The 138,861-nt window shown below is 53.1% G+C and overlaps 4 protein-coding genes across 5 annotated transcripts; 3 read left to right on the top strand and 1 right to left on the bottom strand.

The window, feature by feature from the left end:
* The first annotated feature begins 3,570 nt into the window (after positions 1-3,570).
* On the top strand, positions 3,571-82,171 carry MYO7B (myosin VIIB). 2 transcript variants are annotated; one of them, XM_057745489.1, is made up of 47 exons: positions 3,571-3,588; positions 9,576-9,689; positions 10,767-10,919; positions 12,259-12,443; positions 19,919-20,040; positions 21,191-21,333; positions 25,857-25,970; positions 28,003-28,156; positions 30,313-30,389; positions 31,394-31,513; positions 31,805-31,947; positions 36,237-36,447; positions 37,081-37,216; positions 42,497-42,660; positions 44,120-44,257; positions 46,343-46,495; positions 47,049-47,147; positions 48,618-48,712; positions 52,050-52,134; positions 53,450-53,668; positions 54,743-54,913; positions 55,832-56,041; positions 56,174-56,341; positions 59,279-59,356; positions 59,504-59,631; positions 63,737-63,863; positions 65,184-65,303; positions 66,363-66,536; positions 67,149-67,376; positions 68,670-68,837; positions 71,615-71,732; positions 71,820-71,946; positions 72,966-73,132; positions 74,142-74,323; positions 75,268-75,398; positions 75,713-75,870; positions 76,061-76,214; positions 76,725-76,880; positions 77,751-77,856; positions 78,662-78,775; positions 79,048-79,135; positions 79,722-79,828; positions 80,295-80,480; positions 80,730-80,846; positions 81,059-81,142; positions 81,328-81,447; positions 81,855-82,171. In XM_057745489.1, exons 1-47 carry the CDS (start codon positions 3,571-3,573, stop codon positions 82,131-82,133), a joined length of 6,609 nt encoding a protein of 2,202 aa, XP_057601472.1. In that variant the 3' UTR covers positions 82,134-82,171. The 2 variants fall into 2 exon arrangements, with proteins under 2 accessions (XP_057601472.1, XP_057601473.1); XM_057745490.1 differs by lacking the exon at positions 59,279-59,356.
* On the top strand, positions 22,870-24,138 carry LOC130858653 (lys-63-specific deubiquitinase BRCC36-like). Its single transcript, XM_057745491.1, has one exon. It carries the CDS (start codon positions 22,870-22,872, stop codon positions 23,746-23,748), a length of 879 nt encoding a protein of 292 aa, XP_057601474.1. The 3' UTR covers positions 23,749-24,138.
* Positions 82,172-83,338: 1,167 nt separating the features above from the next.
* LIMS2 (LIM zinc finger domain containing 2) lies at positions 83,339-105,672 on the bottom strand. Its single transcript, XM_057746952.1, has 10 exons — positions 105,490-105,672; positions 100,207-100,366; positions 97,831-97,897; positions 97,511-97,631; positions 87,080-87,229; positions 86,326-86,476; positions 85,095-85,187; positions 84,284-84,332; positions 84,043-84,118; positions 83,339-83,617 (listed from the first exon to the last, which is right to left on the bottom strand). Exons 1-10 carry the CDS (start codon positions 105,573-105,575, stop codon positions 83,470-83,472), a joined length of 1,101 nt encoding a protein of 366 aa, XP_057602935.1. The 5' UTR covers positions 105,576-105,672; the 3' UTR covers positions 83,339-83,469.
* On the top strand, positions 89,919-94,693 carry GPR17 (G protein-coupled receptor 17). Its single transcript, XM_057744669.1, is given in 4 exon segments — positions 89,919-89,954; positions 90,255-90,340; positions 93,080-93,555; positions 93,558-94,693. Coding segments are annotated over 4 exon segments (1,734 nt in total).
* Positions 105,673-138,861: the final 33,189 nt, after the last annotated feature.

Here is a 138,861-nt window from a genome sequence, read left to right on the forward strand (position 1 = left end):
ATGCAGTGTTTATGGGTATGTCGGTGCAACCCAAAGCTTGGGAAGGCATGAAGGACAGGAGCAGCATGACGGGGCAACTCTTTCAAGCAGTTCAGCTATGGAGTAGGAACAAGAGGAGGGCAATAGCTGGAGGGGGTCATGAGGCCAAGAAAACTCATCTTAAGATAGACAAAACATGCATCTCTCTGCAGGGAGGAGAAGCCAGCAGAGTACGTATGAATGAAGATGTGAGAGGGAGGGGTAATTGTATTACTTATCTACTGCTGCATAATGAGTCACTCCAAGGTTTTTCAGCTTAAAATGACAAATATGTATTTCCTCACCCAATGTCTAAAGTCCAAGGGTGGCTTAGCTGGGTGGTTCTGGGCCAGGAGCCCTCATGAGGTTTGTACTCTTTTTCTAGGGCTGCCATACCAAAATGCCACAGACTAGGCAGCTTAAACAACAGACATTTATGTTCTCACAATTCTGGACCTGGAAGTCCCAGACCAAAGATGCTGGCAGGGTTGTTTTTTCCCAAGGCCCCTCTCCTTGGCTTGCAGACAGTTGCCCTCTCGCTACTTTGTCCTCGTACGGCCATCCCTCTGCACGCACAGCTCTGGTATCTCTTCCTCTTCTCACAAGGATCTCAATGATGTTGGATTACACCCGACACTCACAGCTTCAGTTTAACTTCAGCACTTCTTTAACAGCTTTATCATCAAATACCCCATGCTAAGGCACTCGGGGCTAGGACTTCAACATATGAACTTGACCAGCAGCGGCGGGGGGGGTGGGGGTGGGGGGTGGGGGGGGGGGGATGGACACAATTCAGCCCATAACAAGGTTGCATTCAGGACATTGGCTGGAGCGCTGGTCATCTGAAGACTTGACCGAGGCTGGAAGATCTGCTTCTAAGATCATGGGTTGTTGACTGGAGACCTGAGTTCCTCACCACGTGGGTCCTCCTTGGGGCTGCTCAAGAGTCCTCATGACATGGCCGCACGTTTCCCAGGCTGAGCGATCTTAGCGAGCACCAGGAGGAAGTCACAGAGCCTTTTACACACTAGTCTCGGAAGCTACACTCCATCACTCCCACCTTATTCTATCTATTAGAAGTTTATGTATGTGTGTGTATATCTCCATTCATCCAGAGTAGGGAGGATGAGCGGCCAGCTTTGGAAGCGAGCAACGTCAAAGTATTTTGTGGGCATAGTTTAACCACCGCAGTAATCATTAAAGCAAAAGCCCTGATGGAGGAGGCCAGAGAGCACAGCGCTGGAAGGGTTAGTGCGGGGCTGTCGGGGGCCCCTTCCCCTGGGCAGTCCCTTAAGTACTCGCAGGTATAGGGAAAAGCAGGGAGTGGGCAGAGCTGGAAGCTGAGGGTAACGTCTCTCTTTTTTCAGTGATGCAGATCAAGGTTTCTGCAGAGTAGGTAGTGGGAGAGAGATTTGAGACAGGAGTGGTTTGTTCGGTTATTTTTCCCCAGAAACAGCTGACAAGGGTCCACTCCAGGGTCCCTGGGCATTTCTAAAGTCCTAGGGGAGGTGCAGCCCATGAAACTTCCCTGGCCCCTGCCACAAGATGATAGGACCCATCCTTGGTGTGCTCAGCTCGGTGCTGGGACTTTGCAAGGTGAGAGCAGGAGTCAACACCATTCACAAGACAAGAGGGACCAGAGGGTGCAGCTTCTTGTACTTTATTTTGTACTCTGTTCATGGGTACTTATAAAGCCAGTTTGTTCCAAAGAAAGATTTAAGTCAATTTCCCATGCCTGGTTGATAGACTGGGGAGAAAAGCAAGGGCCAAAGGGTCGTGATGACATGAGGAAACAGTTGCCTGTGGGCAGAGGGCCTGGTGCTCACCTAGGGTGTGGCTGGAGGGTGGCAGTTAGAAGACATGGCTTCTGCAGTGGAGAAGTTCTGGGACACGGGAAGACCAAGGCCAGTCGGGGGAATGGAGGTCAATGGAGTCTGAGGGTCAGAGGAGTGGGAGTCCAGGACACGTGGCAGGTCACCCCCCAGGGATGGCAGGACTGGTGGAGGGGCATCTGTGAGACAGATCCTGGTGTCTGGAGAGGGCTTACATCCACGAAGGTCAGTACCACGAGTAAGGGGGTAACAGGTGACGGAGCTGAAGTACACGGTGGGCCTCAGATTCCTGCTTGGGGTAGAGAAGTGAGGGGCCGGAGCCAGAGTGGGAAGCCAGAGGCGGGCAATGGCTCTCTGCATCTTTCCCATCCACCACCTCCCTGGTGTATGTGAGGTGGGGAGATGGACCAGCCTCCCCTTGAAAGAGCTGTAACCTCAGACCTTAAAAAGGAACCTTAATCTGATTACTGCCTTTTACATTGTGTAAGTGCTCAACACATGCTGGGAGGTGTAGATTGCCATGAATGTGTAAATGGCCATGCACTAAATAAAAACTGGAATAAGAAAATTCTTTGTCCAGCAGAACAGAGTGGCAAAGACTCTCTGTCATGTTCACCCACTACCTACTCCCCTACTCTTCTCTTACGGACCCAAACATGCTGACCCCTGAACCCTCACATCCTTTGCACTTTTCTCTCTGCCTTTGCTAAAGTTGCACCTTTCCTAGAGAATGACCCCCCCCCCTTTTTGGGCCGTGCAGTTTGCAGAATCTCAGTTCCCTGAACAGAGGTTGAACCCAGGTCACGACAGTGAAAACCCTGAACCCTAACCACCAGGGAACTCCCAAGAACGCAGCTCTTTTCTTCCACTGTGAATTCTTACAAATCTGGCAAAGCCATCGCCAAAGGACATCCTCTCCAAGGGCTCCATTCTCTGTTTCACTGAACAAGTATTTCCTGGGTCCCTCCGAGGAAGCAGGGAGCATGTGATGAACAAAGAAGCCAGTACCTGCCTCACGCTGTTCAGTGCAAGGAGAAGCAGGGCTGGTGCTGGGCGGGGCTCCCCCTTTAGATCAGGGCCCCGCCCTCCCTCCCTCACCTGCTGGCAGCTACTCAGGCCTGCCTGTGTGCTCCCAAGGCACCAGGGAGGCAGCCAGGCGCTGGGGACAGGTTTGAAAGGAGGCAGGTGCAGGCTGAATTCCCAGCAGTGTTATGGGTCACCTTTCCTTTGTTGAGTCCCATGAGTGAAATGGGGGGTATCTGTGTTTTGTGGGTGCCAGTGAGGTTTAGATGGAGTGTGTTGTGTCCCTGGTTCTTCTGGCTGCTTCTCTCAGCACTCTGTGTGGTGCATGGTGATGACTGGTGTTCACGGATGTCTGACCAGATACAGCTTGAGCTCCTGGATGGCAGGGATGGTGTCCTGAGGATGCTCAGAACCACCCCACTCCCTGTGTTGAGCTCAGTGCTGAGCGCAAAATAGACTTTCAATAAAGACAAGATAGGATGGACGAAGCTGGGAGAGCCTCCCCTTACACCTGTGGTGGGACTGTGACTCACCCATCCGTTTATTCAAGAGTCACTTCTCAGCCCCATGCTGGGCACTCAGGGCCACACCGAGGAGCACACGTGGCCCCTACCCTCCAGGGCTCCAAGCCAGAGCCATGAGAACTGACATTCTGCTTTCCCTCTGCACACAGGCTGTCAGGAGCGGCTGCCTCAGGATGTCGGGCTTGAGACTGGTAAGAACTGCATCTCTTCCCTCCAGGGGTTGCTCATGGGAGTTGCCAAAGGCTAAGTCAAATTACTCCCAAGGAGAGAAGAAGAGAGGCAATGAGACCCTATAAGGAAAATACCAGAGACAGGGAGTTTGAGGCATAAGACAGATTGTATTGCAATTATCTAAAGAAATGAGTTCGGCCAACCTCTGGGCCTCAGCAGGATGGCCACAAGTGCACAGTAATTCCCCACTTATATTCAGGGCTTAAAATGTCTTGACAAAACACACTACTATATATAAAATAGGTAACCAACAAGGACCTACTGTATAGCACAGGTAACTATACTCAATATCTTGTGATAACCTATAATGGAAATAATATAAAAAAAGAAAGAATATATATATATATATATATATATATATATATGTTTAACTGAGTCACTTTGCTATACACCTGAAACTAACACAGCATTGTAAATCAACTATATTTCAATAAATTTTTTAAAAGATAAAATAAAAGGAAAAATGAAAGAACATAGATAAAAATGTCTTGACAAAGGTATTTCTCGTTTGTTGGCTTCTTCATTTATCTTTTTCTTAAATTTTAATGTGGAGATCTTTTATTTATTTATTTTTATCTATTTATTTGGCTACATTGTGTTTGTGTTGCTGCACGTGGGCTTTCTCTAGTTGTGGTAAGCAGGGGCTACTCTTTGTTGTGGTGTGCGGGCTTCTCATTGTGGTGGCTTCTCTTGTTGCAGAGCACGGGCTCTAGGCACGTGGACTTCAGTAGTTGTGGTGCACGGGCTCAACAGTTATGGCTCATGGGCTTAGTTGCTCTGTGGCATCTGGGATTATCCCAGACCAGGGATTGATCCTGTGTCCCTGCATTGGCAGGCGGATTCTTGACCACTGCACCACCAGGGAAGTCCCCTCATCCTCTATTTCTTGAATCTCAATATAGACTTGACTGAGAACTTCTGCTTATCTCTTCCTGCTCATTCTTTTCCTGACTCAGCTGCTTCTGCACAGTCATCTCTTTCTTCCAACAGAGTTCAAGAAGCAGCTCTGTTTTCTGCTGCTTGGCTTCTCATCTATTTCCTAGCAGAGCTTTGGCCAAATGGAATAAACAAAAGTCATGTTCCAGCTCTTTTATTTATTCTTCCAGCTCACGTTGGGCTAACACCTTATCATTCAATGTGGATTGGAAATGGTATCTCTCTCTTTCTCATCTCTGGTTAATATCAAGTTTGCTGTGAGATGCCCATCATCTGTCTTTGATAATTTTCTCGCTTTGGTAATTTGCCAACTGTTCCAGCTGCACGCTTCAATTTTCACACTGGAATTTCATCCTTGTTGTAAGAACACTTTTCCAGGTCTCAGATGTTCCTGCTGTGATTGAATTAGTTCACTGAGCCTAGTATGTTGCTCAGGCTGGTCTTCTGTATCCAGTGGCAGCTGTTCCTTGCTGTTCTTTTTCACTTAGTTTTCTTTTTATAAAGTTGTTTTGGGCACACAGTTTAAAGAATCAGTCCCCCAATTCCTCTTCCACAGAGGTGACCACCGTCGACCTTCTAGTTGATTCTTTGATACTTCCTCTGTGTCTCTAAAGCAGGGGTCCCCAAACCCGGGGCCACGGACTGCTGCCGGTCCGTGGCCTGCTAGGAACTGGGCCGCACAGCAGGAGGTGAGCAGCGGGCAAGCAGCCGAAGCTTCATCTGCGGCTCGGCATCGCTCGCATTACCACCTGAACCATCCCCCCATCGCTTGCATTAGCCCCGCCCCTGTCCGTGGAAACATCGTCTTCCACTAAACCGGTCCCTGGTGCCAAAACGGGTGGGGACCGCTGCTGTAAAGAACATGTGTGCAGGGCTACTTGAGTTTGTGGATCCAAGCATCATCTATTACTGACTTCCCACTAGGTGACACAGACCCTAGCTCCTCACTCCTAACCCCTGCCCACCCAAAATTGTTAAATCCTAGCTTTCACTAGATCTACATACAGAGTTTACTTATAGTATCTAAGAAAATGTTCCTCTCCAAGGAACCTATGGTTACAAGGAGGGAAGGGCGGGGATTGGGGGGGTAGGGGGTGGGGTGGATGGTCAGGGAGTTTGGGATTGACATGTACACACTGCTATACTTAAAACAGATAACCAACAAGGACCTACTGTATAGCACAGGGAACTCTGCTCAATATTATGTAACCACCTAAATGGGAAAAGAATTTGAAAAAGAAGAGATACATGTATATGTATAATTGAATCACTTTGCTGTACACCTGAAACTAGCACAACACTGTTAATCAACTACACTCCAATATAAAATAAAAAGTTAAAAAGAAAAAGAAAGAAAATGTTCCTCTCGACTGAGCCCTGCAATGTACCCTAAGTGCTGTGCTTCCCTTTGTTAGACTTTGTAATTGTCTTTCTCCCCATCTGCCTTGTTTTCCGTGTACTTATAGCAACATAACCTTCCCCACACCCAGCTTTCTCCCAGATGTGACAATGTCCTTTCAAAATTATCCATCTGAGAGTTCAATCAATTTCATCCTCAGGAAGAAGTTTCTCTCAGAGTTGCTGACTTGCAATATCTAAGCTGGCATCCTCTACTTCTTAGACACACACCTTGGGATCATCTTGGGGTCTCCTTCACAACCACCCTGAACATTTCTTTCACCTCTCCTTCGCACTGAATCCCTTTTCCTGGACCCAAGGTCTTTCTTTCTCTTGGTTTTCTCCCTTGTTTTGATCAATCACAACCTGTAATAGCTTCCTGAGAAAGGGTACACATGAGGTAAATATATTTAACAACTTGCATGTCTAAAAATATGTTTATTCACATTTGAATGTCAGCTCGGCAGGATTCCATACCAAACGTAATTTTCTCTGAGAACGGTGAAGACGGTGAAGACATGTATTCCTGGTTTCCAGCATTGCCATGGAGAAGTCGGAAACTCTTCTAACTCTTGAGATTTTGTATCAATATAAAACATTTTTCTCTCTGAAAGCTTTTATGATCTTTTCTTCGTTTCAAGTATTTTGAAGCTTCATGACTGTGTGTGTTGGTGTGAACCTATTTTCACTCTTTTTACTATTGACTGGTTTGTCATCTAATTGATTTTTCCAAAAAACTTACGGGAAAATATTGCATCTTCAAAAATGTTATGTTTATACTGGAATCTCAATTTGGCTGCGTAAAAAAAAGTTGTTGGATTTTTTAATTATGGTAAAAACAGATAACATTCAATTTACCATCTGAACCACTTTTAAGCGTACAGTTCAGTATTGTTATGTATATTCACATTGTTGTGCAACAGATCTGAGAACATTTTCACCTTGCATACTTGAAACTCTATACTCATTAAATGCTGTTTTCCCTCTGTCCTCCTCCAGGCCCTGACAACTGCCGTTCTACTTTCTGTTTCTGTGATCCTGACTGCTTTAGATACATTACATGAGTGGAATCACACAGCGTTTGTCCTTCTGTGACTGGCTTCTGTCTCTTGGCATAATATTCTTGAGGTCCATCCACATTGTAGCACATGTCAGGATTTACTTTTTCTTTTTTTTTAAGATTTTTGACTTTTTAATTATTTATTTATTTATTTATTTTTGGCTGCATTGGGTCTTCGTTGCTGCACACGTGCTTTCTCTAGTTGTGGCGAGCAGGGGCTACTCTTTATTGTGCTGTGCTGTGCGGGTTTCTCATTGCAGTGGCTTCTCTTGTTGCAGAGCATGGGCTCTAGGCACTCAGTTTTCAGTAGTTGCTGTGTGTGGGCTCAGTAGCTGTGGCACACAGGCTTAGTTGCTCCAAGGCATGTGGGATCTTCCTGGCTCAGGGATTGAACCTGTGTCCCTGCTATGGCAGGCAGATTCTTAACCATTGCACCACCAGGGAAGCCTGGGATTTCCTTCTTTTTTAAGGCTGCATAATATTCCATGGTGTGTGGTATTCATTGTGCTAGGTCATTTTACATAAGACACTTGAGCATCCATGGATTTTGGTATCTGCAGGGGCTCCTGGAATCAATCCCCCAAGTATTCTGAGAGATGACTGTATATATTACATTTTTGTTTATTTTTTCATCTGCCAATAGACATTTGGGTTGTTTTTACCTCTTGGCTATTATAAATAATGCTTCAGTGAACATAGGAGTGCAAATATGTCTTTGAGATGCTGCTTTGAATTTCTTTGAATATTTACCTAGAAGTGGGGTTGCTAGATCCCACCAGTAACTGTATTTTTACTTTTTTAAAAAATAAATTTATTTATTTATTTATTTAATTGGCTGTGTTGGGTCTTTGTTGCTGCACGTGGGCTTTCTGTACTTGTGGAGAGCGGGGTCTACTCTTCGTTGCAGTGCGCAGGCTTCTCATTGCGGTGGCTTCTCTTGCAGAGCACAGGCTCTAGGCACTTGGGCTTCAGTAGTTGCAGTGCATGGGCTCATGAGTTGTGGCTCATGGGCTCTAGAGCACAGGCTCAGTAGTTGTGGTGCACGGACTTAGTTGCTCCATGGCACGTGGGATCTTCCCAGCCCAGGGCTCGAACCCATGTCCCTGCATTGGCAGGCGGATTATTAACCACTGCGCCACCAGGGAAGCCCCTATTTTTACTTTATTGAGGAACCTTCATACTGTTTTCTCCAGTGGCTGCACTATATTACATTCCCACCAACAGTATACCAGGGTTCCAATTTCTCTACATCCTCAACAACACTTGTAGGTTTCTGTCCTTTTTATAATGGCCATCCTAATAGCTGTATTGCTCTTTTCCTGAGGTCTTTGTAGGAGTTGTTCTGCCCTCATATATGATTTGAATTTGTCCTAAATTTTCTCCTTATAAGTGAACTTGTCTTTTTCTCTGCCTACCCCTCAAAGAATTATTTCTTTATTTTTGAAGTCCAATAACCTTTACTAGCATGTGTCCTAGAGTTGATTTTTCTTTGTCATTATGCCAAAGAAATAATGATGTGTCTTCAGTCCATAGATTCAAGGCTTCATTAATTTCTGGAAAGTTGTCTTGAATTATATCTTTAAATAATTTTTCTGTTTTTTTTTTCCCCTGGTTTTCTTCTTTGGGCACTTTGATTATTTGTATTTTCGCCTGCCTTCCATATCCTTTTCTTCCTAATCCTAATTTTGGAGATTTCTGTGTCGTTTTGCCCACTGTTCTCCTCCTGTCTTCCATGATCTTTACCATGATTTTAGCAGTGCTTATTCCCCTGTTGTTGTTTCCAGTTTCGCTTTCATCTCTAGCCCATGTTTACTTCTTTTCCTTCATTTCTATCTCGAGTTCTGCCAATTCATCCTTTGCAGTTGTCTCAGCATCTAATTTATGAGCTCTCGTGCCTGTGCTCTACACCTCATTGAGTTTTTGGAAAGTGTGGTGAAACACTGGGTCACAGCTTTCCACGGCTCTGTGGCAGTTTGTTTGTTTTCCCCTGGGGAGTGTTATTCACCTGCTCCTTGCCTCCTTTTGAATTTCAGTATCTTTGCATGTGGATCTGTGCTTGTTCCTTTGGGATTCCTCCTCTTTGAGTGGGGTGAGCTTTCTTGGATCAGAAAGAGGTTCGTGTGGGTCAATGCCATGTTGCAGGCCAGGCACAGACCTAGTGAGAGTTTAGTCTTGGCTTTTCCCCAGCTATTGGGTGTAGCTACTATAGGGCTATTCACAGGGCAAAGACTCTCTTTTTGCACCTCACAGAGGGACACTTTCCTGCAAAAACTGGGCCAGGGACGCTTCCCCTGCCACCTCCCATTAACTTCCTGGCAAGAGCAAGAAAGGGCTGGGGCATGGGGGTGGGGGGGAGGAGAGAGGGAAGAAGAAAAAGAAGGAGGAGGAGAGGAGGAGGAGGGGAATTGGGGAGGACAAGGGGGAGAGAGAACACGCCAGCCACCTTGGGATCTCTTGGATGGGACACCCCCCTCTTTCCAGGGGAGGTACGTCTTGAGCAGGAAGGGGAAGGTGGAGCAAGGATCTGACCTGCAACTCCTCTCTGCCCTCCAGGGTGACCACGTGTGGCTGAACCCCACCTCTGCCGACAAGACTGGTGTGGCCATCGGGGGCATCATCAAAGAAACAAAGCCTGGCAAGATCTTGGTTGAAGATGATGAGGGCAAGGTCAGTACGGACACCCTCTCCTAAGAGGTTCGCCCTTCTCTGCCCCCCACCCACCACCTCCAGGGCCCTGAGCCCCCTCCCTTCTCCGGTACTGCTCCCAATACCGGGGATTCCAGAGCCCAAGTCAGGGACCCATGAGGCAGGACAGACCACAGGGAAGTCCTGTCATGTGAACACTGCATGTCTGTCTTGGGAACTGTTTCTATAGCGAAGAACCAGGGAGCGGGTTGGCAGGTGGAAAATTAGGACAATCAGGGAGCAGGAAAGAATGAATTGGGAAAAGGGTAGAAAAGAGAGCTGGCAGGAAGCTCATTTGCAAAGTGAAGACGGTGCGCAGGGAGGACAGGCACGAGGGAGGGAAAGGTGTGTGAGAAAGATGCCTGGAGGGGAGACCCCCAAATGTGAGGAGGAGGAGGAAGCCCAGATCACAGCAAAGCAGCCCAGACGAGAGAGTAGGAGGCTCAGGGTGACCGGCTGGGGGTGCAGCTCAGTCACCTGGGGGGGTGGGAAGGAGCAGGGGAGGGGCTGTGGGGAAGGGTATGCAGAGTGAGGGGTCTAGCTGGTCACTTAGGTCCTCCTTGGGCAGCCCTCTTTGCTGAGGGGCTGCAAAGTGAAGCATGTGGAGACTTGGCCTTCAAGGAGAACGTTCTAGATTGTGACCCGTGAGCCCCATAATATGGAAACCAGTCAAACATTAACAGTAACATCTTCTGTTTGCAAAATGATGTCATGCCATTTAAAAACAAAAAACACTTTTCCTTGCACACTTTTATCCCAATCATCTGTGAGGACCCCAGCTGCAAACTGCCCCGATCCCAACCACAGCCAAATCTAACTCCTGGCTACTTGCTCCTCTGACCCTGGTCTGAACTTCATCCTTAGCCCCAGTGCACACGGACCCCCCAGCCCTAGACATGTGCTGACTCCAGCCTTGGATTGACCCGACTGCTTGACCTTCACCACAGACTACCCTGGCCAGGTTCTGGCCACCAGGTCGACTGATCCACTGAGGACATGGAGGAGAGGTTGGCCCAGGCAGAGGCCACCACTCAGGAGAGTCTGTGCCCTTTGTTCCAGGAATGCTGGATCCAAGCAGAGGACTCTGGCATCCTCAGCCCCATGCACCCCAACTCGGCTCAGGGTGTGGATGACATGATCCGCCTGGGGGACCTGAACGAGGCAGGCATGGTGCACAACCTCCTGATCCGCTACCAGCAGCACAAGATCTACGTGAGTGCCCCCTGGCCACACGGACCCCCGTGATGCGCTTGGGCCATACGTGCCGACCTGGCGGGGGAAGAAAACCATGCCCCAGGCGCACCTGGCTCCGAACCTGCTCTGCACGCCCTCACAGTATGTGGGTGCTCATCAGCCTCTGCTCCCCCATCCGAAAGCAGCAGGTGGATCAAGCCTTCGAGGGTGCAGAAAGCTGACGTGCAGGTGCCAGCCCAGTGCCCGGCACGCAGTAGCTGCTCAATTACTGCTGCCTCTTCCCTCATCTGTGGCTGAGCAGAAGTTCTGCTCTGATGGCTGAGTGGACCAGAGGCTGTGGGGAGTAGTCTTCTGCCTGTTTCCTTCCTAGGTATGTGGCAGAGACAGGGTTACCAGGCAATAGACCTCTGCCCTCCTATGAAGTAAGTTATGTGATAACCAGGAGGACTGTGTAGGTAGATGCGGGTCCTTCTCCCAAAGCCTAGCAGTGGATGGGAGGTTCACATCCCTGTTCTGATGCAGACCTCCTGGGAGAGGTGGTATTCCAAAACTGACACCAGCCCTGCCATGAGCAGGTATGACCTGGAAAAGTCACCACCTGTCCGGGCCTCTGAGAGAGAGAGGCAGCTCAATGACCTCTAACCAGCCCTGATCCTAGGATGCTGAGAGGAGCAGGATAGTGAGCAGGGGGCCCTGCACAGAGGGCAGAGCTGGGAGAGGAGAAGGAGGAGGCCCTGGGTGCCGGGGGCAGGGGATGGGCACTCTGAGTCCACTCTGGCTTAGCAGTAAGCTAAGTTGAATTGCAGCTTATCCTTTCCAAAGAGCTTGGCTTGCATTCTTTTATCTGATTGTCATCGTCCTGAGCCAGAGAGATTATTCTCTCCTAAAATGAAAACGAAGTCACTGCACATGACTGTTGAGGTGGCTGTCCCCGCTCCAACCCACAGAAGCGGGCAGGCCCAGTGGCGGCTCCAGATGAGCAGGAGATCCTGAACTAGGGTCCCAAGTGGTGTCCCTGAGGGCCCCCGTGGTAGCCCAGCCTCACGGAGGCTCCTGTGGGAGGCAGATGAAGGCTCGCTTCATACATTCGGTGCATTTTTATTGATCCTCTTCAAAATACCAGGCAGAGAGCTAAACATGAACCACGATCACCTCATTTATCGTTCCTGTGAATGCACGCCCACCCCAGCAACTCTCATCCCTGGTGAGCCGCCCAGGCTCTCAGATCAGACCCCGCCTCCCCACCAGAGTCAGCCAGTCCTGGTGGCCCTCTGGAGGTGGCATCCAAGGCAAAAGTCAGGACCAAGCATGCTGATCCTCAGAGTACGGACCACTAATCACCTTCTCCCTTCTCCAGACATATACAGGCTCCATCCTGGTGGCCGTGAACCCGTTCCAGATGCTGCCCCTCTACACCGTGGAGCAGGTGCAGCTGTACTACAAACGCCATGTGGGCGAGCTGCCACCACACATCTTTGCCATTGCCAACAGCTGCTACTTCAACATGAAGAAGAACAAGAGGGACCAGTGCTGCATTATCAGGTGAGGTCCTGGGTGGGCAGGTGGGCCAGGCACTGCCTCCGAGCATCTCATAAAGGAGGGACCATCTCCTCTCCCGAAACCTCTCCAGACCAGCGTGTAACTTAGGGGCTCCCGTTCAACGGCAAAGACCCTCCTCCACAGCCATGAGCTCCCCTGCGTCTGGCCCCCTGCAGCCCCTCCACCCTAAAAACTCCTTCTGAGGCTTCCTTCCTTCAGAACCTGCTCTTCCACTGTATCATCAGGGCTGGACCACCCCAGCCTTCTGTGAATATTTCCCAAGAGGAGGAAGGAAGGGTGGGGATGGGCTAGTTTAGAAATGGGACCCAGTATAGGCCACTTGGGGTGCAAGGATCAAACAGGTGAGGTCCCTCAAAAGCAGCCTCAGGGCAGGTCTCAGGGGCGACAGCTCTCAGATTGCTGGGGCTTAGAAGGGACGTGTCCCCTGTCCAGTCCAGGTGCTGGTCCTGCTTCAGAGACTTGCTGGCTGGCCTTGCTTCTCTGCCTCCTGCCCTCCTGGTACCCATGGAAGGGAGGCTGAGCAGGAAAGGAAGGGGGAGAGGGAATCTGACTCCAGGGCACCTTGCTTGGTGCTCTAAGTTATCCGTTCGTTCATTCATTCATTCATTCATTCATTCATTCATGGTTCTATTGTGCTTCAATTTTGCTTCCTGTCCTGTCCTAACATAGGAAGACAGCAGCAAAGGAAAGGGACTAAAATCCCTGCCTCGTGGAGCTTACATTCTAGAAAGGCAATAAGTAAGCTCATTGTTTCGGCAGGTAATAAGAACTTTGAAGAAAAACACTGCAGGGAAAGAGGAAAGAGAGTGATGGGGCCACTGCTTTAGGTAAAAGGGCAGATGCGACTGGTCTCTCTGAGGAGGGGATGTTGGAACAGAGACCAGAACGAAGTCCTACAGCATTTGTTATCCTGTTTCATGTTCTCAGCAACTCTCTGTAGCAGATACTCCTATTCCTGTTTTACTGTTGAGGAAACCTCCCACCAGAGAGGTTGACATTCTTTCCTAGAGACACACAGCTGTTAAGCAGGGAATTCAAACCCAAGGCACTGGTAAAAGAAGACAGAGAGATGTCTTGGCCAGGAAGCATCACCTCCAGGACAGCAGTGCCTGCAGAAGAGTGCAGAGCACCCAGGCGGCTCCTTACATGAACATCACTCCGAGTCACACTGCCTCCCCTGGGGCGTGAGCGACACACCTGCGCCCTCTGCCCTCAGAGTCATCTCTACATACAGGGGTGTTAGCCTGACTGACTTCGCGGGCATAGTGATCAGGGACATTTGGGTCAAAACTCTTTTCAAAAATTAATATTTTCAGATGAAATCGTATTTGTCTGGGGTTTGCTTCAAAATAGTACAGGAAGGGAAACAGAACTGGGCAGGAGTTGCATCTGGGAATGGGACTGTGGGAGTTCATTAGGCAAACTGTAAAGTGCAGGAGTGCCCTGGGGATCTGGTAAAAACACAGATTCTGGGTGAGCTGAGCTGGGGGAGCCTGGGAGTCTGCATTTCCAACCAGGCGGCAGGCGCTGCTAGCCTGTGGGCCATACTTTTATTAGCAACATGTTGCACCATTCTGCCTCCACAGTTTCTATAATTTGACATTTTCTATAATTAAAAATCATTCATAAAAAGTAACATGTAAGCCTTTACAATAACAGTAATGTTAGTAATTGCCATCCTGAGTGTGTGCTATGTGCCAAACGCAAGTATACTTTTAACTTAATTAAACACCCTAGGTAATTTTCATCTTTATATTGATGGACTGATAAATAATTATTTTATTGTTAAAGTTTAAAACGTGTAGTTTTATTATGGTTTCCTCTTTAATTCATTGCCTTTTAGAAGAGCACCTTTAATTTCTAAGCATAAAAGTATTTTCATCTTTCAGTTGTTGATTTCTAATTTAATTGCATTGTGATTAATATGTTCTATACGTTATTGACTCAGGAATATGCTGACTTCTTTTCCAGACCTACTACTTCGTGAAATGTGTAAATATTTTATGTGATCTCCAAAACATTTATATGTTCTCTGTTAGCTCAATAGTCTGTAAATAATTATTAGTTTAAGCTCATTAAAGATTTTTTATATGCTTGATCTCTAGATTTCTGATAGAAATATGTTAAAATCTCCTTTTAGTTTCCACAGAGTTGGCTTTGTATATTTAGAAGCTGTGTTATTAGGTGCATACAAATTTGTGATATTAATATCCTAGGAATGATTTATTATGTCATGTTCTATTTTTTCTATTATGCTTTTTTACCTAGGTATATTTTGTAGTAATATTTTGGGTATCTTTTCTGATATATTTGTTTTTCCCAAACTCTGCATGTGCATGGTGTGTGTTTTGGCTATTTTTTCTGATCAGTATTTTATGGTATATATTAATGCTTTTTTTCTTCCAGTTTTATTGAGAGATAATTGACATACAGCACTGTATAAGTTTAAGGTGTACAGCATAATGATTTGATTTACATACGTCATGGAATGATTATCACAATAAATTTAGTGAACATCCATCATCTCATATAGATACAAAAGTAAAGAAACAGGAAAAAAGCTTTTTTCTTGTGATGAGAACTCTTAGGACTCATTCTCTTAACTTTCATATGTAATGTTCAGCAGTGTTAATTACATTTATCATGCTGTATATTACATCCCTAGAAGTCATTTATGTCATAACTGGAAGTTTGCACCTTTTGACTGCCTTCATCCAGTTCCCCCTCCCCGCACCCCTTGCCTTGGGTAACCACAGATCTGATTCTTTTTCTGTGATTTTGTTTGTATGTTTGTTTTTGAAGTTTAATTGACCTACAACACTACATTAGTTCCTGTTACACAACCTAGTGATTTTTTTTCTATACACTTCAAAATGATCACCACAAGTCTAGTTACAATAGGTGACCAGAAAGATATTATTTAGTTATTGACTGTATTTCCCACACTGTGCATTTCATACCTGTGACTCATTCATTTTGCAACCGGAAATTTGTACCTCTTAATCTCTCTCACCTATGTCTCTCCTCCCTGCTCCCCTCAGGCAACCACTTACTTGTCCTCTGTATCTGTCACTCTGTTTATGTTTTGTTCTGTTTGTTCATTTGTTGTGTTTTTTAGATTTCAGCAGAAATCACACAGTAATTTGTCTTTCTCTGTCTGTCTTATTTCACTTAGCATAATACCCTCTAGGTCCATTCATGTTGTAGCAAATGGCAAGATTTCATTCTTTTTTATGGCTGAATAATATTCCACTGTATATATATATATCATTTAATCCATTTACATTTAAAGTAATTATTGATAGACATGTACTTATTGTCATTTTGCTAATTGTCTTTGGGTTGTTTTGTTCCTTTCTTCTTTTGTTCTCTTCCCTTGTGATTTGATGACTATCATTAATACTATGTTTGGATTCCTTTATTTTTTCTGTGTGTGTATCTATGATAGATTTTTGGTTTGTGATTACCTTGAGGCTTATATACGGCTATGCATATGTGTGTGTGGAAAGATAGATAGGTAGGTAGATAGATGATAGATAGGTAGATATGATTATTTTAAGTTGCTGATCTCTTACTTTAAAATGTATTTTAATAACCCTGCATTTTTACTCCCCCTATTTATGCCCACTATTTTTCACATCATATTTTATATCATTTTGTTTTGCATATCCCTTAACTACTTATTGCGGATTTAGGTGATCTTATTCCTTTTGCCTTTTAACTCTCCTGCTAGCTTTATATGTGGTTGATTTATTACATTTACTGTATATTTACCTTTACCAATGAGATTTTTTCCTTTCATAATTTTCATGTTTCTAGTAGTGGCCTTTTCTTTTTCACTTAGAGAAGTCCTTTTAACATTTGTTTTAAATCTGGTTTGGTGGTTCAGAATTCCTTTTCTTTTTGCTTGTCTGTAAAGCTTTTGGTCTCTCCATCAAATCTGAATGAGAGCCTTGCTGGGTAGAGTATTTTTTGTTGTAGGTTTTCCTTTTCATCACTTTAAATATATCGTGCCACTCCCTTCTGGCCTTCAGAGTTTCTGCTGAAAAGTCATCTGAGAACCTTATAAGAATTCCCTTGTATGTTACTTGTTGCTTTTCCCTTGCTGCTTTTAATATTTTCTATATTAATTTTTGCCATTTTAACTACAATGTATCTTGGTGCGGTCCTCACTGGTTGGAACTCTCTGTGCTTCTGGACCTGAATGTCTCTTTCCTTTCCCAGGTTAGGGACATTTTCAGCTATTATGCCTTCAAATATGTTCTCTGCCCCTTTCTCTCTCTCTTCTCCTTCTGGGACCCTTATAATCTGAATGTTAGTATGTTTGATGTTGTTCCAGAGGTCTCTTAAACCGTCCTATTTTCTTTCATGCTTTTTTCTGTTGAGCATCAATGATTTCCACTGCTCTGTCTTCCAGCTCACTGATCCATTTCTCTGTATCATCTGATCTACTGCTGTTTCCTTCTAGTGTATTTTTTTTATTTCAGGTATTGTATTCTTCAGATCTGTTTGGTTCTTCTCTCTATCTTCTGACCCTGTGTTAAGATTCTTTCTGTGTTCATCCATTCTTCTGAGTCCTTTGAGCATCTTTACAATCATTACCTTGAACTCTTTCTCAGGCAGATTGCTCATCTCTACTTCACTTAGTTCCTCTGGAGTTTTATCTTGTTTCTTCATTTGGAACATATTCCTCTGTTGACTCATCTTGCCTAATTTACTGTTTTTTTTTTCTATGTATTTGGTAGGTTGGTTACAATTCCTGACTTTGGAGATGTGCCTTATGTAGGAGAGGTCCTGTGCATTCCAGCAGTGTACTACCCTCTGGGCACCAGAGGCAAATACTCCAGGGGTGCCCCCTTTGTGGGCTGCATGGATCCTTCTATTGTGGTGGGCTGACTACTGAGGGTGGTCTGATAGGCATGGCTGGCCCCAGTCCAGTTTGATGCCAGGCCCTGACTCATGTGAAGGCTGCTGGCAGCTGGTGGGTGAGGCTAGGTCACGAGGCTGCTGGCTGCAGGACCCTAGGGAATCCTAGGGCTAGCAGTGAGCAGGGCAGCATCCTGGAATGGGTGGTTGTGGGCCTGGGAGTCCCAGATCCAGTATTGGCCTGCTGACTGGTGGGGCCAGCTCCTGATGTGGCTAGCTGCAGGGTGTGGGGTGTCCCAAATCTGGCCTTGGTGAGTGGGGCTGGATCTTGAGGTGTCCTGGGGTTATGTGCTGGCTCATGGTAGACAGAACTGGGTTCCTAAGGTGTCTCAGAGCTGGTGTCCACCTGCTGGCAGGCAGGGCCCAGAGGTTTCCAAGGTTGATGTTGGCCTGATGGTGGGTGGGGGCTGGGCCTGGGGGGCCTGGGGCTCACTGGTGGGTGAGGCTCGGTTCTGGGTCCTCTGGTGGACAGACCCAGGTCCTGGGGCAGCTGCGTGCTCTGGGGGTCTTAAGGCAGCCAGCCAGGTGGTAGGTGGGGCTGTGTCCTGGCCCTGCAGTTGCTTGGCCTGAGGTGTCCCAGTACTGGTGCCAATAGCCTGGTTGGCAGGGCTGGGCCCAGTGCCAAGAAGCTGGAGGGAGGATTCCACAACAGCACTTGCCAGCCCAGTGTCCATGTGGTCAACAAGCTCCCAGAAATGACTCTGCCAGTGTCTACGTGCCCAGGGTGAGCTGCAGTCACCTCCTGCCTCCAGGAGACTCTCTAAGATCGGCAGGCAAGTCTGACCCAGGCTCCTTTCAAATGACTGCTTCTGCCCTGGGTCCCGGCGTGTGTGAGATTTTGTGCGTGCCCCTTAGGAGTGGAGTCTCTATTTCCCACAGCCCTCTGGCTCTTCTGAAAGTAGGTCCCACTGGCCTTCAAAGCCAAATGTTGTGAGGACTTGTCTTCCTGGTTCAGGAGACCAGTGTGGAGCTCAGACCCCTCACTCCTCGGGAGCACCCCCGTAACTGTAATTATGCTCCCATCTGTGGGTCACCTACCTGGGGGTAAGGGTCTTGACTATACTGCATCTCTGCCCCTCTGGTTTCTTCTTTTTTTGTTGTTTTGGGGGAGTTTTTTGTTTGTTTTTTGAGTTGAGGTCATTTAACTATGAGTTAAATATATTTTATTCTTTAAACATAATGTGGAACTTCCCTGGCGGTTTGGTGTTCAGACTCCGTGTTCCACTGTAGGGGACACGGGTTTGATCCCTGGTCAGGGAACTAAGATCTCACATGCCATGCAGTGCGGCCAAAACAACAACAACCAAAAACCATAATGCCATTTAATATTTAGTCCTGCGACAATAAAACAAATTTTGTTTTGTTTTGTTTTGATTGTTGTTTTTAACTTTATTGGAGTATAGTTGACTTATAATGTTGTGTTAGTGTCAGGTGGACAGCAAAGTGATTCAGTTATACATATACATATATTCATTCTTTTTCAGATTCTTTTCTCAAATAGGTTGTAACAGAATATTGAGCACTTCCCTGTGCTGTGGTTCCTTCTTTATGTATTTAGTTAAAGAATTTCTTTTCTGCTAGTCTTCCAGTTTTTGTCATCAGTAATTCCTCTGTAAATAGCTGTAATTTTGGTGTGCCCATGGCAGGAGGTGAGCTCAGGGTCCTTCTATATCGCCATCTTGGCAACCCCACTGCCCTGAGTAATTTTAAAAACTGGTTTTCATATTTTGCCATTTGAAATTAATATATACATTCACTATGAAAATTTTAAAAAATTTCAGAAAAATATTCTCAGGGGAAAAAACTGCTAGACATGTTTGGAAGAAAAAGCTTCCTCCAGCCACTTGATTAAAATTTTACTGAATAGTACCTACATGTGTCACTTCACTTAATTAGTAAGCATCACTCATGCTACTGCAGGCTCTGTGCAGACCTGCATTAAGTGGCTGCACAATGTTCTCTCACTGGATGGACCATAACTAATTTCCCCTATTTTTGTTGCTTCCCATGTTCCACAGTTGCAATGATAAATAAACAGTGCTTTAGTGAGCAGGAAGCTTTGTTGAAAAGGCTTTCTCTGATTTTAGGATTCTCTCCTTAGACTAAAAGCAGGATAATTCTGAAGGGTTTTGATACCTATACCAGATTGCTTTCCCAAAAGCCTGATGCAGTTTCCCTCTGGCCAGCATGACCTCACTGTTCACGGAAAGAATGTTACATCAGGGAATTGCATCACCTGGTCTTAGTCATTCATCTGTGGTGACTGAACACTGTGCCAGTGACCCTGGAATGGAACCAGATACGACCATGCCTGCATAGCCACAGTTCATAGAAAACATGAACACACTAATAACTAACACAAAGTAGGCAGTGGACATCAGGGCGAACACGGTGCGACTTCTGCACAGGGAAAGAGCATCCTTGTTCAGACTGGCCCAGAAAGCGGGCCTGTCATGGATTTGCAGGAGAGTTGAGAGGTGTTGAAAAGTAGTTGTTCTATTGACTGATGTTCCTGCATGCCCTCTTTGCAGCGGCGAGTCTGGAGCAGGGAAAACAGAGACCACCAAGCTCATTCTGCAGTTCCTGGCCACCATCAGTGGCCAGCATTCGTGGATTGAGCAGCAGGTCCTGGAAGCCAACCCCATCCTGGAAGGTAAGCAGTCACCCAGGGGACCAACCTTCTTTCCAGGCCCTGTAGGCTGGCACCTTCCTGCCAGGGGCTGCCCGTGGGGAAGGACAGGATAAGCCGTACACTTTGTGACATCTCAGGATTCCTCAGGACATGAAAGACAAGGATGCGGTGGATGGTAGTGTGGGGACTACCAGGAAGCACAGAAAAGAAAGACTGATAACCTTGTAGGCTTGTTCACAGGTGTGTTTTCCACAGGATCTTAACAAGTATTCCTTTTTAAAAGGGCTCCAAGGGATTTCCCTGATGGTCCAATAGTTAAGACTGTGCTTTCATTGCAAGGGGCGCAGGTCTGACCCCTGGTCGGGGAACTAAGATCCCACATGCTGCACAGTGCTGCCAAAAAAATAACAAATAAAATAAAAAAATAAAAGGGGCTCCAAGATGAAATCAATTTGGGAAATGCTGGGGGTGGATTATTGATACATGGAAGGATCCCAAATGCATTATGCTAATAAAAGTAGGCAGATCCTCTGTTTTTTCAACTAAGTGTGCAGGTGAGGATGTGTGTGCAAAGGATCTTTCTTAATGCGGTCACATCATAAAAGCTTGCAGAAGCAGCTCTATGGAATGCACTTTGGATCATGCAGTAACCAAAATGACACCTAGTCTAACCTTACCTACACCCTGGCCTGTGCCAGCTCTTGCTACTCTCCCTGTGAGCTTGCTCTAACCCAGCTTCCACCCTACAGCCTGAGCAATCTTTCTAAAATGCAAATCTGCCAGCACACTCCCTCAGGAGGTTTCCTGCCTCCCCCATCACCTGTGGGACTAATCCCAAACTTCTTAGTTTGGCATTCAAGGCTCTGAGCTACTTGGCCCCACCTGCTAACAGTTCTATCCATCTTCCACTGCTTTCCTCCTGTATCCTTTGGTCCAGCCAAATTTCCCTCCCTGGAAGACCATCCCATGCTCTCTGACCTTCAAACCTTTAGCTGCACTTTGCCTTCCTCTTAGCAAACCCTTGACTGCCACCACTGTCTAGTGACATCCTACTCATCCTTCAGTTCTGGGCTTGGCCACCTCCTCTGAGAAGCCTTCTCAGAGGACCCCGCTAAGAGTAAATTTTCTCTTCTCTGCTCCCATCATGGACATCATCCGCTGGCCCTCTCAGCCTTTGGAAATGCCAAGACGATCCGAAACGACAACTCAAGCCGCTTTGGGAAGTACATTGACATCTACTTCAACCCCAGTGGGGTGATCGAGGGGGCACGCATCGAGCAATTTCTCCTGGAGAAATCCCGGGTCTGCCGGCAGGTAAGGCCTCTGCCTGCTGCACTGGTCCTGCAGGAACCTCCCCCCACGCCAGGATGCAAATTAAGAGGGGTCCCTTCCATCACTCTCACCCCTCCTTCCCTTCTCCCCAGGCCCCCGTAGGCCATAGCTTGCTGCCATTGAACCCTGGCCCAAGATGGGCCAAGGACCTTAGAACTGGATAATGATGGTCTCTCCCCAATATTCAAGGAAATGATTTATTCAAGGATTTTATGTTTTGAACTTTCCGTCTATATTAGTGTCGTCATCCTTTGGTGCTTACTACTCTTTACACCTCTACTAGAATTAATTTTGATGCCATGCCAGTCCCCGGCTGGGGGTGGATGTATCTTCAGTGTTGGTGGCCATGGCAGGAGAACCTAGATGACACTGTCCAAAAGACCACCTGGTCAGGAAATGGGGTGGCATGTGCGCTCTGTCATCACCTGGGGCAAAGGCCCCTCCTCAGTTTGATGCTCTGCTGTTGCCATCTTGAAATTCTTAATAACTTTTTAGCAAGAAGCCCCAAACTTTCATTTTGCACTGGGCTCTACAAATCAAGTAGGCAGTCCTAGGTGACAAGGGCCCCACAGTGTGGCAGCCACATCAGCAGAGTTAACACAGCTTTGTTGGGGGTAGGGTGCTCTCTCATATGACGGTATAACCCCTAACGTGTGTGTGTGTATGTGCGCACGTGTGCACACATACACACACACACTCTCACACAGGAAGGTTCAGAATGGGGACGTGCCACCAAAGGGGCTGGGGCTATGCGTGAGGACAGACAGACACCTGAGCAAGCTGAAGAAGGAAGCTCACCTTTAGTGACCCCCACCTTGTGCCAGGTGTTTCCCCCACATTATCTCATTGGATCTTTGCAACAACCATGAGAGACAGGTCTCTTTCTCCCCATTGTATAGGTGAAGAAACTGAGTCCAGGTAAGTTAAGTTACTTATCCAGGGTTCCAAAACTAGTAGAAGGTAGAGTCTCTCAGACTCCAAAGTTTGCCCTTTCCAGAAGCTTATAACTCTTCACATGGTGGTTGGCGAATTCATAGAATTTGTTCCTCAAGGAGGTACCCCAGAATGGAGAGGAGACTTCTAAAGCAGATCAGAGACAAGACCTGTCCATGATAAGATTAGAAATTTTTGGCATATCTATACTGTGGTATGCTGGGCAGGTTAAAAGGATGAGGAGGTGTGTCTGTCTCTCTGTTAGTGTAGACAGACAGCTAAGAGACCTGTTTAGATGGAAAAAAGAGGAAGCTGAAGAACAATAAGTATGTTCTTGCCTAAAAAATAAAAATAAGCTTCTTATTTACTCTAAGTAAATGCACTAGTGATGTCTAGAAAGGAACACAGACCATCGGATGGTTCTGAGGAGGAAGAAGAGGTCATTGAGGTTAACATTCTATACTTGGAATTGTTTGAATTTCACGCTGGGGATGCGTTCATAAATAATGTTTAAAAATGCAGAGGCCCAGCTGGTTGGCCAGGCCCGAGCGGGCCCGAGGCAGACGGGAGCAGGGCCAGACCAAGATGGCGCTACAAGTGGTGCAGGCGGTGCAGGCGGTTCATCTGGAGTCGGATGCTTTCCTAGTTTGTCTTAACCAGGCTCTGAGCACAGAGAAGGAGGAGGTGATGGGGCTGTGCATCGGGGAATTGAATGATGACCCAAGGAGTGACCCCAAATTTACATATACTGGAACTGAAATGCACACAGTTGCTGAAAAGGTTCACATCGTCAGAATTGTTCACATTCATTCTGTCATCATCTTGCAACGTTCCGATAAGAGGAAGGATCGAGTGGAAATTTCTCCAGAGCAGCTGTCTGCAGCCTCGACAGAGGCAAAGAGGTTGGCTGAACTAACTGGTCGCCCCATGAGAGTTGTGGGCTGGTATCATTCCCATCCCCATATAACTGTTTGGCCTTCACATGTCGATGTTCGTACACAAGCCATGTACCAGATGATGGATCAATGCTTTGTAGGACTTATATTTTCCTGTTTCATAGAAGATAAACATGCAAAGACTAGACGGGTACTCTACACTTGCTTTCCATCTATACAGGCCCAAAAGAGCTCAGAGTCCTCTCATGGTCCACGAGACTTCTGGAGCTCCAGCCAGCACATCTCCATTGAGGGCCAGAAGGAAGAGGAAAGGTATGAGGGAGCTGAAATTCCAATTCATATTGTGCCTCATGTGGCCATCAGGAAAGTGTACCTGGAGTCGGCAGTTGAGCTGCCCAAGATCCTATGCCAGGAGGAGCAGGACGCGTACCGGCAGATCCACAGCCTTACACATCTGGACTCAGCAACCAAGATCCATAATGGCTCAGTGTTTACCAAGAATCTGTGCAGTCAGATGTCAGCAGTCAGTGGGCCTCTACTACAGTGGTTGGAGGACAGACTGGAGTAAAACCAACAGCATTTGCAGGAGTTGCAACAAGAAAAGGAAGAGCTTATGCAAGAACTTTCTTCTCTAGAATAAAGCAGGAGACAAAATGGGGAAGGATGAAAATATGCAGGTATAAAATTAAGCTAAATCAATTTTGAAGAAGAAAAATTTGGAGGACTCACATTGCCTGACTTCAAGACTTACTATAAAGCTACAGTAATCAAGCCAGTGTAGTATATGCCCAGTTAATTTTGACAAAAGTACAAAAACAATGCAACAGAGGAAGGATAGTCTTTTCAACAAATGATGCTGGTGCACTTGGCAAAGAAAATGAACTTTGACCAAAACTGCACACCTTCTACACAGATTAACTGAAAATGTACCATGAACTTAGATGTAAGATGTAAAACTGTAAAACTTTTAGGAAAAAAAACATAGAAAAATCTTTAGGATCTCGGGCTAGGCAATAAGTTCTTGGCCTTCATCCCAAAAGCACAATTGTAAAAGGAAAAAGTTGATACTGTATATTGGACTTCATCAAAGTAAAAAAACTTTTGCTCTGCAAAAAATTTAAGAGGAGGAAATTATTAAGATAAATTACTTGCAAGCCATTTATCTAGATCAATCTAAAATATATAAAGTCAAGAGTAAAAAACAATCCAGTTAGAAAATGAGCAGAAGACATGAATAGACATAGCACTAAAGAGGGTATATGGCTGGCAAGCAAGCACAGGAAAAGATGCTGAACTTCATCAGTCATCAGGGAATGCAAATCAGAACCACAATGAATTGTGAGTACATACTTATCAGAATGGCTAAAGAAAAAATAGTGGAAATACCAGGTGCTGTTGAGCATACAAACTGGATCTCTCATGCATTGCTGAACAGAATGTAAAATGGTAAGTCACTCTGAAAAAAAGAGCTTGGAAATTTCTAATAAAGTTAAACATACATGTACTTTATTACCCAGCAATTGTTCTCCTGGACATTTATCCCAGGGAAATGACAACCTGTTTTGGCACAGAAACTGCTACACAGACATTCTTAGCAGTTTCATTTGTAATAGCCCCAAACTGGAAACAACCCAGATGTCCTGCCGTTGAATGTGTGGTTAAGCCAACCATCCACACCATGGAATACTACTCTGCAATGGAAAGGAACAGACTGTTGACACACACAACTTGGATGGACCTCAAGAGTATTATGATGAATGAAAAAAGCCAGTCTTAAAAGGTCACGTACTATGACTGCATTTGTATAACATCTTTGAAATGGCAAAATTATAGAAGTGATGAACAGATTAATGGTTGCCAGGGACAGGGACTGGAGCAGGTGTGAGATATGCCTGACTCTAAAGGAATAACACAAGGAATTCCTTTGTGTTGATGAAACAGCTCTGTATCTTGATTGTGGTGTTGATTACATGAATCTATATCTGTGCTAAAACTACACAGACCTACACACACCTACAAATGAATGCATGTAAAATCTGGTGAAACTGAATAAGGTCTATAGTCTAATTAGCAGTATTGTACCATTGTCAATATATTGGTTTTGAAGATATACTATAGTTATGTGTAAGACCTTATCACTGGGGAAAACTACTGGGTGAAGGGTACATGGGACTTCCTGTACTATTTTTGCCATTTCCTGTTAATCTATAATTATTGCAAAATAAAAAGTTGTGAGTATTAAATAAGGAGAAAAAAAAATGCAGAGGCCCAGCTAGGTAAACCTGTGGATGTCAGGTCCCTGGGGCTCACAAGGTGACTAGGAAGGCTTCACAGTAGACTGCAGAGTGCACGGTCCTGAGTCAGAGAGCCCAGGTCTGAATCTGGACACACTGCCTCACCTGTGACTCCGGGCTGCGAGGAGCACTCAGGATGCAGGGAAGCCCCAGGGAGTGACGAATTCGAAGGGCAAGGTGGCCTTTCGCACAGAGCTGTCAGAATGAGCTGGCCTTGGATGAGGACAGCGACCAGGCAGGGCCATCTCTCGGGTCAATGCCAGAGCCCTACCTGCTGAGAAAGAAGGAAGCCGGGACAGGGCTGGGGACAAGAGGCAGACCTGAGGCCCCGCAGCCTCAAGGGGAGATGCTTACAAGCTCCCTGGAACTCTCTCCCCGCCAGGCCCCAGAGGAGCGGAACTACCACATCTTCTACAGCATGCTCATGGGGATGAGCGCCGAGGAGAAGAAGCTGCTGTGCCTGGGGACGCCCTCCGAGTACCGCTACCTGACCATGGTGAGGCCCGCGCTGCCCCTCCCCGCCCCTTCGCGCCCCTTCCCTCCCACGCCTCCGCCTCCGCCCCCGCGGCCCGGGACGCTGGGAGGAGGAGACCCGGTCCAGGTTTCTGTTCCGCCTTCGCCACCCTCCCCGCCACTCTCCGCCCCTTCCCTCCCCTCCTCTCTTCTCCCTTCCCCTTCCCCAGTTCCTCTTCCTACCCCTTACCGCCTCCTCTCTTACCGCCACGCCTCCCCTCTTACCGCCACGCCTCCCTTCTTACCGCCACGCCTCCCCACGCCACGCCACGCCTCCGTCCCGCCCCCACCCCATGCCTCCGCCCCCCGCGGCCCGGGACGCTGGGAGGAGGAGACCCGGTCCAGGTTTCTGTTCAGCCTTCGCCACCCTCCCCGCCTCTCTCCGCCCCTTCCCTCCCCTCCCCTCTTCTCCCTTCCCCTTCCCCAGCTCCTCTTCCTACCCCTTACCGCCTCCCCCCTTACCGCCTCCCCCGCCCCGCCTCCCCCCGCCACGCCACGCCACGCCACCGTCCCGTCCCCACCCCACGCCTCCACCCCCCGAGGCCCGGGACGCTGGGAGGAGGAGACCTGGTCCAGGTGTCTGATCAACCTTCGCCACCCTCCCCGCCCCGCCTCCCCCCGCCCCGCCTCGCTTATCAACAACAAAGAGGAAGAAGGCAGAAGGGCCGGCTCCTGCTCAACCCTTGGTTTACAGCCTCTTAAAAGTCCAAACTGTGGGCAGACCCCTGGGCAGGGACTGAGGACTCCCCTTTTCCATTCTCCACTCCACCCTCTCTGTGTTTGGCATGCGCTTTACGACTGTCAGAGGCTTACCTTTGTCCGTTTGCTTCCTTGTTTCCCACTGAGCCCATGGTCCTGCCCCACGAGCCCCATCTTCCTTTGGTCCCGATGGACAGAAGGCGCCTGGTCACCCAGCAGCTCGTCCCTTGTTTCATCCCAATCACCATCCTCGCAGGTGCCCCTAGAACTTGAACTCTAGGAGAGCAGGGGCCTTGCTTGCTGTGTTCCCTGCGGGCTCACCTTGTTGACAAGGGAATGACTGAGACCCACGTCTTGACCCTCTCTCCTGCCTAACCCCTCTCTCCGAGTCTCTGCCTAGAGACCTTCATCAACTCTTGCCTAGACCATGGTGCTAGTTTTCTCCTGGTCCCCCCTCTCACCAGACTTGACCCCCAATCTATCATCCAGCCCGAGACCTCCCACACAGCAAGTCTGATAGACCATGTCTCTGATTACAGCTCTTTGGGGGCTCCTCGTGGCTCCTTGGCAAGGTTTCCAAGTCCCTCCAGATCCCAGCATCTGTCAACATCTCCCCCTTGAGGACGGCCCCTGCCTCCTTACAGCCTCCACCTCACAGCCTAGCTCCAGTTGTTCTCTGCCTAGACCCCTCTCTCCCCTGTGCTGCTACGAAGCTCAGCCTGTGGGACCAGCTCAGCCTGTGGGACCAGCTCAGCCTGTGGGACCAGCTCAGGTGCCTCTTCCAGGAAGCCTTTCCCTAGTTCCCAGGAGGACTAGCCCTGGCCCCCTTTGCTCTCAGCACGTGCAACAGCCTATGACCCTGCCAATTTGCTTTCTGCCTCTCCTCTTGGATGCAACAGCACCCAGGGCAGGGCCAGGTCTCTCCATGTCTGAATGGGCCTGGCACACAGTAAGCCTTGGAAGGTGTTTGTTAAAGGAATGAACCTGTGATGCTCCCCCAAGAGGGTGAAGCAGGCGTTACCATGGATGGCTGACAAATAGAGGCTCAGAAAAGCTGAGTGACTTGGCCGTGGCCACACAGCTATCAAGCTACCATAGCGTGCTGTGTCTATGTCACCATGATTCCACCTTTGGAAGTACCTGTGTATTTTCTGAGCTTGGGCCTCCAGGTGGCCCCTTGGGATCCAAAGCCAATAAAGTATCACTTACCAGGGGCCTTTGGCTGAATCCCTGATGCATCCCTGCCTTGCTGGCCCTACAGTGGAGGAGGTAGGGTGTGGGGTGGCCCCAGAAACCTGATGTGCCCAATCTTGCAGGGAAACTGTACCTCCTGTGAGGGGCTCAATGATGCCAAAGACTATGCCCACGTCCGCTCAGCCATGAAGATCCTGATGTTCTCCGACTCCGAAAACTGGGACCTCAGCAAGCTGCTGGCTGCCATTCTCCACCTGGGGAATGTGGAGTTCATGGGTAACGCTATTTTCACCCAGAGTGCACCACCTGGGGAGGAAGAATGAGGGGACTGGGACAGAGGAGGAAGAAATCCCTGTGGGTTCTCACCCGAAGGGCCCACTGAAGTTACAATGTGTTGGAAAAGTACACTGAAAATTTTAGCTATGATTTTGGAGGCCTTGTGGGGTTAAGGGGGAAGATGCCAAAGCTTAGGGCCCTCCAAAGGTGAAGACTCTGATCAACCACCCCCCACTTTTGGCTGGGAACCCAAAGGGTGAACCAGAGTAAACAGAGCCATGTGTGAACTTGCAAGTCAGTTTGTAAGCATCCAGTTGGTCTGGGGATTAAGGTGTTCTGGCCTCTTAGTGCCCCCAAGCACCTGACTGACAGAAGTTAATGACAATTCTCTCTGGAAGAAAAGAGCATCAACCTAGATTACAAATTATTCCTTTAAACCGTTTCAAACACAATATCCAGCATGCATCCAAAGATAAATGGGAACAAGAAAACGAGATACCATGAGCAAGAACAAGCAGACAGAATAGACAGTGGAAGCAGAGCCACAAAGATTTCAGAGACTGGAATTACTGAGCACAGACCACAAGGCAGCTATGCTTGCTGTGTTCAAGAAAAGAAAAAGCCAAGCTTGAAAAGTTAGACTGACAACTGGAAAGTATAAAAAAGCAGCATTACAGATTCTGAAAAGAATCACATAGAATCTCTAAAGTTAAATAAAAACTGAAATGAGCTCAATGAATGAGTTTAACAGCCAGTTTTATAATGTGAAAAAGGAGGAAAAGCCAGAAAAAACTGTGTGTACAGCATGGAGAGACAGAAAGATGGAAAATATAAAAGAGAGAGTAGGAGACGAAGATACAGTGAGAAGGTGTAGTATACATTTAATTGGAGTTTTAAAGGAAAAGAGGAGGATGGGGCAGAGACATTTGAAGAGATTATGGCTGGCTCTAGAGCCAATAAAAAACACCAATTCATAGAGCAGTGGGGAAAAGATGGACTTACCACCAAACTGTTCTAGAGCAATTGGGTATTCATGTAGAAAACGTGAACTTGAACTACTGTCTCACACCATATGAGGAAATCTACTCCAGGCAAGTTGTAGCTAGGTGACCATGTAGTCAACCAAACCAGGCTCTTCTGCTAGTCAAGAAAGTGGGTGCTGACAAGCAGGGGGCTTCAGGACACGGAAGAGTATCATAAATGTGATATCAGGGAAATGAAGCCAAGTGAAAGAATGCAGACAATTAGATCACACTTACACAAAATTTAAACACAGGTAAAATTAAATGCTACAAAGGAATGCAGGTAGTTAGATGACACACAGGTAAACAGATAAAATTAAATGCTGTTTAGGGATGAATATGTAGGTAGTAAAAGGGTAAAGAAAAAACAAGGAAGGGGTTTCCATGGAGGTCAGGAGAATATCCTTGTGGAAGAACTGGTCTGAGCAGGAGAGGACGTGGGAGGCTCTGGGTTTTGGCTTCAGTAGTCTTTACACAGCGTTAACTTAAATTATCCCTTATAACATGCCTTTGGTTTTTATGCCTTTTTTAATCTGTATGCTTTATTTTACAATCTTTTTAAGTTTAAAAAAGAAAAAGAAAAATACAGAAACAGCATTCCTCCCTCCCCCCCCCCCCCCCCCCCCCCCCCGCCAGCTCAGCAGTCCTAAGTTGGAGGGACTCAAGGCAGAGGGACTTGAACTAGGAGGTGGGTCAGAAGACCTGCAACCAAACTGCGCCCAGCCTCCAGCCACTCTTCTGCTCAGCTCTGTGCTTGTTTGACTGAATAAATGAACATACCTAGGTTTCTATGGAAGCAGAGTGGATGGAAGGGGGCTGATGTATCATCTTCTCCCTCGATAGACCCCACCCGCCCCACCAGCACGAGGCTTCTCCCACCAGTAACTTCAAGCTCCTCTTTGAGTGAGGATCCCAATCTCAGCATAGGGGGACATACCCTGTTAACAGTGGTTACAGCTAAGATGCCGATAGCCACCAGGGAGACCGCAGCTCTCAGAGGGGGTCTGGGAGAGGCAGTGCCTGGCGCCCTGGGACCATTGTCTCTAAGGTGTGGATCTGGGGCTGCCATCCTGGGGCCTCTGTACCATCACTTCAGGCCACTTTGCCTCTCAGGGTCGTTTCTTCTCTCTGCAGCTGCTGTCTTCGAGCATCTGGACTCCTCTGACGTGATGGAGACGCCTGCCTTTCCCACTGTGATGAAGTTACTGGAGGTAACGGGGCTGTTATATCCACCAGCTTCCTTTTCTCTGAGGAGTTCCCAAGGCCTGGACTGACAGCCCTTCCCAGACTCCAGTTTCTGCCTCCCACCCCTCTCCCAGGCTCTTCGCCTGCCTCCTGAGATCCCCCATGGAGCACTGCAGGCCTGGGGGTGGGAATCAGGGTGGGGCCATGGAGCTAATCATTAACGAAGTCCTAGAAGTGGTCAGTTTGGCTTGAATGTGTGTTTCTTCCCTTTTCCCTGGCCCTCCTGCTCTTCCGTGGCCTTTACTCAACTTTCCACCTCACCTAGACCCCAGGCTCTCCCCACTCACACAATCCAGTGCCCTCACATCAAATGCGCTCAGACCATTCTCCCTGCATGTTATTAAAGAGACCAAATAGAACGTTGACTTGGAGGATGATCAATAGGGCATTGTAATGGCCTCCACATCACACCCCACTGACAGGTCCAGTGGGAGATTAATAGAATCAGAAGGGAAAAAGAAAAGCAATCGCATTAGGTAGGCACACTTTGTGGCTGATGTTCTTCGTGTGGTTCAGGGTTCTTAGAAACCTCAGGGTTTTGCCAGCTCAGTCTTCCCCTCATGGTGGGAGGGACTCCATCCAGACCCCTCTTGCTCCCTCGGGTCTTCAGCCTCCAGGCAGGAGGGACATCAGTTGGAGCGTATCCAGAGGTCAATGGCTGGGCCTCAGAGCCCTTCCTGTCCATTGTTTTCCAGGGTCCCCCTAATGGTGGGCCTAGCACCAGAAGACCAGCACAGGACTGGTCAACCAAGCAGCCAGCATGCTTGGGCCCCATCCAACTTGTGCATCCTTCCCCAACACTGATACCCCCATGCTCAGACTGACCCTGGACCAGCATCCTGACTCTGGCCCCACGCATGGGCATCTCCCACCCTCAGGCCTTGGGCATAAGGTGTTTGGTCATGAGACAGAGTGTTGGCACCAGGCCCTGCTCCAACAGCTGTGATGCCAGCCCCCACCTGCCTTCCAGGTGAAGGACGAGGCACTCCGAGACTGTCTGATCAAGCACTCCATCACCATCCGCGGGGAGTTTGTCACCAGGCCACTGAACATCACCCAGGCTGCAGACCGGAGGGATGCCTTCGTCAAGGTGCAGAGCTGTGGGAGAAGGGCCCTGCGTTGAACATGGCTCCTTGCCTTGTGGGTGGGCAGCAGGAAAGGGCAGAGATAGCTGGGCAAGTCCCAACTCTGCTGGTTATGCCAGGTGACCATGGGCTGCCTAGTCTCTCCAGGGAGGTTTCTTGTCTTAAAGTAGGAATGCTCTCCCTGAGTAGGTCCAGGAGACCCAGTATGCCTGCAGCCCTTCCAGGTGCATTTGAAGAAAGGGACAGCCTTCCTCTTGTGCATCAAAGCCTGTGGGCTCTACCTCATATCTCTGCAGGGCATCTATGGGCACCTCTTCCTGTGGATTGTCAAGAAAATCAACGCCGCAATTTTCATCCCACCTGCTCAAGACCCCAAAAACGTGAGAAGGACCATCGGCCTCCTGGACATCTTTGGTTTTGAAAATTTCCAGCAAAATAGGTATGGAGATCGATGAACCTGCTTCTAGAAAATGGAAGATAAGCTTAGCTTCTCTCTAAGCTGGCTGGAGGGTAGCCATCCCCACGCCTCTTCTGGGCTAGATGCAGGGACTCTCACCTCCGCTCACAGACACCAGGGTGAGTCCCTCAACAAGATTTTATCTTTCCTCAGTGAAGTGGTCCATGTGCATCCCCTGGCATCCACAACATGTCTAGGAAAGGCCACATTACTAAAAGCATCCCCAAGAGTCGGGCTGAGACTCCAGCATTCCTCACCCCTCTTGAGCCATCCACTTGTCTCATGAACTAGAGTGAGTCATCACATGGGGTTAAGGGGAAAATGGAAATCAGTAACACTGAGGTGACTGCAGCTTTAGGTGGGATATGGTACTAGGTAATGGGGGAAGGTAGGGGGTTTGTGGCCCATCCCTGACTTTTCAGTTTGGCAGGGGCAAGGTGAGGCAGGACGCTTCTGACCCAGTGTCCCAGACTGGAGGCTGAAGAGCTGGAGGCACAAGGCAGGTCAGAAAAGTAACTTCCAGCTGAGACTGTAAGGAAGGCTGGGGGTGGGGGTAGACGGGGGGTGAGGGGAGCCAGGCAGTGGGGCCAGATGAGGACAGGTGATGCTCTGGGGCGTTATCAAGGGGCCAGAGGATGAGGAAACGAGGACTGGGAGACAGGCAAGCAGGAAGTGTCCTACATGCACGACCTAGCTTACACAGGTGAGCCTGGTTCCTTTAAAGAGATGGGCAGATTGGAGCCTAGGACTGGTTCTGTTACTGAACTGAATTCAGGTCTGCTCACCCAGTGTTCAGCAAAGCCAATCTACTGACACTGGGTTGTGGTGAAGGAAAGCAGTGTTTACGGCAGGGGCAAGCAAGGAGAACTGGCAGCTTGTGCTCAAAACCCAAACTCCCTGATGACTTTCAGGGAAAGTTTTTTAAAGGCAACTTTGGGGGTGAGGGTCGCAGGGTACGTGATCAGCTTGTGGACTTTCTTCTGATTGGTTGGTGGCGAGGTAGCAGGGTGATATTTCAGAAATCTTAGTCATCAACCTTCTGGTTCCAACCAGTCTGGGGTCTATGTGCTTATGGTCAGCATAAGTCACCATCCTCCATCTGGGCAGGGATGTTATTTTCTGCAGAAAAACTCAAAGAGATGTGTCAGGAGGAACTAGGACTCTGTTTTATCACTGTGCTATTGTTTCTTGACCACATTCCCTCATTTGCCTAATTAGTAACTGCTTGAGTCTGCTCTTTGGAACTCAGGGATGGCCTAGGAGACTAAAGCCTTTTTCTATAAACAAGACACAGGGGACGTGGAGGGGCTTTTGTACCCAGAAGGGTTGCTCAGGGTCCTGCTTGGTTTCAGTTCCAAGCGGAGGCCTCTGGGCACTGTCAGAGTAGCCAAGGGGCTGGCCTGGCCTAGGCCTGACCCCTTCCAGAGCAGAGAGTGGGCCCTTGTCTAACACTTGGAAATGAATTGACCGAGGGGACACACATGTGACAAAGCAAGAGGCTTTACTGGGCAGGGGCGCCCGGGTGGAGAGCAGGAGGGTAAGGCAACCCAGGAGGACTGCTCTGCCGCGTGGTTCGCAGTCTCAGGTTTATGGTGATGGGGTTAGTTTCCAGGTTGTCTCTGGTCAATCACTCTGACTCAGGGTCCTTCTGGGTGGTGTGTGCACATCTCTCAGCCAAGATGGATTCCAGTGAGGAGGATTCTGGGAAGTTGGTAGGACATATGGACTGGCGTCTCCTCTCTCCTTTGGACCTTTCCTGAATTCTTCTGGTTGGTGGTAGCTTGTTAGTTCTGCATTCCTTACCAGGACCTCCTGTTGTAAGAGAACTCACGCTAGAGGTTACTATCGGGCCTGTCCAGGGCGATCAGTTTTGGTCAGTGGTTCCTCTAGCAACTTGGCCGGGATTGTTAAGATATAAGCCATTTCAAACACAAGCACACGGGGGTAGCAGCTTCCCAGGACCATCTCTCTATGGGCAGGTGGGAGGGGGCAGGGCTGGCAGAACTCAGCCCAACACAATGGAAGCTCTAAGAAAAAGTGTTTCTGATCATTGGTTTCTGGCCCTGAGAGGGGCAGTTGAGCAGACCAAGCACACCTCTGGACACTGTGGAGGTGGATAAGTAGTTGGTTGTGGGGGGTGTGGCCATACATGCAGGAACCCTCCATGAAGGAGAGACAAGCTGAGTTTGCAACAGGGCTGCAGTCTGGGGACCACGTGAAGGAGCAGGGCTGTGTCACTCAGCACCCAGTCACCGCCCGTCCTGCCTTCTGCAAGGGTTCACCGAGCACTCTTCTCAACTGAAAAAAGAAATGCACAGCTTAAAAGTTGAGAGTTGTGTTTTATTCAGTGGACATTCTTAGGACTTGAAGCCAGAGACAGCATCTCAAATAACTCTGAGAAAAGTGATCTGAGCAGGCAAGGGGGGAGCCAGGATATATAGGAGTCTTGCAACAAAGAGCAGGTAGTTGGAACATCAAAAGGTTACTGGGTTTTTTTTTTTAATAAATGTTATTTATTTATGTATGTATGTATGTATTTATTTATTTATTGGCTGTGATGGGTCTTTGTTGCTGCATGTGAGCTTTCACTAGTTGCAGAGAGCAGAGGCTACTCTTCATTGCAGTGCACAGGCTTCTCATTGCAGTGGCTTCTCTTGTTGAGGAGCACAGGCTTCAGCAGTTATGGCACGTGGACTCAGTAGTTGTGGCTCACAGGCTCTAGAGCACAGCTTCAGTCGTCATTGCACACGGGCTTAGTTGCTCCGAGGCATGTGGGATCTTCCCAGACCAGGGATGAAGCCGTGTACCCTGCATTGGTAGGTGGATTCTTAACCACTGTGCCACCAGGGAAGTCCCAAAAGATTATTGTTAATTAAAGAAAATCAGACATCTCAAGTTAAGGCATTTAGCTCTTTTCCATTTATGAGAAGGTGCAAGAGTCTGGGCTCACTAAAATCATTCCTTTATATGTATGTCAACTATCTGGGGCCAGTGTCCTGTGTTTTCTCATCCTGGGTTTCCTCAGTCTGCACCGTTGGGGGTGGCTGCAGTCTGATGACTGCTAGATGGCAGGCATTCCTTGTCTCCATCCTGAGTTCCCTCAGGGCTCATGGCTGTGACATCCCTTGTTTACTGATATAGCAGGCAGCATTCTTAGTCCACACTCTCCAGGCAGTGTGTTAACTCTCTTGGGTTAACAGTCCTTGAACAACCAGTCTCAGGTACCATGAGGCTTTGCATAAATGGGCAACCCATCCTGAGGAAGAAATGCCTAAGTGAGACCCAAAGAATGAGCAGAACAAGCGGGTCAGAGGAAGGAGGGGAAGGGGCTCACACGTGTGAAGATGACTCAGAGGTAGGGAAGGGCCAGGTGCCTTCCCAGCACTGTGAGGAGCCCAGGGTGCCCCTTGGCCACTCCCTGGCAGACACGGGCAGGCTTTCTCCTGTGCCACTGTCTGGATCCCAAAAACCACAGGCGTCCAGATCCACGAAGAGGGCATCAGATCTGCACATCCTAAAGCCCCCTCTACTGGCCATGGAGAGTGATTGGAGGGGTGCGTCTGGAGGTAGAGAGAGCCGTGAGGAGGGCAGTTACTGTGCTCCAGGTGAGGAAGAAGGGTGGCCTGGATTAAGGTAGCAGCCGTGGGGTTGAAAAGAAGTAAACAGGCCTGTGTTGGAGAGAGCATGGATCAGACTTTGGCAACCTACTGGAGTTGGGGAGGAGGGAGAAAGGGGTGTCAGGTATGACAGCCTGGTTTCTGACCTGAGTCTGGGGTGATGAGTGGAGGTACCTTTCCAGAGGTGGGGAACCCAGGAGGAAGAGCAGGTGGGAGGATGGGGGCAGGGGTAGAGAGTATGTCTGGTTGATGCAAAGGAGCACAGACATCAATACTGGGTCTCCAGAAGCTCATCTTAATATCTAGGCCACTTGCCCAGCGGGCTGGGGCAGCTGCAGGACACTTGGTCCCCCTGGGATCATCTCCATGCTGGGATAGGCAGGCCTGGCAGAGGACCCTGAAGGGGATTGTAAGGAGCCAAAGGCAGGGGCTTGATGCTATGCCAAGCCTCCTCATTTCTGAGTCTGTTTGCCACGGGGAGGAGGAGGTGATGGAAGTAGAGGCAGAGGAAGAGGGAGGCTGTGTGTCAGCATGTGCACATGTGTTTGGGGGTGTGCATCCTGGGGCCCACACGTGTGTGGCTGTGGGCCAGTGGCCGGCTGCAGCAGCGATTGAGCCAACCCTGCCCCACCTGGGGTGGCACTGTCCCCTCAGCTTCGAGCAGCTCTGCATCAACCTGGCCAATGAGCACCTGCAGCAGCTCTTCGTGCAGCACGTGTTCACAGTGGAGCAGGAGGAATACCGCACCGAGAACATTACCTGGAACTACATCCACTACACCGACAACCGGCCCACACTGGACCTGCTGGCCCTCAAGCCCATGAGCGTCATCTCCCTGCTGGACGAAGAGAGCCGCTTCCCACAGGTGCGCCCCCAGGCCCGCCGCCCCTCGGGTGGAGACCCCGTGCACAGGAAACTCCAGGGCTGCTGGAACCGCTGCTGGGAGTTAGCAGACCAGCCCCAACCTTCCAGCCTTCCAGTCTTCCTCTCCTTCAAGGTCCTCCTTCTTCAGGAAGGCACCTGACTCCACCCTCACTCCCACTCCCCAGCATTGATTATCTAGATTCAAGAACACACCCCAAGAGTGGGCTTGTTCAGCCTTGCGGATCAAGGGCTGCAGAGGGTTCAAGACAAGGAAAACACTTTCATTCTCACTTTGGGGGACTCTGCCTGTCCTTGGGAAGATGGACTCTCAAATGTAGTCAGTAAGAACCCTGATCCAGAGAAGGGAGAAGTTCTGGTCCCTGGGCAGTTGTAGGGAAGGGTGGAGCAGGAGAGCTGGCACTGGGGGTCGGCAGACCCAGCCTGTACTCCCACGTCGGCCCTCACTCACTGCAAAAAGCGGACATCCCCCGGGCATCCGCTTACTGTCCTTAATCATTCTGAGCCCAGTTGCTCCGCCCCCTTGAGGGAGCCCCTGAGACCTGGGAGTGTGCCAGCCGATCTCCCTGTGGCTGGACTCTGGGACCGCAGTCCATAGGGGCATCTGTTCTTCCAGGGCACAGACACCACCTTGCTGCAAAAACTGAAGAATGTCCACACCAACAACAAGGCCTTCCTGCAGCCCAAGAATATCCACAATGCCCAATTTGGCATCGCCCACTTTGCTGGCGAGGTGTACTACAAGGCAGAAGGTGGGTGCAGCTCCTCTCCACGGCCCCTTCCTTCCAAATCCAGAGCACTCCAGGGAGGCCATGGAAAGAAGGCTGAGGGGACTAGGTCATTTTGCAGAGCCAGCAATGGGACAGAGGGAATGGAATCGACCAGGCCTGTTTGTTTGTGTTTTGTTTTGTGGATACTAGTTCTATTGAGAGATAATTCACATACCATGGAATTCACCCATTTGAAGTCTACAACTCAGTGGTTTTTAGTACATTCACAGAATTATGCAGCTGTTGTCACAATTTTAAAACGTTTCCATCACCCCAAAAAGAAACTCCCATTAGTGGTCATTCCTCATTTCTCCCCAACCCTCCCCAACCCTAGGCAACCACTGTTTTCTCTCTTTGGATTTGCCTATTCTGGACACTTCACATAAATGGAATCATACACTAAGTGGCTTTTGTGACTGGTTTCTTTCACTTGGTGTAATGTTTTCCAGGTTCATCTACATTGTAGCATGTTTTGTACTTTGTTTCTTTATATTACAATATTCCAGTGTAGGAATATGCCACATTTTCTTTATCTCTTCATCAATTGATGGATATTTCGGTTATTTCCACTTTGGGGCTATTATGAATAATGCTGCTATTAACATTCACGTACACATTTTTACGTGGACATATGTTTTCACTTCTTTGGAGTATATACCTAGGAGAGGAACTGCTGGTCACATGGCAATTCTATTTAACTTTTGAAGTAAGCACCAAACTGTTTTCCAGAGTGGCTGCACCACTTTACTCATTACATTCCCATCAGCAATGTATGAAGTTTCCAATTTCTCCAGCTCCTCACCAGCACATGCTGTCTTCTTTTTTATTATTATTATTACAGTTACCTGATCAGTATAGAATTTTTGCAAATATTTTCTCCTATTCTGTGGGATATCTTTTCATTCTCTTGGTAGTGAAAGCGTATATGTTGAGATAAGGTCAGGCATAGTTATGATTGGAGAAATAAAGGCCTGGGGTGGTTAGCCTGTTGGTGTGCTTAGAAAAATGGGAAAGGTGGCCAGTGAGTGCTGTGGTCAGGAAAATGAGACAGGTGGCCATAGTGTCACACTGTGGGGCTCACATGCAGACATGAGGAGCTGCTCTAGTGTGTTGAACTGGGACCTCGGAGTCAGGGATGCTCTAAGCACACTTTTCAGGTGGAGGGACAAGGCAGCAGGAGGGGCTGGTGTTTTTACATATAGGAGGGGAGGTGTTAGGAGGTCAGGGGATTATTTCTGTTAGAGAAATGAGGAGGTGACTCCTTCATAGTTCCCACCAGATTCTGGCTTTGGGGCTCTTCTTTTCTCTCTTTTTTTTTTTTTTTTTTGTTTATTATTTATATTTATTTATTTATTTATTTATTTATTTATTTTATTGGCTGTGTTGGGTCTTCGTTGCTGCACACGGGCTTTCTCTAGTTGCGGCGAGCGGGGGCTACTCTTCACTGTGGTGCGCGGGCTTCTCATTGCGGTGGCCTCTCTGGTAGATCATGGGCTCTAGGTACGTGGGCTTCAGTAATTGTGGCACATGGGCTCAATAGTTGTGGCTCACGGGCTCTAGAGCACAGGCTCAATAGTTGTGGCACACAGGCTTAGTTGCTCCGCAGCATGTGGTATCTTCCTGGGTCAGGGATAGGACCACTGCACCACCTAGGAAGTCCTGGGGCTCTTCTTAAAGGGAAAGACCCAAGCTAGTGAGACCTCAGAATTCCAAAACACAATGACACCGAACACATCAACCTCCATGGGCTACTCAATGCCAAATTTTAGTTTTTGAAGTGACCTGAAACTTTCATCTATGCTAAGATTAAGGTAGCTTCTTTCTAGGCTTGCTTGCTTGCTTGCTTGCTTGCTTGCTTGCTTTTTTGGCTGCATTGGGTCTTCGTTGCTGCGCACTGGCTTTCTCTAGTTGCAGTGAGTGGGGGCTACTCTATGTTGCGGTGCACAGGCTTCTTGTCGTGGTGCCTTCTTTGGTTGTGGAGCACAGGCTCTAAGTGTGCAGGCTTCAGTAGTTGCAGCACGTGGGCTCAGTAGTTATGGCATGCAGGCCCGAGAGTGTGAGGGCTTCAGTAGTTGTGGCACTTGTGGCTCACGGAATCTAGAGCACAGGCTCAGTAGTTGTGGCACACGGGCTTCGTTGCTCCGTGGCATGTGGGATCTTCCTGGACCAGGGCTCAAACCCTTGTCCCCTGCATTGGCAGGTGGATTCTTAACCACTGCACCACCAGGGAAGTCCCCTTTCTAGACTTTCTGAGTGCAAAATTCTACTAATGCTCCTTAAAGCTTGCTGGTTTTTCTTTCGGTGTGCTGCTGCGCTGACAACTTAAACCCCATTTACTGTCTTTTGGGGATTTGAGCCCAGGGGTGCCTCGACCCTCCCCCCGAAAGCACCTGGGGCAGAGGGGCTCTGCCTAAGCCTGGAGAGGCACAGGGTCCCACCAAGCGTCCTCCTGCCCCCATCTGCAGAAGTCACCCTCCCGGCACACAACTGGGAGAGGGGCTTAGGTGGCCTTAGAGCCTCGCAGAGTGAGCTTGCTCTCACCACTCCCAGCTTGGTGAGGGCCACACAGCCCAAGCTCCTGGTCCAGTCTCTTCCTCTCACAGCGCCTGCTGGCAGAGGGGGAACCAGGCTTCCTTCTTCCACCATTGACGTGGCCTCCCCACACCCCACACCAGGCTGTGTGGGTTTTTTGAGTTTTGTGTGTGTGTGTGTGTGCATACAATTTACTTATAGTTTTGTTATACTAACTGCTAGATGACAAAGATACACAGACAGTGGCTTGAGCTTTATAGTATTTTTGTAGTTCCTTAGTATCACTTAGTATTTCAATATTGTATTAGCTTCTGATAGCCCGTAAATGTGAATTAGAGAGAATAAGAAAAGTTTTTCACTGGTTATCACTTTTAAATTCTGAACAAAATAGAAACCATACACTACTCAAATTCCTAAGAATTTAAGAATGCACCCCACTAAAAGGTGGGGTGATGTAAAGGGAGAGGACACGCAGGGTCAGTCGGGTCCTTGCGGGGTGAATCCCTCAGAAGGCCCCGGGTACTCACCTAGCCTGGCTTCGAGAAGCAGCCTCCTCCAGCACCTTCTGCCTGCAATTCTGTGCCCTGCCTCAGGTGGTCCACGCTCTCCGATGGTGGGAAGGGAGGGGTGCTGGCCGCTCACCCCCGCCCAGGCCTGTGTTTGTTGGCCAGCGCTGCTGCAGCAAAATTCCACAGTTGCATGCAGAGATGCACGGTCTCACAGTTCTGGAGGCCAGGAGCCCAAGACCGAGATGTCAACAGGACAGTTTCCTTCTGATGTCTCTCTTCTGCTGTCTTTATTGTCTCTGTGTATGTCTGTGTCCTAATCTCCTCTTCTCATAGAACACCCATGAGACTGGATAAGGGCCACTCTAACAGCCTCGTTTTACCTTAATTGTCTCTTTAAAGGCCCTTCTCTCCACATATAGTCACCTTCTGAGGCCTTCGGGTTTAGGGCCTCAACATATGGGTCTTGGGGGCAAACAGCTCAGCCCATACACTGCCCTCCCTGATTTCTGGAGGCTCAGTCCTTAGGCTGCAGGGCCCCTGGCCCTAGCAAGACCTTCCGAGGCTTCAGAGCAGGGCCGGTAGAGGGGTCCTGGGATTCCCAGGCCCTCAGGGTCTCCTTAGCAAGTGACAGACACGCGTCGTTCCTAAACCTACTCTGTCCAAGCGCACGCATGTACTCACACGCATGTGCACACACTGTCTATGGTCACACATTCATTTCCAAGACCAGTGCAGTGTGAACTCATGATAAAGAGGAAAATTCGTCTCAGCACCTCATGATCAGCAAGTCACCCCCGTCCGTGAAGCCGGGAAGCCAAATGGTGTTCAATTGCTTTCCCTTCCCCGTTTTGGGCTTCCAGGAAGAGCAAAGCGGCTACTGCCCTCTCGCTGGTTCTGCAGGGACGTTCTGAAGTGGTCCTTCCTCCACAGACAGCTGGCGGGGAAGGGTGGCCCTCCGGGCGGGAGTCGCCAGGTCTTCCTCTCCAGACTGCCAGCTCCCTGGATGTGACCAGGCTGCCGGGTTTTCAGGAATTATGGGGTGTGGGGAGGTTTTTGCACTTTCTGCTTTTCCTTCTCTTCTTTTTTTGGCTCCTCTATGTAAACAAGCAGTTGCCTCACTCAGACTTGCCCAGGGTGCCCAGGAATTCTCCCCTTGATGAGAGCCCACAGGCATCGCCCTCGCGGAGGACTAAACTGCACACAGATGGGACACTCTGTCTGTTGTGCTGCTAGCGAGCTCCTGGATGTATGTGGCAGTGACAGCAGTGGTGGCACTGCGGGGATGTTGAAGGGACTGGACTCGCTCCCGACCGTGGTCCACCTGGGGAGCCGTGCCTGGTGGAGGAGATGGGAAATCCTCAGGCCACCCACCCCCTCCACTGCGACCTGAGTGACAGGGTTGATGGGAGACCAGAGGAGGGCCCCCTCACCCCACGTGTGGTCCAGGAGAGCCTTCTGGAATAGATGATGCCCGAGCTGGCCTTGAAGCACAAGCCAGAGCTGGCCTGGGTGGGTTAGGGGGCAAGAGAGCCCCAGAGAACTCACAGAGGCTTGGGGGAGAGATCAAACCCCCTGGGTTGGGGCACAGGCCCTTTGGGGAGAGATGAGACCCCCCTGGGGTGGGGTGCAGAGCCTGGGAGAGAAAGGAGACCCCCTGGGTTGGGGCACAGGCCCTTTGGGGAGAGATGAGACCCCCCTGGGGTGGGGTGCAGAGCCTGGGAGAGAAAGGAGACCCCCTGGAGTGGGGCACAGGCCCTTGGGGGATAGATGAGACCCCCCCCCCCAGGGGTGGAGCACAGGCCCTCAGTAGAAAGATGAGGCCCCTGGAGTGCGGTGTAGACCCAGGGGCAGAGATGAGGCAGAAGGCGTGCACAGGCAGCAGAGGAGCAGAGGAAGGGTGCAGAGGGGTGATGGGGCGATGTGCTCTCTCAGGAAGGTCCCTGGGGACAGAGGGGCAGGAGGCAGGCAGGGTGATCAGGCAGAAGGACTGGCGGCAGCTTGGAGGAGGGGGTCGCGGTGGGGATGGTGGGTTGTGGGGGCCGCGGGGTGTGCACGTGGATGGGACACGACCCCGTGCTGGGCAGAGGCTGTGGGTTCCAGGTCTCGGAGGGGACGGAGGCTGGCATGGAGGCAGTGGCCTCCGGGGCTCCTGTCCGCACCACCCCCCTCCCCGGGTCAGCAGGAGTCGCTGAGCTGGGTGCGGGGCTGTGCTTCCCCGCAGGCTTCCTGGAGAAGAATCGGGACGTGCTGAGCCAGGACATCCTCATCCTGGTCCACTCCTCCCAGAACAAGTTCCTGCGGGAGGTATTCGGGATGGAGTCCAACAAGAGCCAGCGGGGCGGCGGGACCATCATCCGGGTGAAGGCTGCCAGCCAGCTCTTCAAGGTGGGCTCCGCGGCCCTGCCCCGCCTGCGGCCTCGGGTCCGGGTCGGGAATTCTCAGGCGGGGCACAGAGGTGACTGAAAACGGGGTGAGGGGCTGCGGGAGCAGTGGGCCTCTGCCTGCTTCCCAGTGAGTGGTGGTCTCGAGAGGGCTCACCTGCTTTGGTTTGAGCTCTTTCTTTCTATATCGGTCTGTGTGTGTGTGTTGGCGTGTGTGTGTTGGGGGGGGGGGGGTGTGTGTGGTGCTGCTGGCCAGGGAGGTGGGCAGCAGAGAGCCCCTGGTGCTGCTCAGAGCAGCGTAGAAGGTCCTGGCCGGGGCGGGGGGTGGCCTGCCCATCCACAGCCTGCCTTCACCCCGTAACGGTGACTGTTTGAGCAAAGTCCTGGAAGTCATCTGATGAGGGGCTCCCCGCCCCCAGGCAGAGAGATGAGGCCAGTTCAGGAACTGTGGGTGCAGGCAGTGGACCCCCCCCCCGGCCCCATCTCGTGCTACACAGTCAGCTCTGGCCACACGGAGGTGCCTTGACCTTTCCTCATTCCCACCCCCACCCCTGCAGGAGCTCCTGAGGCTTGAGTGCCCAGGGCCCACGGCACCACCACATGCAGAGCCGGCCCAGGGGAACACCAAGGAGCCTCAAGGCTGTGCAGGAATTGCCCGGGTCTGGAACCAGGGGGAGTTGGGCCAGACCCTCTGCATTCACGGAGCCAGGCTGGACTCCACAGCAGAGGCTGGAGCACAGCCTGGTCCTGGCCTGTGGGGCCTCGAGAGCTTGCTCCTCAGGTTTCAGGGAACAGGATGACAGTGGAGGGAAATGCACATTATTTTATAAACCAGGACAACAGGAAAATGCTGCCATTGTTATTATACCTGCCAGTGATTGCATCCTCCTCTCAGAGGTGTTAAAGCGTGAACTCGTGTCACCAGACTGATGCAATTTGGCAGTACCTACCTTTGCTCAAGCACATTTGACCTTGGAAAGGTTTGATCAAGGAGCATTGCACAAGATCAGCATTGCACAAAAACACACACTACTCTTGGCCCAGGGCTTGGGCTTTTTGTTTTCTCTTGCATCCATCGTTTTAATACATTTATTTTAAAACTGTATACATTTACTATAGTGCTTACAATGTACAGTATAAAACATTCAAAAAAGCATATTTAACCTACACAAAAACTGAAAATGTAGCCTGGCCAGGTAAAAAGTGAATGCTGGGAGTTAGCATTCTCTCCTCATCCCGGTGCATCACCTCGTGCACCCCACTAGGGGGCCCCCACCCCTAGACAGGAGGGTTGCCCTGTCTTACTTGTCTCTGAGTCCCCAGTGTCTAGCTGGGCATCTGTACCCAGTAGGTTCTAGGGAACCTGTGGGACCTCGGCAGAAGCCCTCACTGCCCCATGGGTCAGCTGTGCCCCAGGCCAAGCTCTCCAGCCCCCTACTTGTGCCGTATGCTTCTGCCTACAGTCTGCAGACTCCAGCAAGCAGCCCTCCACCTTGGCAGGCCAGTTTAAGCAGTCCCTGGACCAGCTGATGAAAATCCTGACCAACTGCCAGCCCTACTTCATCCGCTGCATCAAACCCAATGAGTACAAGAAGCCACTGGTAATGAGGGGAGGCTGGGGGCCTGCACGAGGAGGGAGAGGGCATCTAAGTGGATGAGTCTGATGGCATCTGGGGTTTTGTCACTCCCTTCACCAGTGCCTGGGCAGCTTGAGAGCTATCTTCCCCCATTTTACAGATGGGGACACTGAGGCAAGGTGCCAGTCTAGGCCATTTGAAGGTCAGTGACCTTCAGGGCTTTGAATCACACAGACCTCAGCTGTCTCAGCCCTGCCATTCACCTGCTGTGTGCACTTGCTTCTCCGGGCCTCATTTTTCTCTTATGTAAAATCAGGATCTTCCTGCCTGTAGGGGGCACCAAGGATTGCACATGACTTTTTTTTGCCACATCTGTAAACTAAACCATACTCCATAAGGGGCAGGAACCAGTACTGTGATTTTAGAGGCTGACACCAGCTGCTGGTCACCGAGACCTGAGGCCATGCAGCCCTTGGGAAGCGGCTTTACCTGCTACGTGTGGGGTGGAATGGAGCCTGCTGCCTGGCCAGCCCCTGACCTGCGGGCTTGGGAATCTCGCCCAGAGGCTGCAAATACAGGATTCCAGAAACTGTGAAATGCCATCTGAGAGGAGACAAAATATCTCAAAAAAAAAAGTCTTATAAGAGAAAAGAGATAAAATACATTAAATGAAGTGCCTTTTTGAAAAGTATAAAATCATATGAAATTCAGGCTGGCCCAGGAAATCCAAAATGTGTCTTCCTTAAAGGCACAATGCACAGCTGTTAGAGAGTAACTGCAGGCAGAGGCCCTCTGCCCACACCCACGGGTGGGGGCCTGAGCATCATGCCCAGATTTGGTGGGTGCCCTTGACTGAGACATCTCGGGAGATGGTAGCTGCTGTGCGGGTGTAGGGGAGCCCAGGCTGAGGGACTAGGTAGGCTCAAGGTTGGAACCCTGGCTTGGCCACTTAGGAGTATGGCCCTGAGCCTCAGGCAGCTCATCTTTACATTGGAGCTAAGTATCCCACCACGTAAGGCTGTTATAAAGATTAAAGGAGAAACACAGGCCCACTGGAAATACTCAATAAATGGGAGCTAACTAGTTGCCCAAAACTAACTGCTGTGTGGTCCTAGACCCCACGAGCAGTTGCCTCTGTGGTGCTCAGTGTTTCCAGGTGGGTAACTGCCTGCTGGTGGGCTTGCCAGCTTAGAGGGTGTGCCCCAAGCCCCAGACACTCCTGGTTGGAGGTCGAAGGGGGCTCTCTAGGGTCCCAGCCGTGCAGAGTCTTGGGGGCCATGGCTGAGACCCCATACCCCTATGCGAAGCATGTTGGCCAAACTCCTCTCCAAATACCCATCTCTGAAGGATGGAGAGACTAAGTTGACTAGAATACTTTCTGATTCTAAGTAGGTACTTCTTCCTTCCACTAGAGTGTGTGAGGCATGAAGGTGCCCCAACCAGAAGGACTGCAGCGCCAGTGGCCACCCCAACATAGGCAAGGCCAGGAGGAAGCTGTGTTCTTTGGCATCATTGTTTGGGGGCACTTAAAAATATTTTCAATCTGGCATATGCAAAAAAACTTTTACATACATCACACTGCATATTCCGAGAAGGAGGGAAGTATTTGGTGGTGTTGTGGATGTCCCAGTCGGTTTGTTATCAACTTTTACCTCCTTTTTTTTTTAACTTATTTTATTTATGGCTGCAGGGGGTCTTCATTGCAGTGCGCAGGCTTCTCAGTGCAGTGGCTTCTCTTATTACAGAGCACGGGCTCTAGGTGTGTGGGCTTCAGTAGCTGCAGCACGTGGTTCAGTAGTTGCAGCTCACAGGCTTAGTTGCTCCATGGCATGTGGGATCTTCCCAGCCCAGGGATTGAACCTGTGACCCCTGCATTGGCAGGCAGATTCTTAACCACCACAGGACCAGGGAAGTCCCGACTTTTATCTCCTTGGAAACACTTCCAGGACTTTTCCGAGATGTCAACCAAATATCCCTCTTCAAAACAGAATTTTCGTGAAACCAAGCATTTGTTTCATTCTCCTGCATTTGGGGACAGCCGAAGGGATGGTGGCAGGGGGTCGGGAAGTGGGTGCCCGCGCCATCAGCGCCTCGCCTCTGCGCCCGCAGCTCTTCGACCGGGAGCTGTGCATCCGGCAGCTGCGCTACTCCGGGATGATGGAGACGGTGCACATCCGCAAGTCCGGCTTCCCCATCCGCTACTCGTTCGAGGAGTTCTCGCAGAGGTTTCGCGTCCTGCTGCCCAGCGCCGTGCGCAAGGAGGTGTGCGTCCCTGCCGCCCGGCCCACGGGCCCCAAGAGGCGGTGTGCGCAGCCTCAGAACCCGGCCGCCTCTGGGCGCCCCCAACCCCCCAGTTCCAAGCAGGCTGCCCTCCTGATGCCCAGGGCCCCTCCCTGGACTCCAAGCTTTGAAATGACCCCTGTTCCTGCTTCCTTTCTCTGGATGAGGCTAGCGGCTGAATATATTCCTTCCAGGAGCATCCGCAGTTTAATGCAAACACTTGTACGCGGCAGAATGTCACAGAGATGTGTGGCCAGGGAGAAGAAAGTCCTTCCTATCCTTCCCCAAACACTCAGCCATCCTAAAGTTTGGGCTGCCCGTGTCCAACCCCACAAGGAGGCCCCGGGCCCTGCAAGGTGTGGTGGTCCCCTGGGCCCCACCCGTGATCCAGGGTGCCCGGTGCCTGCGCCCTGGCCCAGCAGCCCCTGACGGTGACCCCTGGGAGCAAAAAAAACCCGATCCCTAGGAAGCCCCCGAGGAGGAACCTCAGCCTCCTGTGTGACTCCACAAAGCCACTCCTGTTTCTCCTTGGCAGCTTCAGGGCAAGTTTCGCCAGATGACCCTGCGCATCACTGAAAGGTGGCTGGGGACAGACAAAGACTGGAAAGTGGGAAAAACCAAAATCTTCCTGAAGGTGAGACCCTGAACGTGCTGGTCCTCAGCCTCCTGAAGCATGTGTGGCTGGCCTGGTGCCCATGGGCACCTGCATGCGTCGCCCCTGTCCTCAAGGCATCCAGGCTGCAGAAAGCCATGCTAGGGGAAAGAAAAGCAGGGGAGAGCTCAGCCCAGCCTGTGAAAGTCCCGGGGGCCTCTCAGAGAAGGACATTTCGGGCATGGCCTGAGGAGAAGGAGGGGCTGCCTTCCTGCTCGGGGCCACAGGCCACAGTCTGGGGAAGCCCCGCCCCCCAGCTGGTAAGCGGAGCTTAAGGGAAGGAGGCGGTATGGCGCCCCACCCCCACCCCAACCCTGCGACAGCTTATCCTTGTCAGGCCTGTGCAAGCAGCACCACCTCCCACCTCGCTCTCCATCAACTTACAGGGAGGCCCAAGGTCACACAGAGGCAGCCTCCAGCCCCTAAGGCTGGCCTTTGCACCCTCCAGGATTGTGAACTGGGTCAAAGAGCCTCAGGGAGAGAACCGCATGCCTTGGGCAGGTCAGCAGGGCGAGAAGGAGAAGGAAAAGATCAAGTTCAGAATCAGGGCTCTGCCAGTTCTCCCAGTTCCCCATCCGGTCCCCACTGCCCCTCCCTGAGGCTTCTACTCTCTCCTCTTCCCCCTTAAAGCCTTGTTGGTTGTCCCAGCCCCTGCCATCCAGCGGGTCTGTCCATCTGTCCACACCCAGAAGGGTATGGTTTAGAGGGTGGGCTCAGTGAGGCAGAATGGCTGAGGAGGGGAGGAGAGCACCCGCCCCTCCATCCCTCTCTCCCTGGCTGCTCCAGGAGGCCACAGTCAGGGGTCTAGTCCATCTCTGTGTCCCCAGGACCCACCCAGGCACACGAAGAGGCCCAGTGCTTGCTTGATGCAAGACTGATGGGGGCAGGAAGGCCACCAAGCCCCTGGCCTCTGCTTGTCACTTGCCAAAGGGCTGTGCTGCTCTCTGCTCTGCAAAGACAGTCCCTTCCAGGGCCTGGATCCAGGGGGAGCGCCGAGGAGGGCCTGGAAAGTCATGCTCAGAGCTGAATATAGCTCATCACCTACACTATGAACTCTAGGCAAAGGCTGGGGAAACATTGAAACAAGCATGCGTCTGTATCACAATTGAATGCGCATTTCTCATGAATTTTGGGAAATAAAATACAGCTTCGGGGAAATTTTTTGCCCCCCTCTTGGATTCTCCAGAGCAGGAATGAAATTTCCCAGATGGAATTAACGAGAAGAAAGAGCTAAAATGGGAAGTTCTTGGATTGGGGCTGGGGGTGTCGCTGCCGGTCTCGGCTCTGAGCCACATCAGCGGTAACTCGAGGGCCCCTTCCCCTGCCCGCCCTCCCAGGAGCAGTGTGGGAAGAGTCTGAGACACCCTGATTTCTGGAGACAGAGCCCTGGCCACAGGTGGGGGCACGGGGGTGAGGCAGGGCAGCTGCGTGATGAGAACTGTCCCATCGCAGGAAAACCAGGACACCCTGCTGGAGGTGCAGAGGAGCCAGGCCCTGGACGAGGCCGCGGTCACCATCCAGAGAGCCCTGCGGGGCTGCAGACACAGGTGCCCGCCCTGCCCTCAGCCCCCTCCCCGCCCACACACCCACCCGCCATGTCCCCTGGGCAGGCCTGTACCCCCCAAGGGTCACGTGTTCCCACGGGTCCCTCTCTCGGGGTAGCCGAGGCAAGAGAGCTCTCAGGACCTCCTGACCAGGCACCCTGCAGCCTGTCTTGGCAGAGAATTCTGATACGTTATTTGAATGTTTTGGGGGTGGAAGGCAGAGTCCACCACGGGAGCAAAAGCCAGATGAAGTATCAGCTCTGGTCTTGACTGTATCTTGATGTTCTCCTTACTGTCTTAGAAAACGTATGGGTTTGGGTTTATCAGGTGGTTTTGGAGGGAAGAAAAGAACTGTCTTTGACTCTGTTCCCTGGTCAGTAAGAAGATAATACTTGAATTTCAGTCCAGATTCAGCAAATCAGCCATATTACTGCCTCCCTCACCCTCACCACGTCCAGAAGTCTCCGCAGGTCCCATGGTGTCCTTCCCTGATGTCCTGTCGGCCTGCCACCAACCATAGGAAGACCTGGAAACCCAGACAGGACAAAATGGGAGAAAGTGGCTGAGCCACGGGAATGGTGGCTATGGGTGCCCCCGAGCAGGGTCGTGGGCGGGGAGGTGTGGCTTGGAAGGTCATACAGGTCCAGGATTCCCCAGGGGTCTCCACTGACATTGTGGGCGGTGGGTTCATGACTGCCCATCAAGGGTGATTTCCTACTCAGCCTTCTCTGACACAACCCAGGTGAGGGTGGAAGTCCAGGCTTTCTGCTGGGCATTTTCTGGTGTAGGTGGGGGCGGGAACCACAGTTGTTTATATGGTGTTTCACTGCAGTAGACTGGTTATTATCTAAAAGTTTTCTGTCTTGCTGAACTGTCCCTTTCCTGATCCTTTTGGTAGAGAGAGAAGGCTTTTCTTGGGGCTTTTTTGGTCTGTGCCCCTTGTCATTTCAGGATTGCCTGCTTCTTTAACTCCCAGTCTGGGGATGTGAGGCAAAAAGAAACCCAGAGAAGTTACCGCTGTGTCTGAGATCCTTAGCTGGTCTTCCTTCTCTCCATCTTTCAGTCTTCTTATTTTTTTTTTAGTAAATTTATTTATTTATTTATTTATTGGCTGTGTTGGATCTTCATTGCTGCGCATGGGCTTTTCTCTAGTTGCAGAGAGCAGGGGCTACTCTTCATTGTGGCTCTCGGGCTTCTCGTTGCAGTGGCTTCTCTTGTTGCAGAGCACGGGCTCTAGGCGCGTGGGCTTCAGTAGTTGTGGCACACAGCCTCAGTAGTTGTGGCGCATGAGCTTAGTCGCTCCACTGCATGTGGGAATCTTCCCGACCCAGGGATCAAACCCGTGCCCCCTGCATTGGCAGATGGATTCTTAACCACTGCACCACCAGGGAAGTCCCTAGAGTCTTCTTAATGTTTGTTTTACGTAGAATGTCTAGGGGATTTTAGTTGTACTTAGCAGGAGAAGTAAGGAAAAGTATGTCTACTCCATCTTCCCAGAAGTGATCACCATTGATAATTAATAGTATTCTTGCTGTTCTGGCCAATGCAATTTGACAAGAAGTTTAAAGAGAAAATAGAAATCAGGGTTTCTGAACTTCAATACTATTGACATTTTGTGTGGATAACTTTTTGTTACAGGGAGCTGTCCTGGGCATTGTAGGATGTTTAGCAGCATCTAAACGCTACTCACTAGTTGCCAGTAGCATCCTCCTCTCCAGCCCCCAGTCATGGCAACCAACAATGTGTCTAGACGTTGCCAAATGTGCCTGAGGGCAGAATCACCCCCAGCTGAGAACCACTGGTATAAATATTAGAAAGGAGACAAATTATCTTTATTTTTAGATAATTCCGTTGTTTACATTAGCCTTATATTAGAATCATTATGTAAATATGTGTATGTGTACATGCACCAAAAAATATTAGATGTGCAGATATATATCCTCTACCCATCAGCAAAGATTCTGACTTAATTGAACAGGGTGGCACCCAGGCATCAATAAATATTGAAGTTCTCCAGAAGATTTTTTTCTTGTTTTTTTGGTTTTTGTCCCCCAGTTTTATTGAGATATAATTGACATATAATACTGTATAAGTTTAAGATACACCACATAATGATTTGACATACATATCATGAAATGATTACCACAATAAGTTTAGTTATTCATCATCTCATATAGATACAAAAACAAAAGAAGGGACTTCCCTGGTGGTGCAGTGGTTAAGAATCCGCCTGCCAATGCAGGGGACACGGGTTCGAGCCCTGGTCCAGGAAGATCCCACATGCCATGGAGCAACTAAGCCCGTGCACCACAACTACTGAGCCCACATGCCACAACTGCTGAAGCCCGTGCACCTAGAGCCCGTGCTCCGCAACAAGAGAAGCCACTGAAATGAGAAGCCTGAGCACCACAATGAAGAGTAGACCCTGCTCTCCAGAACTAGAGAAAAGCCCGTGAGCAGCAATGAAGACCCAATGCAGCCAATAAATAAATAAATAAAAATTTACAAAAAGAAAAAAATAGAAAAAAATTTTCCTTGTGATGCAAATCCTTCTTAGGGTTTACAACTCTCATGTATATCAGAGAGCAGTGTTAACTATAGTCACTGTGTTGTACACTGCATCCCTAGTACTTAGTTATCTTATTACTGGAAGTTTGCATCTTTTGAGCACCTTCATCCAATTCCCCCTTCCCCTACTTCCTGAAGATGCTTTTTAATATGATTGAAATCTGAGCCTAAGAACATACCCTGAAAAATTATTCGAAATGATAAGAAAACTCAGTTAACTGTGGGAGAAAAGATACATCTGTGTGTACCTTCAACTCCCCAGAGGCCAGGTTTCAGGCTATCTCCTCCATTTTCAGCCACTTTCCTCCCTATAGAGGGAGCTGTTGGATGGAGCTTGCCAGGCCGGGGTCTGGGGGCTGCCCTCCGCTTTAACCTACCCCCAGAGGGGCGCTCTGGTCCTGAGATTTCTGACCTGATTTCTGGTAGACCCCTGGGCTGGTGGCCAGAGGAGGGGGCAGAGTCTGACAAGGAGTAAAAAGTTGGAAACGGGTTTTATCCCTTCACAGATCTTTGGGGGTAATGAGGACATTTTTCCTCATCTCTCTAGCAACTGGACCATCCTCATTCACAAATGTAGTTGTTGGCAGTAGATTTTAAGTTCCTAATCTGTCTGTCTTTCAGCCTATAAATATAGCCTTCTGGAAAAGACATACAGTATGTATTCATTTTCACCAACATTTCATTCTCTCTCTTCCCTTCAAAATCAGTTTTCCCCCAAAAAACTTTAAAATGTCCGTGGTTGTTACCCACTGACTTGCATTTCCGCTTCCAGGAAGGAGTTCCTGAGGCAGAGGCAGGCAGCCGTGACCCTCCAGGCCTGGTGGAGAGGCTACTATGGCCGGAGGAACTTCAAGCTGGTAAGAGACTCACATGGGAGGCAGAGCCTGCGGGAGCCGTAGGCAGCTCTCCAATTAGAAAGGGATGTTGACATTTGTTTATGAATGTGAGATCTGGGGCAGGAAGCATCACGTCAGTCACAGACATGATCTAGACCTCGGCACCCCACACACTCTTCTTAGCATGGTGTCAGGTCACATGGTTTGTGGATTTCAAAGTGCTCTCCTGCAGGATTTGGGACGTCTCCAGAGCTAGAATGAGACATCCTGCTCTGAAATGAGATGATGGCTGTTTTTTTCCCAATTTGCAGGCAATAAAGGAGTTAATGGATTGATTCTCTGTTTCAAGCACTTCTTCCTAATTTTTTCCTTGACCACAGGCACTGCTAATGAGTGTCTGCTCAACAAACGAACCAGAGCAACCTTTACCAGGCCGGGCTGGGCCTGCTTGACTGCTTGACATGGCTGTGACTGTGATTGGGGCATGCGGTGGTCACGTCCGCAGAACTGACCCAGACCTGTCCACATTCCGTGCTCACAAGGGCACAGTGGCAGCTGACATGGATGCAAAGGCTACTTGGGGCCTGGTGCTCTGTGTGCATCATTTTATTTCTATTTAAACCAACATTGTACGTCAAGGAACTGAGGTCTAGACAAATTAAATCATTTCCCCAGGAGCACAGTCAGTAAGCAGCAGAGCTGGAGTCTGAATGCAGGCCTGTGTGGCTTCCGCGCTTGTAAGATGAACTGTGACCCCACACACCCATTGGGCTGGTCTTTGAAAAGGCAACAGGAGTCATCCCAGAGGCTCAGGGACCGCTGTGGCCCAGGGTGTGTTTGCAGCGTAGAATTGGGTGCTCACGGTTTATTATTTCCGCTTTATTTTCAAGATTCCTGAGAGATTAGTTTGTGGAGCCAGCCAAAGGCCTCCACAAAAGTACCCTAACTCCACACAAGCTGGCTGGACGTGGCTGCAGACATGAAAAGCAAGGCCTCTGGAATCCTGTCACCCATGTGACATCCAAACCAATTCTCTGTCACTGGCCACCAAGAGACCACTGTATTATTTATGCCATTTAAAAATGTTTCTTTAGCATTTATCTCATGCCAGGCTCTGTTCTAAGTGCTTTACAAGTATAACTCGCTTAATATACTTGTACTCATAGCTGTGTAAAATTTTAGCATCAGCGCTTTGCCAAAAAGCAGGTCACTGCAAAGCTGATTTGCGAGGACACCTTGCCCCTTGCTCTCTGTCCCCTCGGGAAGGCCTTTCTCTGCTCTGTACCCTGCCGGCCCCAGGCCTCTCCGTGAGTACACGTCCTTCTTGCCTCTGCAGATCCTCCTGGGTTTTGAACGTCTGCAGGCCATCGCCCGGAGCCGCCTGCTGGCAAAGCAGTACCAAGCCATGCGGCAGAGGATGGTCCAGCTGCAGGCCCTCTGCAGGGGCTACCTGGTGCGCCAGCAAGTCCAGGCCAAGAGGAGGGCAGTGGTGGTCATCCAGGCGCACGCCAGGGGCATGGCCGCCCGGCGGAACTTCCGGAAGCAGAAAGCCAATGTAGGTGGTCACTGCCCTCTTGGGCAGGTGGGAGATGGCTGGGCCGCAGATGAGGAAGGGCAGGCAGGGGGAGTGGGCAGCAACATGGGATTCTCACCAGACCCTCCTGCCCCCTCCCGGTCCAAAGTTATTACTGCAGCAGGCCCCACGCCTTCTGGCATGTGGGAGACGTCTCACCTTAGTCTCATACCTGGAATCTGGAAATCGAGCTCCTTTGGTCCCCTCGCTTTAGCCCTGGGGACGATTTCTCAGCAGGGCTGGTCAGTCCCCTGGAGGGCTCAGGAAACCAGGCCCAGCAGAGCTATGGGAGGCCACAGTTCCATGGAGGAGGGCAGAGGCCCTTGGTTCCTGGGCTGTGGCCTGGTGGCTTAGGGCAGAGAAATACCAAGAGGAGCCTTCAGGAGAGTCTGGGCAGGAGAGGCAGGAGGGCAGGGAGCAGGGGAGCCGTGCTGAGATGCATCTCCCTGCGTTTTGAAATTTCGCCCTTGCATGATCGCATATCCTCCATCCAGAGAGCACCGAGACGCCACTTCCCTCCTCAGCACTGGCTCCTCTGGCAGTGGTGATAAGGAGGAGCGCTAGGATGAAGCCTGCCCCTGCTCCGTAGGTGAAAGTGGGTCCACTGAGCACAGTACTAGCACAGTGGCCGGAGCAAGAAAGAGAGCAGCACCTCAGACATGCCAGCAGCATGCCCCTGCACCCACATGGCCCCTGACGGGCCACGACCCAGGGCAGGCCCAGGGCCCTCTCCCAGGGAAGCCTTGTGCTCTTTGAACAAAGGAACCAGATGGGCCTGAGTGGGTTTTGCAGCCAGGTTCTGGGGATTTGGGGGTTGGCGTGGTACCAGGTGGGGACAAGCAAGCGTCTCCCCTCTCTGAACCTCTGACTATCCGCTGGGAAATGAGAGGCCCAGGCTGCTTGGTCTCCAGTCCCTCTAGCTGTTAAAACCTAGGATTTCAGAAGGAAGTGTATTGATTTGGACAGATATGGCAGGAGGAGGTTTGTCTGGCTCCCGTGAGGGGCTTGCCCCACATGGGCCTGTGGTGACCGTGGCCCCATGGGATATGTGTGCAGGAGCCTCTGGTCATCCCGGCTGAAGAGCAGAAGAGCCCGAGTGCGGTCCCCAGCAGGAAGCATAAGTCCATCTACGACACCATCACCGACACCGAGATGGTGGAGCAGGTGTTCGGCTTCCTGCCTTCCCTGATGGGCGGGCAGGAGGGCCAGGCCGTGCCTCACATCGAGGTAAGATGGGCCCTGCCAGTCTGGCAGGGATGGGGGGGCCCTGCCCTGTCCCTGACCTCAGCCAAACTCTAGGCTTTACTGAAAAACCAAGACTCAGCTTGGGGAGCTGACAGAGTAGGTGGTGAAGTGAGTTCTGCGGTCCTGGGCGAAGACGCAGAGAAAAGGGGAACAAGGGTTTCTGTGGTCAAACCCTTTCAAGTTCAGCAGGTGTCTTACCTGCAAGGCTTCCTAGAGCCTTTACTATATAAATGCTATTGGGCCGTCAGGGTGCAGCATTTCCCACGTGTATCTGGCCCCGTCACAGAGCACCTCGGGGGCTGCTGCTCTGCAGAATGTAACCTGGGGACCCGATATAGAAAATTAACACAGGGCAGGAGGAGGCCATGTCTGATGGGGGGTGGGGTGCAACAGGCTTGGGGGAGCGGGCAGGAGAGGGCAGCTCCAGGACTGTCCAGTTGACTCTCACTGCATCCTGCTCTGGACCCAGTGACCTAGGCACCCCACCTCCCACCAGGTGCTCATGCCTTCCCCTCCCCCTGCCCAAGCTCTGCCCCTACACACACCACGTGGTGGGGGCCGATGGGCCCACCTCCACCAGAGGAGCACTTGGCAGAGGCAAGCAGGAGGCGGGTAGAGAGGGGGGTGTCTGGGGAGCCTGGGTCTGCAGGCAGAGGGCTCTGAGGGCGCGTGGACAGGCACCTGGGCTTTCACACCAAGGCCTGTCCAGCACCCAGCTGCCCACCAGGGGCCCACTGAGGGTGTGGGTCCGGGGAGGTCTCCAACACGAGGGGACTGAGGGGATAATTCTGCATCCTGTTAGTAACCAGGAGGACCCTTCTTGGGGCTCCCTGGCCCCTAAAGATGCACACGCTGCCAGGTCACATCTAAAAAGATGGTGGACCCCTGTCTCTGACCCAGGATCTGGAAGAGAGGACCCAGAAGCTGCCCGAGGTTGACCTGGACACGGTCCCCATGATGGAGGAGCCCGAGGAGGATGCAGACGGCCTGGCTGAGTACACCTTCCCCAAGTTCGCTGTGACCTACTTCCAGAAGTCAGCCAGCCACACGCACATCCGGCGGCCTCTCCGATACCCTCTGCTCTACCACGAGGACGACGCCGACTGCTCGGTACCTGGTTCTCCAGTTTCTAGTGTCTCAGGCCTCCCCCTGGCTCAGCAGGGACAGGGGAGGGTGGGATGCTGTGGGCTCCACCTGGGTGGCATTGGGTGCCAGCCGGGCGCTCTGTCCCTGTCTCTCCAGGCTGCCCTGGCTGTGTGGAACATCATCCTGCGGTTCATGGGTGACCTTCCAGAGCCAGTGCTCTTTGCCAGGAACACCCTGCGTGGAGGCTCGGTGATGCGGCAGATCCACGATGCCCTGAGCAGGGAGGACAGCGCCCAGCCTCTGCAGCACAGCGGATCTGCACAGGTGCGTGGTGAGGGCAGCAGAGAGGGCAGGTGCCCTTCTGGTGTCCCCAGGCCCAGGGCCCCGGGGAAGCTGGACCAGAAGTGGGAGGCAGGACATGGAGTGAGCATCACCCGTTGGACCCAGGGGCCCCCAGAGGTTTTCAGTCTCGAATTGCCCTCAGAAACTCACGAGCCAGGCATTACACCCAGGGCTCTGTGAATTATACAGTCATTATAGGAGAGGGTCTCCCAGGCTCTGAACACGGGGTTTGACTTGAGCATTGAACAGTAGTAATAACAACAGATGTTATCACTTACTGGAGATGTGCTATGTGCCACTTGCTTCTCTTCAGTTAATTTCCACGAGCCATCCCTACAAGGTAGGGAATATTAAGTTTATCATAGCTAAAGAAACTGAGAAGTGAAGTGACTTGCCCCCATATCACAGCGAATTTGTGTGACCCAGCTGGGCTTTGAATCCATTCTGCTGAATTCAAAGACCAAGTCCTTTAAGCGTATTCTACCCTGCCCTCTGATGGAAGGCTAATTTACATCCATTTTTGGTCAGAAGGCCTTCCTAGTTTCATGATGTCATCTGAGTGGAATTAACCAAGAATAGTCCAAAGGAATGACACAGCAATGACAGCACTTGGGCCCAATCGCAGCAGGACCCCCGCGATTGCCTATCATTCTGACACCAATTCCAATGTGTGTGGGTTTTTTTCCCACACTAAGAATTCTCAGCGCCAGCTGGTGTCCTACAACTCAACTCAACTCTGATACTAACTGCCTGGAGATAGCGTCCGATTCCACAGATGAAGGGCTCCGTCCTTCAAGACGACCCTCACTTCAACACAAGTCCAGATCGTTCCTCATTTGCTGACTGACTGGCTGTAATCAGAGGTTCCCACGACCCCATCCTTGGGTTTAATTTGCAAGAGCGGCTCACAGAATTCAGAGCAACATTTTACTTACTAGATGACTGGTTTATCATAAAAGGATACAACTCACAACAGCCAGGTGGGAGAGATGCATAGGGCAAGGTGTGGGGAAAGATTAAACAGCTTCCATGGGGAATTCGCAGGTTGTCCAGCGGTTAGGGCTCCACGCTTTCACTGCCGTGGACCTGGGTTCAATCCCTGGTCAGGGAACTAAGATCCCACAAGCCACAAGGTGCAGCCAAACAATAAAAAATAAATAACAGGAAAAAAAAAAAAGAAGCGTCCATGCCCTTTACAGGTACCACTCTCCCCAAATCTCCATGTGGTCACCAACCTGGAAGCTCCCTGAACCCTGTTCTTTTGGGTTTTTATGGAGGCCTCACTACATAGATACGACTGACTATATCATTGGCCACTGAGCCAGTTGAACTCAACCTCTCGCCCTTCCCCCTCCTCTTGTCCAAGGGCAACCAGATCGTTAGGTGCTTTCCAAAAGTCACCTCATTAACATAAAAAGACACCTTTATCTCAGGAGATTCCAAGGGTTTTAGGAGCTCTATGCCAGTAATGGGGACAATGACCAAATATATATTTCTTATTAGAAATCACAATATGGCAGTGCCCCATACCTCAGCTCAGATAGCTGTGGGGTCCTGAGTGCAGACCAATTAACTGTATAGACATCAAAGGGGGTCTGCAGCCTGGCATCACGTGGCCAGATCTAGCCCAGGGGTTACATAGAAGTTGCCCAAGCTCAAGCCCTGACTCCCTGACCTCTAGAGACATGGGCTCTGCAGAGTGTAGTAGTCGTTCATTGCTGTGTAACAAATTACCCTCTAAATTTGATAGCTTGAAACAGCCCACATTCATTATCTCAGACAGTTTTTGAGGGTCAGGAGTGGCTTAGCTGGTTAGTTTGGGCTCAAGGTCTCTGTTGAAGTTACAGTCAAGCTACAGGGTCTACAGAATCTGCTTCCAAATGGCTCCCTCATGTAGCTGCTGGTGGGAGACCTTAGCTCTGGCCTCCTGGGCTGCCTGAGTGTTCTCACAAATACACTTCCTCCACAACGAGTGACCTCAGAGAGAAAGCAGGAAGGAAGCTGCAATGCCTACATACCATAGAGGGTGAGAATGTAGGAGGCAGGGGTCACTGGGGGCCAGCTTGGAGGCTGGCCACCACTCAGGGAGGGGACCCTGGGAGGCGGTCCAGCCACTGGCACCTCTGGATGGTGAGCACAGGGAGGACTCGCTTCCCAGAGGTCAGATCGCTCATGTTCCTTCCTGCACGTTTATTAAGCGCGCACTGTGTGCTCCCCGGAGGAGCGGTGGGCTGAATGAGCCCCGCCCACCCTCGCTCACCAGCTAACACGTTTTACATTTGATCCTTGTGTGACAAACCAGTTTTAGCCCAGTCAGAAGCCCGTGCCCCGCCCTGGACCTAGGCTCATCCCAGCCCAAGCCCGGTCCTACAGTGAGCTCTAATTTTAGCAGAAAATTCTCATGACACCATTAGGACAAGGTGTGACCCCTGCCTAAGGAGATCAGCAGATCCTGATAGCTGGGGCCAGGCACCACAGCCTAGAGTCTTCAGATCCTCTGGCAAAGCCCCCACCTTGCAGTGGACAGAGTGTATTCCAATTCAGCCACCGTCAAGGAGAATGACCATAGCCTGGGCCTGTCCTGGGCACCTGGGTTCAGACCCAGCCCATTTGGCTGGCGAGGGGTCCAAACTTTGGACAGTCCCGAGCCTTCCCAGAGGGCTGGAAACTGGCCGAGTGGCTTTTATCCGGTCTCTCACTTTCCCTCACCTCTGTTCCCTCACCCAGCAGTGAGGAAGGCAAGGCACACCTGCCCGTGTTGCACAGCCCAGTCAAGATGAGGGGCTGCGCGGTGCTTTGTGAATTGGGCTGGGAAATGGCTGGGGTAGCTGAGACGAGCCCCACCCTAGACAGCTGTCGGGCTAGAACTGGAGATGCTGCCCTGGCTCACCTTCCCTCAGGAATTGTCTCCATCCGCAGAAGCCCAGCCGCAGGGACAAAGGGACCAAGGACATCTCCTCCATGAAGCTGAAGCGGTCCTCCTGGGTCACGGGCCAGGTGAGCCCAGGGATGGGGAACCTGGACCTGCTCCCAGCTCTGCCGCCCACTGGTCTGCCTGCTGCAACGTTCCATACTTTCGCCTGCTTTCCTGCTTTGCAAATGGGAAGAATCACAGGTGTCCTGACCGCACCTTTGGGTTTCAAGGTGGCTAGCCAGCTGAATATCGGAGAAGAGGCATTTGATCCTGACGGCCCCATCTCAGACCGACCCATGTCCAATCTGGAGAAGGTGCAGTTCATTGTGGGCTACGCCATCCTGCGGCCCAGCCTCAGGTCAGTCCCCCCACCCCCGCATTCCACCCCATTCAGAACCCCCAACCCCTCCCTGGCTTTCAGACCATGGCTGCAGCCCTATCCTGCTCCCTACCCTGGAGCCTGCAGGCTAGGTCTCAGGACAGCAGATATTATATAACCATCAAGGGTTCTCTATTTGCTCTACGTTAAAACCCCTGGGTAAAACAAAGAAACAAAAAACACACAAAAAAATTTTAAAAAACAACAACAAAAACAACCCTGGGTAAAACCCAGTTTTAGGAAGACAAATTCATCATGGGATGGTGATGTATTTGATCACCAGCTTTAATGCAGGGCCCTGTAAATGGGCAAGTTCCTCATTTATATTATATACATTTTGCTTTATATACAATTTGCTTTACAGGAATTGTGTTTTTATACAAATTTTAAGAACTATGTATACTGCTCTCAGGGACAGACTACTGTATTTCAAGGGTTCACACATATTTCAGGTTATTATTTTTAACCAAATTCGGGGAACTTGGGGCATTATGTCTTCAAATGTTTTTTCTACTTCATTCTCTCTCTCTTTTCCTTTGAACTCTATTTAAACATCTGGAAGACTTTTGTAGTGTCCCTCACGTCCCTGAGGGTCTGTTCACCTCTGCTTTCTTTTTTTCCCCTTTCTTTTAGACTGGATTGTTTTTATTATTCTATCTTCACATTCACTGGTTTTTCTTTTGTCTTCCCCAGTCTGCTATTATAGCCATCCAATAATTTTTAAAATTTCAGATACTATACTTTCCAATTCTGGAGTTTGCATGTGGTTCTTTGTTATAGTTTCTGTTTCTCTGCCCAGATTTCCTGTTTGTTTATTCACTCTGAGCATAGTGTCCCTTATATCTTTGAGCACAGTTATGGTAGTTTTAAAGCTTTTTCTGATAAGTCCAATATCTGGTTCATCTTACAGTCAGTTTCCATTAACTGCCTTTTCTCTTAAGAATGGTCATGTTTTCCTGTTTCCTCATATGTCTGGTACTTGACTATTATTTTCTCAGAAGTCTAGTACGTTGGGGTTGTATCCTAGACATTTGGGGATGATATGTTTAGAGATTCTGGAATCTGTTATATTCCTTTGAAGAGTGTTGACTTTTCATTTTGGCAGGCGATTAACTCGGTTGGATTCAAACTCTGCCTCCCTGTAGGGAGCAGCAACTGGAATCTCTGTTCAGTAATTTTAGCCTTTGCTGGGCTGCCTGGAGTCTGCCCCACACATGTGTAGATCAGGGGTGAGCCAGAGATTTAGGAAGATTTTATATGCAAAATGTAGGACTCCTCTTCTTTGGTTGTCTTTGTTCCAGGATTTCCCTTCTCACTTTCAACTGCTGTGGGTACCCAAACTCTGTCTTCTGGATCTTCAAGCCAGTAAGACTAGAGCTACATGATACCAACCTGGCAACTCTTCCAACCTAGTTGGTTCATTGGCAGTTCTCTCATGGTCAGTCCTCACTGGCCACCACACCCTCCAACATGGCAGATCCGTATGAGATGATTGTGGGTTCTTCAGATACCCTGCAGACACTTCCATGCAGTCCTGACCCCAGCTGGGGCCAACACTGTCTCAGGGATCCCTTGACATTCCCTGTCAATTCTGGCCCCTAATGGAACATACCACAGCCTCTTACCACGGGGACCCTCTGAAATGATGGCTGGCCTGCTTGTGTGGATCCCAGCAAGATGCCTGAGGCCCAGCTCCTCCCATGATTCCTCTTGGGCAACAGACACTCATCCACGCCTGCCCCACCAAACAGTACAAGTGCAGTTCCCAGCTCCTGACTGTTCTTTCTCCATCTTGCCCATCAAGGGTGGCTTAGACTTCTCCAGGAGGAAGCAGACAGTAGTCTCTCATTCATGGAGACCCCCAGCTTGTATCTCCCAGGGACACAAATGAAGCTCTCTCAAGATCTCTGTCATCACGCCCCATTCCAGCATCCTGGAATGGGGTGGTCCAGTGGGCTGCTGGGATTCAAAATGCCTCAAATGGGGAGTGAGATGAGCAGACAGTCCCCGTCTCCATTAGCAGTTCTCCTGGGGTCCCCCTCGCGCCCCCTCATTTAGATGTAGTGAAGATGGGCCGGAGATCTCTCTACTCCCATGAAGTCCCTTCCAGGAATCACCTTTCAAATTTCTTACCTTCCTTTATGCAGGCTGGAGATGGCATGCTGGCTGGACTGGTTCTGTCATCTTTTAGTAAATCCTGCAAGAGTGTATCTCTTTAAAATATTGAGTATTATCACCTGTTTATCCTGGGCTTTGGAGTCTTAGCCACACTCCAAGACAAAGCAAATGCCCCACTTCACATCCAGCCACACATTCGATAAGTGTTTATTAAGTACTGGCTCGGCCCAGGCCCTGGCCTGCAGGCTGGGGATGCAGAGATGAAGGCCACATGTCTCTGTCCTCAGGGAGCTCACGCTTTAGTTAGGCAGCTTGGGAGGAGCTGGAGACCCACAATAACTGCCTGTGCTAAGGTGGGGGTCCAGTGGGGACACTGAGAAGGAGTAGGGCCAGGTGGGATAAGAAGGAGGGGGGAGTTCACTAGACAGAGGGGGAGGGTGAGCAGGGTCACAGAGTCCTGAAATAGCCCAGGGGTCTGGAATTGCAGGTGGTTTGTCACCGCTGGGGCCCAGAGTTTGAATTCAATCAGAGCGGTAAGGAAAAGCTTTAAGAGAAGTCCATGATCATAGATGACTTCCAGAAAGATCTTCCTGGCAATGACATGGAGAGTTGGAGCCTGGGGGTGGGAGGCCAGGAGAAGGCTGCTGCAGAGCTGATGAGGGATGCAGGGAGCAGGAGTGGAGAGCAGGGGACAGAGAACGTTTCCAGGAGACAGACGGTAGGGTGTGGGGGCTGCTGGGAGGAGTCTGGGGTGGCCCCCATGTTTCCAGTCTGGGTGAGCGGTTGATGGCAGTGCCTAAGAGGCTGCAGAAGAAGGCGGTCTGCTGGAAGTGACTCTACCAGCCCAGGAAGCCTGGGGTTCACGTGCCCTCTGAACTCTGTGGTCAGTGGCTTGAGGTTGCAAGCTTGAAATTGGCATTGGTGGGAATATTTACACCATAGAGATTGGCGAATGTGACAGATTTCAGGGCTTTTTCCCCGGAGGAGATACAGTTGTTAAACATTTAGGAGCACACCACTGCGTAATTAGAGGGAAAATGCTGGTCTCTGGATATGTGAGGTTGGATGGGACACTTTTATAAGATGGGACACTTTTATAAGATGATAGAGGCCTGAGTCAGCGGGGAAGGGTCCAGGAAAGCCCCCTCCCCAAGAGGACACAGAGAGGAGAGGTGCAGGACCTGTGGGAATGGGAACTGATCGGGAGGTGTGGAGCTGAGGGTTTCTTCTACGAAGTCCCCACTTTTCTCCCTGCCGTGTGGGGGAGAGGGCGGGGTGGCTGCGTGCAGGGGAAGGGGGAGGGCCTCTAGGCAGAGGGAAAGGTTTGAAATAATTGTGATGTTGGGGAAAGGAGCAGATCAGGTTGGGCTGATCTACTAGGGGCAGGGCTTTGGCTGGAGACCCCTGTGCCCTCCTGCGCTTGTGCCCTGCAGCTGGAGGGCCAAGGCACTGCGGGTAGAGGGTGAGGGAGGGAGCAAAGGCCTGAGGGGCCGAGGTGACTGACTGGGTGGGCGAAGGGCTGAGGCCTTGAGGAGACAGAAAACCAGGGCTATCGAGAGTGGGGGCACAGAGGGACTTCCCTGGTGGTCCAGTGGTTAAGACTGCATGATCCCAGTGCAGGGGGCATGGGTTCCATCCCTGGTCAGGGAACTAGATCCTGCATGGGGCAACTAAGACCCGGTGTGGCCAAGTATATAAATAAATATTAAGAAAAAAAAAGGAAGTGGGGACATAGCGCCCTGGGGAGACATTGGAGGTGGCACAGTCCCGGGAAATGACAGGCTCCACGGTGGACCTGGATGTGACAGGGAGCGGGCAGCAAAGGCAACTGGAGGTGAGGAGGCTGGAGGTCTCCCTGCCAGCATGGCCCCCCGCAGGGGTGCAGAAGGGGCTGTGTGCCCCTATCTGCTCTTATCCCCCAGAGCCCAGCCCCCAGCCTGGCCTCCCAGTGCTCTGTGTCTTTCAGGGATGAGATTTACTGCCAGATCTGCAAGCAGCTCTCGGAGAACTACAAAAGAAGCAGCCTGGCCCGGGGCTGGATCCTGCTTGGCCTGTGCCTGGGCTGCTTCCCGCCCTCCGAGAGGTTCATGAAGGTGAGGAGGGCCGGGGGCAGGGGCTGAAGGCGGGGACAGCATGGGTGGGCCCAGAGCCCTGGAGCAGATCCAGAAATCCCAGCCCATGGCCTGGTTCTCCTGCTCCTGCAGGCCAGGATGGACCACACTGCCTGAGCGTCTTTGGGCCTCAGTTTCCTGTCTGTGAAAAAGGATGCTCCTTCCGGCCCCTAATCAGGATCTTCAGAGCCATCTGCCCTGGACTCAGTCACCAGGAGACAATGAGATGTGGATGCAATGGGCATTGAAAAGGCAAAGGAGCCCGAGGAGTGGGCTCTAGCTAGAGAGTGGCTGCAGCATCTCACGCCAGGCCTTAGAACTAACAAGGGAGGTGCTTCCACGTGTTGGAGGCCCCAGGCTTCGCTACTCTAATACACCGTTTGGTTCTGATTACAAAAGTAACATGCAGGACATGCAGAGAGTCTAAAAAGGAAGTAAAAGTCATCCCCACACCCAGAGGTAACTTCTCATACAATTTCTGGCCTTTCGTGGTGCGATAGGGCCATACCTGGGATCACATAGAAAACAGTCACACTACCAGGGACAGCAGGAAGCGTGGTCACCCCGGCCATCTGCCCTGGGGCCCTGGGCCACCCTGGACACCAGTAAACCCTTCCAGGTTGCACCTCCTCAAAGAATCTTTCTAAGAGACGAATAGGTTTTCAACATCTTGTTTCAACGTCTTGTCAAACGTATTTTGAACATCAGCTCTCCTGCAGCTTTCACTTGTAATGTCTTCTCACGTCATAAACTCTTCCCAAAGATCAGCGCTAATGCCATCTGTGAGCGCCGTCCAGCATGTATTTCACCCAATACACGATCCATCTTCCAATTGGCCATCCCCATAAACATCGCTATGATTGAAAACTATATATCTGCCTTTATCGTAGGTTCAAATTATTAGGTCAAAGAATACGCACATTTGCAAACTATGTACTACTTAAAACACACTGACAAATGGCTCCTCAGAAATGTTGTGCAATTGATATTCCTTCTCACAGTGTCAGAGCCCCCGTCAATGCACCTTTGCCAACGCTATTAGCATTTTTATTTTCATTTAAAGTTTTTTTTCCAGTTTTATTGAGATGTAATTGACATATAACATTGTTCAAGTGTAGGGTGTACCGTGGTAGAGATTTTACATAGGTGTCTATTGCAAAATGATTGCCAAGTAAGGTTAGTGAATACATCAGTCACCTCACATCATTACAATCAGTATCTCAGTTTCTAGAATCTGGACAGTAAGTAGACAGTGGCCTCTATTCTAAGCATCTTTGTCCCCTTCCCTTCCTCACCCACCAGTATCTGCTGAACTTCATTGGTCAAGGGCCAGTCGGCTACGGGCCCTTCTGTGCTGAGCGCCTGAGACGCACGTGTACCAACGGGGTGCGCACGGAGCCCCCTTCCTGGCTGGAGCTGCAGGTAGGGGCTGGCGGGGGCGCGAGACAGCCAGTGTGGGGTGGTACCAGCCGCCAAGGCTCCTCCAGTACAGCTCATGGGGCTGCCAGCAGGAAATGTGTTCTCTGGTCCCTGTGAGCCCCACCTGGGGCTCAGCCTCGCTAGGCCTGGTCCAGGCTTCAAAAGTGCCCTGCCACCCCCTCCCCCCACCCCCAACTAAATCAACACTCCTTTAGGGCCCTCCTAGCTGAAGGGGAAAATAATTCTGCTCGGTTCCTTAGCTGCAGGGCGTGAGTGGATGCTAACTGCATTCCCAAGGACATCTGCATTTTATACGGCCATCCAAGATCCTCCTCCTTGGTGACATTGCTGTTTGTGTCACCTGTGAGTTCCTTCAGTATCCTCAGGAAAGGTCCTTTGGAAGCAGGGAGGGTCGAGGGGACACCCCTGCCCCTCACCCTACCCACGGCTCCTGGAAAGTGCTCACTGTGCCCCATGATGCCCTATATCAGGGTCACCTCCCGCCACACCCCCTCCCGTCCTTGCCCTGCCACCCGAGTCCACAAGGCCTCCCCCCTTCCATCTTATCTACCTGCTCTGCCCACGAGCCTTGGAGTTGCACGTGACCTTGCTGCAGCGGTGTGGCGGTGCTCACGCCCTGCTGTACACAGAGAGGGACAGTGGCTTCCTTGCACCCAAAATGTTCCAGAGTACGAGACTCAGCCATTTCTGGGAGCTTTTTGACTTTCTGTGATTGAGTCACCCAACCTCGCTAAAGCTCAGGGATCTCATGTTAAAACTGGGCCTTCCTCATGCAGGCTGCATCCCAGAGGCACAGCCCTGGCTGAGTCTGTCGGTTCAGTAGCAGATATCTGTTGGCCAGGACTTTTGTTAACTGCCTGATGAACCGGGCGGGGCTTCAGAAGGCCCCGCCCCCGGGGGAGATGGGTCAGCAGGGGCAGCGGGTTGGGAAGAGGGGATGGTGGACCGGCCCCCCATCCCAGCCTTCCGGGAGCTCCAGAGCGCACAGCTGAGCTCAAGGGCCGCCTGGACAGAGGACCTGAGTCTTCGTCTGTCCCCCAGGCTGTCAAGTCCAAGAAGCACATCCCAATCCATGTCACCTTGGCGACTGGAGAGAGCCTGAATGTCCCGGTGGACTCAGCCTCAACGTCTCGGGAAGTCTGCCTGCACATTGCCCGCAAGCAGGGCCTCAGCGACCACCTGGGCTTTTCCCTGCAGGTTGCCGTGTACGACAAGGTACTGGCCAGCGGTCCCATCCACTGCCCGCCTGCCAGCCTAGCCACTGCTCGCCTTCCTGGCTGCCAAACACAGATACGAACACAAACGCCAGCTCACAGACATGTCTCCTAACCAGGCAACCTGCCCTCCTGCCCCAACACCCACGCACTTAGCTCAGTGGCTCTACCTCGGTGCCAGACAGTGTCACACGCACATTTGGTAGGTCCCCTGCCATGCGCACATCCTGCTCCAAGCTCCCCACGCTGGGGAGCTCAGACTCCCATGCAGCCAGTGCTGGGGGTCACACCAGCGTTGCCCTCCTCTGGATGGGCTGACCCCCATGCCCACAGTCTCAGACCCAGACATGCTCATGCCAACCAACCCATCAAGGCGTTCCAACCCAGTCACGTGGGAATGCACCTCCTATGGGAGGGGCCGGAGGGGGGGTGTTTTTTTGGGGGGGTGATTGACAGGCCACGCCCCGTGGGGAGGAGTTCCTAAGGTCTTCAGGGGGCTCTTGTCCTCCGGGCACCCACGCCTCCATACATGTGTGCCAAGGGCAGGTGTCCTGGGCGGGGGGACCTGACACGCAGCAGTCACTCAACCCTGCTGCCCCGATTCTGGCCTCAGTTCTGGTCCCTGGGCAGCGGCCGCGACCATGTGATGGACGCCTTGGCCCAGTGTGAACAGCTGGCGCGGGAGAGAGGCGAGAGCGAGCGCCAGGCAGCCTGGCGCCTCTACTTCCGGAAGGAGTTCTTCACCGCGTGGCACGACTCCCGGGAGGACGCGGTCAGCACCCAGCTCATTTACCGCCAAGTCCTCCATGGAGTCTGGTCCGGCGAGTACAGCTTCGAGAAGGTGAGGGGGCCACAGCCGTCAGGACCCTGAAAACCCACCCATCAGACAGCCTGAAGTAGCGCCCTGTTCCAGGGCAGGGGCTGTGGGGACAGAGCAAGGGCAGCTGGGCTGCGGGCGCCAGGGATGCCCCTGGGATGCCGCTGGGGAGGCCGTGTGGATGGTGCAGGGCAGGAGGCGGAGGGAGAGGAGGGGGCCCCGGATGCATCCACCAGTGCAGGTCCCTGGGCCCCTCTGGGCGGAGCTGTCCCTGCCCAGCCGCCTCCATCTCCTCCTTCAGCCACAGGTGTGCCCACGTGTCTGGGGTTTGGGGCACCTGCAGCAGGCCAGGAAGTCCTCCCATCAGCTCCAGGCCCACCTGGCCTCACCACAGCAGCTGCCGATGGGGCATCAGGGCCTGGGGCTCGAGAACACTGGCCTTGGAGCCCCAGCCCTTGAGTTCAGGTCCCACCTGGGCCTCTTCCTGGCCGTGTGACCTTGGAACATTAGGTCACCTCTGTGAGCCTGTGGCCCTCATCCGGAAAGTGCAGAGTCCCCTAAGCTCTCTGTATGGTTCTGAGGCTGGAGGGAGGGGCGCTCGTGTACCTGACGTCCTGGGGCAGCGCTGCACCTGTTCAGCGGGTGGGTGCAGACCTCCCCGGGCCTGAATCTGGAGGATGCTGCTCTGGGGATTGGAGTTGGCCGCGGCAATCCTGGAGGCCTGCCTGGACCGGGGCAGTGGGCAGGGAGAGGCAGAGGCAAGGGGTGAGGGGTGCCCAGAGGGCAGGCAGCTCGGTGGCTAGGCAAGGTTTTGGTCCGCCGGGAAGAACAGGGCTGCTTGGAGCAGGAACCCTGCTCTGTGACTTACACAGCCTTCTGCCCACATGAGTCTTTGCAAAGGCGCTGCAAGGGTGGCCGCTGGTCACCTTTGCCCAGTGAGGACTGAGGGAGACGGGGTAAAGGCCCCATCCACACGGAGCCCACTCAGACAGCAGTGTTGGGACTCCAGCCAGGCCTCAGAGCTCCCTCCCACACACTCACTGGCTCCTGAGGGCTGAGAGAGGAGCATGGCGAATCCACCCTCAGGCAGAAGGGCTCAGGCCAAGGCTGCTGGGAGGTCCCGGCCTGCCAGCAGGAGCACAGCCCACATCAGGGCCCAGTCAGGGCACACGGAGGCTCTGTCACGTTGGGGGAGGGGCAGGTCCTGCCTGGTGGAGGTGGCTGGTCCCCTCTGCTGTGCCAGGGCGAGTGCGTCCTGGGGCAGGGTGGGCTCTCATACATCCCCCCACCCCGCTGTGTGTCCCCCGGGCTGTGCAGGAGGAAGAGCTGGTGGAACTGCTGGCCCAGCACTGCTACGTGCAGCTCGGAGCCTCGCCGGGGAGCCAGGCTGTTCAGGAGTTGCTGCCCAGCTGTGTCCCCTCCAAGCTGTACAGGACCAAGTCCCCAGAGAAGTGGGCCAGCCTGGTCACCACCGCCCATGCCAAGGTCAGCCTCCCCAGAGCCTGTGCACTCGGGCTATGTGGCTCTTTTGGGGGGGTCGTGGGTGTGTAGAGGGGATGGAGACCCCGTTACGAGTCCCTGCTCACTGGAGGATGGGAGAGTAACTTGCTGGTCCGCATAGCCCTGTCTCTTCAGGTTTAAACAATCTCATTCAGGTCCACGCCCTCTCACAGGCCCGTTCCCCCTTCCCTCCTCCTTCCAAGTTGGCATCTTGCATGCGTCAGGACCGCTCAGCCCTGCGCTGGTCTCTACTGCAGTGTCAGCCCTTGGCCTTTGGGCGCAAGAGAGCAGCCCCAGCTGCTGACCGTGAGCCTGCCCTGTGAGGCCCCATGCTGGCCCCAGGCCTTACGGTGTCCCCTTGCTGGGCCCTGTGTGCCCGGGGCTGGCCCTGGACAGCAGGGACGGCTGTCCCCTCTTCCACCCCTACTTGATCCGCCCACACCAAGGGAAGCTGGCTCCTGCAGGCTCACAGCCTCCTCCCCAAACCTCTACCCACACCTCCCAACACATACTCATGTTCTCGAGGTCACCCACACCCGCGGACGTTTCTGCTGCTCCCTGAACTTCCACCCCAAGAGGGGACAAACACAGCCGTCCGACTCAGTCCCCCTGCCTCTCCTCCCCTCCCCACAGGGCTGTCCCAAACCTGCCCCTCTGTCAGAGCCTCCTTCCTCGTAGGGGCTTTGCTCTGCAACGCGGCATGAGGGTGCAAAGGCATCTCTGAGGGCCTGGCTGGCGGCGGCTGCAGCCGCTGCAGGAGAGCTGCACACGGGGGGTTACTGAGGACACAACCCTTTGGTTAATGCCTCCCCGCTTCAGTTATCCCCGTGGCTCTGGGAGGGGCCGAGAAAGAACAGGACAGGCAGTGGGAAATACGAAGGCAGCATGGCGCCCGTTGGTCAGGGGCTGACAGCCCGCGGCAGGAGATGAGCCCCGGGGGAGTGGTTCAGGCAGGAGGCGCCGTCCAAGTTCAGAGAAGAACAGGGAGGATGATCGAGGGACGCACTCTCCATTCCGGCCACACGGAAAGAGGTGCTCAAAGTGGGTCTGTGGACAAGGAGCCTGTGGGCCTGTGGTGGGGGAATGCAGCTCGCTCTGTCTTGCTCTTAGGGAGTCACAGTGTGCAGCCCTTAGGAAAGGCTCTGAGAAGTCCCGCAGGAGAAAAGCCTGATTGTCTGACCCCGTATCCCTCACGCAAGCTTGACTACAGAAGCTTTGTTCCACAAGGCAGTCGCTGGCATCCCTTGGGGACAATCCTGGGACAGGAATTTGGGGAAGCAAACCCTGGTGGTTATTTTTGGTGTTCCCCAGCCTGAGCGGATGTGTTTACAGGGGAGAGGCCATGGACTTTTTAGGGCTAGTACCAGACAGAGGGGAAGAAGAGATGCACACGAAGTGGCTTGGTGATTTGGGAAGAGTAAAGAATTAGAAGATTTATGCCATCATTTTTTTCTAAAGTGAACATAGTTTCACTGATTTTTTTGCATTAAACGCTTAAAACACAGACATTACCAAATAAGCCAGAAAATACAGACAAATACAAAGGAAAAAGGGAAATCACCAATAGTATCACATCACAGAGCTCATGCCTCTTAACCTTATGGTACATATGCCTCCAGACTGCCTTATTCGCATGTACACAACGGAGATGTGAATATGATTGAAGCAAGAGAAACACGCCTTTTTAAAAAACAAAAATAGGATTATCATTAGACAACTTTCAACCCGCTTCTTCACTTAACAGTTTGGATCTCTACTTCTGTGTCACTAAATACTAATCTCTCTGTTTTTAAGGGCTGCGTAGTACTGCATTCATAATTCACTCACTGATCCCCACTGATGAATGTTAAGGTCACGCCCCATTTTTCACTGTTGAAACAACGAGGTGAACCTCTTTGTAGTTACAGCTTTTATGTGTCTGCGGGTTATTTCATCAGGATCAAGTTCTAGAAAAGGGATTTCAGAAAGTGAATGTTCTAAAACCCTTGACACCTGTTGCCACGCGCCAGATCTCAGGTAGGATGTATCAGTTTACATCCCCGATCTGGTACGTGAATGTTAACACAACCAGCTTTTAAAGTAGGAACAAGGGAAATAACATTTTAGCGATTAGCACAGAGCAGTGAGATGGGGAGAGGAAAGGGTGAGGGTGGGGAAGAGCCGAGGTCGGGGGGAAGAAGGAAGGTGAGATAAGACTTGGGGTAGGGGGCGGTTGAGGTGAAGGTCCCTGAAAGACGCCTCCCAGATGTGCAGACCAAGAGCTCCAGAGAAGAGAGGCCGAGAGGGACACCACCAACACACAGACACACACACCACGGGGGGCCTTGGGCACGGAGCAGCGTGCAGCCCCTGGAGGCCAGTGTCGGCCGGAGCCCGCCCGAGCCCGCAGACAGAGGCGCGCAGATGGGTGCGCACAGACAAGGGTGCTTGCAGACAGGGGCCCGTAGACGTGAGCCCACAGACACCTGCACGTGACCCTCACAGTCCTCCAGGCTGAGGCAGTGAGCAGCAGCCTGGCCCTACAGCCCTCTGGAGCTCTGATGCGGAAGAGGCCAAGCCTTCCTCCCTTCTCAAAACCACCAGTGAGGGGTCCTCCCCAGTCCATCAGAGCCCCGCCCCCCCAGCCCTCGTCGGCACTGGTCCGGCTTTAGGTGGAGGCGTCACAGGATGACCCAGCAAATGAGCACCCTGAGCGCTGGGCGAGTAGTTAGCGGGGGGATGATGAGTGAGGGAGGTGACACACCATCGTGTCCTCCACGCAGGCAGCGTACACCCAGAAGCGGGCCACGCCGCTGGCCGTGCAGGAGCAGGTGGTGGACACCGCCTGCCTGAAGTGGCCGCTGCTGTTCTCCCGGCTCTTTGAAGTCACCACACTCTCAGGTAGCGGTGTCTGACGGGGTAAGAGGGTGCAGGTGGGCCCCCACCCCGGGCCGTCCGAGGCTTCACACTTCTGTCTCCTTCGGCCAGGCCCCCGACTGCCCAAGACTCAGCTGATCTTGGCTGTTAACTGGAAGGGGCTGTACTTCCTGGACCAAAAAGAGAAGATGCTCCTAGAACTCTCTTTCCTAGAGGTCATGAGCCTGATCACCAACAGGTGGGCGCCCTGAGGGACGATGCCCCAAATCTCTCTCTCCCCACAACCTCAGTCCTTGGGGGCTCCAGGAGAGACAGGGAGAGGAGGGGGCACGTTGTCCCTGGGAGTCCAGCTGGCTCACACCACATCACACCTGCAGTGTGATGGCCATTGGATCAGAACCCACCGTCTGCTGTCCCAGGGCCAGCACTGTGTCTGCATATCACACATTGCCTTCTTAAGCTTCCTTTAGAACCCAGCCCCGCCGGGAGAAAGGCACATAAGCTTGCAGCCTTCGGGGTGTACGTTCACTTATACCCTCCTTCCCTGCTCCTGGGTGGGAACTGCTCACTCGGAGGTTCCAGCCGTCTGGGAGAAGGAGCGAGGGACAGGGCTCTGTGTGCAGGGCGCGGAGCAGCACGAGGGCAGCCTTGCACACTGGTGGGACCTCAGAGGCCCCGTCCCTGTGCTTCTCCTGCTGAGAAGGCCTGCCTGTGCCCTGCCAGAGACCCCCTTGGTTAAAGCACATCCGGTGTGGCATGACCACTGTGGTCGTAACTGGTGTGTGCAGGGCGCAGGCTGGCCACAGCACGGAGGCTGACCATGCTGGGTGCTCTCCTCCGTGCCAATAAGTACTCCCAGCACCCCCCAGTCTGCAGATAAACAAACCAGGGCAGAGGCTGGGTAGCTCGCCCAAGCTCAGCCAGGCTGGGTTCCGTCTCTGCCACCATTCTTTGCGGCGGCCCTGTGGTGGCCCTGCAGGCCAGCCACCACCTTGCCTGCCCGAAACCTACCCCACAGACTGGGGCTCAGTACCGCCGCTGCCTTTGAAGCCCACGGGACGCAGCGCGCACTCGCCTGCCCGCACACGCAGTGGGGCCCGGGGCTGGGGCAGACCCACGCTCAGCCCGTGGCCCTGCACCCGCCGCTGGGTTTCTTCATTTGTAACTCGGGCGGGTCACCCCTCCGAGGCTGTCATGGGGCAGACGCGGGGGAGCGGGGAGGAGCCCTCTGGTCACGCCATCCCCTTTCCTCCTCAGGGAGGCCCGGGGTGGGCAGAGGCTGGCGCTCTCCACGCTGCACGAAGAGGAGTACGAGTTCAGGTCCCATAGCAGCGTGGCCATCGCCGAGCTGGTGGCCTTGTTTCTGGACGGCTTGAAGGAGAGGTCCATGTTCGCCATGGCCCTGCAGGACAGGAAGGCCACAGGTGCCCAGCCAGGCGGGGAGGGGACCCGGTGAGGGGCCGCTCGAATGGCCGGTGGGAGGGTGGCTTGCTCGCGCCAGGTCCCAGTGGTCGCATGGCAGGGGGGGTGCAGGGACTCGAGCAGAGAGAGAGAGACCACGACGCCCGCCCTGGGGGGCAGCTGTGGGCAAGGCCCTCCTTTCTACCAGATGAGGGAGCTCAAGCAGGGATCTCAAAGCCTCCAAAGTGAAGCACACTGAGGGCTGTCCTACTGCCAGAAGCTCAGGAAGGACCAGCGCCCTCACTGCAGAGAAGCACTGGGCCACCAGCCCGTGCCTTGCAGCCATCCCCACAGCCACCTTGTTGTCCCATTTTGTTGTCCCATTTAGCGGACAAGGACTGGAAGCTCAGAGAAGGGGCACAACTTGTTCAGGGCTGCACAGCTTGGGGGGGGTGGGGGGGCGATGAGCCCTGGCAGTCTAGCTCTGGCCACGGCTTCCCTGAGCACAGCTGGAAATTAGGCTTCAGAAGGGAGGGGGTGGGGGAGGGCTGTGCACGGGGTCTTAACTGCGGGAAGAAACGTCAGCAGAAGCTTTGTCCCCGTGGCCCATTCCATCCTCACAACAGCCCCAGGGGGAGGGGTGCTTTTCTCCATTTACAGTTGAGGAAACAGGCTCAGAAAGGTCACCCAGCTCCCGGGCAGGTGTGGCGACTGCCAGCTGGTTCTATTCCTTTGGTCCACCTGCTTCCCAGTTTGCTGGCCACCTCCCGGTCAGGCCTCTGAGCAGGTCTCACCAGCTTCTGCCGCCCCAGGCTGTGCCAGTCTAGGCCCCTTGAGGGCCCGAGCTCAGAGAATGCCACCACCGCTCACTCTCGTGGGGGCCTTGGGCCCACCGCTCTGCGTCTCCGTTTCCCCACCTGTCAAAGGAGACGGCCCACAGGATGCCAGCACGGCCTGTGGCCTCCGCTGAGCCCTTAGGAAATGGCATCTTCTCTACCCCTGTGTGTGTGTCCGTGTGACCTGGATTTGTAGAGGATGCCACCCTCCTGCCCTTCAAGAAGGGGGACTTGCTGATCCTGACAAAGAAGCAGGGACTGCTGGCCTCTGAGAATTGGACCCTGGCCCAGAATGACAGAACGGAGAGGACGGGGCTGGTGCCCACGGCCTGCCTCTACACCATCCCAACGGTCACCAAGCCCTCGGCACAGCTGCTGGTAACTCAGATGCTCACCTGGCCTCAGCTGGGCACCCGTGAGCACCTGGGCAAGTGACCGAGATGCCCAGCCTGGGGTCCTAGCTCAGGGGCCTGGGCCCCACCTTGCAGAAATCCTGGGCATCATGTCAGCTCTGCCAGCCCCATTGTCCCTCTGGGGTGATGGAGAGGCTGCGAGTGCTTGTGCGTTTGTGCGCAGGCTGCAAATGCCTGGCCAGCATTGGCACTTAGTAGGTGCTCAATCAGTGCGTGTTCCTTCCAGCCCTCCCACCAGGAAGTGTCCTGGGGATGAACAAGTCCTAGTCTCAGCCTCACTGAAACCCTGACCCAAGGGGGCTCAAGTCTCCCTAACCCTGACAACCACTCACCGCAGCCCCCAAGACCAGCCTCCCAGGGAGACAGGACAGACAGACATTCTAATGTGCAAGCATTGAGTGCCAACTGCATGCCCCATGCCTGCAATACAGGATTGAACACAGTAGCATCTCTGCCCTCGGAGCATTTGGGTGAAGGATGACTTGATGGCAAGTGTACAAAGTGCCACCAGGAAGAAACACCAGTTGTCATGGGAGCAAATCCCAGGGTGGGCGCTTGCCCCATCCAGGAAGGCATTCCTGAGGGACTGGCACTTGCGCCAAGGCCTGAAGGAAGTGGGGGCTCCGGCCGGCAGGGCCAGAGAGAGAGCTGTCCCTGAGGAGAGGTGCCCCAGGGAAGGGGAGCGTGGTGGGCCTTAGAGCTCTCCCAAGGGAAAGGAAACAGGCTCGGAGACGTTGCGTCACTGGTCCTGGGCCACACAGCAGGTGACCCACGAAGGGTAGGCCCAGGCCTGTCCAGCCCTGTGGTCCGGCCCCTCCGAAGCCTCTGGGCAACCAGGCCAGGAGGAGCTCTTGGGCAGGGCCTCGTGGGCAGGGGCTCCTGGACACCCACAGGCCCGTGCCCCCACAGAGCTTGCTGGCCATGTCACCAGAGAAGCGGAAGCTGGCAGCCCAGGAGGGACGGCACGCAGAGCCGCCCCGCGAGGAGCCGCCCGAGGAGAAGCTGCACACCCTAGAGGAATTCTCCTACGAGTTTTTTAGGTGCCTGCCCTGCCCACCCCGAGAACCCACCCCAACAAGCCTCTCTCTGCTTCCTGGGGGCTGGGAGGCCATGAAGGCAGGTGCAGTGCCCACCTGGCCTCCCTGGGTAGGGAGGGGACCCTCTGACCCTCCCACGACCACCCCATTTCTTAGCTGAGTGCTGTGCACCCAGAGGGCATCCCGCGAGGACCCGCAGTGGAGCCGGGCTCTCTCCCCACTGTGTGTGCACGGCCCGTGGTGGGGAGGGGACGGCGAGAAGTCCGGGCAGAGGCGGTGTGAGCAGGGCCCTCACCCCCGGCCCCCATCCCTGACAGGGTCCCGGAGAAGGAGACGGTCAGCAGAGCCATGCTGCCCCTGGCCCGGACCCGGGGCCACCTGTGGGCGCACTCAGCGGAGCCGCTGCGGCAGCCTCTGCTCAGGCGCGTGCATGCCAGCGCTGAGCTGCGGGATGTCGCCTGTCAGATCTTCATTGATATCCTTTCCTGGCCAGCCTGCCCCAGCTCCAGGCGGAGCCCACGGGCACAGGCCCCAAAGCCAGCCTGCCCGGGGGCCGGGTCTCACAGGGCACAGGGCAGAGGGCCGCTCCAGGGTCCGCGTGGGGCCGGGGTCGGGGTCAGTGGGGACAGGCAGCCGCGCCGACACGTTCTCCTTGACGGCCGCACCCATCCTCAGGTACATGGGTGACTACCCGTCTCGGCAGGCCTGGACCTCCCTGGAGCTCACAGACCAGATCTTCTCACCGGCCCTGCAGGAGGCAGCCCTGCAGGATGAGGTTTACTGCCAGATCCTGAAGCAGCTGACGCACAACACCAACAGGTCTGCGGGGACCCGGGAGGGACGGAGGGCACAGCACGTGCCGGTTGCCAGGCCCAGGGACCCCGCAGGCCTCGCCTCAGCCCCCAGACGCTGTGCCCGCTGTTCAGAGGGGGAGGCAGCACCTCGTGGAGGCGGCCCTCACAGCAACAGTGGGAAGGTTGGGCCCTGGTGTGTCCCTGACTTCCTGGGCTGGTCAGAGCTGGAGGGAGACAGACCTGCCCTGGGCCCTTCCTCTCCCGTCCTCTCTCCTTTCTCACCTGGGCAGGCCCTGGTCTCTCTAAGCCTCAGTGTTCTCCTCCACAAAATGGGTACAGTAGCACCCCATCCCCTTCTTGTGGGTGGAGAAACCTTGGTGAAACTGACAGCAGCACAGCGGCCTCCTGCCCAGAGCCTCAGGCAGGCCTTGGATCATAAGATAAATCCTAAAAAGCCTCGTCTCCCTGAGGTGCCTGGCTGGCCCGGGCTTCCAGGAGGGCTCCCTGCTGGGCTGACCGGCGCTTCCATCCACAGGTACAGCGAAGAGCGGGGCTGGCAGCTGCTGTGGCTCTGCACTGGCCTCTTCCCCCCTGGCAAGGCGCTGCTGCCCCATGCCCAGAAGTTCATAGACACACGGAGAAGGAAGGTGCTGGCCCCCGACTGCAGCCGCCGCATCCAGAGGGTCATGAGGTGAGCCCGCCAGCCCCTAGCCCCCGGGAACGTCAGCTTGGGGATGCTGAGGGGCCCCAGCGGCCCTCCAGGAGCTCATGGTCCCGTGGGGACACCCGCCAGCGGAGCCAGACTCGGCTTCCTCTCCAGAAGCTGGTGTCAGTCTGGGGAGGCAGGACCCGGTCCCAACAACCGGGGAGAACGTTGGAAAGTGAGGCCCAGGAGGGTTGCAGAGAGGCCGGGGTGGTCAGTGGAGGTTTCTGGACACAGGCTCCCCCTACCCCCAAGCCTGCCTGTCCAGGGCAGAGAGGGTAGTGCCCGTAGGCCAGAGGATGACCTTGATGTCCCCAGCCACCTGTGTCCCCACCTAGCCCAGCCCAGAGAGGTCGAGCTCAGACTCATCCCTGCCAACCCGTCCTGCAGTTCTTCCCTGGCTCTGCCTGCCCTCCGGCCCTGGCTTGGTCTCCCATACCTGTGGGAGAGGGCGGGTGACCTTGTGAGCAGCCGTGACAGCGAGTGGCAGCCTAGATCCTGACGGGGAAGACGGGTGTCCCCATCCCCCACCCAATGTCGGGATGTGTGAGAATGAGAAAACGACCCACCCTGCCTGCTGGCACCCGCCCAGGACGCCCGGCCAGCCTGGGTCCCCTCCTCACATGTGTCTTCAGAACCTCGGGGCACCTGGGAGATGAGGCCAGGCTGGCCTCTGCCGCCTCCTCTGAGCCACGTGCCCAACACCCCAGGCAGGGCAGCCCCCTGGGAACCACGGTGGTCTCCGGGGTTAGTGTTTGTTTCGCACCTGGCGTATAGCCTAGCTTAGACTCTGGGAGCTGGGGCTGGGCCCAGGCGGGGCTGGCAGGAGGCCTGTGCAATGAGCACTGTCTGCTCTAGGACGGGGCCCCGGAAGCAGCCCCCACACCAGGTGGAGGTGGCGGCCGTGGAGCAGAACACCTCCCGTGTCTGCCACAGGATCTGCTTGCCCAACGACACGAGTGAGGTGAGCCCCCGCGTCCCCTCACCCAGGGACGCGCAGCGGGAGCAAGGTCCCTCCCCACCAGGGTCATCCGAGGACGGCCAGGAGACACCGCGGGACACGGCTGTTTCTGACTGCGTGGATGGCCTCCCCTCCGTGCTCTCCCAGCCCTGCCCCATCTCCCAAAACGACCACGTGGCCGCCCTGGTCCCCTCGAGCGCCAACTGAGTGCGGGGCGCCCTCAGGTGCTCCGGGCCACACGGGGCGGGGGGGCCCCAGGGAGGCTGTAGTGCACTTGGGGGTTGGGATGTTCCAAAGGCACGGGGAGCCTTCCGGGCCGGGCACAGGAGAGAAGCGGCCAGAAGGCTGGGCAGCAAGGCGGAGTCCCGGGACCCGCGGGCCCCTCGGGCGTCCGACCCGGCCCTGGGGCATGGCGAGCGGGGGCGGTCATCAGGGTGCCTGTGTACAGAGCCCAGTCCCCCGCTGGGGACGGCGGGGGGGGGGACGGGTGGGAGGCGGGAGACCCTCGGCCAAGTGGCGGCAGCGGAGCGAGGGGCTGGGGGGGCGGGGCCGACTGTGGCCTCGACAAAGTTCCCACAGTCTGGCGGCAGGCTCTCAGCACAAGTTCAAAAGGCTGGGCCTCTTGGGGCCCCCGAGAGCGAGCCCTGGGACCAAACAGCGCACGCATCTGGCCAGCTTTCCAGCGGGGACATCGTGCCCTCTCAGGACAGGGCACGCCCAGCCCCCGCCGGCCGCCGCGTTGGGCTGTGGAGGCTCGTCCGGGGCTGTGCCGTGTCCTGAGCCGTCCTCGTGCCGCCTCTCTCCCCAGATGCTGGAGGTGGGGACCGGCACCCGGGTGCGGGAGGTGTGCGACAGCGTTGCCGCCCGGCTGCAGCTTGCCTCCCGGGAGGGCTGCAGCCTCTTTATCAAGATTGCGGACAAGGTGCCAGCCCAGCAGGCCAGGGGCCGGGAGGGAAGGCGGGCGGGGGTCTCCCACCAGCGCTGGGCCAGGCCCCTCACGCAGGCTGATGGGACGAAGGCGGGAGGGGTCGTGGAGCCCACGGGTAGCCTGACTCAACCCCGGACAGGCCCTCGGGCGAGCAAGGCCGCCCCAGTGCGGCACCTGGCCTCCCAGGCCAGAGCTGGGTCCCCCGGGGGCTCCCTGGTCTCCGCACACCTGCATGTGCCCTGTACTCTCCCCTCCACCCGCCCCAGGTAATCAGCCAGAAGGAGGGGGACTTCTTCTTTGACTCCTTGCGGCAGGTGTCTGACTGGGTGAAAAAGAACAAGCCCCAAAAAGAAGGTGAGGGGCGGGCTCTGTGGGGCGGGGTGGGGGCGGGGAGGGAGAGGGGGGACGGGGAGGGGGGGCGGGGAGGGAGGCGGGGAGGAGGCGGGGGCGGGGAGGGAGTGTTGAGGGACATGAGGCAGGGCCGGGCTTCTCTGCCTCCTGGGCCAGGGTCGGATGTCTCCCCGGGCCCCTCCTGCATGGCCATGCCCCTTCATTCATTCATTCCCCTTGGTGTCCTGAGTCACAGGCAGGTCAGGCCTGGGGCCAGGCGGTGGGGCCCTGCCCAGAGAGCTCTCCTGGGATGGGGCAGGCCAAGAACACGTGGTGGGACTGCGGGGTGATAAAGGGTGCACGGGGGCAGAGGGGGGCCTGACCCCACGGGGAGGGCCAGGAACGCTCCTGGAGAAGGTGGCCTCTACACGCGTCTTGAAGGATGAGGAAGAGCTGGGGGCCAGGGAGGAAGGGGCATGGAGGCTTCCCGCGGGGGAGGCCGCGGTAGCGATGCCAGGGGCCAAGGGGCAGGGTGCAGGGGGTGGGCGGGCAGTGCCCCAGGCCTGTCGGGCCAGGGCCAGGCTTGGTGCTCACCGCCGCCCCTGCCCAGGGGCCCCTGTGACACTCCCCTACCAGGTGTACTTCATGCGGAAACTGTGGCTCGGCGTGGCCCCGGGGAAAGATGTGAAGGCAGACACCATACTCCATTACCATCAGGTACCCAGGCAGCCCATCCTGGTGGGGGCAGGGGCCGCCCTCGCTCTAGCCCACACCTGCCCTGAGAGTGGAGCACGGCCACCTTAGCCCTGGGCACCCACCTCCCACCCAGGGCCTCGTGGTGGGCCGGCCATGCCCCTGAGGGTTCTGGAGCCAGGAGCGGAGGGACAGTGGCATCTGGGGACACTGGCTGTACCTGCAGCATGCCTTCCGGGGAGGGGAGGGCGCCGAGGGCCCCGCAGCCCGTGGCGCTCGGGCCCTTGCCCTGAAGGGGTGGTGCAGGCCTTGGCCTCCATGGCAAGACGTCAGGGAGCCCTGCCCCCACTCAGCAGTCTTCCCTCTGCCGGGAGCCTTACCCTGAGGACCTTAGCTTTTTGCGGGCTCCGTCACCTGGATGAAGGTGGGCTACCACCTGAGATGAGCCAGAGATGGCAGCAACGTAACGCCAGGCGTGTCCTCCACCCAGGAGCTGCCCAAGTACCTGCGTGGGTTCCACAAGTGTTTGCGGGAGGACGCTGTCCACCTGGCAGGCCTCATCTACAAGGCCCAGTTTGGCAATGACCGGTCCCAGCTAGCTAGCATCCCCAAGATCCTGAGGGAGCTCGTGCCTGAGAACCTCACACGTCTGATGTCCTCGGAGGAATGGAAGAAGGTCCTTGGCCGGGGCTGGGGAGGGGGCGCTCGGCGGCTGCCCTTGCAGGGACCCACCCAGGTGCAGCCGCGGGGGATGGCCTGGGGCTGCTGTGACGCCTCCCCCCCACCGCCCCCCCCCCCCCCCCCCCCCGCGTTCACGGCCTCAGGCAGCAGCTGCTGCTCTGGGCCGGACCTCCAGGCCTGGCGTGGAGGGCCTGGTCGGGCAGTGGCCTCCACGCCGGCCCTCACTGGCCCTCACCTCCCCCAGAGCATCCTCCTGGCCTATGACAAGCACAAGGACAAGACAGTGGAGGAGGCCAAGGTGGCCTTCCTGAAGTGGATCTGCCGGTGGCCCACCTTCGGGTCTGCCTTCTTCGAGGTCAAGGTGGGCCGCGCCCCAGGCCCAGCTGTCCTGGCCGAGCAGGCTCCACCCAGCTCTGGCCCCAGCAGCCTCAGCTTCTCCCCCAAACACCCCACGGGCAGGGCCAGAGGCCAGGTCTGGGAGGGCACGTGTGCACGTGGGTGCCTGCGTCTCCGGGAGGGACCGCCTGGCCTCCCAGGCTGGGCTGTGATCACTGCGACCCCCTCCCTTTCCAGCAAACCTCGGAGCCCTCCTACCCAGACATCATCCTCATCGCCATCAACCGGCACGGGCTTCTGCTCATCCACCCCAAGACCAAGGTAGCGGCAGGGCCCCAGCAGGGCTGCGGAGGGTGCCGGGGTCCTGGGGCCCCTGCGCAGGTGGGGCTGCGCGCCTGCCCTCCCCCAGGTCACCCCGTGATCTCTGGAGGACTCCCAGCAGCAGCTCAGACCCAGGGCCCCTGAGCTTCGGCTGGCACCTGCCCACCCGCCTGCTGTGCCCCTAGGAACCGCTCACCACCTACCCCTTCACCAAGATCGCCAGCTGGAGCAGCGGCAGCACCTACTTCCACGTGGTGCTGGGCAGCCTGGGCCGCGGCAGCCGCCTGCTGTGTGAGACCTCTCTGGTGAGCCCCAGGCCCGGGGCCTCCTCCCAGCCCGGACACGAAGGACCCAGAGGCTCCGGACACTGGGTTTCCCCCACCCTGACCCAACCCCACCCCCGGCCACCGGGCAAGGTGCTCCCTGGGAGGGCCCGGCCCCCACGCCTGGGGTGGGCAGGCCGGGCTGGGCCAGCAGAGGCCTGCAAGGAGGCGCAGCGACGGGAAGGGCTGGGCGCGGCCCCCGGGGGCGTGGTGACAAGGCCTGGCGGGGGGCCTGTGGCCCTGGGGAGGGAAGGGGACGCGGGGTCCAGCTGCGTGAGCCCTGCTCCTCCCCTCGCCGCCCCGTGTGTCACTAAGGCAGAAGCTGGGCCCCCCAAGCCGTGGCCCAAGCAGTACCCCTCAGAGTGCGACCCCACCCTTCCCCGCGCCAGGGCTACAAGATGGACGACCTGCTGACCTCGTACGTGCAGCAGCTGCTGAGCACCGCGAACAGGCAGCGGGGCCCCCGGCCCTCCGTCCCGGCCACCCCGGGCGGCGAGGCCCTCCTGCCCATTCAACCGCCCTCCTGCACCGGGGGTCCTGGCAGGACTTCCCAGGAGCCTTCCTCTGGGCCCAGGGCCTGCCCGCTGCAGACAGCCTTTCAAGTCACCCTCTCCCCAGAACACCCCCAAGCCTCTGGCACGCCACGGGCCCCCTTCCCTAGGTGCTGAGTCTGAGCACCAAAGGCGGGAGCCCAGGGCAGGGCCGGGAGCGGCAGGTGGGGGGCGGAGGGGACCCCCAGGAATGTTCAATAAAAGTTCCACGGAGCAGTGGGGAGTGTGTCAGTGAGAGACGAGGCGGGGAGGGGGGGGGTCAGGTGGGCAGGAGGTGGCGGAGGCACTGGCCAGCAAAAGGTTCCTTCCAGAGAAAGCAGAAAGCACTGTGACCCGGCCAGGGACACGGGTGACAGCTCCATTCTCAGGGAGTGACCTCCTTCGTGTCTCCCTCCTCCCTTTCCTTCCACCCCCCTCCCTCCTTCCCTTCCTGCTTCTCAGAGGTGCTTCCTACAGGCCCCTCTGCACACCTTTCTTCCTCCCCCTGCAGGGTGCTGGACACAGGCTGCTGCCGGGAGGGTCTGGTGGAGGTGGCCGCTGGCTTCTCTGCCCAGACAGACAGCAGCGCTGGATGCAGGGCCTTGGAGCCTGGGCTCAGCCCTACGGCCCTGTCGGAGCCTGTCCCCCGACTCCACCCACCAGGCCAGCCTTCAAGGACTGAGGGTCTCTGTTGGCCTTGTCTCCGGTCCGGCTGGCAGCCTTGCCCTGGGACACCTGTCCCGTCCAGTGTCTGTCTCTCTAACCCCGCAGCAGCATGTCCACCCCGATGCCACAAAGCACACAGGCCCAGAGTCATGTAAAGAAGCCTTCATTCGTTGTGCAAGTGTGACTCCCAGTGCCAGGTCCCGTGCTGTCCTCCCTGGAGGGCAGGAAGAGCCACCCACTGGAGGCCACCAGCTCCTGGCCCCAGGCTGTACCTGGAGAGTCAGTGTGTGCCGTGGTGGCTGGGTGAGCGGGGTCCTGCCTGCTGCTGCATGGGGGACGGGGCAGGACACGCCGGCCTGGTCTGGGCACAGGGATCCTAGCTGGCTGAGTAAGCGCGTGGTCGGGGGATTGAAGGGTGGCCCTGGGGCCCGGGAGGCCACCTGGCTGTGGGCTACACGTGTGCCCGGTGGGGCGGAGGCTGGCCAAGCTGCCCCAGAATGTGTCACGAGGCCTCCTGCGGGGATGGGACAGGTCAGGACAAGGCCAGGTGACCCCTGTCCCTGGAGGACCTTGGGCTGAAGCTATGGACTGCGGGCCTGTCACAGGCTCACTGCGCCCAGGCCCCTGCCCCCTGGCCTTGCAGAAGGAAGGAGGGGAGAGACGCCTGGGGAGGAGGGGGAGGGGAGGGGCCAGAGGGAGGAGGAGGAGGAGGAGGCCACAGGTCCGCAGCTGGGGTGGGAGTGAAGCTGCCCTGGGGAGCAAGGAGGGATGAGCAGGAAGCTGGGCGGTGGGCCTGAGGGCGGGCCTCTCAGGCGGGGTGGAGGCCGGAGGACGTGGGCTGAGCCCTGCGGGCCGCCAGCTCCGACAGCTTCTTCAGCCGCTTCTTCAGCTCCAGGGGGAACTTCTCGTAGCACCTCTTACACACAGGCTTCATGTCAAACTCCACAAACTTGTTCCTGGGGAGGAAGGGCAGCCGTCAGGAGAGCCGGGGTCTCTCGTCCTCGAACACTGGGCCGCACCTCCCCTCCCAGCTCCAGCCGTCCTGCCCCTTCGCCTCCTAGACGAGGTCTGGCTCCCTTGGCTCTGAGCGTGCTGTCCCCCAAGCCGGGGTGCCCTCCCCTCCCGGCGCTGGGGGGTCACGTGACTCTTCTTCCCACTGTGCCCTGAGGGTCCCTGGACCTGCCTCCTCGGGGCTGGGGCTGCCCCTGGGCCCACCGCATCCCCAGGACCGGATCACCGTGGGCGTTCAGGGAAGGTCCAACGAAGAGAAGAGCCCACGGAAAGCCGACGCCCCTCCCCGACAGGCTCCAGGAGGAGGGAGGGGGACGCCCTGCAGTTCTCCACCCCCCGGACCCCACCCCCGGGAGCCAGCACGACTTACTTCAGGGTGAGCCGGCTGTTGCAGGTGGAACAGGAGAAGCAGTGCACACACCAGGCCTTGTTGAGGGCCGACACCACTGTGGGGGGCAGGTGTGGGCTCAGCGGCGCCCCCCAGGCCAGCCACAGGCCCAGCTGTGCGCAGGGAGGGCCAGCTGGGCACGCGGCTGCGGGACCCACAGCCCAGAGAGCTCGGGGGAACGGGGGCTGGGGCGGGAAGGGGGCACAGGACAGAGGGGCCTTACCGTCGCCCTCGATCACGTGGCTGCAGGTGTAGCAGACGTCCCCGAAGAGCTGTGGACGAGAGCAGGTGTTAAACAGAGATACAGATGTAGAGAACAAACATGTGGACACCCAGGGGGGAACGCGGGGTGGGGTGGGAATGAGTTGGGAGATTGGGATTGCCATATATACATTACTAATAAGAAAAAACATAGCAAATGGTACACTTCAAATATATGACGTTTACTATATGTAAATTACATCTCAATAAAAGTCCTTAAAAGAAAGACACGCTGCAGGCATTCGCGCCCTCAGCCCAGGCCCAGGGGTGCGGCCCCCCCGCACCCCAAAGGGCAGCTCTCATCAGCCACCTGGGCCTCCCGGGCCCCTCCTGCCAGGGCCCAGCCTTGGGCCTGAGGGCCCTTCAGAACCAGCCCCGGGAAAGAGGTCGAGGTACTGCCCCCGTACGGCCCCTTTGCTCCCAGGGCAGTAACCCTGTTCTCTGTGCCAGAGCAGCGGGGCGGCCTTGCCAGGCCTGGCAGGGGGGAGGAGATGGGGGCACGTGTCACCCCAGGAGCCCAGGGCTTCACGCTGTCACCTCATTCCGTCCCCCAGACAGGCCTAGGCCACAAGGCACACTTCTCAAGTGGGGACGCTGAGGCCGAGAGTGCTGCCCACGTCCCAGGACCTGGAGCTCCCAGGCCTGGCCTCAGCCGCCGCGGCGGGGCCCCCGGGGGCGGCCCCGCACCCTCTGCGGCGGCCCACACGGCAGCCTTCCCAGCCCGCGCCCCGCTGGCCCTCCACAGCCCCGCCATGCCCTGCCCCGGGCCGCACCTGGTTGTAGTGGGTCTCACAGTAGGCCAGGCCCTTCTTCTCGTAGTGCCGGTGCCCCAGGAAGGGCTTCTCACACTTGGCGCAGACAAAGTGCTGTGGACCGGTGGGGGGTGGGGCAGCGTCAGGGCTGCAGCGACCTCCCCAGGGGACGGCAGTGACCCCAGGAGACAGCCAGGACGTGGAGGCTGGCGGGGTGGCGGGCCTCGCTGGTCTCCCGGGGGGCCGTGGGGCTGACACCTCCATGGGCAGCTCACTCCTCTAACGCGCAGTGACGCTGGTGTCGCTGTCCTCCCCGGGCCTGCTCCCCACTGGGCGCCCTCGGCCCCTGGTGTCGCTGTCCTCCCCGGGCCTGCTCCCCACTGGGCGCCCTCGGCCCCTGGTGTCGCTGTCCTCCCCGGGCCTGCTCCCCACTGGGCGCCCTCGGCCCCTGGTGTCGCTGTCCTCCCCGGGCCTGCTCCCCACTGGGCGCCCTCGGCCCCTGGTGTCGCTGTCCTCCCCGGGCCTGCTCCCCACTGGGCGCCCTCGGCCCCTGGTGTCGCTGTCCTCCCCGGGCCTGCTCCCCACTGGCGCCCTCGGCCCCTGGTGTCAGGTGCTGGTGAGGTGACCGCAGCACGGAGGGCTGCACCGTCTGCCTCCCCTGGACACCGCCACAAGCCCAGACTCACTGGACACATCTCCCGCGCGTGGAGGCTTTGGTGTGTGACAATTCACCCTCCCCCAGGGAGCCGCCCAAGGCAGAGACTGTCTCTGGGACACAGAGGTGGCCCAGTCCTGGGCGCGCACGCCTCCCTGCCAGGTACTGTCCGTGGGGCCATCGGAGCCCCCAGCGCAGGGTGAGTGTTTCCGGAGACCCAGGCAGACACACCTGAACACCTGGCTGGGCCCAGCTCCCGTGTCTACACGGGCGTACACACAGCCACTTCTGTCAACCACGATCCCACAGGGCGCCCCAGGCCAGGGTCCCCAAGGTCTTCTCACGCGTTTGGAATCCTCCAGAAGGCCGGGACAGGGAGGGAGGGCGTGGGGGTGCCTGCCCAGCCGTGGCCTTGTCCACTCCTGGGCCCCACGACCCAGGCCAGGGCCGAGGAGGGGCAGCACCCCAGAGGAAGGTCCCCGCTGGGAGCCGGCCACACGGCCCGGGGCTGGGAGCGGGTGTGGAGAGGCTTCGGGGCCAGACCGGCCGTGAACCGGAGCCAGGCCCCCGCCTGCCGTCCGGGCCGGCCTCGCTCACCTCCACGTGCCACTGCTTTCCCAGCGCGTTGACCACGCGGCCCTCGATGGGCCGACGGCAGGCCCCACAGATGGGGACCCCCATCTTGTCATGGCAGGGCAGACAGTAGAGCTCGCCCTTCAGCTCCCGGGCCTCCGCAGTCAGCTCCTTCCTGGAAGACAGCGCGGAGTCCCCGGGTGACGGCCCTGCCCTCTGCGGCCTGTCGTGCTGGGAGCGGTCACCCCAGCCCCCCCAGCCCCAGAGAAGCGGCTCCTGAGAACCCACCCCCCCACCCCCAGCTCTGTCCCAGCAGAGCGTGGGGGGTGGGGGGTGGCAGGCAGGCGTTGCTTTTATCTCTGCTCTCTTGGGAGACTTCCTGTGCCCCAGACAGGCCCCGGGGCACAGGATTCCCAGCAGGGACCTTGCAGAAGGCAGCCCGTGTTCCCGGGGCCCCCCTCAGACCAGACTGGACATCCGGGACAGGCGCAAGGGGATGGCTCTGTGGCCTCTCCTCCCTCTCTCGTCCCCTCCGCCTCGCCCTCGACCTCCATACCTTTGATTCCCCCCCTCACCCCCGAGTCCTCCATGAACGGGGCCCCGGAGAGAGGCGTTTCCTGCGGCAGTGTCCTCCCGGCGCCATCCTACCTGCCCCTGCACCTCACTCTCCGGACACCCCTCTCTGCCCACCTGGTCCTCCTCTTCCACTCCACCACTGCCCCGGGCGGCCAGCCCACCTCTGCCTGCCCGGGCAGCGGGGACCTGGCTGCGAACGTACCCGCAGTGGGTGCAGCTGAAGTGGTCCGGGTGGTAGGCGTCGTTCCTGAACATGAGGGGCTGCTCGTCGATGACCAGGTGGCAGCGCTGACAGACGTACTTGCCCAAGCCCTTAGCCTTCTCGCGGTTGTGGCAGGGTCGGCACAGGTGCCTGTGGGAAGTGAGACGGGGGTCAGGGCAAGAGCCGCTCCACTTCCTCCCCAGGCAGCCTGCGCCACCTCCCTGGAGAAGACACCCCCTAATCCCTGCCTGCAGCTGAACGAATGCCGGGAAGCCTCAGGAGGCTCAGCCCAGTCGTGCAGAAAAGCAACCTAATGCGCGCACACTCTGAAAGGTGCCTCTGCACAGAACAAAGACCAGAAGGAAGCACAGCAGCACGATGGTGTTTGCTGTCTTTGGACAGTAGTTCTTTACTCTGTTTCTGAGCCTAGGACGTCATCTGGATGAAAGCAGACATTTCACGGACATTTGCTGAAAAATTCGTTGTATTTTTCAAATGCCTTTTAACACACACACGCGTAACTGTATAGTGACTTTCAGCCCTAAACCCCCTCTGTGCCCAGCCCAGCAGCCCAAGGGTGCCAGGCCCGTCAGGCCCCCCCACGCACTTCCTCAGGGGTCTGCCCGACAGAAAGGAACCCGGACATCTACAGGCTCTCTGTCTCCAAAGACAAGCACGGCTGTGTCAGATGGAGGCCCCCAGACCCAGGAACTCTCATCACAGAGTCTTTTTTGTAAAGACCTCAGAGTCATCTCTGATGTTACTCCCTCCACTGGGCAACAGCTGCGATCTCTACTGAGAGAGAAATCAACATGGTTTCTGTTTCCTTGGGCCTCAGAGGCAGCAGGAATTTAGATTCAGGCTCCCCAGGCAAAGATGTACAAAGGCCCCAATGCACTGCTCCCATCCCCCATCTGCCACCCAATCTGCAAGTGCTCTCAGCATCGGGGCCCTCCTTCCCTCCCTCTCCAGGCCCCCAACCCACTCTCACCAGCCTCCTGGCCACCTGATACCGCTGTCGGCCTCTTTTCGACGCAGGTCAGGGCGTCCACTTAAGAGGTTAACTCTCAGACTCAGGATTCCCCAAGCAGGCGTGGCGGGCAGATCCTAGGTGCCAGGGCAGCCAACCCAGCACCCATGCCCTTGACCGCAGCGCCTGCCACTATGTCTGGCCCTCTCCTTGCCCTGTGTGTGTCCCAGCTCACCAGGGGGAAAGGGCAAGGGGCCCAAAGGAGTGCCCAGCAGCTGCTGACTGGCTCCCAGCTGTGTTCCTCTGGCCCCTGTGTGTCCCACACAGGGCAACAGCTCAGGGTGGATCTTCTGATGCGTAAGTGCGTGAAGGATTGTAAAAGACAAGAAGGGGAGGATGGTGGGTGTCATTTCCACATGACAACGTGGCCACAGAGACTGGAAGGCCATCTCCTGGCCTGGGACCCCCGGCTCGTGCTACCCACCCAAGGGCCACAGACACGGCCCGTGGCTACAGTCTCCATCTCCTTTCCATCCCCATATCCCTGCAGCCCAGTGGGCTTTCCCCACCCCCTCTGCCCCAGCCCCATCCCAGGCCTTCTGCCATGGCAGGGCCCCCCACTGCACACCTGCTGCCTGCTGTGTCTCTGTCACAGACAGAGCATTTATTCCCCGCAACCCCACTCCAATTTTGGTGACTCCTCTTAGCAGTAGGACAACATGCCACCCATATGGAACGGTTTTTGCTTCAGAGCTAAAGAAATTAGTTCAATCCCTCAAAATTCTGTTGCAATGGTCAATGCCCTTAAAGCCACTGTCCTCAATCACCTGACGACAGAAATGGGTGCTCCAGGCAGCCAGCCAGACCCCTTTGTTTCAAGCCACCATGAGCCAGTTCTCCCAGACAGCCACCCCGGGCCACCGCGGGGAGGAGGCCCGCACACCCCATTGGCTCCCAGGCAAGACAGAACGGAGAAGCCTCGCTCTTTTGAGGGAACCCCAGATGGGAAATGTCTTCTCAACAGACCTGGTTCCAGCGCCAGATCTAAGGGCAACCTGCAGAACTCTCTCCCAGGTAGAATGAAGATGGAACCTGAGAATTCTACTATTGAGGTGCAACAGAAGAGAACAAAACACAACGCACACTCACACAGCCTACGTTTTAGAGTGACACACGCTTGAGTCGGAATCCTGGCTCTGCTATCCCACCGGTTTGTCATGGGTCAGTTACTCCACCTCTCTGAGCCCCAGTTTTCCCGTCTGTAACATGGGCAACAATCCCAAGCACGCGGGATTGTGTGAAAGAACTCATTTCAGACAGTACTTGTGGCAGGTACTTCCCAATGAAAGCCATGCATATCTTTAAGCATTTTAACTAACACGTTTTAAAGTCTTCTGAAATTAGCAGTGGTGATTTGGTTCCCTGTGCTACTGGATGCATCACTTTGGAAAGACGGGGAGAAACAAGCTGTGCTGGAGCCACCGTAGGAGCAGCCCCCGTCAACACCCAGACACCCCCCAGACTCCCAGCAGGAGCCGTGGGCAGCAGCGGCCCTCTTCCCAGGCCTGCCGTCCAGAGGAGGAGCCCGCCCAGGCCAGGGCCGGGCCTCCGGGTCCCCACAGGCACAGACAGCGCCCCTTTATGAGGCAGCCTGCAGCTGGGCCCCGCTCGAGATAAAGGCCACGATTTATTCCGCGTACCCAAACGGGGCCTCATTATATGGGGCAGGACACAAGGACCCTAAGCAAGTGTCCTGAAAGAGTCCCCTCTCATTGGACCAAACGAGACTCCTCGGCCTCCCACCCTCCCCGTCCACAAGACCCCCTCCGCTGACGGCCCGTGCGGGCTTGGGCGCCCAGGCCCGTCGCCATGGCAGCCAGCCCCTCCCTGGCCCCCTCCCCCCCGGTAGGAAATGACCCTGTTCTGAAACGTCCTGTTGTGTCTGTCAGTCCCAGCCAGGCCCCCCCACCCGGCCGGCGCCCACTCCACAGCTTGGAAGACAGTCACACACTTGGCCTCTGTGACGCTCGGCGGCCCAGCTGGGGGGGTGGGGGTGGGGGGACGGCGGGGACACGCTGGAAGATTCACGGCCCGGCGGCCGCAGAGGCAGCCAGAGGAGTGGCCCGCCACACGGGGGACCCCGCAGGAATGAAGTGGGCTTTCAGGACCCGAGGGGCGGCAGCCTCCCCTCCTCGCCTTAAATAGCCCGCCGGCCTCCACCGCAGCTGCACGGAGCCCACCACCCACCCGCCGGCGGCAGCCCACCTGCCGCCCCAGAGCCGCTGTGAGAGGTAAGGGCAGGGCCGGGCGGGGCGGGCAGGGAGCCTGGGCCCAGCAGAGGCAGAGTCAGAGCAGGGCAGGGACGCGTGGCCCGTCCCCGTCCCCAAGACGCCTCTCTGTGGTCTTGGTTTGACCTCTGTATCACGGCCGCCCTGGTCTGCATCAGAGCAGCGCACAGGCGGTGATCCTGTCTCACCGTTGGGGCTCGTACAGGAAGACTGAGTGTCCAGCCTGTGATACCACGGCTGCAGTGACAGCCACCACGCTCCTCACCTCTAGGCAGGTGACACTGGGAGGGGCCAGATGAGGAGTCAGGAGGGAGAGGTGTTGTGGACGCCCGCCCGATGGCCCGAGAGACCGCCGCCTCGGCCTCCTCCCACCGCCACGCCCGTCCACATCCCCTCCGCTGAGGCCAAGCCCTGCACCTGACCCACGGCCCGGGCCCCACTCCGGCCACCCAGCCGGCCTGCCCTGAGCAGAGTGAGGTGTCGAGGGCAGTCAGTGCAGGCGTTGCTAGGGACATACAGAGAGGAACAGGAGCCACTGCAGACCACACTGCAAAACCAGCGCTGAAACGCTCAACACGGAGGAGGGGGAGAGAAACCTCGACAAACCAGAACAAGCCTGAAGCATTTTGAAATCAAGCCTGCACCCCAGAGAGAGCCCGGTGCACGCAGCCTTCGGGGGTGGGAGGCGGAGGTCACTGGGCGGGAGCAGAAAGCCAGATGCTGGCCAGCCCACCAGGTGCCACCTGTGCAGTCAGGCAGGGCCCACGCCCAGTTCACTGCTCTGCTGTCACCATCCAGAAAGTCCTGCTTTTTGAACAAGGGGTGGTGCAAACTCTGTGCCTGGTCCTGGGGCCACGCCCCTGGGACAGGCGCTGAGCCTGGGAGGCACCTCCAGCACTTTTGGCAGCCGGGAGCTGTCAGCCCCCAGAAGAAAGGCAGGTGGAGGTGCTGGCTGTCCCTGCTGGGTATTCCCAACCTGACTTCCTAATCCAGGGCTGTTGCCCCGGGCCAAGTGACCTTGGGCAGGTTAGCTGATGCTGAGCCTTCATTTCCTCATCTGTAAAATGAGGCAACTGACGCCTGCCTCTCAGGACTGGTGTGCAGTACCCAGGCAGGCCCGCCTCACACCCGGCAGAGGAAGGGGTCAGTGCCTGTGCGTGGCCCTCGCTGAGGGGCTGGGTGACGACTGCACCTGTGTGGGGCAGAGCCCGGGCCTGAGGGCGGCCTGGAGTGGAGGGCACCCAGCTCAGCCCCTTCCCATCCCCACGTTTCCAACAAGACCCCTCCCTCACTTGGCCTCCAGACCTCCCCGCTCAGGTCACACACACCTGGGAGTGACAGGACATAATCCCTGCATTTGAATTGCAGGCAGCCTGAACCACTCTGGAGCCAGGAGACATCACTGGGGCAGGCGAACTTCCCCAGACCCCTTCAGTAATTAAAATGTGATGTGACCAGGCACGCGCCCCCCTTTGCTTGATGATGGCCGGATGCTCTCTGCCACTCACCCACACTGCCCCTGGCTTCTTCCCGCTCAGGGACCCAGGTGGTGGTTGATCAGGCATGAAGGGGGGAGGGTCAAGCTGCTGCCTGGCCTGACAGCCCTTCGCCCCCCTAGTCTGGACCACCCGCCCGCCCTCTACGATGGGAACCCATGCCTGGGGATGGCACCCAGCCTCCTTCTCAGGGGCTGACGTCCCCTGCCCCCAGGACACCTGTCAGCCCCCTGCCAGGGCTACTGTCACGGGCATTAAAAGGGAAGGACAGGAGAAGCTTACAGAGAATTTGCTCCAGGTCCCCTGCTGCTCAGGCAGAACAGCAGTGCGGAAGCTGCTCCCCACCGCTTCCCGCTGCTCCCCTCCCTGCAGCCACTGGGATGTTGCTCTTCTCCTGTGAGCCCCTCTGCAGCCCAACCACACAGCCAGGGAGTGGGGGTGTTGGGAGACGGGGCATCGGGGAAGCCCCAGAAGCTGTGCTGCAGGCAGGGGTGTGCTAGGCTGAAACCCCAGGGCGTGAGAAGGAACTGGCAGCCGCCTCTGCAACCCCCGCCCAGGGCTGTGGGCTGCGCGGGGTCCGGGCAGAGGCCGCTGTGGCCCGGCCGTCCTGCCTTCTCCCATCCACACCTCCCAGTCCCAGGCCTGGTGAGGCAGGTAGGGTGTCAGGGACCCTCCCTCTCCTTTTTGGATCTCCAAGTTGACCAAAATCAAAGCAGGAATCTGTTCCTCTGCTCGTTGGGGAGGGAGTGAGGGCGACCCACTCAGACCTGGCGTCACCAGACAGAAATGGCTTGTACCAAGGCCAGCAAGGCCAGCAAGGCTCCAAGCTGCAGCCCCTCAGGTGTGGGTAAATCAGGCAGGTGAGGCCAGACAGACACAGGCAGCCTCCCTGGGCTCCACGCCTCTTTGGGGCTGCAGATCTTGGCTAGAAAACCCTGGCTGGTCTCTCTGCCTCTGGGGAAAAAGGCTCTTCCTGTCCTGGAAAAGAATCTGCCTGCTGGTAGTTAAACTACTCTGGGTGGTAAAATACCTGCTGCAGGCCCAGGGCCCAAGCGCTTTCTAAAACACAGGTCTCCACCCATTAAGATGCCCAAAGTGGGGCTTATGAGCTAAGTCCAGAAAGCTCAAGAGACCTTGGGATCCAGGCCCGGATGGCCTTCAGTGCCGGCAGACAGCTGGCCTCTGCTGTCCCCGCCACCCCGACACTGCGTTCCCGGTGAGGCCCTCCTGTGGCGTGTGCCGGGAGAACTGGGGAAGCTGGTGGGCGCAGGTCAGGGAGGGCTGAGGCTGAAGAGGAGCTGGCCGAGCTCCACACACTGGGCTCTCAGGAATACGTGACCCCGCCATCCAGCACACAGGGGAGAGGGACAGAAAAAGCGGGGCCCCTCCTCTGCCCTCACACGCCCCAGAGCCTCAGATAGACGGGTCACTGTGCTCTCCCTGTGGTGGTGACTCCACCCTCCAGGCCTGAGAGGTGGCCTTCCGGGACACCAGAGCCCTGTCCAGACCTTTGCACACCCTGCAGGGACGCGGCTGCACAGTGGGGAGACGGGCCCAGCAGCAGCTTGGCATCCAGTCCCTGGTTTTGGTTTTGCTTTCTGCTGAAGTTCAGAGAGCCTGTGACGCTTGCCCACCCTCAGACGGACACAGGAGGTGTCCTCAGGAGCCTCCCTGGCAAGGCTGAGCTCGGAACAGCCAAGTAAGGGTCGGGGGTCGGCAGTACTCGGGCTTCCCAGGGCTCACGTCTGCAGGGGGTGACGCCCCGCCGGTCGCAGGCTCTCTGGGGCCTGTCTGCTTGTTCCCTCCAGGCTCAGCCCCAGGTTCTACCTCCAACTGAAGCATGAATGGCCTCGAGGTGGCCTCCCCAGGTCTGATGGCCAACTCCTCCCTGGCCCTGACGGAGCAATGTGGCCAAGAGACGCCTCTGGAGAACGTCCTCTTCGCCTCCTTCTACCTTCTGGACTTCATCCTGGCCTTTGTTGGCAACGCCCTGGCCCTGTGGCTCTTCGTCCGGGACCACAAGTCCGGCACCCCTGCCAACGTGTTCCTCATGCACCTGGCCGTGGCCGACCTGTCCTGTGTGCTGGTCCTGCCCACCCGCCTCGTCTACCACTTCTCGGGGAACCACTGGCCATTCGGGGAGATCCCGTGCCGGCTCACCGGCTTCCTCTTCTACCTCAACATGTACGCCAGCATCTACTTCCTCACCTGCATCAGCGCTGACCGCTTCCTGGCCATCGTGCACCCTGTCAAGTCCCTCAAGCTCCGCAGGCCCCTCCACGCCCACCTGGCCTGCGCCTTCCTCTGGGTGGTGGTGGCCGTGGCCATGGCCCCGCTGCTGGTGAGCCCACAGACGGTGCGCACCAACCACACCGTGGTCTGCCTGCAGCTGTACCGGGAGAAGGCCTCCCAGCATGCCCTCGCGTCCCTGGCCGTGGCCTTCACCTTCCCGTTCGTCACCACGGTCACCTGCTACCTGCTGATCATCCGCAGCCTGCGGCAGGGCCCGCGCGTGGAGCGGCGCCTCAAGAACAAGGCGGTGCGCATGATCGCTGCGGTGCTGGCCATCTTCCTGGTCTGCTTTGTGCCCTACCACGTCCACCGCTCCGTCTACGTGCTGCGCTACCGCGGCCACCGCACCTCGTGCGCCGCCCAGCGGGCGCTGGCGCTCGGCAACCGCATCACCTCCTGCCTCACCAGCCTCAACGGCGCGCTCGACCCCGTCATGTACTTCTTCGTGGCCGAGAAGTTCCGCGACGCCCTGTGCAGCCTGCTGTGCGGCAAGAGGCTCCAGGGGCCGCCCCCCAGCGCCGACGGCAAGACCAACGAGAGCTCGCTGAGCGCCAGGTCGGAGCTGTGAGCCCGGGGCCGCCCCCTCCGCAAGGACCACCCCTCATCCTCACCAAGGAGGAGACCTCCTCCTCCACAGAAGCTCCCGAGAAAAGAAACTGCAATCTCAGGGGGGTCATACCACCTGCTCCGAGGTCGAAACTCATCACCCCGCGCTGAGTTCTGCCTTACCCGCCACGCAAATCCCTGAATAGGGAGAACAGAGGAGACCAGACGGCCGCTCCCCTGCAGAGACTGGGGCAGAGGGGTGGCGCTGCTCGCTCACGGCTACGAAACCCTCAGCGCCTTCACCCCAGTGAGGGCGCAAGGAGGCCAGAGGAACATTCCTGAACAATGAGCGTCTTTCTTTCCCAAGTGCTGCCTGCGAGGCTCCCAGCCTCCTTCCCAAGACAGAGACAGAAAGGCACCGCTGCGGTGAAGCTTTGCAGAGAGAATGCGGGAGATGACTACAAAGGGCCCACCGGAAGAGGGGGCGCAGGAAGCTTGGTGGAGGGATGGAGAAGGGTGTCTACAGATTTCCTCCCACGTGTAAGGTGCTTTGAGTTCCCTTTGTGGCACCTTTGCCAAAGGACCTTGAGTTCAGGGGACACAAGCTATAAATTAGAGCCGAGCCCTGTAAGCACATTTCAGGGCGGTCACCAGGTGACATCCAGCAACATGGCGGGGCCTGTAGGGCACATCAGTTCTCCATCCCTCCTGCCAGAAACTCACACACAGGCCTGCACGTGCCGGACAATCCCCAGGGCTTCTCAGCAGCTGCCCAGTCCCTCCCGAGTCCTGGTGAAGCACTGGCTGTGGGTGGACGGTCACGGGGAGCTGAGCTTTGTCACTGCCAGGTGGGGGAGGGGGCGAGGCCTGGCCCACGAACCCGTCTCCCACTAACCCAGACCCAGCAGGGGCAGAGCCCCACTCCTTCCTGAGAGGCCTCCACCAGCCCCGGGGGCCAAGCTCCGAGCTGTTTTGCTTATAGGGTGGCCTGCATCCCCCTCACGGGGGGGGGGGGGGGGTCCTTTTTTTTACTTGATTATACTGATCATAAATGTCACTGTACATTAATAACTGAAACTTACTCTGTTTGGTTAACACAACTCCCTCCCCAGAACTTCTCTTCCCTCCAACCCAAGAATGGCAAAGCGGAGGCAAAGGCAGCAGTGTGGACCGTGGTTCTGGTGGCTCCACGGCGGGCCTGCCCTGTGCACTCTGAAGTTCTGCTCCGTGGGCTTCAGAGTGCCGGCCTGGGCTGGAGGGTGCAAGCAGCGGGGTCCCGCCCTGCTTTCATCACAGCAATACTTTAGTTTCCCGAGCATGTCCAGCCTGTTTGGGATTTTTCCAGCAGAGCACCATCAGAGCAGGGGTCCCAGCGTGAGCTGCGGCTCAGGCCCACGCCAGGCAGGTACCCCCGTGGACCAGCGCAGGCCCCCCGCTGCACTGTCTGCCCCCCCCAGACCCCCCCACGACGGCCTCTCATAGTCACAGCCAGCACTCAGCTGCTACTGAGTGCCCCGCGGACACCAAGATGGCAACACGCGTCTCTGGTGGGGCAGGCAGAGGGATGAGACCCCTATGGCAGCATCAGGAACGGGTGCTCGACAGGGACCAGAGGTGGGGACAAGTGCCCAGACAGGGGAGGGTGCGGGGGCAGATGGACAGCTAGGGTGCTGCTAAGGAGGCAGGCCTGCTCTTCCCTGAGACCTGGTTGTCCGCGGAGGGGAAACGCGGAGTCGGCCGGTTGGTGGGGCTCTGTGGCATTTGGGATGCCTGCTGGACATCAAGAGGCGCTGGCACGTGGGCAGTGGAGTTTTCCAAGGGAGAGATCTGGGGTGGAGGCGGACACCTGGATTGCCCAGGCCATGTGAGGCTCTGGGACTCTGGGCCCAGTGCAGCGCCCCAAAGGAGCCCAACATGGAGAGACGGGTGGAGGAAGGTGAGCCAGGAGAGGAGAGGGGCGGTACCGTCGGGAGGCAGGAGGAAACCACCGGAACACGGGGTCCTGGGTGCCCAGAGAGGCGTCAGAGCTGCAGTGAAGGCCACGGGGACCCCAACCAGTCTGTTTGGCGGGGAGCAGATGGGAGGACACGGCAGGTGTGCTGGGGAGGGCTGCAGGGACTCTCCATGGAAAGAAGGCCCAGAGGGCACTTTGAACCACGGGGACCACCAAGCCTGAGCCGTCAGAAAGGGAAAGAGTGGATCAGAGCCGTGAGCCCCTGCTGGAGAGGGTGCATGGAGTGAGCAGGGCTTTGGGATGCAGGGACACGGCCCCCACTCGGACAAGGCAGCGGGGCAGCACAGGTGCCGGGTGGCGAGGTGCCCATCCCTGGGCGGGGGCGGGGGGGAGGTCCTGAGCGTGGAGGTACAGGGACAGCCGGGGCTGTGGAGAGTAGCGGGGGAGGAGGAAAGAGCAAGTCTTCATCGAAGGTGACAGCTTCGCCTGCTGAGGAAACCAGGGCCTGAATTTCAGAGCCCTCCTGGCCCCGGCTGAGTGCTGTCCCGTAAGAATCTCTTGTGGGGTATGAGGACAGGGGTGGATGGCTGGGGCCAGCACTGTGGGAGGCCAGGCGGGCAGGAACTTCACTCAAAGCTCCTCATCCATCCGCTGCACCAACAGCACCTGCTTTGGCCACCTTCCTGCTCGCTGTCTGCTGTCAGTCTGCTCCCGGGAACAGCCCGCACCTGGGTGGCCCCCGACTCACCACCCCTCACTCTCTCCAGCCTCCATCCTCCCCCGTAAACCGGACAGGGTTCTCCTGTCTGCCTAGCAGGGACAGGGCCGCCCGGCAGGCCCGTCGGCAGCCTGCAGTGCCTGGACCGGGCCTGGGGCCCACCTCACCTGCCTGCGTTCTTCACAAAGCCCAGGTCGGCCAGCTCCACGTCGCACAGCTCGCAGCGGAAGCACCCAGGGTGCCAGTTGTTGTTCATGGCCTTGATCACGCGGCCGATGATGAACTCACCTGGAGGAGAGACGCCCCTGCTCGCCACGCGCCCTCTCCCTCCGCGGCCCCGCCCAAGCCCGTCCACACTGGGCTCTCCCTAATCCCAGGGCACCCCTCCCAGAGCCGGGAGGGTAACGCCCGCCAGGGCCCAAGCCCGATGCTCAGAGAGACGGAGCTCCCTGCCCTCCTGCCCACCCACTTCCCAGGCAGCCCTTACCGCAGGACCCACAGCACGGGGCAAACAGCATCTGGAAGTCGTGTTCGCAGTACTTCCGACCTTCGAACTGCAAATGGGGCCGGCAGAGAAAGGACAAGGAAAGCAACGTCATCCCCCGAGCTGCACTGGCCGGTCTCTACTGGGTGAGGACCTGCCCTCGGGGAGGCTGGACAAACGCTCCCCTTTGTGCACCTGCTACCACCACAGGAAGCAGGGGTGGGCTTCCTGAAGAAGGTGATAAGGAGTGGAAAGGCAGCAGGGCAGGGGGGTACTGAGAGGAGGAAGTTCCAGACAGTGAGCTGTCGGTGCAGGGCCTGGGGGTGGGATGGGATTGGCCCGTTTCACCCGGGGAGAGTGCACAGCGAGGGGCCTCGAAGACGCTGGCAACTCAGCACGGCCAGCCCCTCAAAGGGCCACTGCTGTTTGCAGAAGACCTTGGCCCTGTTGGTCCTGGGAACAAGCTGAGGGCTGGGGGTGGAGGTCTAGGCTGGGGAGGGCAGGGGCCAAGTTTGAATTCTGTGTGTCCCTTGACCTTATTTCCTGTGTGAGAAGGTCATTCCCCCAGGGGCCATGAAAGACGGGGGGAAGGGAGACAGAAGGGACACAGGAAGGGGGGAAGGGAGCACCCTGAGTCCTGCGGCCGCTGGCCCCATCTGTCTGGGCCAGGAGGGCCCTTGCACTGGCCTCAAGTGTGGCCAACACCTGCCTCTGCTTTCTTCTCCCATGACAATTTTATTTGGTTTTCCAAAATTCAGTTTTCCCCTGTTCTCTAAAATGAGTGTCATGTTGAGCTGCGCCTGGCAGAGCCCTAGCCAGTGACCTGAAGAGGCAGCAGGAATTTAAACTGTCACGGGCACATCCACAGCGCCCTGCCCACCCACCGCCACACCCCCACCCCTGCTCCATCACTGGCCAGCATTCCCCCGGAAGCACCACAGGCAACAGCAGCTCCTACCCTGCCAGGCTGATCACACGCCCCACAGCCCTCTATCAGCCGATCCCATCAGCTCCGATCCTGCCCAGCCTCTGAGCACCACGGTGGTGTGTGGGCAAACATTTAACAACCAGCTCTGAGGCTGCCTTGTAGCATTTGCCACTTTCTATGGTGTAAATATCCCCCCCGTGGCCGGTTTCAAGCTATCAGCACAACGTGGGCATGGAATTGAGATGTCAGTAGCCACGGTGGGACAGTGTTTCCAGCACACAATAACAATCATAACCTCAAAGGCACAGATGAGAGTGAAATGTAATAAAGTAATTAGGAAGTGTGAGTTCTGAGTATGTTACCTTTATTGTTGTTGTTCTAATTAATTTTTTATTGGAGTATAGTTGCTGTACAATGTTGTGTTAGTTACTACTGTACAGCAAAATGAATGTTACCTTTGTTTTTAATAAAATTTTGTCTCATTGTATGTTTATATCATCTAACCTTTAATAATGGCTGTTTAACAACCGGCTTTCAAGACGGCTAAAAGTTTAACAATCTGCTCTTGCCACCCAGTACAGCACAGTCCAGGCCCCTTCCCTTTCATCTGGATTACTGAAATAATGGGCTTCTGGTCCCACCTGTTCTCCTAGCTTCTGTCCCCACCCCCACACAGTCTCTCCTCAGCACAGCAACCTATGAGCTCCTTTCCCGAGGTCAGACAGCTGATGGGACTCTTCCCCTCCAGACCCTGCAGTGGCTGCTGCCCCTCCAAGAAGGAGAGGCTAAGGCCCCATGAAGGCCCACAAGGTCAGACAAATCTTTCTCCCTGCCCTCATCTTCTGCTGCTGCCTCTCCTTTCCTCTGCTGCCATCACACTGGCCTCCCACTGATCAAAAACCTGCACACTCCAATCTCAGGGCCTTTGCACTTGCTGTGCCCTCTGCTGAGAGCTCTTCTTGCAGGTACACGCGTGCTCCCTCACCTTCAGGTCTGCTCAAATATCACCCTCCCTGATCACCAACCCCCTCCCCCACCCCCAAGATTCCTTATAACCTGAACACTTAGCAGCATCTGATACACATTGGTTATGTTTACTCTCTGACCCCAGGGAGGGTAAGTGCCCCCAAGGCAGGGTGTTTGCACCCCAGGGCCTCCCAGAGTCTGCCCAGAGACGACAGGATGATCGGTGACTCTCCTTCAGCAGCCCCAGCCACCAGGAGAGCACTGTTCACAATCTCACAGGTGAGGGACGGGCCCCCGAGGCGCGGCCAGCAAGGTTCTGTGCTGGCAGGAGCACCGCTCAGCTCCAGGCCTGGCACGTCTGCCCGTCCGTCAGCGGAGGACCACGGCCAGGCGTGGCCCACAGGCCGCCAGAGGGCAGACCCTGAGCTGGGCCGCGGGTCCGGGCTCCGCGAAGGTAGCGGCAAGGGTCCAGGGAGCATCCTCACCTCGTAGAAGAGCCCCTCGGGGAAGGGCCGGAAGCACTGGGCGCACACGAAGCAGTGCTCGTGGTACAGCTCTCCGTTGCTGTTGACAATGCGCTCGGCGGGGGCGAAGCGGGCCTGGCAGCGCTGGCACACCGCGTTGGCCAAGGCGTTGGACATGTTACTGGGCGGGAAGAAGGAACGGGCAGGTCAGGGCCCGAGGGCCACACTCAGTGGACATGCTTTCTGGGGTAGAGACAGCGCTGTCCTCACCCCGGGACGGCCTTGGCACCCCAGGGACTGAGTCAAGCAGTCGAGGCCACACTGCCCGGCACCAGCTTGGGTCACCCCACGTGGCTGTCACCCATCCCTGCAGCTACCACATGCCACGGAGACGCTAGGTGCCAGCATGTGCCGGGCTGCAGTGGCCTTCCCGGACAACCACCCTGTGAGGCCAACACAGTGTCTCCATCTCACAGAAGGACAAGCAGAGGCCTGGGGAGAGTGACCCCCAACCAAGGCCACAGTGCACGGAGGCAAAGCCTCAATTAGAACCGGTCCCCCACCCGACTCTGGAGTCCCGTCTTTCCCCACACCCTGCAGCCCCCCGTGCCCTTCACGGAGGGTCAGGCACAGGCCAGGCCATTGCCGGGCTCACGCTGGCCGGAGCAGTCAGAGCTCGCGTCCAGTGCCCTCACTCACGGTGCAGCCAGGGCTGGCCCTCGCTCTCCAGGCCCGGGCGCCCAGCCGTGGAAGGACCCCAATCATGGCCATGGCCGTGGGTTTCCAGCTTTAGATAATGTGGGCGCCTGGCCCACTGTAAGCCCACAGAGGATGGCGCCATGGTTGTCAGTGTCACTGACTCAGCCCCCAGGCTGCGCTGTCATGGTGCTCCTCGAGGTGTCAGGGCCACCCAGCTCCCTCTTACGCCTCCTGTCCCCCTCTCAGGGAACTAGACTGTCTCCGGTACAGAACGTCACCCAGACACAGGCTCGGTATTCACACACGTATTTAATTCCCAAGGCCACCTTGCTTTCCTAAGGTTCAGAGAGGTTAAGTAACTTGCCCAAACTCACACAGCAGATGAGAGTCCAGATTTGAAAGCGGATTGGTCTGACTTCAATGGCCCTTCCCCCTGCACGACGAGTTAGTTTCAAATTGCCTGCCACCCCAAAACACAAAACCACCCTACCACGGAGAAGGTGAGACTGAATGTTGGGGATGGGAGCAGGGTGGGGAGAGAAACTCCTCATCCTTGGCGAGCAACCACTGTCCCCGGGGTAAGCGGGGGGCATCCTGCTGGGAGGCGTGGAATCCAAACTGAATTACAGGGGAAATAGCCACAGAGACAGACATGTGCTGGGGCCAGCCTGTGGCCCCAAGGCTCAGCCAGGAGGAGCCTGGCTGTCAGCCCCGACAGCCTCTACAATCTCCCAGCACCCCGATACCCATGACTTTGGCTACAAGGGTGGTAAATAGATCTTGTCACGTGTCCACTCCAGCAGACTGTTGATGGCTGCCTGGAAAGGTGGGCACAGAAGGAAGGTCAGGCTCAGAAAGAAAAGATGTAACCAGTTGGCAATGTCATGAAGACGTGTGCGGTGGCACCCGGCACATCTTTTGAGAGCATCTGTTCAGCCTGTTCCACCTCCTGGGATGCTGAAGCCTACCCTCCCTCACGGCCACAGCACTGCAAGAAGAATTCTCGAGTGAGCGATGCTCGTGCCGGGTCCCTAGGCAGGACGAGCCCAGGAGGTGGGAGAGGGCTCTGCCTCTCAGGTGTGGACCATGGACAGTGGTCTAGACAAGGGTTGCTGCCACACAGACATGGACTGGAAGCCAGGATGTGGCACCCAGGCAGGATTTCCTCTCTGCTCCGCTGGAGGAACCCTCGTGGCAGGGGCAGGGCCGGAAGGCTCCTCAGCAAGCCTTGCCAAGCAAGCTGACCCCTGCGTGCCTCCGCCTGCCACCAGGTGTGCTTGGGGGACCAAAGCCACCTCCCATGTCCTTCTTCAGGCCAAAGGGGCAAGGAAGCAGGACAGTGGCAAGAGGGCTGGGCAGAGCCTGAGATGACAGGGAGGCTCTGCGAGCAGCGGCCACCACCCTCCTCTCCAGCTCCCTGCTGGTGCCCACGGGGCAGGGCCGGACCGCCCAGGCCGCCATGGGCTGGGCTGGAGTCTGTCAGCACAGGCATGGTTTCCTGCCCCAAGAACACTGTGAACCTGGAGGCCTTGTCCTCCCAAAACACACACACCCAAGGTGGCCGGGAGGAAGTTCCAGTGCCTGGCCACGAACAAGACCTTGGCGGGTCTTGGAGAAGTCAGAAATCAACAGGAAATCCTGTGACTCTGGGCCTGGAATTCCCCAATCAAAGGACCCAGAAAATGAAGCCAAAACAAGAATTCAAGCTCAGGCCCAGGCTTTCAGATTGTTCCAGATCTTTGGACCCTAACCAAGTGAGCGCGCAGTGGGCCCATCTTCGGGTTGCCTCTCCAGAGCCCCAGCCCCGCCCCGAAGCAGACATTCAGGGACTGTATCTCCACATTGTCACCACAGCAGCCAGCCCCCAAGAGAGCAGCTGGCCCTTCACGGGTCTGGGTCTGGCTCCCTGGCTGGGTCCCTGGAGTCTCAGGTCAAGGATTTTGCCGTCTGTCTCCGACATACCTCGCACAAGCCCTGGCACAGGCAGGTGGAGTGTGGGGGTGACCACCTACCTCCTGCCCAGTGGCCACCCCAGGCCAAGTCATGGCTAGGAGCACCCCCGACGGCACTTCTGTGGCTGTGTCCCCACGCCCCTTGCTCAGGAACACAGACGACTCTCCGACTTACTGGCCAAAGGCAGAGAGATGGACAGATGTGCCCATATGCCGGACAACTGAACCACAGCTCTGTGAGAGAAACCGCCAGCTGTCCCCTGCAGGAGGAGGCATACTGTTAAATCCTGACAGCTCTAGCCACCAGCTGTGCACCTGGGAAAAGGTACCAGCTCCTCGGGGACTCATTTCCTGTGAAGAGGTTGCCAGAGGAGCGGGAATCGGCCCGCAGAGCCAAAGTGAAGAAAGAGCTCCCTGCGTACAGTGTCCAGAGCATAGGACCAGGCAGGCCAAGCGCTGGATAAAGAGAGCTGTTGTTTCCAGCAGCTCAGGGACCTCCCGCCCCAGCCCAGCGGCGCTCCCTGCCAGGACAAAGGAGGGAGACACGCATGCATTCCACGTCCTCCTTCACACATTCCAGCCAAGACCAGGGAACACATTCTGCCCAGTTACCCCCAGGGAGACACCACTGCCCCGCCAGCACCTATAGGCCGAACCCCAGAGCTGGGAGGCGATGGGGGTGGAGGGGACACCTGTGTTCCTGAGCAGGGGCCATGGGGATGCAGCCACAGAAGTGCCCACTGCCTGACGTGGGCTGGGGCAGCCAATGCGGCAGGAGGTAGGTGGTCACCCCCACCTACCCTGTACCCTTCTCCCACCCTCCGCAGTACCCCAAACACTCTCAATCTTGACAGCTGAACCAAGCCAATTTGTTGCAAGATGTCACCGAGCTCCAGCCTGGTGTGGGGTGAAGGGAGTCCTGCCTGGGGTGGGGTGAAAGAAGTCCTCTCTGAGCCAGGTCTTCGTGAGGGGAAGCTGCTGGTTCCAGAAAAGGAAACTGACGTGCGGAGAGGGTCAGAAATTTGCTGAGGTCACACAGGATTGGACCCGTGCTCTCTTGTCCCCTCAGCTCCTGGTGGCATCTCTCAGGCATGATCCTTCAAGACTCTTTTTTCAACAACCCCAGACCATCCCCCACTCCAGCCTCCCACCCACCAAGCCTAGAGCCAGCATAAGGGCCCGAGAATAGGCAGGGTGCGGTCATAGGGGTCTCTGCACACTCGAGGGTGAGTCAGTGTTGCTAAGGGCAGGTGATCCTGCACAGCAGTCAGTCACAAACCAGAGCTCAAAGAAATACCAGGTCGAGGTTAGCACACGCATGTACATGCACGCACGTGAGCACAGGACTTTCCTGAGGCCTGGTCTTCACTATCAGCCCTGCCCTCCTTGCATCTGGGCCAAGTTCTTGGGCCGCATCCGTACCGTGAAACCAGCCTCCAGCATGGCCTCTGGCCCATCAGTGCCCTGGTCGCCCATTCCCTGCACCATGGCTCACCCCAGTCATGTCCAGGGTCATCCAGAGGTCAACCAGTGAGGGTTCCCATTCGCTCCCATTCACTTGGCCTCCTGAGCCCCAGCTTCCCCACCGGAGCAGTGGGCTTGTCCAGCCCCTGTCCTGGTGTGGCCCCTGGTGAGGGTCCCGTGACAAGGGTGTGGGTGCAAGCCCGACTGCAATAGGTATCCCACGGGTGTCCCTCTGCAGCCTCTGCCCTCCGCTCCCCACCTGGCGGCTTCCCAGACATCTTTGAGGGCTCAGTCCTCACTCCCCCTCCAGAAGGCTGCCCTGACCTTGGGCCCACCGCACAGCAGGCTGCATTTTTACCTCCGAGCATTAGCCCCTGGACTTGCTCTTCTCTGGGGTCCTCCAGGTCCCCCACCTCTGTGACAGCTGCTCTGTCTCCACCCTGAATCCCTACCCCCTCCTCCCAACCTCCGTATCCTCTCCCACAGCTCCTCCCGCCACCTCCCGAGGTCCCACCGGCTATTGTGATGCCAAAGACCCCAAGCCAGCAGCCCTCCTGCTCTCTCTTCCTGCAAATTCAACGTGTCCAGGAGCCCCTCCCCCAGCCCTACCTTCACTCTGGGGGCTCCACCATCTAAGTGCCCCCTCAGGCCCTCCCCACCCAGGTTAACTCGTCCTCAGAGATGCCCTGCGGTCCATCCCGAATCCACAGGCTCCCCTTCCCAGTCCCAAAGGAAGCCTACATCATTTATCGACACTGCCTGTCCTCCCTGGGATAAAGCAGTTCAGGCTTTCGGGTCAGTCCAACCTAGCCTCAGGTCACAGCTCAGCCGTTTTTGGATAGATGCTGTCCAGCAGGTTCCTTGACCTCTCACTTTGCTCACCTAGAAAGCGGCCAGAAAGTGATGCGAGTCTGAAAGCAGCAGTGGCGGTTACCTCGGACAACTTATCTGAGCGCCCCATCCTCAGCGCCCTGCCCCAGAGTGTGGATCCCAGGACAGCAAACCCAGCTAGATTAAGCCGCGCCCCGCCCCCAACCCTGGCCGCCTAGCCAGGCGCTGTCCCCACGCCCGGGGCTGCCTGGCCGCCGCCGTCGGAAGGGCCGGGCGGGTGTCCGAGGAAAGGCCCGCGGCGGCGGCCTTCCGGCCATTGTCCGCCCCCCGCGCTCCCGCCCTGCCCCCGGCCACCTACCCGGGCGCGGAGGGCGGCGGGCTCTGCCGGTGCTGGCGCCGCCGGTACAGCCCCGACGCGGCGAGCGCGCCCAGCCGGGCGGCCATGGCGCGGGCCTCCTCCTGCCGGGGCGTCGCGGGCCGCCTGCTCCGACCGGGCGTCGGACCCCAGCCTCGGAGGGCAGGTGCGGCGCCGGCGGGCGGGACACCGAGGCCGGACGCCCGGCGTGCGGGGGGCGCCTCGGCCCCCACCCTTCTGCACAGGAGCTCACGTTACGCACTGCGATCTCCAAAGGGCACCAGAGTCAACTCCAAATAGAAAGGATATTGTTCTCGCCGCGGGGGCAGCACAGTGAAAGCTGAGGCTGGCAGGGTTGGGTCCAGGCCGGGGAGGGGACACGCTGGGAAGATCCCAACCCGCACTGAGGTGAGGTTCAGTCCATAGTGACCGGGCAGGATGCCTGGAGATCTGGGGCTGCCAGGAGCCTCCGAGGAAACCCTAAGCCCCCTGGACATGCTGACGATGGTACAGTCATCTGAGGAGGGCGGTATGGGACTGAGCCAGCTTAGGAATCCTGCAAACAGTCAAGAAGCTGATGAGGGATCCCCACACACGCCCACGTTTGCCTTGTTCCCTTCCCTGAGAACCTGCAGCCACCTAGGAGACCCAGACCAGGGCAGCCCAGTCCCTGGATCTGGCCAACAAATAATCACCCCCGCCAAAGAGGTCCACACTGTCAAAACCTAGAGGGCAGGTAGTCCCCCAGCTCGCCACTGAGAGCAGAAACAGCAGATCTGATGGGAGACCACCAGGAAGGCACTGTTGCCATGCATTTTTACCTAAAGGGACTGGTGGGGTTACTGTGATCTAAGTGTAAACACCCACAGCCGGCATCTGAACTGTGGCCACTGCTGGCCTGGCAGGCACCAGGATCAGCATTAAATAAGGACCCAGAGCACTCACAGAAATCTATAACATCGATTCCATTTCCCTGAAAAACCTTTCTAGTGAGGTCAGAAAGCGTGAGCAGTATCTTCCTCTGCCTTCCCTCGTTCCAGCGTGCTGGCCCTCTGACCTGGAGCAAGAGGAAACTGAGGGGATCTACCCAGACTCAGATGCCAGGCCCACACACCCAGGAACACACCTCATCCAGTAAATCCAAACACAAATATGAGGAGGTAAGTACTCATTAACCACCCTGGGGGTCAACCTCCAAACACAGCCAGTGACTACAAGCATTGGGTGCAGTATAGTTTGTCAATGCAGCTCAATTCCAAAGGTACCAAGCATTGACCAATGCAACAAATGTTTTCTTAAAGGTGGCCGCAGGGGCTAAAGGGCATAGAGAAGCTGAGCCTGGAGCCAACAAGTAGGAGAACTGTCTCCCACCTTCTGATGGTGAGAGCTGAATGCTTAAGAAAGCTAGTGTAGAGAGTTTTCTTAGGGCAGCTTCAAGTCAGTGGCCTAGGGCTGAGGCCCCTCTTACCAGTGGGGGTGGAGGTACCAGTCACCCTGGGCTCTACCGTCCAGCATTCTGGCTCCAGAGAACGCAGGTGCAAAAACACAGTAAGAATGATGTCAGCAAAAATGGCAAAATAGAGACCTCTGAAAGTTTGTCCTTCCATAAAAGCAATGAAAAAACTAGCAAAGAATGTCAGAAACACCTTTTTCAAAACTCCGTAAATTAACCAAAGACTTGCAGTAACCCAGAGAGCAAGAAAAACTGCTGAGAAGACATACGGGTGACCAACAGGTACATGAATATACTCGGCATCACTAATCATCAGGGAAACGCAAGTCAAAACCTCGATAAGGTATCACCTCACACCTGTCAGAAAGGCTATTATCAAAAAGACAAGACTTATAACAAGTATTGGTGAGGATGTGGAGAAAAAGGAACCTTGTGTACTGTATTGTTGTGGGAATGTAAATTGATGCAGCCACCATGGAAAACAGTATAGAGGTTCCTCAAAAAATTAAAAATAGAACTACCATGTGATCCAGCAATTCCACTCCTGGGTATTTATCTGAAGAAAACAAAAAACACACCCCTATGTCCAATGAAGCATTATTTACATTAGCCAAGATATGGAAACAACCTAAGTGTCCATCGATGGATGAATGGATAAAGAAGATGTGGTATATAAATGCAATGGAATACTATTCAGCCATAAAAAAGAATGAAATCTTGCCATTTGAGACAATATGGATGAAGCTTCAGGGTATTATGCTCAGTGAAATAAGTCAGAGAAAGACAAATACTGTGTGATCACAGATTGATGGATACCAGAGGTGGGGTTGGGGGATGGGCAAAATGGGTGCAGGGAGTCAAAAAGTACAAACTTCCATTTATAAGATAAATAAGTCATGGGGCTGTAATGTACAGCATGGTGACTATAGTTAATAATACTGTATTTCATATTTGAAAGTTGCTAAGAGAATAAATCTTAAAAGTCCTCATCACAAGGAAAAAAATGTTTTTATAACTCTGGTGTCTAGTTAACTAGATGTTAACTAGACATTGTGGTGATCATTTCACAATATATACAAATATCAAATCATTATGTTGTACAGCTAAAACTAATATAATGTTATATGTCAATTATACCTCAATAAAAATAGATAAATTTAAAAATAACAAACTGGGAGGGGAAAAAAAGAAAAAAAAGAACTGAATCTTGATAAGAACACCTTTATGGTGTTTTAATTTATCCTAGTCCTTAATCCCCACTTCTTAACTCCACAGCTGCTTACATTCCCAGTAATGAGGCAGCAGAATAGCGCTGAAACTCTCAAAGCTTCATTCCCAAAGAAAAATGACCTGGTCTTCCCTGAAAAACCCCACTTGAAAGGCTTATTTTTTTGTGACCTCACTCACATCTATCCAGTGTTAAAAGCCTCTCCTGGGGTGAGTTTTTCAAATATATTACTATCATAACTGCCTGTGTATTACTGTCATAGTTGCCACTGTCACAGGCCATGGATAACAGTTGGGCAAACAACTGACTAATCAAAAAGCTTAAAAGGAAAAATCAAGGAATGAGATGTGTTTAGGGGCTTTGAAAAGAACCAACATATTCTTGGGAATCTAGAAGGCTATGCAAATGCACAGGGCTGTGGGCATGCTCAGGAAAGACCTTAGAAGGTCCTAAGCTCTCACTTCTGATGGACAATTTTGGCTCTGTACAAGCAGGAAGTGAAGACTAAGGCAGATCTGTAAAATGCCTGGTTGAATGTTGAAAGTTTGCCCCCAACATACACTCAGAGCCTTCAGTAAAGGCTGGGAGACTTACTGGTTTCAGGCATTCAAGAAAATCTCTATCCAGTCATCAGCTGGCTACTAAACTATCCAGGCAGAGACGTGAGTGGCCACAAATGACAGAGATACATACTTTACAGAATCAGTTCAGAAAAGCCACTAAACAAACAAACAATAAACAGCAACAACAAAGCCTGGGGAGTAGGAAGAATCTGTTTTCCAGAGCTGCTACATTATTTTATTTGAAAAGCCCTGTTCTCAGCAAAAATTATGATACATGCAAAGAAACAACAAAAAAATGACCTGGACACAGAAAAAAAAAAGGAACAATCAATAGAAACTGTCCCTGTTCCAGGAAGATCCCACATGCCACAGAGCAACTAAGCCCATGTGCCACAACTATTGAGCCTGTGCTCTAGAGCTGGTGAGCCACAACTATTGAGCCCATGTGCCGCAACTACTGAAGCCCACGTGCCTAGAGCCCATGCTCTGAAACAAGAGAAGCCACTGCACTGAGAAGCCCATGCACCACAATGAAAAGTATCCCCCACTGCTGCAACTAGAGAAAGCCTGTATGCAGTAACAAAGACCCAATGCAGCCAATAAATTAATTAATTAAAAAAATTTTTTAAAAAGAATCCATCCTCCCAAAAAAATAATAAATAAATTAAAAAATTAAAAAAAAAAAAAAAAAAAAAAAAGAATCCGTCCTGCAATGCAGGGGACACAAGTTCGATCCTAGGTCAAGGAACTAAGATCCCACTTGCCTCAGGGCAACTAAGCCCACATGCCACAACCAGAGAGAAGCCCACATGCCACAACTAAGACTTGATGCAGCCAATAAATAAATAAACAAACCTTGAAAAAGAATAAAGTCAGAGGACTCACATTTCCCAATTTCATAACTTACTACAGAGTTATAGGAATCAAAACAGTATGGTACTGGGGTTCCAGGGTGGTGCAGTGGTTAAGAATCCATCTGCCCATGCAGGGGACAAGGGTCTGAGCCCTGGTCCAGGAAGATCCCACATGCCACGGAGCAACTAAGCCCGTGAGCCGCAACTGTTGAGGCCTGTGCATGCCTAGAGCCCGTGCTCCACAATGAAAAGCCACCGCAATGAGAAGCCCATGCACCACAACAAAGAGTAGCCCCCACTCACCACAACTAGAGAAGGCCCGTATGCAGCAGAGAAGACCCAACACAGTCAAACAAAGAAAACAAAAACAAAAACAAAAAAACCTCAAGCAATCAAAGATAAATAGGTAAATAGGACTTAAAATTTAAAACTTTTGTGCACTGAGGGACACTAACAGGAAAGTCAAAAGACAACCCACAGCAGAAAGTACTTGCAAATCCTATATCTGATAAGGGTCTAATATCCAGAATACAAAAAGAACTCTTTCAATTTAATAATAAAAAGAACCCAATTTTAAAATGGGCAGAGAATTTGAATAGACATTTCTCCAAAGAAGATATACAAGTGGCCAATAAGCCCCTGAAAAGGTGTCCAACATCACAAGTCACTAGGGAAATAAAAGTCAAAGCCATAATGTGATACCACTAAACACCTACTAAAACAGAGCAGTGTTAGTTAACATTGGGACCCTCACACATTCCTGGTGGGAATGTAAAAATTGTGCAGTTACTTGGAAAACAGCTTGGCAATTCCTCAAAAAGTTTAACATGAGTTACTATGTGACCCAGCAATTCCACTCCTAGGTATATGCTACAGAAAGTAGAAAATATATCTAGGGATGTTCACAGCAGCATTATTCATGAGTCAGAAGTGGAAGCAATTCAAATGTCCACCACAGATGAACATACAGACGAAATGTGGTATATCCATATAAGGGAATATTATTTGGCCGAAAAAAGGAACCAAGTACTGATTCATACAACAACATAAATGAACAGTATACTAAATGAAAGAAGCCAGGGAGGGGGAAAAAAAGCGACATAATGTATGGTTCCATTTATAGAAATGTCCAGAACAGGCAAATCTGTAGACAGAAAGCAGACTAGTGATTGCCAAGGGCTGGGGAGGGGAGGAATTGGCTGCATATGAGTTTCTTTTGGGGGTGATGAAAATGTACTCAAATTAGTGGTGATGGTTGCATAACTTGGTGAATGTACTAAAAACCACTGACCTGGGGCTTCCCTGGTGGCACAGTGGTTAAGAATCCTCCTGCCAATGCAGGGGACATGGATTCAAGCCCTGGTCCCAGAAGATCCCATATGCTGCGGAGCAACCAAGCCTGTGTGCCACAACTATGGAGCCCATGTGCCACAACAAGAGAAGCCACCACAATAAGAAGCCTGTGTACTGAAATGAAGAGAAACCCCCACTCTCTGCAACTATAGAAAGCCATGTGCAGCAACAAAGACCCAACGCAGCCAATAAATAAAAATAAATTAACTAAAACAAAAAACAAAAAACCCCACTGACCTATATACTCTGAAATAGTGAATTTCATGGCATTGGATTCATACCTCAAATGTTTAAGCAGCACACACGTAGTGAAGGATGCAACTATGTTGCTTACTAGGGGCAGAGATAAAGACCAGGGCAGCCACCAGCAGGTCGTGAGATGGGGCTGCCTCTCTGGCTGAGCGGTGAGCACCAGCCCCCAGGGAGCCAGTGACACCACCACAAACAGCCTCTCTGCCAGAGCCAGCCTCACTGCGGGGCTGAAGAAAACTAGCCCAGATCCTTTGGCAAGCCTGAGATGAATGGTATAGTCCAACCTTCTCACCCCACAGGAAATTTGATTTTGAATGATTTTCTTCGTGTGGATACGTGTTTGATTTTACATATACATACGTTTCATCTTAGTGAGATAGTCACCTCACGTGAACATCTCATTAAGAAAGCCATCTTATTAGGTCACCTCAGTAAATAGATATCATCCGAAATTCAGAAGATCTGAATAAACAGAACAAAGAGGACAGTTCCAGTGCCTCCTTTTGCCCTGCACCCCCCCCCCTCCGAAATGAAGCCCTAAGGGAGGTTGAAGTGAGAATCTGCACGTGGTAGGTGGGGGCGGAGAGCAGCAGGTCTCTGGAGAGGCGGGTCAGCCGCAGTGCAGGGAACGCTCGGTCCCTCTCCACGGCGGTGTGCCAGGGCCATTTTCAGGACTTTCGTGAACCGGTTCACATCACACTGGCAGCCTGAAGTGAGCCCAGGTAGAGGTGTTACAGCACAGAACCGGCACACACTACAGGTCAGGCCCCATCGCACTCCCCTGGCCAGCCAGGGAGGGGAGTCTACACTAGAAGCGGAGGAAAAGGGAGGAGCGACCATGGGCGGGGCCCAGGCTGGCCCCGTCTGGGGCTCAGGCCTCAGCTGCACATCACGTGTTACTCAAGTTGCACTTTGCTTAAACCCGTGATTCCATCACAGCCCCATATGCTGTCCCGAGGGCTCTAGCTGCCACCCTAGCTGCACCCTGGTAGGCTCCTCTGCTGAGGGGGTCACTGGGCATATTCCTGAGGAGGGTGGGGAACAGCTGGGAGCACCAGGGCGGTGGGGCAGGGGGAGGCTGGCAGGTGTGAGGACAGGGATCTAGCAGCCCTACTCTGCACTGTACCAAGCGTGGGGCCCAGCTGTGATCTGGCAGCCTCTGTGGACACTGGTCACATGGTGGGTGGGACTCCCCTCCAGTAGGCTAAGCCACTGAGTCCCACTGCTGTGAGCACCAGCTCCCAGGCTCCCTCTGGAGAAGAGCCGCTGACAGGCCAGGTCCCTGAGCAGGGGACGTAACCTGCCTGGGCCTGAACAACAGTGATGCCAACGGTCCCTTCAGCTGGGACAAAGATGTGGTGCTTTTAAGGTCCAGAGTCCCTGGGGCTGCAGCCAGGGCTGAGCCTCTTCCCACAGCACCGGCTCCCTAAGCAACCACGCCCATGTTCCAGGCCTAATCCACTCTTCCACCCTAGCTCAGCCCTGTTCTGGGCTGCAGGCCCTCATGTCCAGTCTCAGGGTTTCCCCCTAGACTTACCACAGCCCTTTGAATGCTTCACTGCCCAAACTAGCTCTATGTCCACTCCCACACCTGCCACCACAAACAGGGCATCCTCCTCCTGGATCCGCCCTGGGTCCAGACTGCTCCTCCCAGGTCCCCTGAGTCCGTCTCCTCTTCTCTAGCCCCATGGCTGCCAAGGAGAGGCTCCCTTGTTGTTTGCCTCCTGGTCAGTCTCTTTCCCCAGCTCTTCCCCAGCAGCCCCAGAGGCATATTTCTTAAGTGCCTGGCCGTGCAAGTCACTCCAGGTCACTTCATTGGCTCCCCACTGCCCTCCCTCTGGTCTCGTCTGCTCCAGTCCCATGGAGGGCTGGGACTTTACACCATTGGCAGGGAGAGCCTCAGAAGGTGCATGAGGTGTACAAGGACAGGGTTAGTCCCAAAGCTCAGCCTAGTCTGAGCAGCAAGGGATGATGTGGGGGGAACCAGCATCCAGGTGTGAGAACTGCCCTGGCATCTTGTGGGGGCAGTGGACGTATGGAGGGCATGGGCGCATGAAAAGGAAACTCAGCTTCCGGGACAGGAAAAACCTCACCCACCCCAAAGGTCAGGTCAGATGTCCATCCCTCTGCCAGCCTGGTCCCTATGCCTGTGTGTGGAGGGGAGGCAAGCCAGCACTGGCACTGACACTGCATGTGGTAGGCAAACTTCAAAGAAGGGTGGAACCCTGTGCTCACAGACCACTCACAGCTTGTGAAAAACAAACCAGCAGGAGAATACACCGCAAGAAAAGAAGAAAGCCACCAAAAGGTTCCCGAGGGCATTTCTGAGGAGTGGAACAGCTGGTGTTTTCTTTCCTCCTTTTAATGTTTCTGTTACCTGTTTTTGTTTTCTTAACTCTCTAAGATGAGCAGTTTTACTTTTACAAAGAAAAACCTGACTCAGTGTTTTCCAAGGCTCGCTCTGGTCCCTGTGTCATTTGATGACCAGCATCTTTCAGGCTCAGGGCGCCTGCTGGAGCCAGGCAGCAGCTAGGGCAGGCTGGCCTCTGCTTCCACCCCTGTCTGCTTTCCCAGCTTCTCCTGCGGTGCTGTCGTCTGGCTGACCTCATGGCCCCCCTCTCCCTGGAAGACCCCTGGGACTCAGGGTTGAGAGGACTCCTGCTGAGGGAACAGAGGTGCATCTGGGTTTCTGCCTTACCACCCCACACCCACTCCTAAGCATCAGGGCAGACGCTACTAGGGAAGTTGGGCCCCTGCAGCTCTGCCTTACTCGATCTCTGCTATGCCTGGAAAACCACCTGCCACACATCCCACTCCCACCCCAACATCCAACTGTCACTGCTCCTGATTCCATCCCTGTTCTTCGCTCTCCCTTCTTTTCCTCGGAAGCTCTGAAGGTGTGGAGCGAGGCAGCTGGCAGGGGCGCCCTGTGAGGACTGGGCACACGAGGAGGAGTGAGCACTGGGAGCTGGCTTTCTCCGCAGACGTGGGCCAGGACAGGAGGTCTGGGAAATGGGCAGCAAACTGCATATGAAGCACAGGACTCCCCAGGTGACAGGATCCGTGCTGGTTCCAGGGGCTGCCCTAAGACCTGGGGCCACAGCCTTAATAGCAATCAGTGTGCGCCTGCAGGCTGAGTGACCGCCCTGCACATCACCTAGGTCTGGGGCCACCACCCTGTGCTCAGTGGCCTCTCCCCATCCCTTGGCACTGCCTCTCCAAGCCCCTTTCTCCATTAAAGCCACAGGGTCCCCTCCACCCTCCTGCCCCAAGTCAAGGGGTGGTGAAGGAGAGCATCCTCCTCCCAGGGCTTGGCTGGAAGGGGGCGCCTGGGCCTAAGAGACCAGCCCCTCCCACCCAGCCGTGAGTCATGCACTTGCACCCAGCCAGCTCCAGAAAGGGATGCAGGGGCCAACACTGTCCAGAAACTGGTGGACACGTGACTGGCCTGGTGAGTCACTCGGGCTCTGTGGCCTCAGTCACCTCATCTGTGAAATGGCCACAAGGGATATCAGAGGGAAGCCTGGGCCAGGCCTGGGGGAGTTTCCTGCCTCCACCCCATCCCTGTGCAGCCTATGTTTGGGGGCAGTTCTGGCCAGGCCCCCAAGCAGACCCTTTACCACTTCTACCATCCCCGGCTTACAGAGGACCAAACAGAAGGCTCGAGATCTGAGGCGTCACCAGGATCACACAAGCTGGCAGAAGCCGAAAGCCTGGGTTTTGACGCTTTGCCCTTTCATTGGCTGCGACCTTGAGCAAGTCCCCGGCCCCCCTGAGCCCTGAGCCCCGGCTCTCCGTGGGCGGGGGTGGGGATAATGGCCCCGTCGTGCGGGGCAGGCGGAGCGGGGGACAGGGCGGGCCCTTCACCTGCCGCTGCCCGGGGCCGGCGGGAGGGCGGGACGCGCGGGGCAGGGGCCCCTGACCTGACCGGCGCCGCCGCCCGGGGAGCGGCCGAGGCGGAGGGGCCGGGGCCGGGCGCGGCCGGCGTGCGGGCGGGGGTCCCGCCGCGCAGCCCCGCCCAGCCGGGCGTCCCCGGCGCCCCCTCCCCGGCCCGCGGCGCCCTCGGCCCCCGGGACGCGCGCGGGGGGCAGTTACCTTCCCGTCATGGTGGCTGCGCGCGCCGAACCCGGGCCGCCGCGGGACCCCCTGACCCGCCGCCGCCGCCGCCGCCGGCCAAGCGCCCGCCGGCAGGTCCGCGCCCGGAGCGAGGAGACGCCCAAAGAAGGCCGGGAGCCGCTCCGCCCGCCGTCCAGCCCAGCCCAGCCCGCCGAGCCGGAGGGCAAGGGGGGCCCGCCCCGCCCACGAGGTGGGGGTGGGGGCCGGGGCCCGGGGGCCGGGGGCGGGCGAGGCGCTGGGAACCGAGCGCCGGAGGGCGGGGAGGGAGGCGCCGCGCCACCCCCGCAGCCTCGGCTCTGGGGACACCCGAGCACCGCCTGCAGCGGGCGCGGGTCACGTCCTCCCCGCCGACTTCGCTCGCCACCTCCCGGATTCCGGGCATAGCTTTCCTTTAAAAGGGAGTGAAGTTATAATAAACGCGAACGAGCCCCCTCGCCCCGCCGGGGCGCCCCGCCCGGCGCTCCCCCTCCGCTGTCCCAGGCCGCCCTGGGACGCGAACACGTGCGGGGGGTGGGGGGACGCGGGAGCAAGCGGCGATGCTGAGACCACCTCCCTGCTGGCCCCCAAGCCCGGAGTCCCCGCTGCGGCCCCGGGAAGGAGAGGGGTCACCTTCGCGCTTTAATCTCGCAGACAGACGTTTCTGGGCACCGACTCTCTCCCGGGGCAGTGGGGACTCCCAGTCCACGCAGTCCCGCCTGCTGGGAGGTCAAGGTCGAGGGGAGCCCCTTTGAGTCAGGAGCCCGATTCTGCATACTTAGGTGCCCTCCCCAGGAGAGTACCATTTCACCCAAGTCTGTGAGCAGCCCCCTAACTTAGCAGAAGGTATGATGAAGCGCTTTTGGTAAGCTAGAGAAGAACCATTAAAGTGACCTGGTGATATAAAGCCTTTTAGGGAGTCTATTCTGAGAAAATTGTTGAACAAACAAAACAAAACCCTTACTCTACCTATAGGCAGGCATTTCCAGCGGGGCGGTGGAGTGCAGCTGGTAATTCGAGGCAGCCCAAATACCACGGTGGGGCCACAACTGAGCAGCCTCGTCTGTTAACCCGACTGAACATTGCATTACTTCTTGGCAACAGACAGAAATGGCCATGCAAAGTAGCAACCCATGAATAAACAGTGGAATTCAGAAAGATGAATTGATACTAACGTGCAGCCTCTTATCTGCAGAATAAGCTTGGAAAAGACACCTGTTCCTAAGTAGTTGATATCTCGAAACTAGTGTGGTTTGCAGTTGTTCTTTTTGCAAATGTGTCTTAGCTGATTCTGATTAACTGTAATTTGATTGTTGATTAAGTGTAAAGGATGGATGATTTCTTGGGTCATCTGCCTGTCAAGAGAGAAATGCTTTCTGTAATTGCCAACACCAAGAAGCAAGTGTGCTGGGGGCTGCGCACAGAAATGGACTGGATGCTAAATCCAGTATTGGGGTCCTATGGGAATCAAAGGGGATGAAAAGTAGACAGCAAAACACCAAAGGGAACTGCTCCCTAGCTGGAGGGGATCCCATGCCTGCCCTCCAGCCTTCCAGCCTCCCTTTGTATGGTCACTGAGCAGGAGAGGATTTGCCTGTGGCCAAATCAGAGCCCTCTGCTGCTCACCCATCACCCAGAGTACCTCTTCCCTGGGCCGGGGGCAAACTCAGCAAGAGCTGGGTGGTGACTGTGGCATTGTTCAGCCCTGCTGGAGCTGTGGAGCCTTCAGGAACTGAGGGCCAGCCTCCTACAGTGCAGCTAAGGTCAGATTTGCAAGAAAGAGCAGGCAGTTGCCTGGTAGTGGCTATTCAGATGTTCACTCACTCATCACCTGTTCATCTAAGACTGTTTTTGGTATATGAACACCAGAGGTACAGCTGTGAACAAGAGGACCTGGGCCAAGCTCTCACTGAGTTTAGCCAGGGCGTGGGACAGATCGTAAACAAATAAACATGATTTTAGACAGGGACAGGTGCTGCAAAGAAAAGGCAGTGTACGGGATTGCTTTAGAGTGGAGGGTCGAGGAAGGCTTCTGAGGAGGTGACCCTTGAATGAGTAAAAGAGTTGGCAGGACCCCTGAGGTCAGAAAGAAGGTGGTCTGGAGAACGGTAGGGCGGGGCATGGGAAATAAGGGAGAGGGCGGGACCAGAGCACAGGGGCGGAGTCTAGCACTGACGCCAAAGTGGATGAATCTCCAGACGTTATTCTGAGTGAGAAAAGTCTTCCTTATGCAAAAGAGCGCCTGCGTAATTTGTATCAAGCTCTACAGCCGAAAAACTAGCCGGTGGTGGAAAAAATTCAGAGCGATTGACTGCCTCAGCCTGGGGGTGGGGGGACCAGGCTTGGCTTGGAAGGGCCATGAGGGAACTTTTGGGGGTGATGGTAATGTTCTGTATCTTAAGAGGGGTTTGGGTCACACAAGTGGATGTATTTGTCAAGAATCATGGAATGTGCAGTTAAGATTCGTGCATTTCCTTGTCTTAACAGCTAGACCACCAGGGAACTTTTGGAACTTTCTGGAATTTTTTTCCTGAATATTTTCGATATCTAGTCCCTGGTGGTCTAGCTGTTAAGACTCCATGCTCCCAATGCAGGGGGCCCGGGGTTTGATCCCCGGTTATGGAACTAGATCCTGCATGCACGCTGCAACGAAGATCCCGTGAGCCACAACTTAGACCCGACGCAGACAAATAAATAAATATTTTTAAAATGAATAAAGTAGTATATATATGTCTGTGCTACTGTCTCGCTTCGATACTACCAACTGTAAAATAGATAGTCAGTGGGAAGTTGTTGTATAACAAAGGGAGTCCAACTCGAGGATGGAAGATGCCTTAGAGGAGTGGGGCGGGGAGGGTGGGGGGGACTCGAGGTGGGGGAGTCAAGGAAGGGAGGGAATACGGGGATATGTGTATAAAAACAGATGATTGAACTTGGTGTACCCCCCCAAAAAAATGAATAAAGTATATGGGAGGATGTAAAGTCACAGGTGATGTCCTACACCTTATATAGAAGGGATCTGAACATCCACGGATTTTGATATCCAAGGGGGTCCTGAAACCAATCACCCATGGATGCCAAGGGATGACCATAGTACAATATTAACAGAAGAAGTTAGGTGGTGGGTATCTGAGTGTCCGTGGTAAAATTCTTTCAACTTTGCTGAATGCTTGACTGGGGTGTTTGTGGCTGGTGTGGATGTGATTTTGATGAGAGTCCAGATGATTGCCAGGTTTTCTTTCTCTCCTGCATGTTGGCCGTGTGGTGGGACAGCTGGGACAGGTCACATGAGGGATGTGTTACACAGAAGGGCCTTTTGCACATCCCAGGAAACGTGGTGGGGGAGTGGGTGCCATGAACTGGAGCTCAGAGATATCCCATCTCTGCAAAGACGTGGAAGGTTTAGTGCAGATGGAGTTTTGACCCTGGGGCTCCTGAGGTCACTGAAGGAGCCAGGAGATCTCCAAGGGTGAGAGGTCAGGGGACCAGGGAGTGAGGAGGAGAGGGGTGAAGTGTCACAGGAGCGTGGAGGACAGAAACTGCTTCTGGTGCAGGACAGGGAGGGAGCTGGGTTTGGTGTCAAGAGCAGGCCCGTGGGCGTGAGGGGGCCCGAGCCCAGCTGGAGAGGTGAGGCTGGGCCCTGCAACGCCCCACTCCCAGGAGCATCGCTGTGGTCATGCAGACCATGCTCCCTGAAGTGGGGCATGCAGCACTCTAGGGGGAGAGTGGAGGTGGCAGAGAATATTATAACTGCTTGGAGAAATCCTGCTCTAAGGGGAGCAGAGAAGTGGGCAGGAGGAAAGTGTGCAATTCAGAGGCTGGAGTTTGACAGGGAGGGAGCTGCTGACAACACTCCCAGAAGTGAGGCTGGAATCCCTCACTTAATGTGATGACTCAGAGCAGGACAGAGGAGGCTTTGAGATGTCACAGGTCAAGGCTGGGCCACAAGCAAGCAGTGGACTGTCCTGGAAGGGACTGGGAGGTGTGGGATCCCCCCAGGCACAGGCCCCGTGCCCTCTGGGCCTTGGGGCTCTGTGAGCACCCTCTTCCCAGGGGATTTCCCTGGCTGCCCTTGCCCTCCACCCCCTCTCACTCCCCACTCCAGCCCCCTGCCACACTTGAGCTAGCCCAGTGCCTAGGGGTCCCAGGGTGGGGGTGGGGGGGAGTGCCATGGGGGCCAAATGAGGGATTGGGCCTCCCTCAACCAGCACGGCCTAACCAGCAGCATGAGGACAGTGAGAACTGGGGGTCTCCAGGTGCCTCAAGTGGCCTTCTCTCTAGGGTCGCGGCCATGCCCCCATGTGGCAACAGGATGGAGAAGGAGGCAGTCTCAGGGTCTCTCCTGCCATGGCAGGAGCAGAGGTGCCTTCCCAGCAGGCAGGACGGGTGTCATACCTGGTTAACAATGGCCCATGTGATGTGAGGGCCCCAGGGGTCTCTTTCCCTGCATCTGGTCTGGGCACTTCCCTCTCAGGGTATCGGGGGATGGTCAAACATGGAGTCCTCGTAGAGTAGGAATACATAACTCAAATTAGCCAGCTCCTTTGAGTCTGAAGTTTGTTTCAGAAGTGGCCTGTGAGAATCCCTGGGGAAGGGTAGGGAAGCACCTGGACTGTTCTAGCCAGAACTTTGCCCCAGCCCAGGCTCCTGCTGCTCACGGCTTGCAAGATCTTAGTTTCCCCAGCAGGGATCAAACCCATGCCCCCTGCAGTGGAAGCATGGAGTTCTAACCACTGGATCGCCAGGGAAGTCCCACATTTTTCTGTTTTAAAATGTGAGCATGCCCTCAGAACACACTGTCTGACCAGCACAAAGTGTCCTTACTTATTCTTGGACCACGCAGCGCTCAGTGAGAGAAGCTGGTGGAATCGAACCCCACTAATTATTTTAACACTTGTAGAACACGAAGAGGAGACCCAGAGGTCTTTTTTAAGGTTAAGGGGAACACCGGACCCTTCTTCAGAGTCTGGTTTACTCAGAGGTGTTGCTGAGCCAAGGAGCTTCACCACTCATGGCTCTGCTTCCTTTCCAAAGTCCGCCTGCCTTGGACTTCGAAAAGAAAAATGCATTTCACTCTTACCTTAGCTCTGGGACAGACATCATTCGACTCCCGAGTTTGTAACAAGAGGGGCCGGAGGACAGCCCCTGGCAGGCATTCAGCAATGCCAGATTTTTGCATCTCAACCCATCATGGCCTCAGTCACCCAACAAGAAACCACCTGTGCACAGTGACCACAGAGTTCTCCACCCACAGGGTCCCCAGCTTCTCACTGCTTCTAAAAGCACCTTTCTTCCATATACTGAGCTTCATTTCACTTCCCCTTTCCCGTGAGGACAGCCAACCACCAACCTTCCCATCAGAGCATCTCCATCCTGTGTCCAGAATAAAGATCGGCTGCGCCCACACCCACCCCCAACCTGTCCGGTCTCAGCCTTCCCAGCAGGAGGCCCAGCATCCAGCCAAGGTGAGCTGGGCATCCATCCCGGGGCTGGTCCCTTTCCCCACTGGCGACATTAGCCTGACCACTTAGAAGGCATAAAGGAATGGCAGGAAGAACCAGGAACTGGGCTGCATGCACATCTCGAGAGCAAAAAGCGCCACTCGGTGGGTACCACCCAGTGTCTCTACCTCAGAGGGCTGAGTCGCCACTCCGCCTCCTGCTGCTTCCCGCCCTGGGTGCAGCCAGCCACTCCTCTGGGGAAGAGCAGCTGCCCGGCCCTCTTGGCACGGCCATGTGGAGAAGGCCTGGGCAGCCTCTGAGACAGTCCAGTCACCATGGGGCACCCAGGCATCTCAGCCCCATCTCTCCCTGGACAGGGGGCTGGGCTGGAGCTGGAGGTGCAGCGGGAGTCACTTCGGGTCCGGAGAGGATGGAGGAAGCGGAGGAAGGAAGGTCTGGCCTCCCAGGGAGGCGCCTGCTGGGTGGGCCATTGAAAATCTATTCCCCGCAGACCCACGGGCCCGGAGCCAAGGCTGCAGAACCAATGGAGCAAGAGCTGCCCTCTGAATTCAGGGGGGCCAGCAAAGGTGCAGCTGCTAAACTGAGCATTCACCACACCGGGTTCCTGAGCCCCTGGGAAGCCTGATGCTTAGAACAGGTACGCAAGCCAGAGCCACCCTCCACGAGGGCAGGAGAAGAGAGAACCTGCAACGACTTGGAATAACCCAAGAACAGTTACTACGACACCTCCCTGTCAGTTACTGTTTTTCCCAAAGAAGGAAATTCTCGGGATTATTTCTATTATATCAAATTAATTATCTTATAATCTTCTGCTAGAAAAATTTCATTGTATTGGGAAATGCCCAGAAGTAGAAAGAAGAAAAATTACCTTAAGTTGCACCATCCAAAATGGGTACTGACGACACTGGTTCCAGTCTTATTTGGGCAGAGGTATTTTGTGATCCTTTTGCAGAGTTACTTTGTGCTCCTTTTGTGTTTGCGATCCCACACTCCAGTTCTTCATGGCAGATGTCCACACTGATTGGCACTTAGCAGAGCAGCCCTGGTCGTCCAGCTCCGGGCATCAGTTACACTGTGTCGTACGTAAATGCTGCCCCGGGATCTCCCTGGACCTGTGCTGCTTGCAAGGGGTGAGCCGATATTCGTGTGCACAACTTTTATAAGGATGACTGGTTTTCATTTTTCAATCAAATGTTAAACCCTCGAGGTTGGAACTGTTTAACTTTTACACAACACAGCACCTAACAGAGGGCTGGCTAGATGTAGAGCAGGCGCTCAGCTATTTGCTGGAGCCAGTGATGTTATACTGTATTGACATGTTGTTTAAAATGACTTGCCTTCATGCTATAAATATGCTTCACACCAGAATGTAAACTCTCCAAGAACAGACTCCTGCCTTGTTCACTGCTCTACCCCCTGGACCAAGGCAGGGCTCTACTCAGAGAAGCTGCTCAGTAACTATTTGTTAAATGAACATTGTTTTAAACATTCTTGGCAAGTTTTATACACATATGAGGAGCTGCCTAATTGTAGGGCGCATATCATACTCCTGTTGCTGACAGCATCTCAAATACCATTTTACTCAACACATCAATTCCTGAACTGAATTTGTATAAATGAAAGAGTTTATTTACACCTAAGGGAATCTATCATTTGAAGAAATCTTGATGGAAACTATTCTTTTAAAAATGGAATCTGTTTGAAAACACAATTGATGCTCAAATTCATCTTACATACTTCTGGATTTTCATAGCTGTTCACTAGTCTGAGATTTGCCCCAGGAGAAGCAGGTCTGGGGAACCACCACCCCCCCCCCACCCCGCCCCTGCCAAGGCACAGTAACATTGACCAGCTCTAATGCTGCTCCATTAACTGATCAGTACAGGGAGGCCCAAGGCCCCTGACCAGTGCCACTCAGAGAAGCTGTAATTTGGAATTACAGCTGCATGTCTGTCGATCAGGATCAAGTCCATAAGTGTGGGGTCCAAGCATGAGGGCAAAGCAGAAATCAACTGCACATCTTTTCCCCTGCGGCCATCCCAAAGTCATCTGCATGAAGACACATGGGGGCCAAGGATTCTGCTGGGCAAGAAGGGTGCAGACACCTGGGGGAAAAGGGGCTGGGCTGGCATCTAATAGTTACTCTGAGGCTTAGAAATGTTGTAAAAAGTGGAAAAACCCATGCTCTTAAGGGCAGTGCTGCATAGTGGTTTGAAGACTATAGATCACGGAGTCAGGCTACATGGGTTCAAATACCATCTCACACTTACTAACTGTGTGATGGCCAACTGCTTCCCTGCTCTGGGCCTCAGTCTCCTCATCTGTAAAGCAGGGTTGATAACAATAACACTAATGAAGATGTCATGGGGACTAAGTAAACTCATATGTGTAAGTGGTTCTCCAAAGGACTGAGGGTACCAAAGATACTTTGGTACCAAGGATATACCAAGGTATAGCAAGGATACTTTTATTTATGTGGGCTATATCTATCAATATTTACATATTAGAAATTAAAATGAAAAAATTTTAATTAGCTATCAATTCCTTTAAAAATCAGTAAGAACATTATTCCATATTAACATGATCTATATCTATGAAAACTAATTATATTTTCCAAGACAAAAAATAATTACTAAGACTTCTATACCCAGCCAAGGTGAAGTAGCAGGAACCAGACAAAATATGTAAAACAAGAGACAAAATATATGAAACGATTATTTATTTATTTATTTATGGTTGCACCAAATCTTAGCTGCCCGTGGGCTCTTCCTTGCAGCGCCTGGGCTTCTCTCTAGTTGTGGCGTGGGGGCTCCAGAGCCCATGGGCTTAGTAGCTACGGGGCGAGGGCTTAGTTGTCCTGCAGCATGTGGGATCTTAGTTCCCTGACCAGGGATGGAACCCGCGACCCCTGTATTGGAAGGCAGATTCCCAACCACTGGACCACCAGAGAAGTCCCTGAAATGATTGTTTTCAAGATACTGAACATCAGGTAGCAAAGGACGGTGATGTGTAAGAGGTGGGAGAACAGACAAGTGAACAGGGATTGCCCCAGCTTACTGCCTCGAGAGCACTCCTGGCCCGAGCCTGGAGAAGAGGAACACAGGCAGAGCTGAGAGGACTCCCTTAAAGAGATGGAGCGGAGAGCCCAGGGAGACCCAGGCAGCTGGACTTGACAGGACTGGATCCTGGGAAGGAGAAGGCTGCATAGAGAGAGAACTGTGAAGATCAGAGGGTCCCCCCCAAGTATTCAACTGAGTGCTGACAAGCGTGAGAAACTCCTCCTCGGGGAAGAAAAACACCAAAAAAGAGTGCAAGGAAACAGTGCCTGGCACCCACACGGGGCCAAGAATAATGCCTATTTCCACCAGCCGGATTGAGAAATTCCAGGATGGAGGGATGTAAACTACCCAAACTGAACACAGAGGGACAGCCTGAAAAAAACGCAGAGAACCCCAGGAACCTGTAACACTATCATAAAATGGTAAACTATCAACACTAGTGGACTGTGAATAAGTTGTGCAGATATGTGTGGAGATCTCATCCATACGAACAAACCTGAATGTGAGTGGCACGGCAGAATGAAGAAAATTCACACAAGAGTATAGGAAAGCATGGGGTCAGGGACTCAAGACCAAGCCAGTCAAGAGTCCCGAGCTCTGATTCCCATAGCGTATTTATTGAGAAAAAGCATTCTAGCATTCTGGATTATAAATCACGATAATGGACATCACGAGGTATATGCTTCAATTAGAGAAAAAGGCAGAACACCTTGTTTTTTATGACTACTAGGGGAGATAGTTTATCTTTAACTCGGAGCTAGAGCCTGGAGCCATCGGGCTATATGAATGCTTTATCTCAACGGTTTGCCTTGAGACTAGTTCTGCTTTCAGAACTTCCTGCAGCCATGTAGCTGGTCATGTGCTCTCAGGATTGTTAGTCCAAGTCAACGTCCTCTGTGTCCCCTGTGTCCTCTGTGGTTCTCTACAGATATGACTTTTTAGAGCAAGTACTAAAAAAATCTATATAGAGAGGTACACCAGAAAACATTACAGATAAATCAAAGTGGGATGCTAAAAAAATGTTCAAGGGTTACATAGGGAGGCAGGATAAAAGGGAATGATACATCACAACTTGGACATGTCTCAAGAGCATTATGTTGAGTGAAAAAAAAAGCCACTCTTAAAAGATAACATACTCTGTGATTCTTATAACATCTTTGAAATAACAAAATTATATTATAGAGGGACTTCCTAGGCGGCAAAGTGGTTAAGAATCTGCCTGCCAATGCAGGGAATACAGGTTCAATCCCTGCTGCAGGAAGATCCCACATGCTGCCGAGCAACTAAGCCTGTGAACCACAACTATTGAGCCTGTGCTCTAGAGCCCGTGAGCCACAATTACTGAAGCACATGCGCCTAGAGCCCATGCTCTGCAACAAGAGTAGCCCCCGCTCACCGCAACTAGAGAAAGCCCGTGAGCGGCTACGAAGACCCAATGCAGCCAATAAATAAATTTATTTATTTAAAAAATATTATAAAATATTATAGAGAAGGAAAACAGTTTAGTGGTTGCCAGGGGTTAGGAAATGTTGGAGAGGGAAAGTATGACTGTAAAGGAGTTTTCTGAGCCATTAACATGGGTTGTCTCTCCATTTATTTAGATTTTATTTAATTCCATTGAATAATGTTTTGTAGTTTTCAGTGTACAAGTCTTGCCTTCCTTCAGATAGTTTATTCCCAAGTATTTTATTCTTTTGGGTGTGATTGTGAATGCACTTGCTTTCTTAATTTCCTTTTCAGATATTTCATTGTTAGTGTAGAGAAATACAATTAAAATTTGTATACTGATCTTGTATCCTATCACCCTGCTGAACTTGTTTATTAATTCTAATAGTTTCATAATGGATTCCTTAAGTTTTTCCACATACCACACGTCATCTGCAAGTAGAGATAATTTTACTTCTTTCCTTCCAATCTTGATGCTTTTTTACTTATTTTTCTTGCCTATTTTCCCTGGCTGGAACCTCCAGCACACTGTTGAATAGAACTCTTGTTCTTGCTCTTAGCCTGAAAGCATAGTCTTTTGACATTAAATAAATTAGCTGTGAGTATTTCACAGACCTCTTTTATCATGCTGAGGAATTTCCCTGCCTTCCTTGGTTTATATGTTTTATCGTGAAAGGGTGTTGGATTTTGTCAAATGCTTTTCCTGTATCTATTGAAAGGATCATGTCACTTTTGTCCTTTATTCTCTTAATGTGTTGTATTATATTGATTGATGTTCATATCTTATTCCAACCTGGCATAAATCCTACTTGGTTATGGTGTGTAATCCTCTGTACATGTTGCTAGATTTGGTTTGCTAGTAATCAGATAAGGATTTTGTGTATATTCCTGAAATGTTGGTCTATAGTTTTTTGGGTTTTGTGTGTGTGTGTGTGTGTGTGTGTGAGAGAGAGAGAGAGAGAGAGAGAGGGAGAAAGACGTCTTTCTCTGGTTTTGGTATGGAGTACCTGATCTCACAGCATGAGTTGGGAAGTGTTCCCTTCTCTTCTATTTTTGGAAGAGTTCGTGAACGATTGGTGTTAATTCTTCTTTAAATGTTTGGTAGAATTCCCCTGTGAAACATCCGGTCCTGGGTTTTCCTTTGTGGGTAGTTTTTAAATTACTAATTCAATCTTTTTATTTGCTATGGATCTATTCAGGTTTTCCATATTTCCTTGAGTTAGTTTTTGTAGTTTGTGTTTCTATGAATTTGTCCGTTTCATCTAGATTATCTAATTTATTGGTAGAGAACTGTTTATAGTATTCTCTTATAACCCTTTTATTTCTGTAAGCTTGATAGTAATTCCTTTCTTTCATTTCTTTTTTGAATACTTGTTTCAGACATTGCCTCTTTTTTTATATATATAATTTGTTTTTATTTATTTATTTATTTACTTATTGGCTGTGTTGGGTCTTTGTTGCTGTGCACAGGGCTTCTCTAGTTGCGGTGAGCAGAGACTACTCTTCCTTGTGGTACACAGGCTTCTCATTGCCATGGCTTCTCTTGATGCGGAGCATGGGCTCTAGGGGCGCAAGCTTTAGTAGTTGTTTCTTGTGGGCTCTAGAGCATAGGCTCAATAGTTGTGACACAGGGGCTCTATGGCATGTGGGATCTTCCCTGACCAGGGATCAAACTCATGTCCCCTGCATTGGCAGGCAAATTCTTAACCACTGTACCATCAAGGAAGTCCCCTTTCTTTCATTTCTGATTTTAGTCATTTGTGTGTCTGTGTTTGTCAGTGTACCTAAAGGTTTATCAGTTTTCTTGATCTTTTCAAAGAACCAACTTTTGGTTTCATTGATATTTTTTCCATTCTCTATTTCCGCTCTGTTCCATTCTGTTTCCTTCCTTCTGCTTGCATTGGGTTTGGTTTTCTCATCTATTTCTAATTTCTGAAGGTGAAAAGTTAGGTTATTGATTTGAGATCTTTCTTCTTTTTTAATGTACACATTAACAGATATAAATTTCCCTCTGAGCACTGCTTTTTCTTTATCCCATAAGTTTCTGTATATTTGTCTTCATTTTCATTCATATCAATGTATTTTCTAATTTCCTTTGTGATTTATTCTTTGACCCTTTTGTTCTTTAGGACTATGTTAATTTCCACATATTTGTAAATTTCCCAAATTTCCTTCTATTATTGATTTCTAATTTCATTCCCTATGGTCAGAGAACTTATTTTTTATGATATCAGTCATCTTAGATGTTTTGAGGTTTGTTTTATTGGCCTAGCATATGATCTGTCCTGGAGGATATTTCATGTGCCCATGAAAATGTACACTGTGCTTTTTTGGGGGGGCGGGGGTGCCATGGGCACCATGAGCCATGCCCTATGCGGCATGTGAGATCTTAGTTTCCCCAACCAGGGATCAAACCTGCATCCCCTGCATTGGAAGTGCAGAGTCTTTTTTTTTTAAGATTTCTTTCTTTCTTTCTCTCCCTCCCTTTCTTCCTTCCTTCCTTCCTTTCATTGTGCCAGGTCTTAGTTGCAGCAGATGGACTCCTTAGTTGCAGCTTGTGGGCTTCTTAGTTGTGGCAGGCAGGCTCCCTTAGTTATGGCTCAACAGCTCCTTAGTTGTGGCACATGATCTCCTTAGTTGTGGCATGCAAACTCTTAGTTGTGGCATGCATGTGGGACCTAGTTACCTGACCAAGGATGGAACCCAGGCCCCCTGCATTGGGAGTGTGGAATCAACCACTGAGCCACCAGGGAAGTCCCAGAAGTGCAGTCTTAACCACTGGACCCCCAGGGAAGCCCCTGTATATTTTGCTTTCATTGGGTGGAGTGGTCTATAGATGTCTCCTTCCCTTCTCTGTGTTATTATTGTCATACATATTACATCCATACATATTATAAACCCAACAATACATTCTTATAATCCTTACTTTACATAATCTTATTTCTTTTAAGGAATCTATGAGAAGAAAGTGGAGGAATTATATATTTATAGAGTTATACTGAACTTTTTTAGTGTTTCTTTTACTTACTTATTGGCTATGTTGGGTCTTATTGCTGCACAGGGGCTTTCTCTAGTTGTGGTGAGTGGGGGCTACTCTTCATTATGGTGCGCAGGTTTCTCATTACGGTGGCCTCTCTTGTTGTGGAACATGGGCTCTAGGTGTATGGACTTCAGTAGTTGTGGCATGTGGGCTCAATGGTTGTGGCTCATGGGCTCTAGAGCACAGGCTCAGTAGTTGTGGCACATGGGCTTAGTTGCTCCATGGCATGTGGGATCCCGGACCAGGGATCAAACCTATGTCCCCTGCATTGGCAGGTGGATTCTCAAGCACTGTTCCACCTGCAAAGTCCTTAGCATTCATTTTTGATTCTATTTCTTTTTGTGGGTTTGAGTTACCATCTGGTGTTTTTACCTTATTCCAAAATAGCTTTGTTCCCACCTCCCTCCTCTGTGCTGTTATTATCAAATAACATTTTGAGAAAATGTTGACACATATCATATTTCTATAAGTGAAAAGCCTAGGAATACAATTATATACATATATCCTAGGTAACTTTTTTAATTGTTTTTTTAATAGCTAGTATTCTTATTTACTTAATTAGTTGCATTGGGTCTTCATTGCTGTGTGCAGACTTTCTCTATTTGTGGTGAGAAGGAGCTACTCTTCATTGCAGGGTGCTGGATTCTTTTTTTTTTAATGAGTTTATTTTTATTTATTGGCTGTGTGGGGTCTTCATTGTTGCATGCAGGCTTTCTGTAGTCCTGGAGAGCAGGAGCTAATCTTCATTGTGCTGCATGGGCTTCTCATTGTAGTGGCTTCTCTTTTTGTGGAGCACAGGCTCTAGGCACATGGGCTTCAGTAGTTGTGGTGCATGGGCTCATTAGTTGTGGCTGACGGGCTCCAGAGTGCAGGCTCAATAGTTGTGGTGCACGAGCTTAGCTGCTTTGCAGTATGCGGGATCTTCCCAGACTAGGGACTCGAACACATGTCCCCTGCATTGGCAGGCAGATTCTTAGCTGCTGCACCACCACGGAAGTCCCATGCTGGCTTCTTATTGTGGTGGTTTCTCTTGTTATGGAGCACGGGCTCTAGGCACGAGGGCTTCAGTAGTTGCGGTGCATGGGCTCAGTAGTTGTGGCTCATGGGCTCCAGAGTGCAGGCTCAGTAGTTGTGGTGCACGGGCTTAGTTGCTCCACAGCATGTGAAATCTTCCTGGATCAGGGCTTGAACCCATGTACCCTGCATTGGCAGGCAGATTCTTAACCACCACGCCACCAGGGAAGCTCAGTAATTACTTTTTAAACAAGAGAAGAAAGGAGGGAAAATATGCAATTATACTCTCTTTTGTAATTATCCATCTTTATTGACACTTTTTCATATGGATTTGAATTACTATCTTGTAGCATTTGTTTTCAGTCTGAAGAATTTATTTCCTATAAGTCAAGCTTGCTAGCAATGTATTTTCTCAGCTTCCCTTTATTTTGAAATGTCTTTATGTTTTGAAATATAGTTTTGCTGGATATAGAATTCTTGGTTGACAGGTTTTTACTTTAAGCACTTTGAATATGTTACACCATCTTCTGGCCTCCATTGTTTCTGATGAGATGTCAGCTGTCAATCTCATATGTGATGAATTGTTTTCCTCTTATTGCTTTTTAAGTTTTTCTCTTTATCTTTGACTTTCAGTGTTGTGACTACGTCTAGGTGTGAATCTTTTTATGTTTATCCTACTTGAAGCTCATTGTGCTTCTTGGATCTTCAGATTAATGTCTATCATCAAATTTGGAAAATTTTTCAGCCATGTCTCCTAATAATTTTTATGCCCTCTTTTTTCTGTTATGCATATATGGTGCGTTTAATAATGTCTCACATTTCTCTGAGGTTCTGATTATTTTTCTTTTTTTTTCCGATTGCCTTGTCTCTATTGAATCTGTCTTCAAGTTCACCAGTTCTTTCTTCTGCCAGCTCAAATCTGTAGAAATCCTCAGTGAATTTTTCATTTTGGTTATTGGACCAGAATTTTTGTCTCCAGAATTTTTATTTTGTTCTTTTGTATAATTTCTCTTTATTGATATTCTCTATATGATAAGACATTGTCATCAAGTCTTTTTTTTTTTTTTTTTTTGGCCACACTGCCTGGCTTGCAGGATCTTAGTTCCCCTGTGAACCCAAGCCACAACAGTGAAAGTGCTGAGTCCTAACCACTGGACTGCCATGGAATTTCCAAGTCTTCTTTTTTTTTTTTTTTTTTTTTTTTTAGGATTTTTAAACATTTATTTATTTTTTGGTTGCATTGGGTCTTCATTGCTGCATACAGGCTTTCTCTAGTTGCAGCGAGTGGGGAATACTCTTCATTGCAGTGCACAGTCTTCTCCTTGTGGTGGCTTCTCTTGTTGAAGAGCATGGGCTCTAGGTACACAGGCTTCAGTAGTTGTGGCACATGGGCTTAGTTGCTCCATAGCATGTGGGATCTTCCTGGACCAGGATCAAACCCATGTCCCCTGCATTGGCAGGCAGATTCTTAACCCACTGCACCACTACAGAAGTCCCTTCTTTTAATTCTTTAAGCATGGTTTCCTTTAGTTCTTTGAGAATATTTATAATGGATGCTTCTTTTCCTGTGAATGGGCCACACTTTACTGTTTTTTGTGTGTCAAATTGTTTTTGTTGAAAACTGGATGTTTTAGATACTATCCTAGCAACTCCAGATACCAGCTCTCTCCACCCCCCAGGAATTCATGCTGTTGTTTGCTTGGCCATTTGTTTAGTGACTTGCTGAGCTAACTCTGTGAAGTCTATTTCCCCTGCAATGTGAAGCTTCTGATGTCCCTTCTCAGATTTTGTTTTGCTTTTATATTTTAGTCTGGCTTCCCAGGGGTCACCCGGGTCAGCATACTCACTTATTGGTCAAAGTTTGTGCTTAAGCCCCTTGAATAGTAATATTTTTTACCCTTTACCATTGGATGTATGTGTGGTTTGGATGCTGCTATCACAGCTTGAGAATTTTTTTTTCTTCATCTATGTTCAGCCAGAGACCAGTAGCTTGGATTGTCCTGCTCTAATCCCTCCTAAGAATGTTCAGCCTTAGCCATGCACAGTCTTCCAAAGTCCTTTAACTTTTATATTAAAGTCTGACCTCCTAGGCACTGCCTCTGCCTGAGAGTAGCTTATTGTTCAACTAGTGTCTGGTCAGAATTTCTGCTTAAGGCCCTTGTGCCAATGAGGTTTTCACATTACACTGAGTTTTTGTGCAGACTGGAAAGTGTTTCCAAGACTAAGGTCTTTTTTGGAGAAATGCCTTTTTAGGTCTTCTGCCCAAGAGGCACATGAAAAGCTGGCTCAACATCACTAATTATTATAGAAATGCAAATCAACACTACAATGAGGTATCACATCACACCAGTTAGAATGGGCATCATCAGAAAATCTGCAAATAGTAAATGCTGGAGAGGGTGTGGAGAAAAGGGAACGCTCTTGCACTGCTGGTGGGAATGTAAACTGATACAGCCACTATCAGTGTGGAGAACAGTGTGGAGGTTTCTTAAAAAACTAAAAACAGAATTACCATATGACCCAGCAATCCCACTATTGGGAATATATCCAGAGAAAACCATAATTCAAAAAGACACATGCATCCCAATGTTCACTGAAGCACTATTTACAACAGCCAGGTCATGGAAGCAACCTAAATGTCCATCAACAGATGAATGGATAAAGAAGATGTGGTACATACACAAAATGGAATATTAGCCATAAAAAGGAATGCAATTGGGACATTTGTAGAGACATGGATGGACCTGGAGACTGTCATACAGAGTGAAGTGAGTCAGAAAGAGAAAAACAAATATTGCATATTAACACATATATGTGGAATATAGAAAAATGCTACAAATCAACTGGTTTGCAAGGCAGAAACAAGAGACAGAGATGTAGAGAACAAACATATAGACACCAACTGGGGAAAGCAGGGAGGGTTGTAGGGGAATGAATTGGGAGATTGGGATCGCCATATATACATTACTAATAAGAATATCAAATTGTACACTTTAAATATATGCAGTTTATTGTATGTCAATTATATCTCAATAAAAGTTCTTAAAAAAAATAAATGGTTGTTCTGTTGGCAAAAAGAGTCCTCTCCACTTCAACATTCCAGACATAGATTCACTTCTGTGATTTTTCTACTGAATTTTCATCCAGCAATGTTGAATGCATAGGCTTTATTTGCCTCTCAGCTATTGTACTTCTCTAGTCAAGACTGCCTGATAACCTGTAAGATGCTCTAGCAATTTTTTTATCCCTAATTTTAAAAGCTAAGGGAAATAAATTTTGTCTTTCAAGTATTTAAGTCACTCAATTCCTTTTAAGTTCTGAATTATTGGTCTTAAAGTTAATGCAACTTAACTGGCACAATACTATTGAAAATATTCTACTGCACAAGATTCAAAAAGCTAAAGTAAGATTTTAACATTGTGGAAGACAAAATGCACTGGACAATTAAGATGATTCTATTCAGCCTATTGCACTTGGGAAAATGGTTGAAAAAAGCAGAAAGAGGCCTGGGACTTCATAGAGGCAGGTAAACAAGGGAGTCATGAGAGAGGGTGGAGGTGGGTTCAATCTGCAAGCACAGGATGGTCCTTCGCAGTTAGCCATCTCCCAGAACATTAGAGGGTCAATGTGGTTATTCCCCTCAAATGTCAGTTGTTGTTGAACTTAGAGGCAATCATAAACCTTCTATGTAGGTAAAGGGTCTAAGAGATTATACCTCAGGCATTCTTGTTGGTGTTTTATAAAACCAGCTGGACCACCTGTTGGAAGGTGGTAGCAAAGATCAGTTGTTTTAGGGTCCTTAAAAGAGGGAAACCTAGATGAAAAAGGCATAATATAAAAGCTGTATTAAAGAGCCCCAAATTGAACCCTGAAAGTATCTAGTCCAGCAGATTCTAAGAGGTCAGTGGAGGAAAATCTTTCAGCTATGCAGCAGCACTGCTTATTGAGCTTCTTAAAGCCCCCATGCTAGATGTCAATGCTTTTGGTGATGGTGTTCGCAGGCTTCGTTGCATGTGTACAGGACGTGTGTGACCTGAGCCTTTTGCCCATCTGTCCAGGGAAATCCAGCTCATGGAGGGTCTGCTGCAGTGGTGACTCCTTCCAGGTTTGTAAAAAATTACCTGGCTTCAGCTCACGGGACTTCTCCAGATCCTGGGGAAACAGCCAGGTGACTCAGAGACCCAACAGGGATCTGGCTGGTGAGGCGTTAGCCTTGGTGATACCGGGTTGGATGGGAAGGAGGAAAACTGGAAACAGTCATTTGCAGGGTTGTGGCCAGATGCTGACAAATCGGGAACAATGAAAATTTAGTAAGGTTTGACAGTTTGGGAAAGGTAGCAGGATCCAGTTCCATGTGCAAGCAGGTACCAAAACCGATTCTCCCACAGTGTTGTGGAAGTTAATTAAATCTCTACCAGATGAGACAAAGTTTGCACCTCCATCAGTTACCTGCAATTTACAAAGGAGGTGCAAAGTGGCTCAAAATCAATTAGCAGGGCTGGAATCTGAATACCTAGAAAAATGCACTGTGCATAGTTTTCTACTGAAACACAATTTTTCCCCCTTAGGTCTCTCATCTCAAAGATAGACTAATCTTGCCCACAAAATAAATCTGGTCTTGTTAGATCTGGCCTACTGTTTTCATAGGTGCAGCAAGAATGGTCATTTATCATTGGCCTTCCTAAGTTTGCTTTACTGGAATTTTTCATAAGGAATCTCAATCTGCACTTTTAAAAGCCTCTTAAGGTTAGGAAACCAAGCAAAGAACTGCCACCAGATCTCACTGCAGTACCTATAGACTTAGGTGAATTCCTCTCTTCTCAAGGTTCCCAAGATATCTTAAGTTTCTTGGGCCTGCCAGGAAGCAACCTTCCTTACCCACCTGTAAGGTTAGGAGACCTGTAAGCCAGGAACCAGGCTGGTGTTACAAAGAGGGTTTTGTAAGCATTGACTCCACAAAGTCAACCTTAGCTTCTTTAAAGTGTCTGGTCATATCTGATTAAATGATCATCATTCTCAAATATGATATTCCAGGCAAGGCTCTGGTTCCACAACCAGTATTTCCAGCTATATCTGTTAACAAGGAAGACAGAATCTTATTGAATTTATAATAACTTACATCGCTATGAAAATAAGAGAACTCAGTAAGAGTTTCTGAATTCTGTAGGGCTGAGGTAGGAAGAATAAGATATCATTTTATAAACTGCACATTTCTGTTTATAAAATCATAGTCTACTATATTGTTATGAGTTGAAGATAAAAGAACAGAGGAAGAAGTTCCTTATATATCCAGATAACTTTCAAAAGTTAAAGACTGGATGAGAGTTCATTACAAGAATAGTGCAACTGACAAGGAAATCTGGTCGTTTCTGCAGCATGCAAAACAAGATAATTAAGTCAACCCCCTTAATTTAGACAAAATAATTATATACATAATTAACCCTATTTTCAAAGAAGAATAAATAAGAACGCTTTGTAATTTTCCAGGTATCCTCGAGGAAATTCAAAGACAGTTTTAGGTGTAAAAGATATCCTGAAGGAACGTCATACTCAAATGTGACATTCCAGGTGAGACCTTGGAATTCTGTTATTATACATTTAGGATTCAATATGAGAATATAAAAATCAAAGTTATCAGATTTGAACATTTAAGACAGTAATCAAATCATGGGTACCTGAGAAACAAATTTTGGCTATTCATTTCAAAGTGACAATAAAACATTAAGAAAAAAACATAGATGGTAATATGACCGCAAAGAACCTTCGCCCATTCTTAAATGAGAAACTTAAGACATAATAAATGAATATAACCCAAGAAAGCTATTCTGGTAAGACAGTGAATTTTTCTTGTCTCGATAAATAACAGAACAAGTGATCCTTTAGGTGAAGGTAATTAATAAACAGTAAACCAAGGAAACAAGCCTATCAAATTGAACAAACTTTGCCAAGATTTTAACTTTTCGAATTCAGGTCTTATCAATCAAGGCAAAGAAAATTCATTTCCAAACTTTGTCTTTCATTGCACTCTTACATATCCTGGGACAAATGGACACTGTATTCTAGACCAATCTCAGGGTGTCTTAACCCATCCAGGCTACTATATAACAAAATACCACAGATTGCGTGGCTTACAAACAACAGGAATGTGTTTCTCACAGTTCTAGAGGCTGGAAGTCCAAGATCAAGTGCAAGTGTGGTGGGTGAGGGCCCTCTTCCGGGTGGCGGACTTCTCCCTGTACAGGCACATAACTGAAGAGGGTAGGGAGCTCCCTGGAGCCTCTTTTTTTAAGAGCACCAATCCCATTCATGAGTTAAACACCTCCCAAAGGCCCTACCTGCTAACACCACCATCTCTGGAGGACAGGATTTCAACATATGAATTTTAGGGGGGCATTTTCAGACCACAGCACTGGGGTCCACATGGTTAGAGCTAATTTCATAATATTCCTAAGATACCATTAACGTGCAATGTGTTCATCGTTGCTATTGTCAAATGAATCAAGGAGTAAGCATTTCAAAGTTTTCTCAGTTTGTTTCCAATATAGTAAATGTCAATAGTTACAACCACAGGGAAAGCTTTTTGCTGTCCTCAGTAAGCTTGAAGAGTGCAACTAATTTCCACTTGAGAGATAAGAGGGTTGACAACTGTGCGGTGTCACACACCAGCTCTCTGTAGCAGAGCAGTAGTGCTCATGAAGACACACAGGACAGCTCTGCATGGCCTCACACGTAACAAAATGTAAGAAATGCGCAAAAATGAGCATGTTCATTACAGACCCAAAGATACAGCCCTCTGCAGCAAATAAAAAGCAGCAGCAAAAGAATACAAAATTTACTGACTTCCCTGGCAGTCCAGTGGTTAGGACTCAGCGCTTTCACTGCCAGGGCCCAGGTTCGATCCCTGGTCAGGGAACTAAGCTGTATGGCCAATAAATAAATAAATTAATTAATTAATTAAAATTATGCTTAGTAACAATGTTCAGCTTTGTCTTCCTTGGAGATGATCTAGGTATTTTGCTTACTTAACTCAATGTACTGTAAGTCCAAGGGTTAAGTTACCTAAACATCTTGGCAATTATCTTCAAGAAAAATAATTACTGTCAAAATAAAGTTTGTCAGAATAATTGATTTGATTTGGTTAACTATAAACATGTGTTTCAGGATCTTAAAGAGTTAGTATAAGTAATGCCAGCTTATCTGATCACTAAACCCACATAAATTTAAGAAAAATATACCCAAGTAGAATAAAAATGTAAGCACTTAATGGTCAGAGAAGACATAACTGTTTTTACGAAACCAAAAATATTAAAGTCTTATTTTCCTAAATAGTGTGAACTTATTCTTAAAATATTTGAGTTAATTTCTATAAGAATGCATTTTTTTCTTTCTGTTCTTTGAAAGTATTAGAAGTTCAGTTTCTTTAACTTCTAGGAATTTTAAGAATATTGCATTTAGGGACTTTCCTGGTGGTCCAGTGGTTAAGATTCTGCACTTCCAATGCAGGGGGCACAGGTTCACCCCCTCAGGGAACTAAGATGCCACATGTTGCACAGCGTGGCAAAAAAGAAAGAAAGAGGACAGAAGGAAGGAAGGAAGGAAGGAAGAAAGGGAAAGAAAGAAAAGAAAGAAAGAAAGAAAAAGAAAAAGAAAGAAAGAAAAAATTGCATTTATAAGGTGCATTTATCTCTAAGTCAATCAAAATAGAGCTCCTTTAATTTAGGCAATTTCATAATCTAATCTGACAATACCATCCAGAGGGAGGAAAACATCACACACTCACACAATGAGAAGTAAAGGCCTTTCTGAATGACAGACACAGAAAGAGAGCTTATAGTTCCAATTCTAAAATTTCACCCCTGGGCAGCAGTAAACACGGATTAACAGAATTCAAAGAGCTGTTCTCTTCCCAGTGGATGTGACTCTTTAATTGATGAGCTCAAAGTAGATGAACAAAAAAGAGTGACAAACAAGACTCCCTATCTTCTTTTTACCCAACAGAGACCTGACCTCTATAACCCAGTTGGTCAGACCATGAAACCAAATGAAGCGAGCACCAGAAACCAAGTGAGCACTCAAAAAGAATCAAAATGGAATCATTCTGGTGCTACTGATAGACATGAGTCCAAAGCACAGGAGCAGGAGTCAGACATGCCGTCGGTCCCAGATCTACAATCACGAATGAAGAGGCTCATCATGAGGGTGGAGGAAGCAGGGATCCAAGCACAGGCTTTGCTTCTAAACAAGTCACAGCACCAAAACTATCAAAGACAAAACGCGCTGACAACTAAGGAAGTGGTTTCACTTGGGCTGTTGTGCTGGGGAGACTGTTTATTAACAAAGAATGTCTCAAAGAGGAAGGGGTCTGGGGTATTACAAAGGCCAAGTGGAGAAAGGGGTCACAGGGATCAGGGCTTGGGAGGGAGCCCTGTTCCAGATATAAAGATTGGATTTGAGACATGGGGGATCTCTCAACCGTCACTGCTTCCAGAAGCACAGGTCTCAGACAACGCTCAATGTGGTCAACATCTATAAAGCTGAGGGAAAGAGAGCTTTTGTCATATTTTCCTTCCTAGTGTATAGTTTTACCCAGTTTTATGGAGTTGACTCCTCTCCTCTAAGAGTCAGAAAACTCTACAGAGAATTCCCCAGTGGTCCAGTGGTTAGGACCCCGAGCTTTCACTGCCGAGTGCCCTGAGGCCCCAGGTTCAATCTCTGGTCAGGGAACTAAGATCCCCCAAGCCTCTCCGCACAGTCAAAAAAAAGAAAAAAGAAAACTCTGTGATGTCAGTTTCATCTTTTTTAGCATTTTTAGATGTAGATGGTGCTACTGTAGGTTGAGAAAGCATGCCTTCTATTTTTAAGTCTAAAATTCATCTTAAAATATAAATAAAATTAGTATAAATACATTTTGTTTAGCATGAAATGTTAAATTCTAAAACAGTAACAGTTTTAGATAAAAACATAAACGTACAAGTTTGTGAAAATAATTTTTCAATAATATTGCAAATAAAAAAACTTACATGTACTTATTTCTTCTTTCCACTTAAGTTCAAGGAAAACAGCAGGAGTTCACTATTAACCACACAATAATGAGATTACCGAGACTGTGGCTGGTATACCAGAAGAGACCTAGGGAGAGCATAGCATAAGTACTGAGACAAACTGAATTAACTGCTCTAAAGTCACACATTCATACACCAATCTCCTACCTTAGAAAATCCTAGAACATACACAAACGTACACTTTCCATGAGCCCCCTTCCTGGGAAGGCTTCAGCGCGCCTGCAGAGAGAGCCCCTCCTCCACCCTCACGACCTGACTTCAGTCACCGGGTGCACAGCCTGCAATGAGTGCTCCTCTGATCCTGGCTGGGCCACACCTCCTCCGGCTCTGGGCCCTCGGTCTGTCCCAGCTGGGCCACCCCAACAGCCACACTTGTCACGTGTTCTGCTTGAACGTCCTGTCAGTGCGAGGTTGTGTTCCTGGTCGCCAGGCATCCTGTGCTCTCAGGCCCCCACCCAGATCACCCTGCTTCCTCTGCACCCACCGGGCCTGGGGAG

Source organism: Hippopotamus amphibius, chromosome 8, assembly GCF_030028045.1.
Source record: "Hippopotamus amphibius kiboko isolate mHipAmp2 chromosome 8, mHipAmp2.hap2, whole genome shotgun sequence".
In the NCBI taxonomy this organism is placed as follows: Eukaryota; Metazoa; Chordata; class Mammalia; order Artiodactyla; family Hippopotamidae; genus Hippopotamus; species Hippopotamus amphibius.

Excerpts from the sequence above, each read along its gene's own strand:
- LIMS2 (XM_057746952.1), bottom strand. The coding sequence starts at position 105,575 with ATGGCCGCCCGGCTGGGCGCGCTCGCCGCGTCGGGGCTGTACCGGCGG. Across the intron at positions 100,367-105,489 it reads CCGCCGCCCTCCGCGCCCGG|TAACATGTCCAACGCCTTGG; the intron begins GTAGGTGGCCGG and ends CTTCCCGCCCAG. Across the intron at positions 97,898-100,206 it reads CCGAGGGGCTCTTCTACGAG|TTCGAAGGTCGGAAGTACTG; the intron begins GTGAGGATGCTC and ends CCCCATTTGCAG.
- LOC130858653 (XM_057745491.1), top strand. The coding sequence starts at position 22,870 with ATGGCGCTACAAGTGGTGCAGGCGGTGCAGGCGGTTCATCTGGAGTCG.
- MYO7B (XM_057745489.1), top strand. Across the intron at positions 10,920-12,258 it reads ACCAGCAGCACAAGATCTAC|ACATATACAGGCTCCATCCT; the intron begins GTGAGTGCCCCC and ends TCCCTTCTCCAG. Across the intron at positions 73,133-74,141 it reads GCAGGACAGGAAGGCCACAG|AGGATGCCACCCTCCTGCCC; the intron begins GTGCCCAGCCAG and ends CTGGATTTGTAG.